Source organism: Pollicipes pollicipes, unplaced genomic scaffold (genome assembly GCF_011947565.3).
Source record: "Pollicipes pollicipes isolate AB1234 unplaced genomic scaffold, Ppol_2.1 Scaffold_3087;HRSCAF=3621_pilon_pilon_pilon, whole genome shotgun sequence".
Lineage (NCBI taxonomy): Eukaryota > Metazoa > Arthropoda > Thecostraca > Pollicipedomorpha > Pollicipedidae > Pollicipes > Pollicipes pollicipes.
The window spans coordinates 36,405,338-36,548,409 of NW_023596225.1; the positions used below are offsets into that span (position 1 = coordinate 36,405,338).

At 54.2% G+C, this 143,072-nt stretch overlaps 3 protein-coding genes and 1 pseudogene across 4 annotated transcripts; 3 read left to right on the forward strand and 1 right to left on the reverse strand.

Moving 5' to 3' along the window:
* Window positions 1-7,699: 7,699 nt before the first annotated feature.
* Window positions 7,700-27,289, forward strand: LOC119090081 (zinc finger protein 423 homolog; annotated as a pseudogene).
* On the forward strand, window positions 27,116-69,968 carry LOC119090706 (polypeptide N-acetylgalactosaminyltransferase 1). 2 transcript variants are annotated; one of them, XM_037213557.1, is made up of 12 exons: window positions 27,116-28,043; window positions 32,223-32,367; window positions 36,200-36,366; window positions 46,606-46,789; window positions 53,262-53,379; window positions 55,500-55,591; window positions 62,476-62,593; window positions 63,283-63,468; window positions 63,882-64,016; window positions 64,678-64,788; window positions 66,032-66,163; window positions 67,503-69,968. In XM_037213557.1, exons 1-12 carry the CDS (start codon window positions 27,626-27,628, stop codon window positions 67,761-67,763), a joined length of 2,067 nt encoding a protein of 688 aa, XP_037069452.1. In that variant the 5' UTR covers window positions 27,116-27,625; the 3' UTR covers window positions 67,764-69,968. The 2 variants fall into 2 exon arrangements, with proteins under 2 accessions (XP_037069452.1, XP_037069451.1); XM_037213556.1 differs by lacking the exon at window positions 64,678-64,788 and adding an exon at window positions 65,106-65,219.
* A 330-nt stretch (window positions 69,969-70,298) lies between these two features.
* On the reverse strand, window positions 70,299-85,759 carry MEP-1 (zinc finger protein MEP-1). Its single transcript, XM_037212876.1, has 9 exons — window positions 85,646-85,759; window positions 84,702-84,799; window positions 73,842-75,758; window positions 73,326-73,435; window positions 73,023-73,166; window positions 72,147-72,368; window positions 71,465-71,692; window positions 70,527-71,201; window positions 70,299-70,394 (listed from the first exon to the last, which is right to left on the reverse strand). The coding sequence occupies exons 2-9, from the start codon at window positions 84,748-84,750 to the stop codon at window positions 70,299-70,301; spliced, it is 3,441 nt and encodes a 1,146-aa protein (XP_037068771.1). The 5' UTR covers window positions 84,751-84,799; window positions 85,646-85,759.
* Window positions 85,760-96,579: 10,820 nt separating this feature from the next.
* LOC119090083 (uncharacterized) lies at window positions 96,580-103,212 on the forward strand. The gene is made up of 9 exons (XM_037212877.1): window positions 96,580-96,657; window positions 97,361-97,509; window positions 98,734-99,050; window positions 99,468-99,605; window positions 100,298-100,443; window positions 100,818-100,893; window positions 101,317-101,456; window positions 101,745-101,866; window positions 102,936-103,212. The coding sequence occupies exons 1-9, from the start codon at window positions 96,580-96,582 to the stop codon at window positions 103,210-103,212; spliced, it is 1,443 nt and encodes a 480-aa protein (XP_037068772.1).
* The last annotated feature ends 39,860 nt before the right edge of the window (window positions 103,213-143,072 follow it).

Sequence of the window (143,072 nt, forward strand, 5' to 3'; positions counted from 1 at the left end):
TATCCCATGTCCTCTCACTTCGTATCTCCTAATTTTCTCTCCCTCCATTCAGCGGCATTCTTGCGACGTCCCATTTGCACTGGCAGGCTACATGCACCAGTTATGAGAAGTGCCCTCCAGTTAAGTGAGTGCCGAGTATATATATATATATATATATATATATATATATATATATATATATATGTATGTATGTATGTATGTATGTATGTACCGTATAGGCGTCCCTCTGTGGTAGTCTCGGTGGATGAACACCCAGGTGCATGAAGCTTTGCCCCCACCATATCCATCCTCTTTCTGTCTGTGTTTCTATTTGCTATCACATTTCGTTGATGTCTTGTTCTTTCGTCGTTCACATGTCATCAATATTGATTACGCTCGTTTCATCCCATTTCTTTCACCCAGTTATCACTTGTCAAGCATTTCACCCACTTCCTGCCTCCCTTCCCCTGCATGGCTATCAACCGGCCTGCTTACCGCCAGCTGTTCTTTCCTTTCTCACAACAGATTGCGCGCGCACAACGCAGTACGCAATACGGCTGCACGCAAACATTCGACGCCGCCACCCGCCGTATCCACCTGTCGCGGACCCGCCATCGGGCCCTAGCTGACCCAGCCGGCCCCGCCCTGGCTCGTCTCACCGCGGGCGCCGGAAACACAACGCACGTCCGGCCTTTTTCATTCGGCACGAGCTTCGTGAAAAGCGGCGAGCGCCCGGCGGTCGGTCACGGAAGTAGGCTGTCACGGCTGACGGCGCCGGGACACGGCGTCCCCGGGCCGGGGGGGTGGCCGTCACGGCGCGCGCGCTAACGACACGACACCCGCCAAGTCTACGTACTCGGCCGCCACTTTCGGACATTCACACCGGCCGGCGGTGCACGAGCTGACCCGGCCTACCTGGCGACGAGGGAGGGAAAGGAAGGAACAGGGGAGAGGAGAGAGGAGAGGTGAGGAGAGAGAACGAGGGGGGGGTGTGAGGAAGAGGGAGAGGGTGAGGTCAGGAGAGGGTGTGGGAGGGAGGGTGGATGAGTGAGTGACGAGCTGAGGAGTGACGTGACGTGAGTGCTGTGACGTGGGTGAGTGAGTGAGTGAGTGAGCTGGTGAGCGAGTGACTGAGTGAATGAGAGGAGAAAAAAGAAGAAGCTATGGAGATAGAGGAACCAGTGGGAAGAGATACAGAGATATAAATGCAATGGTAAGATAAAACAGAATTGTGGGTGAGGGAGAAAAGGCGGTTACCTTTGAGGAATTCGTGATTCGTGTTTCTCCGCGCATGCGGTTATTTTGCGAATCTTCGTGCGCGCCTTTATTTCACTTTCCTGCTTTATTTCTTTTATATTTTGTTCACAAGCACCGTAACTAATGAACCCAGATATGAATCTAATGAGGCCAACGCGAGCTGTCAGGTTACTGATGTGGCATTGTTTGGTTTACACCATGTGTTTGATGCAGTTAATTATCATTAAAACCCTCGTAACGAAGCTAAAAGCATCCTTTGGTTGCAAATATGCATTTTCTACATCTTTCTCAGTCGAATAAATAATAGCCTGCTAAGTAAAGTGCCCTCGCCAAAACATAATTTACTGTAATACGCATGACGTGACCAAAAGCCTGGAAGTAGAGAGCGCTGTGTAAAATGCTTTCGTTCCGTAAACATCTATCCGACTCCACTGAATGCCGGCGTTTATAATGGGAGTTTCACCCGAGTAGAACCACCGGAAGCGGGGCAGATGGGATGGTAAATGTCTCAATGGCTTTATGACGGCGGGAAAGACTCCCGTATTTTCGATAGGTGCCTCTGATGCCGACGCTGGGAGGCCACGTCGCCTCAAAGCGGCCACAGTACGCTGCGGCCACACGGTAGCGGCGCCATGGCGGGAAAAAGTTGGCTCTTGTGGCACTAGCGTGGTTGTTTCTTTCCCGGATCATGCAGGCGTAGACGGCCCTCTTTATATCGGTGGATGCCTTTCTTTTGATGTTAAAAGCGCATCTCGGAGAGGGAATTATGTTACTTCGGTGTCTTTCGCGTGATGGTGAGCCTCGTCGAGTTAAGAGGACGTTTTTGTGGTTATTTTAGGAGAAAATGCATGATACGAATATGAAAAAGACGTGACTGCGATAGCCGAACAACATTCCCCTAATGTTAATGTTTTGATGTCATGTTTTTTTATCTGGGAAAGTAGACTACAATCTAAGTCTTAGAAGAGGAAACCATGTCACTCTTCCCCGTTTTACCCCATCTCGATATATCGCAGTGACACAGAGATTGACGCATCGGCTAGCTCATCTTTCCGGTTCTGTGGGCAGCTCGTATCATCACGTTTACATTCATTTATACCTCCTCCCCCCCCCCCCCCCCCTCAGTAGAGATATCCACAGAGGGAGGCCCCCACTAGCGTAATTCCATTAAAACCTCATCGGCAGAGGCTGGAGGCTCCACCCCCTTCACATCACCAGCGCAGCCCGTCCAAATCAAGGCCCATAAATTAACCTGACCCAATCCGATCCGGGACATTTAACCCTACCGGACGGTCATCGGGGAGCATTCCTCGTCTCTGATCCTGACCGCCGTCCAGATGGCTCGTTAGCGGCTTCCGTCTCCACTGGGCGTCTCCCCCGCACCGTCCCCCTTGCCATAGCCCTCTGACCTTTGGGGCACTGTTCCCGAACGTCAGCTGACCGTCTGCCATCACCCCTCTCCCTTTCTTCGTCGGTCTTCCCCCTACTTAACCGTGGCACGCAGTTCCAAACATTCAGCTAACACGCCCACTTCCCCTGTGTAATCGCCCACGTCCCATCTCAGTGGTCACAGAGAGACGTGGTTTTCGAACTTCCGACCCGCCGCCCCTACTGGCCGGCTCACCCCTGACCGCCCCCCCCCCCCCCCCTGGGCGTCCCCCTCTCACGGCGTCGCACCCGAGGCCCGTGACCCGTGGCGGCGGTTCCGGCCGTCGGCTGACCGGGCCAGCCGCGCTCCATTGGCTGTCCGGTCAGCCGGCCGGTCACGCCGCCGGGATCAAAGGCGCCGGCCCGGCCATTGTCGGTGTGGCGGCCGGCGACGACGGCCCGGCACGGCGCCGGCTAATTGGCGGCCATCTTGGGGCGAACGGGGCGGGCGCGGATCAGCCACCCGCACGGCCGGGCCGGCCGCCCCACTGTCCCTGAGGGTCGCGGGGTAGCAGGGGACATGCACCGGCCAGTCACCCGCCGCCGGACCTCCCGCCCGCTGTCTCTGAGGGTGGCAGGGTGGCAGGGGACATGCGTCAACCAGCCACCCGCCACCGGGCCGGCCGCCCCGCTGTCCCTGAGGGTCGCGGGGTGGCAGGGGACACGCGCCGGCCAGCTGACACCACACCGGATCTAGAGACGCCAGTGGGAGGTGGACGCTCGGATGACAGGCGCCGGAGGTGTGCCCCATGCTCTCCTACACCTCGGAGCGCTGGCTGGCAGTGCGGCCAGAGTGGAAGCGACAGCTCATCTGAGTGCAGCAACTAAGCGAGGCGTCAGTGAGTGATCGGCGCTAAGATAAATCTACTGCTGGTGTTTTAAACTTCCCAGTGGTGGTCTCGGTTGAAGATACGGCCGACTGGCGGTCGGTGCACGTGTACCGGCCTCCGCCGGTCGCCCGAGACTCGGGCTCTCGGTTCCGGCCAGCCCGCTCCGCACCGACGCGGGGAGACTGCGGCACCGAACAGGGTCATAACACCGCCGCTCTGGAGAGGCGTCAAACCCAACTAATGTGTATGCATGGTGCACCACAATACTTTTGTGCCGGTGCGCGCGTACAGAGCCACAGAGCAGGGGTGTAACAGCGTCACGGAATTAAGAGGGTTTTCTTTAAGCTTATTCTTTCCATGCATCACGGTTGGATTGACATTTAACTTTCCCAGCGAGTGGCTATGATGCCCTCTCTGTGCAGCTATGCCGCGGAGTTCTTGGCCGTGCTTTTATTTTTGAACTAAGAATACGAAGTAAAGAAAAGATTTGCACGAAATATGAGGACGGCAGGAACACAGAACGCTGGTGGGTCCGCCATAGGCTCGTATTTTAGGGTTACCCACCGCTCACCAGTTACTCCGCTGGTCGCAACAACCATTTGGCTTTGACATCACGCTATGTTTGCCTACAAATAAAGCGGCATGAATCATTTGGTAGGGTGGCGTTCGGTTAGAATATACGATGAGCAAATATTTTTGCGCGTGGAATGGGTCTGCGGGCCAGGCACACCACGCAAAACGTGGCACAGCTGCGAATGGAAATATCCCCCTCCTCGTCGGGAAGATTTGACGCCTTGCGTAGGAATCCTTTGGTAACTAGAGTTGGTCAGTATCATCTGCCACTCGCTGTAGGGGACTCACGCGCTGACTGCCGCACGGCAGTAATGGGATTTGAGGGGACTTCAGGCAAGGGCATGCGGTATGGCGTGCAATATGTGTCACTGACAAGCGTATCCTCCATATACAACAACTCTTCTCGGCAAGGACGGCGACCTGGCTAGGACGACCTCATTTTCCGCGGGTGCACAAAAGTATGCTGCACAAATTATTTGCCATCGCTAATTCTAACGAGTCCTGGCGATCGCATTCGGTTGCTTCCAATTGTGGCCGGGATGGTTGAGTTTGAATGGTCATCACCAATGACCTTTTTTGCCGTCCTATTAATGGGCAGACTTCCCGTAAATATGACAGAAAAATCCACAAGAGTTACTTTACAGCGTACCTGCCAAAGTTGCATTTGATGATATCTTGTTTCAGCCTATAATTGACTTAACTGCTTTCATAACCCATAATTGTCGTACACTTTATACCTATATATATATAGCAGCCTGGCACAAGGTAGTCATAGAAATGAGAATGTTGTGCGACCTTTCAAATATGCACCAGTATCACAACTTTTCCCTTTAGTTCTGCCACTTTTGCTCGAGACGAGCAAAAGTGACAGAACTAACGGGAATAGTTGTGATGCTGGTTCATATTTGAATAGCCGCGAAATCCACGATATTTACTCTATCGAGTAAGTGCCAAAGCTGCATTTGATAATTTCTTGTTCCAGCCTATAACTGGCCCGATGTTTCCACAGTCCATATATTTAACCGCGGTGTGCGTTGGCAGGTGAAACAACTTTATGCTCTAACACTATTGCCCAAGTTCTTGCTCTCGTAAAACCGCATCTTGTCGTGGGCACAGATAGTATTGAATCCATTCCTGTCGAAATCGTCATGTGAACTGATTAAATTTTATTTAATTGAACGGGCTTCTATGCAAGCGAATGTTTGTACCATTGTGGGGGAAATTTTTCATCCGCCAGAATTCAGAAGAAATTTTATCCAGCTGTCGCATTTGTTATCTATTTATTGGTGTTGCTGTCGCCAACCATGAGGACCATTCTCAAATTACCGGACATTGGACAGTGGCTAGCAGTCGCAAACACCACATCACCAAACACTACGTCTGCTTTGAGTGGCAGGGGCCCGAGACGAGACGTCAGCAGACCGTGGAAATATCGAGGTGCCTGCATCAGCCGCGATCATGGACCACATTTCCGTAAGATGGTATCAGGCCTTGGCGACCTCGCAAAATATTTAGATGACTTGAGCATGTCAAGGCGACAGTACCGCTTTGTGCTGTGTTTGTATAATGTTCGTCTGCCCATTGGAATTGTACATATACCCATGTTTTAGGGACTTTTCGACAAAACTATAAGTGAAGGAATAGGCTGCAAGAAGGCGTCACCAAAAATGACAGCAGCAGGGGCAAGAAGAAACTGAATGCCATAAATCATTCAAATAACCCTGATAATAGGCTCTCACAAGTATTTTTGCTTTGTTCTCACGTAATACAGTCTAGATGTTGCAGTAAAGTGTATCACTTGCGCGCTCGGCTTCCTTTTAACAAACAGAAACGTCACATTGGTGTAATAGTCTGATTGAGTTTGGTCAAAAGTCATCCAACAGTCTTATACAACAGTGGAAAGTTATTTTGGACCAAACATATCAAACTTTTTTTAGCTACCTGGAGATACATTAAATGATGTAGGAAAATGCGTTTTGTGTTGCACTCTTTACGTCTGCGTGACAAATACCCTTCTGCTGGTAAGCAGCCGAAATACGGAAACGGTAGTCAGGTTATTACAGGTTGAAACGAGACACTATCCAATGCAGATTTGCCAGTTAATCGATACAGGTAAATACTGTGATTTTTCATGTCATAATGTCAAAATATTGTACCTTGGTCAATTACTGCTGCACCCAGCTGATGCACTCGGCTACGTCTCAAGCAAAAGTGACGCAAGTAACGGAAAAGGTTATGATACTGGTACATACATGAAAAGCCGCACAACGGTCTTAAAAAACGCATATCCCTCTCTCTCTTTCTCTCTCTCTTCTCTCTCTCTCTATCTCTCTTCTCTCTCTATCTCTTCTCTCTCTCTCTCTTATCTCTCTCTCTCTCTCTATCTCTCTCTCTTTCTCTCTCTCGTCTCTCTCTCTCTCTCTCTTCTCTATCTCTATCCTTCTCTTCTTCTCTCTCTCTCTCTCTCTCTCTCTCTCTCTCTCTCTCTCTCTCTTCTCTCTCTCTCTCTCTCTCTCTCGCCGCTCAAATCTGACATGCTGTCCCCGGAGTCACAGAGACCGGGATTATATTCTGCGATTTTTATGCAAAAAAAAAAAATGTTTGCACGCGTCAGGAATTGCCAGAAGATTACTGCAGTGCCGAACATTTGGCTTCTGGGTTCCTTGACTGTCTCCACCGTAAGTCTCTTTTCTCCGATCAGTGGCGTCACCGCCGGCGGATGGAGACACTGCTCAGGCAGCTCCCTCGCCGCTCGCGATCATTATTCATGTCTCCAGGGATCAGACTGGATGGCCCGCACCAGATCACCGAGACAGTTTTGCCCGCGATCTGCTCCTAATCTGTCATGTGCGGCGCCGGCGCGTCTCCGGCCGGTCATTGGTCGCCCGGGGAGTGTGTGAAGCCCGCCAGCGGTGCCCGGCCGGCCGTTAGGTGCCCCGGCCGGGCAGGCCCCGCCCCGGCTGGCGGAGGGCGGGCCCGCTGGGTGACGGACCCAGGCCCCGCGGGCCCGCGCAGTCGCGGCACTCGCGCCGCGCACGCTGGTGTCCGCTGTCCGCTGTCCACCGGGGTTCCGCGCAGGTGTCTGGCACCTAGCCGATCGAGTGCACGCATCCCGCGCCGGTTCAGCAGGTGCTACTAGCAGTCACCGAAACCGTCGCGGTGCCGCAGTCAGCAGGGGGCGCTGGGGAGCTCAGAGAGGGTGAGACACGCTCTGAACAGACCAACTAAAACGTTGGGGAAATATTGCTCTTGCGCACTTGCCTGAGGCTACCCTCGGGTCGAAGCGCACAACAAGACAAGCCGGGAGGTCAAGAGCTCAACGAAACGAGACGCAGACGAAGTTACAAGATCAACGGAGCCGACGCGAGCGCGGTCGGAACCGACCGCAGCTCTACCGACGCCGACGGCGGCGCTGCCCACCGCGGAGACGACGGGAGCCCACCCGGAGCCGGCAGGGGCATTGTCGGAGCCGACAGGAGCCCAGTCGGAGCAGACAGGGTTCCGGTCGGAGCGCAGGGCGACGCGGTGGAGCCGCGGGCGCCCACTGGCGCGGGCCGGGCGTCGGGCCGGCGGCCCGCCTGGCGGACCGCGCGTCGACGCCCTGGTGGGAGCTGTACGGCCGCTGGTCCAGCATGGTGCACCAGCAGGGCCGCGGCACCAAACTCGCCTCCGTCATACGCAAGATCCAGGCCTCACTGCGCACGGCACAGCAAGTACGCTCGTGCCCTGCCCGCCCATTGTAGACCGCTACCCCACACGGCGCTTAGGGTGTGGTGTGTACCCATGCGTTCGGCTCTGGTATTCGGTATCTTGCAAATTATGTTGCACTGGATTGCCAAACCAGCACTCATGGACGGCTTATATTAGTAGCATAAAGCCTCCTTCATACACTGTTTCGATAAAGGCCAATGTTATGCCTGATGATCGGTCAGCGCGCTCGTGCTTCGGCGCCGGTCTCCTCGCGCGCGCCTCGCCGCTCTGGCCGGCTCGTGACGTGTTTTTGTTGCGGGAATGCAGCGTGGGAGATGCGTGCCAGGCCTGGGACGTGGGACGACCACGGAGGGGTGCGTTTAATGCGGCGTCTACCATTGATTGCCGGATGACATCTAAGTGAGGGATAGTAGTGAAGTCCAGTCCTCTCCAGTGAAGGGACGGGATCCCAAACCCAGCACAAGGCCTGATGTACATGATTTCGCTGATCAAAAGGGCGTAGGCACGAATCTGAAGCCTGCATGCTTTGTGCGCCAGTTCTCGGAAAACCACCTATCTTTACTAGGTCTGGAAGTGCATAGCAAGAAAACAGCAAAACAACGTAAAATCGCCCAAATCTCAAATTAAATGTCAAACCAAACCAATTATATGCCAGCATGGGGGTGTCATACCTGTTGGTGCTGAAGTGTTCCCAGGGTGGGTGGAATGGCACGCCCTCCCTACCCTTCCTTGCTGAATGTGAGACGGTCTGGCATCGCGCAAAACAACCAACACCAACGCCTGAATAGCGCTCTATCCCACATTAGTCACCACAGAAAACCTGAATAAAACATCAGAGGACGCCAGGAAAGACAACAAGTGGTGTGGATTATAGTAATTGATCCTTTTAGGGTGGTCCACAAGGGTTCCTGTCCGGCTCCCTTGAAGTCGGACGCCCTGCTTGCGACAATAAGTCGTGAGCCGTTCTGTCCACAGGATGAAACGCCATGGTCTTAAGGACTGTCATCCGAAGCTCATACGTTTCACTGCTACGTTTTTTCAATTCTGACTTATTGCCATGATTACGGTAATAGTATGAAATCTGCTTCCACTCTGCATGTTTTCTCAGAAATGTGACGAAAGAAACATGTCATTGGCTTATATATATATATATATATATGTGTGTGGGTGGTGTGTGTGTGTGTGTGGTGTGTGTGGGTGTGTGTGTGTGTGTTGGTGTGTGTGTGTGTTGTGTGTGTGTGTGTGTGTATGTGTGTGTATGTGTGTACATAATTTCCCATCTTACGTCTTTTTTGCTTGCCTCTTGCAGGTCTCTTTCTTATATCTTACCTTCCTATAATGTGTAGATAGCTGAGAAATCCAAGTGTTCACCAATAACACTTCTCAACTGTTTGCCCACTTGGTTATAGGTGCAGTTTTACCAGGAGCTGATACTGTATGCCTGAATGTACTTCTATTGGCGTGCCATTTTCAGTTGCATGGTCAAAGGATACCGCTATCAGATTCTGTTAGACCATGTGATGCCACAAGCAAACATGGATACTGTACCAATCGGAGCGAGCGTTATATCAGAGGACCAGTTATATCAGAGCGTGCATTATATCAGAGCGCACGTTATATCAGAGCACGCGTTTTATCGGAGCGTGTGTTTTATCAGATAATTCAGATATCAGAGCACGCGCTACATCGGAGCGCACGCTATATTCGAGCGCGTGTTATATCAGAGCACCCGTTATATCATGGCGCCCGTTATGTCAGAGCACGCGTTATACCGTAGCCCCCGTTATACCAGAGCGCCCGTTACATTAGAACACCCGTTATATCAGAGCTCACGTTACATCAGAGTCCCATCATATCAGAGCACTGGGCGCCACCCTGAGAACGTATTGCTATAATGCCTCGGAGCCGGCACTGATATGAAGCAGTGAACCTTCGACAGTTTAACATAACACGCATACGACCACGCGTCAACCAATGACGGGAACCGGTGCGTGGTGCGGATGTGCAAGGTGCAGTATGACGCATTTTGAGACAGGTACTACTTGCAGAAAGAAGTTATTTGACTTTTGGCAACGGAGTGCATGTCATGACGCTCATTTAGCTCTGCAATTTGCTGAGGCAACCGTGTATATGTGTTTAATAGGCGCCCGGATGATCGGTTGAATACCAAATACCAAATACAAATAAAAATACAAACATAAATACAAACACCAAATTTATTGGGTGCGTTAGTCTGCATGTGAACTCACTTGCATCAAACTTTGCGGTTCCTAGATCTTAAACTTTGGGTAAAATAAGGTGAATCAAGTTCAAACTCAATATTAGTGTCCAAGGTGCCCAAGACCTTTTCATGCAACCGCCTTGAACCTGGATACCTGTCCTAAGCAAAAGTTCACTGGTGTTCATTCAAGTTCAGCGACCTCTCTTTCCTTTAAGGGTACGGGTGATCAAGATCCTACGAGATTTTTATTTTTGCATTTAAATGGGAGTTATGGATTACGCTAGGCGGTATGTTTCTAAAAACAGAATGTTTACCAAGGGAATTTTATTTCAGTGGCATTCTCTGACCCCGAGAAAGTCCATGAAAAATGCCTGCTGCGGCCCCTATTGTTACCAAATTCGAAATGAGCACCAGTGTTACCTCAATCATTAAGCTTTCAAGTAAAAATCCAGGCTGTTTTTATTTCAGTCTGGCCCTCATATCTGACTTCAGGTCAATTAAATTTGTTATAGTCCTAAATTTAATGGTTTTTCGTTTAAATTATTCATCTCACACATGTTGAGCTCTTCCACCATTTCACCAAATCATTCTTCAATCGCTACCAATACGTACTTAACGACATTTGTGTTTAATGAGTCAAACTTTCTAAAAAAAAAAGATAAAGCTTGGCGCTGAAATGTTAATCCGTTTCCAGCCTTTTTTAAGAGTTCTCTGATAGCGACGGAGACGTTGGATGATCACTGATAAGAAATTCGCACTTTGCGGGCCCGTGACCAGGGCCATGCAACAGAATACAGCTTCCATAGTGTTGAAACATATGTGCACCTTTAAAGCACATCGACCAGAAAGCACCGGCTTGTTTAATCGAATATTTATGTTCCTGGGTGACTTTAACGCACCGCTAAGCACGGATAAAATATTTCCGGTCCAGCAATCACACGGTGATTTTAAATCAGAAAAGTTAAAAATTTCGCAGTGTGAGGGTGATCCCAGCTCAGATGCACGAGAGGGCTGCGCCGCGCGTCCTAAGCGGGCCAGCCAGCTGAGTGCTGTTCCCGTTCCAGCCGACCTCTCGACCGACACCCAGTCGACCAGCAGCGAGGTGTCCTTGACCTCGGGGTCACCGGGATCGTCTGCCGAGCTCGACTCGCTCGTCACGATCGGCACGACCGAGGCGACACCGTACAAGTGCTGCTTCTGCGAGCAGGCCTACCCGCGCCAGACGCTCATGAAGCTGCATGAACAGGTACGCGGGGATGCGACACGCTCAGGACGGAGCGAAGGGAGCGCACTGGGCGATGTGCGCAGCCTGACCCTGACCCTGAGGGTGAGCTTACCTACATGCGGTCCTGCTCCAGCTGAATAGGCACCGCTGTCCTGCATAGCACGAATACACATCACCCTCGTATGCCAGGGGCAGAATAGCTTGCTGACGTCCCCAGGGTCCTGTGACTCGTGTGAATGACCTGGGGTCAGCCTTACAGTGCGGTGTTGCACGGGACCGTTCGCGAGGAAAAACTCAGTGAGATTCATCGCCCTCATTTACGTTGTCTTTGGAACCACCTTTCTTTGTTTCAGGGTCTTCCGTGATATTGCTAAACGAACCAAAACTTGCGGTTTTTCGCAAGCCGATCTAAAAGACAGCAAGTGGTCATGGAAATGATAAACATCGGTGTTGTCACGGGAGAAACACCTGCGCGGGTTTCCCGAGAATGCAAATGCGTTGCGACCGGTTCAATGTCAGTGATGTGACAGCGCCACCCGGCTCCGATTCTTTGCACACCCCAATGGGAGGCGGCGGGACAGCTGGATAACAAGGGGAAACTGCAAAAACGGGTGACTGGGACTGAGAGACTGCAGAGACAAATGCTGAAAGTCCAGGAAATACCTCTTGATCATAAACTCACGGACGTAATAGCTCACCCCGGTGCAAGGTTTCAGGTGACATGGACACTTGGTTCCAGGACCCTGTGGGACATTTCCCCTTTCTCCTTTCTGTAACCAGAACACTGCAGCTTCTTGCCTCTTTTTGCGTTCTCGAGATGCGTGTTCATGGCTATTGCGCAGCATTTTCGTGATCGTTTCAGAAATTAGGTAAATATGAAAGCAATGACCGTGCGGATAGATGTTGACTCATATGAATGTCTTGCGTACTGGCAAACCATTACTTAGTTGACTTCAGCTAGGCCTAGCCAATTCTGGTTGTGTACAGTATTATATCACATTTTGTTCCATCCAAAAATGGAAATGCTTTAAAATCAGTTCGTTTGTTTTTTTTTGTAGAAGAGTGTGGGAAGTACCGACAGCTGGAGTTTGACGCCTGTTCCTATATATGGTTGTGTTGGTTGTGGTTGGTTGTGGTTATATACATATATATATATATATATATATATATATATATGGCTGCGTTGTGACACGCCTATATGGGCGTGTCACAACGTACTTGACATTAGGGCCTGGCGATGAGACGGAATTTAATATTTAACAGTCATGGCATCTATACACACACGACAATGCAATTTCTATCTATTACACATTCCTAGGGTTGGTGTAAAATTTTATAGTACCATTTGCCAGTTATTTGTCAAGGCTAAGAAACCGATTTAAGACATTGAAATGTGATTGCCTTGATAGACAAAACCCAAAAATTTCTATAGCACCACTGTCATATCTATTGTGTTGTTGCTAGTCTCCTACCCTGCAGCTCCAGGCTACCGAGCTGTCTTCTAGCTCATCTCATGAGCATTGTTTATAATTTTACATCGTATTTTATTTAGAGGGGAAAGAGAGTGTTTCCATATTTATATGGAGTTTGAACTGAAATAGCCATCTGGAAACCTTTCGGTTGCTGTTTACAATCCTGGCCTCTTAAGAGTTAAGCTTCTCAATTTTTTCTGAGCCACATGCCCGCGAAAATGGGGCAAGTTTTAACGGGGAGAGTATTTCAAAGCGCCACCTCAGCATTCCTGACGTCATAATAATGTTTATTCAAATACTGCCATTTCATTAGCCATGCGGCAACCAAGCCCAAGACAAACAAAATTATCGATGCACTCGCATCTGGCGTTCGTCGAGCGCGATTTCCATACATAATGATAGCCAGTTTACTATCAATCAATGTTGTGCAAGGTACGATGACGTAATTAAGCCATGACACATTGAGGAGCATGTTTATTAACAGAGAATTGTGCTGTCTAGAGCAGTCTTTGCCACCTAAAAAGCATGCCAATAATTGCAAGGGGGCTTGCCCATATCACATACGACGCGTGCTTCAATACCTTTAAATTTGAAACATTCCATTTAATTCACCTTCACAAAAAGCCAAGGACTCGAGTAAATGATTGCAAAAGGGCATTAACCAATAGTGGCAGGAAATATCACAATAGGGTCCAAAGCAGGATAAATCGTTTGCCTTCCTTCTGGCCCCTATTTTGACATGAGACTTTGTCTTTCTTCTTTTTCATAATAATGACATTTGATTTGTAAAAACTGGTGCCGGCGAAAGGCAGTCTTTAGAGTACGCGTTGTATCCATTCATGGCATATCATGTGCGGTGGTATGCTTGCTAGTTGTCTTCAAACTTGCCGCTGTTTCGTGTCCCACTTTCCCTTCCCTCCATGGAGAGCAGCATCATGTCGCACGTGCATATAACTCATCGCAGGGTTCTAAAGCAGAGATTCTGGTCACACGGTCATTTTGGCTGTGTCTGTCTCCATAGTTTATCTGGTTAGAGCGCCTGCCTTTAGCTCCAAACGGCCAATGACAGCGGCCCGCGTTAAGGTCAGGTGACGCCAGACAGCATGGCGGACCATGCCGGCTAATGCGGCGCGTTAGACTTTCACCGCAGACTTCTACCACTGCTCCGGAATTTCACGAAAGATTGGTGAGGTCAGAAGCTCATGTAATAAGTATAGATGAGCGTGGGCACCGATCCCGAAAGTCTGTTCAGTCACAAATTTGGGACTATTTATCCAGTAAAATAGTCGAAATAAGCAGAAGATGCAGTGGTATCTGGTACTTTTGCAGATCTTCATTAGCTTCCCATTGTCTAAATCCATAGGGTATTGCAAGTGTCGCAGCCGCTGCTTCCCTTTGAATTTTAATTACCTTCTTGATAAAACATTTGGCGTTGTCCAGACTGATTTCAAAATACCATGGCCGCATATTATTATTAAAGGAAGCACAAGGTTTAATGACCCTTGACTTTTTAACAATCAGCATTGTTAAAAAGTGCTTTAAGTTTATTTTAATGTCCAATCATGAGGCCAGCATTATCAAGATACCAATATCACTTGAATTTCATCAGAGCGTTTAAACACAAAATCCCCTTGACAGTACATGTATGCTGCAATTGTTATGAATGATTGCTCGAATAACAAAGCTTCCAACAAAGTTCACAGACGATGAAGAAGACGGAAATCAATGTTGTGTATAAAGGCAGGCTAAAAAGTTCCCGGTATCAAGGCGATCACGACTAAGGATAAGGCTGAGTGAGGATGTGGACCACCTTTTAATTTGTTGAGTCAGGTCAACTTCTGGGCTTCCTCATAAAGCGCGAAAGACCCGATGCTTACCACTACGGCAATATGACCTACACCTACTTGCGGATAAGGGGAGGCTAAAGTAACGGATAAAAAGGCTTTTCATTGAATACTAGATTACATTCCACGCGTGCTTCAGGACTCAGCACAAAACTGTAGCACACTTCGCAACTTTTTAGGATCGAAAAGTGTTGGCGAAAATAACCTAGTCCACACTACCCCGCGTTCGGGTACGCATGCGTTCGATTAGTTTTTTTTTTACATGGGGGTGTTGTCAATAGCTGACTTACAATACAGATGAAGACGCTATCTTTTTTTAGTCTTTTTGTATTGTTGAATCCGCTTTGTTCGTGGATTCTCGCACTATTTCAGGCGGTCAATGAACTGCCGGTATGGCAGGTGTGCTTATTTAATATGCAAGGGTATTAACAATGAACAGTCTTGTCAGGTTGTAAATTCTGGACGCGTATCCGATGAGATCGGATATGGGTTGTGTCCGCTCTTGGATGTATGCAGAAAACCACAGTATCTTTAAAAAACGCAGTCAAAACCACACCAAACCCACAGTAAAGGGTGTTACACTTTTTACTGTGGTTCTCGATACACTTTTTGCCTACTGCACTTTGCCCCAGCTTTTGTTTCATATTTTACTCGTTTCCAGTATTGTGTGTTCCGTGTCTCTCATCCTGAAAAACATCATTTTTTCGAAAGAGGCAAGTGGCTGGAAGTATCCCTGTGTTTATGTACTCACATACTCGTGTTAGCTTGGTTTGCTTCCAGCGGACCAAGCCACACAAGCGTACACATGGCGACACATAACGGCCGTCGGTGCTGGTCACATTGGAACACGGCGCCGGCGCCCGCAGTCGGTGCTGGTCACATTGGAACACGGCGCCGGCGCCCGCAGTCGGTGCTGGTCACATTGGAACACCGCGCCGGCGCCCACAGTCGCGTGACCCCTGTGACCGCGTGCGAGGTCATGTCCAGCTGAGCAAGCACACAGGGGCATCGCACTGAGGCACCGCCACAGGGCTTCATGAGAAATGAGCTGAGGCTCCGTCAGAACTTAGTTACAATCGTACCGAACACACATGAACGATATTGGTGTGTCCTATGGCATCGACAGATGTCCAGTGCGGGCGAAACAGTGGCAGAAGAAATTCTCGAAAACTATCTCAGTCTCGTCGACGAAGGCGATCTTTGCCACTGCTAAAGACGATAGGACTATCGACGAATTTATGTGAAAAATGAAGTCGCGGTCATTGCATCAATGAGAAGCGACGTACGATAATGTCCTAAACGCTGCACACAAAATATCCCCAACGGAAAGAGGCTGCCAACGCCTGTCAACCACCCGCTGGTAGGACCCCACCCATGTGACGTCCAAGTCAATCTTAGAGCCAGCGAAAACCGATCATATATGGCTTTAAACCGTCACCTAGATGTCATGGTACCGCAAAACCATGGCAGACGATATCACCTGCGGCCCATATCAACGCGTTTGCCAGCCAACCAGGAAAGGAGCAAAGGTGGGATGAATACGAATCGATGAGTGACCAGATGCTAAGAGTTTCCCGGTGTTGGGTCATGCCCAGAAAGTATTCATCTAAGTCAAACACGTTTGATTGCGACACGAGGGCTGGCACGGTAGTTGCTGCGCCAGGGCCCCAAGTCTCTTGATGCCCCTGCCCGGGCGCCCGCCAGAGGGACTAATCCACGGCCCACTCGTCCGCCGTCAGTACGCGAATCGGACTATCTGCGCAGGCATCAGCCGGTTCGGGTGTTTTGTCGGTGGATCCTGGGCGCCCGAACAGTCAACCCATTGCGTGCTGGAAGCAGCTCTAGCTGCCGACAGCCCAGACGTGCTTTGTGTAATACCCGCCCAGTCCTCATATCTATGATTACCAGCCGGCTAGCTGGTGCTGCCACGAGCGAAGCAGGAGCATTTCCCTCAACCTTTTCAGGCTGCAGGGGCGTGAGGAGATGGGGAGGCCCCTTCTTTTTTATAGCTTGGAATCAAGCCTTTCAATTCTTGGAAAATATGCATCATTGACCGATTGGAAATGCACTGGACTCTGGCTCTGAGTCAGAGTCGACTTTGGGAATCAACTTAGCATACTTGAATCCGGGCATGTGTGTCAATATGTTGTTCATATGCAAGGCAATGAAACAGTGATTTCGGCTTAGGTTGCAACAAATACATATTATATTAATATGCTTGTCCATGTTCCGTGGCTGTTCTCAAACTGGAACACACTCAACTCCTACCAGCCAGTGGTCGCCCTGAAGCATTAAGCTTTGTCAACAACAGAAAAGAACAAAATGAGGCAGTTTTTAAATAACTCTTTTTAAACATCTGCCCAACATTTCGTAAACGTTTTACCCATACATGTGCCCGTTAATTACCCATAAACTTCCACAAAACCGGTAGGCAACCCAACCGGTTAACCATTCCATTCGGGTGGCCAATGGTTTTACCGAACCCACGAAGTCCTTTAGAGGCAATGGCACGAACAACTTGGCGACTGCATCTGGGTAATTCCTGGGCACCTGTAACGTTCATATCACTATGTCGCCCCCACTCATCGCATACATACAGGGGTCTCGGCCTAGGGGCTGGCCCGATGGCGTTGACGTAATCTACCCCCAAAACCTAATTTCCTTGCGGATTTCGATTATATTCATTTGCGTCACCAATGCTAAGGAAATGAAATTTAAGAATTTATGGGAACCTCTTCCTATTTTAAGGCGATGTGAAGCTGCCTTTTTGTTGAAAAAAGCTAAGAATGGGATGCAATTTAGAGAAAACAGACATTTTACTAACTCGAACATTTGGGATCCACGAGAATAGGTGTCGGCGATCGCTCACGGAATGGCTTGGCTTGGCTTGGCGTGACATGTACGGACGAGTGTCTACGGAAAATTGTCCAGTGCATTGTCATGATGTACCTATTTATAAAAGTATGAGAGCTGCATACTGCAGCCAATTGTCCTGTATCTCAATCCAGCCGTCAGCATTGTTGTGTTTGCACCTGGGACAGGGAGGAAAAGTCAGGCTGTACAGTACACCCAATTTGGACATTTGTGTGTCCTTAGGGGTACAAATTATCATCCCTGACGCCTGCTGGAAGCGCGAAATCTTCAACACCCATCAATACCAATGGTTAAATGTATTTGAACGTTTCCTTCTCCTCCAATACTTTTATGATTTGCCCTTATCATTTAGTTATGGCCGGTTTATTGACAGCTACCTTACCTTATTTGTAACAAGAAGTTGATGTACGTTGCTTCGTCTATTTTTAGGCAGTGGACACGGTTCAGACATGTGTCTTAGGCCAGTAATTTCACACGTGCGAAAGCTTCCCCGTTCTCTGCGCAGGAACAACATTTTTTGCAGCACGCATTATGCATGCTGACGTGCTGATGAGTTCGTGCTTCAGTGTCCGTTTAGGGCTCTTAGGTGCTCTGTTTAGAGCCCGTCAGCAAAATGCGTTACGCACGGAGAGGGGGGGGGGGGGGGGTTACTGGACATAATCAAAGTTTGACAAGGGGTACGGAAGGGCTGAACAGTATAGCGCCACGCTCAGGTTGTAGTTGTAGAGCACGCTGAAATATGTTGACTAACGTAACAACTGTAGTCAACACACCTGGAGTTGACCCTGTCACTAGTTCCCGTCAGAGTAGATTTGATAGTCCGAGTCAGGCAAGTCAGCCGCGAAGCTGGCTCAAACTTGCACGCCAGCTGGAGTCATGGCCTGAGTCAACTGCGTGTACTGTGAGTCAGAGCAGAATGGAATCTGCTCAACCGGAGTCGGAAATAAATATGGATAAGAGGCGTTGTATAATACACCCATTCACTTCTCATAGCACATCATAAGATTCATGTGTCTTTGCCACCAAATTGTCAGTCGTCTAGGCCGTGTTTCATCCGGTGTGCCTCCTTACGGAACGCGACTGTGTTTATCTGTTTGTGTGCGTCTAGGGCCGGACTAGTCAAGGCCTGCACCGATGTGCCCCCCCACCCACACGTGCTGCACGGCCCCGACCCTGGCCGGCCACTGTGAGGTGCAGCCGGCGCGTTACCGGCTCTGCGGTCCGCGGCCGGCCCGTCCGGGGAACCGCGGTAATTCCCACCTGGTGCCGACAGTCGCTGGCTGTCGGGCCCTTCCGGCGCCGAGTCCCTGTCATGGCTGGCACTTGCCTGCCGCCGACTCCAGTCAAAAGTCAAATCATTTTCGGCCTTCCCCCGCCACGTCGTGCCAGTCTAGTTTCGTACCGTGTCGTGTCACGTCGTGTCGTGTCGTGTCATTCCGTTCCGTCCCGGCCCGCCCCCCCCCCCCCCCCCGTCCCGTCGCCGGGCGGGCGGCATCCGGGCCGCCGTCTCGGGACTGGCGATTGTCCGTCACCGGCTCATTGTGACGGCGTGCCCGGCCGAGACGGCACCCTGAAGTCGGCTGCGCGCGTGCCTGGCGTGCCCGCTTTAATGACGTCTTTCTTTCCGTGATCGATTTCTTGTGTCGCCTTATTAGCGTATCTCCCATGCCAGCGGGCTTTGTGCAAGGCCCATGGTCGGATTCCCGCTTGGCGGGGGCGGCCCGGTGTATTTCGTCGCCAGACCCGACGAGGCGACGAATTCCTCGGTAGCCATACGGCCCTCTGTGTGAGTGGCAGCGTTAGGACGGAGTGACGTAAGACGTCAGAGGGAATTAGGCTGACAACCTGCCCGACCGGTCTGACAGCTAGACGCACCAGCCGGCTAGTAGACGGCTAGTATAGACTGTGACATTGCGGATTGGTCGGCGCGGATGCTGCCAGACGATATTAACGTGGGCCAACACGTTATGGCGCTTAGCTGACGGGCCGTGCTGTGGCAGACTATACAGACATCGTACAGCAGTGACCGGTCATCAGCAGACAGTACATCGCAGACACCGGCCAGCCACCAGCACAGTCCCGCCCGCCCAGCAGGGGAGCACACCCCCCGAAGCCGATCCGAACCCGGCCGCCCCCCCCCCCCCCCCGCCGCTGAGAGGCACATGATCATCCACCCTCCGGCTGGGACCCGGGGCGTCGCCATGCCCTGTGTCGGGCTTCGTGGCCTCGGTCCGTCACGCGACGCCTGACCGATGGCAGGCGCACCTCCGGCCGGGTGGCGCCGGCAGGCCGACTCATAACAGGCGGCGCATCTGGTCCGTCGGTGGACCGATAAATCGATGCACCCTGGCGCCCGTTCTTCAGTTTGAGAAACACGGCCGCATGGCCATCGCGCCGAGGATCACCCGACCATACTGCGGAAACGTTCGAGCAGAATGCGTCGGTCAAGTGGTGGCCGAAAGCGCCGCTGTGTTTTGCTCGGTGGCGAAGTACCGCAACGGAACAGCTTCCCCCCATCTCTTGGACCGCGCAGAGAGGCTTTTTGAATTCAGATACCACCGGTCAAAACCCAAAAGCAGGAACACGTGGCGCCTGAGCGAACGGGGCAAACTATTCCGCTCAGCTGGCTTGCCGATGGCCAGAGGCTGGCAGGGCGGCGAGCATCTGAGCACCGATCAGTGTGTGACCCGCCCCTGACCGTTCCAGACGCACACAGATCAGCTGCCGTTCGAGTGCGAGTACTGCAGCCACCGTTTCAAGCACAAGCGCAGCAAGGGACCGCCACGTCAAGCTGCACCACCGGCGAGAAGAATTCAAGTGCAAGTACTGTCCGTTCCGCGTACTGCCGCAGGTAAGGACAGAGCTGCCCTGGACCGTGCCGCAACAGGCAAGGTGGGCAGCCTGAGGGCAGGGTTTGCTTGTGCGGTACACAGCCATGGATGAGACCGGCGTTGTTGCGGGGTGACGGTGCTCCCGCGGTACGCTGTTGTGGGTGAGGTCAGGGCGCCTGCATCCTCCTTGGTGGAGCTGCCTTCAACTCACACTTCCGCGGGGAGAACGGAAAGACTCCCGGCCCGTCACATGCACGGTTGAGTTTCGGTTAGTGTTCTCCGGAGACTAACACAGTGAGCAACTTGTTGAGCCTTTCATTCCCATTTACTGCGTCCAATCAAGTAAGTCACATGCGAGACGGCGAAACGTTACAGGATTGTTGGACACACTCATGTGGTGTGTTCGGTTTGTTGGACAAAAAAGAAAATTCAGTAAGGGATCAGTAAAATGCGTGGAGTTTCCTTCTAAAGCAATGCCCTTAAAATATCATGTTCATAGCCCTAAGCCGTGGCCACTTGATGCTTCATCGCGTGTATCGCGACAAGGCAATACTAATAACCGGGGACAATAACCGAGCCCAAGACACTTTATCACTATGATCAAAGTATGACCATTTTACAAGCGTGACCTCTGTTCATTTTTCGTTCAGTTAGTGCGTTTTACATGCTTGTGAGTGTGTGACTACGTCACATAGCGGCTTGTGGGATATGCCAGTATTACTTAACCGGTGTACCGGTTGGCTGGCTCACCGCGGTATCTCTTCAGAGTTCAGAAAGCTGTCCAGCGCTTTGATCGACTGGTTGGCACAACAGAACACGTCAACTGTCCAGCAGCGCTCTCCCCGAGTCAGCGGGCCCTTCGCCAGCCTAATCTCGCCGCCCTCCCCGTCCGCAGTGACCACCTCAAGATCCACATGCGCACGCACGACAGCCAGAAGCCGTACCAGTGCTCGGTGTGCAACCGCGGCTACCGGACCGCGGCGGCGCTCACCTCGCACCTGCAGAAGCATAAAGATCGGGAGGCGGCCGCCGCCGATCGCGAGCCGCAGCCGTACCGCTGTCTCAAGTGTGCTGCCACCTATCCGACGGGGGACGCACTGCAGGTGAGCGGCGCCACGGACAGTCTCCCTTCCCGACTGAGTTTGGCCGCGCTACAGTACGGTTACGGCGATGGATTGCTTGGTATTGTATTATTTGTTTACTTGAATGAGCTGTCTGTTGCGAACAACATTGATGTGTGAAATCGGATCGCAGCATCGCCTAACGCCGACCCACGTAATGTAAGGAACCTCCGAGACAGCTACACATCGGCACACAAATAGCTCCGCATAGCAGCAACTGTTCATTGTCATATTGGGTAGTTTTGCGTCCTTGTTTTGGCCATGTGAAGTACCAGTCCAGCAGAAATGGACATCAAAATTTCAGGCGTGGTTAGACTTTGTCTATGGCTACCATGATGCTCTGCCAGAACATGCATTATGCAGTGACGCCGCAAGTTAATGACGATGACATCGTGCTCGTGATCCCATCTGCCGACTGCACGCCGTGCATGTCCCATCCCTGCCAAAATCCGGCGCCTGACCGCGGCTGCATCACCGCCAGGAGCACGTGCGCGCTGTGCACAGCGCCACGCCGCGCACCGCCAAGCCGGGCCCTGCGAGCAGTCCGGCGGCGGAGGCGGCGCCGTTCGCCGCTCCGACGCCGGCGCCGGCGCCACACCCGCCGGCACCCGGCTGGGACCAGTGGTCGTGCCCCTACTGCGACCGGCCCAGCCGCTTCAGTAACGTCGAGGCGCTCTCCTATCACATCCAGACCCTGCACAGTGAGTGGTGGCGCGAGCGGCACACTGCTCTCGGCCCGCGTGGTGATCAAAGTCATGTGGAGCTGTTCTGCTGGTGTCGGGCAAAATGATACTGAAAGGCATCCGCTGGTCTCTAATTATTCACCCTTCTCTTCAGCTGAAATACCAAACGCCCATTCGAACGACAGATAGCAGCGACTGCACCCCACCAAAACCTAACCGAGCGATAAAGTTGTGGGATTAACTGTGTCTAACAATTACTTGAGTCTAACAAGTGGTCATGACCAAGTTCCAAATGCGGTGCGGGATATATTTGTTGTTCTATAAGTCTGCTCCAACACTTCCGACGCCACGGCGCCCTGCACAGCCCATTCGTCCTTATCAATTGATCTGCTGGAGACACGACTCGCCCGCTCTGCCAGCACACTGTAACAGTGCCCCTGCCCCGCAGTGCCGCTGATGATGGGCGTGGAAGGTCCGCTGCTGGGGTACGGCCTGCCGATGGTGCCGCTGAAAGCGCCACTGTCGCCGATCCACCTGGTCTCGCCGGGCGGCGCCGAGCCGGCCGCCAAGCCGCTCACTTGCATGCTGTGCGCCACGCCCGTGTCGGACGCCGCCGCGCTCAGCAGACATCAAGGGAGACGAGGCGGCGGGCGGGGGCGGAGGTGAGGCGCCAAGCGGGGCGAAGGCGGACGACAGACGACCGAATGAGAGGGCGCCGCCAAGCGCGCGGGCGCGAAGCAACGGCGAGGTGGCGGGGCGGCGGCGGCGGCCGGCGGCGCCGACTCGCCGCTGCTCTGCAGCCTCTGCGGCCAGCCGTTCGCCGAGTTCGAGCCGTACAGGCTGCACTTCCAGACGGCGCACCTGGACGGCGCGGCGCCGCCGGCGCTCGCCTGCGACCAGTGGCCAGCAGTTCGCCGCCGCCGAGCCGCTGGAGACGCACCTGGCCGCGCACCTGCGCGTCACGGCCGTGCGCTACGCCTGCCAGCGCTGCCAGCGCTCCTACCGGACGGCCGACGAGCTGCAGAAGCACCTGACGGACCGGCACGCGCAGACGCTTTACAAGTGCACCATCTGCCACAGCACGTTCGACACGCGCGTCGACGTGCAGGTGCACTTCGCCGTCAGCCACAGCGACGAGGTGCGCGTACACTCGTGCTCGGCATGCGGCGACGAGTTCGGCGACGAGCCGGCGTTCCTGCGCCACCTGCGCGGCACGCACATGAGCGCGGCCAAGTCGTACCCGTGCCTGCTCTGCGGCCAGCACTTCGAGCAGCTGAGCGCCTACAAGCAGCACGTGCAGTCCCACCAGCGCACGTTTCAGTGCAAGATCTGCGGCGAGGCGTTCTACGTTGAGTTCCAGCTGGACCGGCACGTGCAGGCGGTGCACGCGCACGAGCTGAAGCTCAACGGCGAGGCGCGGCCGCCTCCAAGAAGCGCGCCGCGGGGCAGAGGCGAGCAGCTGACGGCCGCCGAGCCGACAATGAAGTTCCCCAGCCTGGTGGCAGACCAGCATCGACGTGGAGCTGAACCCGGCATACCCGCCGGCGCGACACAAATGCAACATCTGCGACGACGTGCTGCCGTCGGCGCGCACGCTCGCCGAGCACAAGCTGATCCACTGCAAGGTAGTGTACAGCGACACGTGCGCCGTGTGCAAGGGCACCGTGCGCTCAGCGACCGGCTACCAGCCGCAATGAAGCAGCACAGCGCGCCCCAATTCACCGTGTCGTGCGTCATCTGCCAGCAGACGCTGGTGTCGGACGCCGAGGTGGCCATCCACGCCCGAGTTCACCTGCGCCGCTCGGCCGCCACGCCGCCGGCCGCTGACGCCGGTCGCTGCGCGCGCTGCTCCATCAAGTTCGAGTCGGCCGCCGACGAGGAGGCGCACGCGTGCAGCGGGTGCGTGCCGCCGCGCCGCGAGCTTTACCAGTGCCTGATGTGCCAGCAGACGTACTCAGACCGCGACCAGATCCGTGAGCATATAGCCACGCACCTGCTAGAGAACGCCAGCCACGCGTGCAACCTGTGCCAGCTGAGTTTTGACACGCCTCTCAAGCTGCAGATCCACCTGATTGAGCACAACTTTGAGGGCTGCGGCAGTTACAGCTGCTACATCTGCAGCGCGGTGTTCACCGCCGCCGGCGGTCTGCAGAAGCACATGGTGGAGCACGGTATCGAGGTCAAGCCGTTCGACTGCGAGCACTGCCACCAGCGCTTTTTCTTCCGCACAGAGCTTGACAACCACGGATTTCTGCACCGACTGGAGGGCTCCGTGCGGCGCGTGTCCGCGCCGTCGCCGCCGGCCGGGCGCGCCACGACGCAGCCAGGCGACGCGGCAGTGGCGCCACCCAGCGGCAGTGATGCACCGCCTTCTAGTGACGGTGACGGCGCGTCGCCCACCCGCGCGAATAAGAGCGAGGACGGGCCGCCCTCACACCCTCCGGCGGCGGAGGCGGCGGAGACGGCAGCGGCGGCCGACGAAAGCTCTGTCGCACCCTCACGGCCTGACAGGAGCCACACCGAGGCGGCGGCAGGCGGTGGCAGCGGCCGCTGCGGCGCCGGGGACCCGGCGGCCGTCCGGCCGCCCGTCGTCACCGTTCACACGGTGTAGCCAGCCGCAGCGCGTCCAGGGCTCTCGGTGCAGCCAGCAGAAACGTGTCCAGGGCTCTTTGCTAGCCCAGAATATGAACTCCGTCGGGATGGGCTGTTGCCTGCCGTGCAATGCAGTTCGTTTTGTCGTTAGTTTTATATTTATTGACCGCAGCTGGGCTGTTGGAATTGCTATATCACTTGTTGTCCACTTTAAATGTACTATGTGCATTTGCCTTCTCTAGGTTGGCTTGCACTGAATCTTGTATCATTTGCTATCAAGAAGAAACATGTTATGTGTGAATCTGGTGCTGGGAGCACAGGTCAAGGCAGTTGTACAAATGCATGTTTAAGTTCTGTAGGCACTTGTTGGTCAGGCTGCTTTCTGTACAAATTTGTAATAAAGGCACTAAACATTATCAATCTGTTACCAGCCATGCACTGGACCATTGGTGTGGAGATAAACATTCAAATGATTGAATTCCTGGGGTCCACCCATCAATCATGTTTCACATAAAGGAGTTTTTATAGAACATAACAAAAGCATGTGGGAGGGGTGAGGGAAATTTTGGACAATGAACATATTGCCCAGATATGGTTGCAATTTATGCTTAAATCCATAAAATCTAAATATCAAGACCAGATCCAGCCAACTTTCTATTATGACAAGCAATGTGTCCATAGCTGTTTTTTTCTTACTCTTTTTTATTTCTAGTTAAATTATGTCTGAATCAACATCACCTTTTCCAGAATGTATCTTTGACATAGCATAACCAGGGAGGTTTGCCCCGCAAGACAAATGGATGACCAGGGAAGGGGAATGTCCAAAATGTTTGACAAAATTTATGTACTGCTCTCTGCAGATCATAACTCTTCTGCGCCAAAGGAAGGTGCAGTGTAGGTGTACTTTCCTACCTAACGTTAGAAAAAATCACTGTACACCATTCGTCGTGTTTAAGGTGAAACATATCATAAATAATCTCAAAACAGGTAGAAGGATCCTCCTACCCTCAAATTTTAGTACCTACGATAGCGAGCTCCCAAGCGCCACATGCATCGCATCGCCTCGACTCCCCAGCGCCGTTTCTGCATTGTCATTGCGTAATTACAATATTTCTGCTTATCAAGAACCATAAAAAATGTGTGGGACCAGGGCAACAATAATTATGCAATGAAAATCTTTTCTTATCATGTTTAGGTATGTTTATGAAACACAGGATAAAATAGCCCAGAACATAGCCTAAACTAGCCTAGCCCAACCTAACCCAACCCAACCCAACCCAACCCAACCCAACCTCCCTGCAGATCAAATTTCATGGATTCTTGTTACCTTGGCCGTGTACATTTTTATGGTTCTTGATGCTGCTTGATGCACAGTAATGTTGTGACCGCATGCAGTAATGGTGCCGGTGTCGCGGCTGCTGTGTTTGCGGCAGTCGAACGTTCGGTATCGTAATTGGTTAAGTTCCAAGGTAAGAGTACAGGTGACCTGTTTTACAATTATGATACATTCTGCCTTAAAAATGATGACTGATGTGCAATGCTCTTTTGTAACATGAGGTAGGAAAGTACACGCTGACCGAAGGTGCAAGTGTAAGTGAGGTGGGGTGCCACCCACAAAAGATTTTGACAGCTTAACTAATGGTACTGCATAAAAGAAACAAAAGAAATGTAGGCAAAGGAAAAAGAAAATGCAAACAAGTAACAAAGATCAGAACACAAGCAAGCAAGAATGCACACAGTTCTGGAAGCCCTCTAGTTTCCAGGCTGTACACCCACAAAGTTTGTCTTTTTTTGGAGACTCTCAAGGTCACCCTGGTATCCATGACATGGTGACATCATTCAAATAAAATTTTAGATTAGCATAACCATCGCTAAAAACTTCGCTCCACGAACAAAATTGGCACAGCGACGAAACACAAGTACCAGCCTGCCAGACTGATATGGGGTAACACAGCATCCTGATTGTTAGTTAAGTGTACAAGATTGACAACATCTACGTTTCCCAAGCCTCATCTACCTAACGCTGAACGGGTAGGCGCTCGGCGCGCAATAGCGCAGGCAAAGACGACCCGTGCCGGAAGTTGTTTAGACCCCAAACTCGCCCATCACTAATTCCCATTCTTCATAGTAGTTCACAAAAGGAAGGGCAGAAGCAAGGGGTAGAAGCTAGCACCTGTAGACTTGGAATGCGCAGACACGACAATTATGGTGAATGTTGCTTTCCGTTTTGTGTGTGACGTCAGCATATGACGCAACGAGATATATACTCCGTAGAAGTATTCGCATTTATTAATCAATGAATAGTATATCACTAAGTATTATAATTTTATATGAAATCAGAAGCAATCACAATTTATTATGGCACTTTCGTTCTATGACACCACCTAGAAGGATCCGAAACGTAGACTTTTGTATCAGCTGTTCGTGGCCTTGATTCACATGCAACGCCAGGGAGCTCCATTCGGACGCGAGACGGCCGCGGGGGAAGGCGGGTGGTGGAGATCGTGTCGCGGTGTGGCGTGGCGTGCAAGGATTGCATTGGTGAATGGTGTGATTTTCAATCAGCTCTCCCCAAGAGCTGTTCGTGAATTAGCGGAGGATCGTTGCTTTGGGTATTTTCCTCTCGTCTTCAGCAACAGCCAAGATGAGCAACCAGTGAAATATCTCATTCTTGGGGCAACTTGGACTGGATGAGCTGGCAACATCAATGACCGCTGATGTGCAACTGAACTTGTAGCTAGAAGAACTTCAATCACATCTGAGGCGTTCTGTCCGTGAAACAGGCTAGCCTGTTGGACTTGCCATCTCATTTGTCACTTTTCCAATTGGTGTAAAATTGTATTGATGGATTGGTGGTGTGTGTGACTGAGGGAAATTATTATTTAGCTTTCTCAGTCAAGAAAATTTAAGTTTTCAAGTGCAATATTCTCTTATTGAAGATACTTTGGTGGTATTAAGATCTTAGTGCTTGTAATAATACCAAAATGTATAGCTTTTTTACTTCAAGAAGAAAGCGCACTATGTTCTATAAAGCATTCGGTGTTGTAATAGTGGTGTCATGCATTGTACTGTGGAAACGGAAAGGCTTTCTAAGAAGCAGTGGTGATAAAAGCATGGCATTGGAAGGTGGCATCTCAGTGGAAGAGTGGGATGGAAAAGCAGATGCTAGACAAAGTCAAAACAACAGAATGGAGAGGTCAGGAGACTCCCAGCAACAACTAAATGAGCTAGGTGGTCAAAATGAAGCTCTCCCTATCAAAAGTGTTTCAGACTTTGATGTTTTGGGTGGAGTGAAGCTGGATGATCTTGATGACAAGAGGAATGCATTTGGAATGTCCCATCAAAAAGGACTTGAGCAGTATGACAGTGACATTGAAATGGATCTCAAGAAGATAGTGCCAGGTGAGCTGCTTATGTTTCTTTTCATATATAAGTGTATTATGAACTGTAATGCTGTAGAGTACCATGACATATAGTTTTACAAGATCGGGCAGCTCAGTATATTGTGCGATCTTCATGCGGTCAAACCTGTCATTTGTTAGAGGGCTGCTGCAACTTTGTTTTCTGACCCATACAGGCTTGTATGTGTTATATATGCATTTGCAATCAGGCTTCCATTCATGATATTTGATCAGTTAAACATGTGCCTGGGTGGCCAGATGAATACCCTGCACCCAGGTGAGGGGTCAATTTGACCCCATCCTGAGATCTCAGAAACTAAGAGAGCTAGAGAAACCAAATTCATAGGGTGTGCTGGCCAGCACATGAACTCATTTATATCAAAATTGAGTGCTTTTAGATCATGACCTTCAGGTCAAACAAGATTCAACAAGGTCAAAATTCTAGGTTGATGTCCAGATCAGAACCCAGATACCTGCTCTGAGCAAAAGGCCACTGATGCCTGTTTATGATCAGTGACCTTGTTTGACATTTTGAAGGTCATGGTGACCAAAATAATATGAGTACTTTGGGTTTTACATTTGATTAAGTATTAAAGATTATGCTAGGCAGTATGTCCCTGAAAACAAAATGTTGACCTGGGTCATTTTAGGTCATTGACTGGCTGGGTGGACTGGTCATATTCTGATCTTTTAGAAGTAGGTGGAATATGTATGATGAGGTCTCTGTTAATAATAAATTTGAAGTGAGTGCCAGAAACCACCTCATACAGGGAGCTCTCAAGTAAAAAACAAGTTGGACTGTTGAACCCTAAGTTGAACCTTAAGTTGGAAGTTGGACCCTAAGTGAATTGGAATTGGTTGCCCATACTTGGAATTTTCATACTCCCAGAACAAGCATGCCATGGTCTTGAACAGCAGTGGCAGCGTGTAAGCAGCGATGTTTGGCGAACGACGTCCTCACAACCGCCAACGTGTGGTTGACCTTCCTTCGAAAAGCCTCCGCTGTCCGCGCAGGCTTTTGTCTGCACGCGGAACGTAGCCTGTGATCTGTACGAAGATTCCGAGGTGCGTCTCAGTGTGTTTGACCGCGATTGTTACGTCGTGTTCACGGAATAGGTCAGTCTCGGGTTGCAATTGCCGATATGCATCACTTTGCAATATGTTGTGTTGGAGAGGAGCAGCCACTCCTCGGACCAACTGACCAGGGCGTTGACCCATCGTCACTGCCAGTCACAGTCCACCCAGCCTGAGCAGGGCGACCCGTGGTTCCATCCTGAGTAACTGGGATGGCAGTGGTACTACCCGTCCTGTCAGGGCTTCCAGTACCCCTAGGATCCTGAGCGCGTTGGCTGGTATTACCTTCATAGGCAGCACCTAATACAGGAGTGGGGGAGGGAGGAGGGGGCGGACCACTTGGGGGGTTTTGGGGCGTGGCGCGGGCGGATCAGCCCGGGTAATGCCATCTGTTCCGTCTGTCCCTAAGACGAGGTTCGTGTGTTGATCATCAAAGTGTTGCAGAATGGTGCGATACCCGGCTACAGGTGACATGAACGTCACCTGCGCTGGTGGCACTCGTGCGTCACCAGCTGCCACGGAGAGGAGGAGGAGACATACCTTCCAGTTTTCCCCAAATGGTCCGTGCCCCCTTCAACGTGCCTGTCGAATTCACGGATTTTTCATCATTTTCCATTTATAATGCCACTTTCTGTTCAGGCTAACCCCAATTTGAACCGCACTCGCCGGTTGTTTCCAGTTTGACCGCTCCATTTGAGGTTTGACCCCCCCCCCCCCCTTCCTCCCCATCATCTCTGGAACGTGGTTCACCCACGACAGGTGATGTCAGCTGAACGGAATACGTTGTCCGCGGAGGCATACAGGTGACGTCACTCCACACAAACACGTCAGAAACAATCCAATCGGTCAAACTGGCAGGTGAACATAACCAGGTAGTGAGAAACCATCCATGAATGCAAAAGACCGTGCTTCAGATTGTTCAAGCACACTAGCATACTGACGAACAGCGGTATCTTCAGTTCGCTGTACCCACAGAGCCTTCAAAATTTGTAGAACACTTCAAAACAGCATTTTGAATTTAACGTTTTGAATTTCAAGGGCCATTACTCGGTCAATGTTTGAGATATTGACGTTGCACGCACGCACGGAGATGTTTGGCAGCGTTCGCTACTCATTACTCGAGCCTGGAGGTGAAGTCTAGTTAACGCCTGACCTGTGGCCACCCCGGAAGGTCGCTTTGAAGGTCATCTGTAGAAATGGTGCATGAAAACGTACAAAATACCACATGCTGATATCACCATCCATTTTTTTTTTAATCTAGCAAAAACTGGCTAGGGGGGCCGTGAACTGTTAGCTTCTAGCGAATGGCCGATTAGTCGCCTAGGGGCAGATTTTCGTCAATCCATGTTCTGAGACTGTGCGGAGCCACCTGGCGCCGAGCTGTGTTGGCGGCGTATTGGTGGTCGCCCACTCTCATCCTTCTGGTAGGCTGGTCGGCACGCACCCTTCCTCGACCCCGTATGGTAGTAGAGGTCCGGCCGGCGACGCTGGTGGGCTGGGCGCCGGTCCCAGTACAGCTCCGCCGCCACCGGGGAACGCACCGGTAATGTGGAGCGTCAACCGCTCGCCTGCGTCGCGATTCCGGGACCGAGGCCAGACAGCACCGAAACCCTACAATCGCGTTCTACAACAACCGTGATCGCGATCACGGTTCTAGATGTCGCGCTCGCGGTTTCGAAACACATGGGAAAGTATCAGCGGCTGAGGTGGGTGCTAATATGTTGGCAGCTTTTCTGAAAATGTCTCGGAGCGGTATTTCCCCAGACAGAAGGGTTTCGCTGTCGTCCAACATTCCGTTTGACCATTTGAGATAAGCGGCGGGCGGGGGACTGGTCAGGCGTGTTTGCAGCGCGGCAGCGGGGCCGGCGCGGTGCGGATGGTGCCACGGCCCGGGGGATGGCGTCTGTCCCGTCCGCTGACGTCACGGGCCGGCCGACGGACGAGCGGGTGATGACTATCGCCAACGTCCGCATATCCGCTGAGACCGCAGCGGACGGTGAGAGAGACGATGGCGGAGGGGGGGGGGGGGGGGGGGGGGGGGGATTAACAGAGAGCCGCTGCGCGCGTGCGCCGGGTCGCACGCCTGCCCTTGACGTGGCGCACGTTAAGAGGATGAGCGAGCTTGGTATGGGGCCGCCACGCTGCCGCTGCCGCTGCCGGGGAAAGTGAGAGCTCACAGGACGGAGCCGCAGGAGGTGCCCCGGCCAAGCGGCGGCGATTCCGGGACGGCTGTCTGCTGCTGATGGTCGCTTAGCAACATACCGTGAACGCTCCCCGGGGCCTCTCCCACAATTTGTCAGACGGAGTGCGATGAAGGGCATTACGCATCTGACGGAGCCATCGGTTCGCCCACCTCTGGGAACCAGTCGTTTTGCTAAACGGCTGTGTAACAGAGGCGCATGGTCTCGGACAGTCGTGGTGGCATCGGTAATGCCTAGACGTACAGCCGTAGCGGTAAACGAGGTATTTAACAGACTGGCTATCGGCGGCAAGTCCGCTCGCGAGTACTTTGGGTAACCTACTTCACACACACACGTGCACGCACGCACGCACGCACGCACGCACGCACGCACGCACGCACGCACGCACGCATATATATATATATATATATATATATATATATATATATATATATATATATATATATATATATATATATATATATATATATATATATAATATCCGTACAGTGGTGAGTGACTGCCTCCAGGCATTACGCAGAAAGAAAAGTCGTTGCGTTTAGTAGTCACAGCTACGACAGTTACTGCACGCTACATCTTTTTTCTGCCAAGATTCCAACTTGCATTGTTTCCCACCGCCCCTCCCCACCTCATAAAGAGTCGTCCTCCGGGCCCCGCCGAGAGACGTCCGCAACTGGGTAGTGGTACCCGCGCTGCTGTTGGCGCCAAACACCTAGGGCGCCCTGCGCCTCGCAGTCGCTCTGAGTCGGTAAAATTTTGACGGAATGCGTCCTAGTTGGGCCGGAAATTGCTCGTACTTTTATATATATATATATATATATATATATATATATATATATATATATATATGTGCGTATATATAATGGAGGACAATTAGGCAATGACCGTGTGTTTCTGTTGACCAGGTCTTGGTGCGGATGGTGAACCAGCCCACTTGTCTGGAGCAGAGGAGGCTCACGCCGAGGAACTGATGAAAAAAGAGGCCTTCAACATCGTTCTTAGTGACAAGATTTCGCCCAACCGCTCCGTGCCAGATGCCAGAAGCAAACTGTGAGTGCTGGCCTGTTTGCTATCAGGCGGAGGGAGGCGCGGGCATAATCTGCGCTGGTTTTGTTGGAGGCTGATGCTCAATGTGTCCAGTTTTGGACTGCTGGTACAGTGCTGAACGTGTGGCAGATACCACGTAAGGAAGGGAGCGTCGCTTTGATGTGGATCGATCCTCCGCGCTCTGACATGTGCTTTGGATGCGGGATCGGCACAGACATACAAATATCTTTTCCTGTGGCGCAGCGCTGCGGCGGTGTCGCTCAGTTCGCGGCTTAATCGGCGCAAATGGCGCCCTGGTAGCCAACTGGGTCCACACTTTGCTGCTATGATGACCCTGTGTTCTTATTGTGAGACTTTTAGGCTCTAGGTTACATATTGGTGCCTCAGATCCGTTTTCAATATTTTAGAAACCCTGTAAAAAGGACTGGGACCTTCGACCTTATGAGTTCGCTGCCAATTCAGTGTGTGGGAGGGGGAGCAGAAACATAGCCCAAAAGCTCCCTCCCCATCCCTTCCTTGCCTACGTCACTGCAGTGGTAACCCTTCGCTAGGCATTACGCACAAAGAAAAACCCCCGCAGTTGGCAGCCATAGCTACGGCAGTCACGCCGCGCTACAGCCTTTGTCTACGGAGATTCCCCCCCCCCCCCCCCTCCCCATAAAAGCCGTCCTCAGAGCCCCGCCCTGAGTCCCGCCGAGGTAACGTTCGCAGCTGGGCGGTATTGTCCGCGCAGATGTCCTCGCCCAACACCTGAGAACCCCCTTGCGCCTCACAGGCGTTCTGAGTCGGTGAAATTTCAACGAAATGCGTCACAAGTTACCGACCGGGAATCGCTCGGGGACATGCTGCAGTTAACCCAAGCGGGCTGCAATGGCGTGCACGAGTTAATGTTGCGTCTTGTTGTTCGTGGGTGTCAGACTCCATAAGGAGTGGTTTGCTTGATATGCCAATCTGCAAACATTGGCTGTCAACGGCCCGACAATCAACGGAGCCCACATCCTGGCGGAAGTCGGCTGCACCTCATTTTGTGCGGCAAGGAACCGATGTCCTACATGCATTCCTTATAAAAAGCTTGTGAGGCATATATACCCTCATCACGCGCCCGGTTGGCCGGTGGAATACGCTTAGTTCGGGCGGGGGGGCTCAAGTTGACTTCGAAACCTAAAAAAAAGCCAGGAGAGCTAGAGACAACAAATGAAAAGGATACCTTGAGCTGTATGTTGCATGTGGCGTGCTGTATGCGTATGTATGTGAGCTAATGGAGCCGTACATTTGTCTTAATTTGAGGTTCCAAGGTCATATAAGTTCAAACTCCAGATTGCTGTCCAAAGTGCCCCCAGACCTTCTCATGTAACTGCGGTGAACCTAGCTGCCTGTTCTAAGCATAAGGTCACTGGTTCAAACGTAGGTCAAATAACTTGTGTCACCTTAAGAAGGTCATACTGACCAAACCTGTCTTGATTTTTGCTTTTTAATGAGCGTCAGTGATTGCGTTTGGTGCATGTTCCCAAAATCGAAATTGACCGGGGTCATTTTTGTTCAGTGACCAATCCTCATCTTGAAGAAGTCAATGAAAGATGTATGATGCGGCCTCTATTATTATTAATGAATTCGAAATGAGCACTGGAAATTACTCCATGTAGAGGGCTGTCGAGCAAAAAGCATGTTGGATTTGACCTTGGTCTGACTTTCGTGCATCACCCCGGGTCAATGAAATTGGTTAATTCAATTGCTGTGTTTCGTAAGAAACTAACTCAGAGTTGCATGGCTTCAACTATGACTCCGTTGTTGCATCAGATTGAACGATATCCTGGAAATTTTGCTCGCTGAATCCATAACCTGACTGATCTGCCTTGCGTCAGTGACCTGACAAGGTACATGCAAATTTTGACATCAAACGATCCGCTATTGCATTTTCTACAGCTTGGCAAAATCTGGCATGGCTACGTCGCGCCGTTCGGAAATTGTTCCGGAAAAAACACCGTGGGTCAAATGGGCTCCCACCCGAGCGCCTGTTAAGGGATTGCGGTAGCCAAAAACGGTTGCTGATTTTATTGTTCCCAAAGCTGGCGGTAAATTAGGACCCCTGAAAGCAGTTCCCGAACCAATTGGGAACAGGTGAAACATTGCCAATTTTGCGTTTTGTCGTCGAACGCTGCTGCTGCGTATTCGTCTCCCTCTGAGTCCAGTTCAGACCGAAATGTGCAGAAATATTGCAGCGTAGAGAGAACACCCGCGACAACAGATGGGTCATGGTAGTCAGGTCTCTGTTTGCTGCATATTTCTGTTGAAATGCTTGTGGTTCTCAAAAAGCCTTGTTTTTTATTGTTCTTGGAGCGAGTAGCTGATTTTTATTTCAATCAACAGTTTTCAGTGTAAACATCTCAAACATGACCACTTCCGTGCTTTGTCCTGGACCGTGGCTCCTACTAGATATGCCGAATGTGATGCTGCTCTTATGGAAATATAGCTCCGAAACGGACTAGAAAACGTGCATAAATCGTGAGGCTATACTTAAATTTCTACGCATTTGGATATAACGTTTGCTGTTTTGTATCAGGCCCAGCCTTTTGAAGTGATCTCATTCTCGCCGGGTAGGATTAGCTAAAGCATATTTGTAGCATGGTCTCCTTTGCATTTCCTGTCGGCTCGAACCCACCTTTGAAAATAATTCGGGAAGCTCACATTCAGGCTAAAAGGACGTGGTTGTACCAGGAGGGAGGCCGTCATGTGGAACGTATTAAAAGATGCGATTTACTGGTGGCCACAATCGATTCCCCAGTCACTTTGTTTTCTTAGAGTGCCTCATACAATATGCTAATCACCAGGAAATCGCCCCGCCTATTAACGAACAATGCCAAGCGATTTCATAACCACGCCTACTCCTGCCCCTCACTGGGGTGAGTGTGGTCTGTTTTCCTTTCAGTAACTGTCATCCACCTGCTTGCGTGTTCCAATCGCGCGTGTTGGAAACGTTCGCGAAACGCTGCGTGGTCGTCTATTACAATGTCGCCGGAGCCGTCTTTACCCGTCTGGCCGTACCTGCACGAACCCGCGCAGCCGTCAGTCTGCTCTCGGGTTTCACGATCTCCCCCCCCCCCCCCCGTCCCTCTCTCCATCGTTCACCCAGGCCTCGAGGCGCACCCCGGACGACACTGCGGCCGGCATTGCGCAGACCGCGCGCCGTCGGGCGGTGTGGTCGTCAGCGCTGTGTGGCGGGCGAGACTGACGGTGACACGTGGGGGCCCAACGTCGCAGGTGGCCTGGGTCGGTGGTGGAGGGGGTGGTGTATCGCAGGCGGGCGAACGACTCAGGGCTGGAACGGCCGGGATTGAGGATGGGGCGCTCAGAGACACCGAAGCGGTGTCATCAGCTGCCATGCGAAACCAACCGTTGTTATTTGAGATAGCGAACGTGAGGCGTGACGGACACGTACACTGCGTTCTGCGTCACGTGACGTCACAGTTATCAGATTGCCAACATTTGCTGTCAATAATAAAGCGGCTTGATACTCCCAAGTACATTTTCGTGAACCTGGGAGCTGAAATTGGCATAGAAAGGAAAGCAACATCCCTCGTTTTCATTGACAACTGCTCCGTCTATCTTCGCTCAACCCCACGTACCGTCATACTTAGTGGCCCCATTGTGCCTCGTCTGGTCGGTGACGTTTGTCTCGTGACGCTCGAACAGCCCGCACCCGCGGCACGTTCTCGTTCCAAATGCGGTCATCCGACCGCGCAGGTGGGGGACGTTGCGATACTTCGCGTGGCACCTGACCAACATGATCGCACTCTCACCCGACCCCCAGTGACTCTCTCCCTCGCTCTCCCGGCAGGTGTCTAGGCCGACAGCACGACCACGACCTGCCCACAGCGAGCGTCATCATCATCTTCACCAACGAGGCGTTCTCTTCACTGGTGCGGACCATCCACAGCGTCATCAACCGCACTCCGGCGCGCCTGCTGAAGCAGATCATCCTGGTGGACGACTTCAGTGACAGAGGTTAGTCTATGTCCCATTCGGTTAGTTTGTCGGTTGGTAACTCAGGTAGCGAAGCCAGTCAGGGAGCAAACTGATCAGTTACTTAATACTGTACTACGTCAGATCCTGCTCGACCTGATCAGTTAGGTAGTCAGGCAATAAAACGCATTTTTCCGAAATTGTGCATGTCAGCTGCACCGCCGATCAGTCTATCGGGGAATGTCAGCCGGACCGCCGAGTAGTCTGTCGGGAGTGTCAGCCGGACCGCCGAGTAGTCTGTCGAGGGTGTCAGCCGGACCGCCGCTCAGTCCGTCGAGGGTGTCGACCAGACCGCCGATCAGTCCGTCGGGGGTGTCAGCCGGACCGCCGAGTAGTCTGTCGGGGTGTCAGCCGGACCTCCGCTCAGTCCGTCGAGGGTGTCGACCAGACCGCCGATCAGTCCGTCGGGGGCGTCAGCCGGACCGCCGAGCAGTCTGTGGGGGGGGGGGGGGGGGGTCAGCCGGACCGCCGGTCAGTCTATCGGGGTGTCAGCCGGACTGCCGATCAGTCTATCGGGGAATGTCAGCCAGACTGCCGATCAGTCGTCGGGGGATGTCAACCGGACCGTCGATCAGTCCGTCGGGGGATGTCAGCCGTACCGCCGATCAGCCTATCGGGGAATGTCAGCCAGACTGCCGATCAGTCCGTCGGGGGATGTCAGCCAGACCGCCGATCAGTCTATCGGGGAATGTCAGCCGGACCGCCGATCATTCCGTCGAGGATGTCAGCCGGACCGCCGATCAGTCCGTCGGGGGATGTCAGCCAGACTGCCGATCAGTCCGCCGGAGTGTATCCGTCCCGCGTTCCTCCGTGTGGCCGTCGGCGGCCCGCCGGCGCCGGCACGTGCAGCCTTTCCCGGCGCCCGATGTGGGCCGCGCCAGGTGCGGCCCGCGCGTCTCGTAATGGTGCCGGCCGGAGGAGGTCCGCTATTCGTCCGCGCGCTGCCGCCGCCGCCGCCGCCGCCGACGCGCGCGCGAGCCTCGGCGGCGCATCGGAGCGTGCCGCTGCCGCTCCCACCGCGCCTCTGGCAGCTGACGCCGGCGGCGGTGCGCCGACCTTCGCCACGCGACGCGGACGGCCGCCGGTGCCACCCCGCCGCCGGGCGGGCGGCGCGTGTTATCGGCCGATTAGGCGCGTCGGGAGCCGGTCCAGCCGTCGACCTTGCCGCTTCGGGGCGATCCTCCAGTGGTCAAACGGGACCCGGCCGACACGCACAGTGCGCTTGTGACAGGTGGCACAGGGAAATTGCGACCACAAGCGGCGCCCGCCCGGCAACGAAGCCGCGACGCTGCGGCGGGCGGCACGCGCGCGGGCGCCTTCTTCATGCGAGGCCGCAGGGACGCATTCTCCTTTTTTGTCCTTGGTGTTGCGATAATGTTTTTCGCCCTGTGGTTTTTCTCCCTGTTTATGGTTACGTTCGTTTGGGTCACACAGAAGCGTGAAGATCGAGTAAAGGCATCACATGGCGCAATTCGTGCGGCAGCGAGGTTGGTTGTGCTGCTGGCTTGAAGAGTTGCAAAATTTAGACCATTGCTATTTGTGTCGGACGGCGCATCAACTCAGATGGTCATGGTCCAGGTGGCGACTGGTTTTCCGCCGTTACGACGCCTCGCACGGCGGCGGGCCGACCGGGATGGAGTCGCCGGTTGACACAGATCGGTGCTCGCCACTAGACCAGTCCCGATCAGGGCCGGCGCCACCGGGGCCGACCGCTCGACACGGGCCCGCTCGCCAGGCAGCGCGCGGACGGGCGCGCGCCGCTCAGCAGTCTGCTGGGACCGACCGCTTGACACGGGCCCGCTCGCCGGGCAGCGCGCGGGCAGGCGCGCGCCGCCCAGCAGTCCGCTGGGGCCGGCCGCTTGACACGGGCTCGCTCGCCGGGCAGCGCGCGGACGGGCGCGCGCCGCACAGCAGTCCGCCGGGGCCGACCGCTTGACACGGGCCCGCTCGCCGGGCAGCGCGCGGACGGGCGCGCGCCGCTCAGCAGTCTGCTGGGACCGACCGCTTGACACGGGCCCGCTCGCCGGGCAGCGCGCGGACGGGCGCGCGCCGCACAGCAGTCCGCCGGGGCCGACCGCTTGACACGGGCCCGCTCGCCGGGCAGCGCGTGGACGGGCGCGCGCCGCACAGCGGTCCGCCGGGGCCGACCGCTTGACACGGGCCCGCTCGCTGGGCAGCGCGCGGACGGGGCGCGCGCCGCACAGCGGTCCGCCGGGACCAACCGCTTGACACGGGCCCGCTCGCTGGGCAGCGCGCGGACGGGCGCGCGCCGCCGAGCAGTCCGCCGGGGCCGACCGCTTGACACGGGCCCGCTCGCTGGGCAGCGCGCGGACGGGCCCGCGTCGCGCAACGGTCCGCCGGCGGAGACTGGAGCTCGCAGGCAGACGCGCTGCCGGCAGGTTCCGGTAATCGAGGCGAACTTCTGTCGCCTGGGGCGTGAGCGATCCGTCACTGGGGTGTTCGGTTGGAAGCTCGGTAGATTTTCAAGTGTAGTTTCTGGTTTAGTTTCCGGCTTGTTTTCTCTAGTCTCTTGTGATCGAACACTGGATCGGTTTTCGCCGCCAGACTTTCTGCCGATAGGACGTCTGTTGAAGGGAATATCTTAATCGAAAACAGTGAGGCAAGCATCATATATGATAAAACAAACTCATTTATAACTGTGAGTATACTTTCGAGTGGAAAGAGGCTACTCTTGACAGCACAATTCTCTGTTTTGTAAATATGCTGCTCAATGCGTCATAGTTTGATTACGTCGTCGTACCTTGCACAACATTGGTTGGAAGATAATGGACGGCTGTTAGATCTGGAAATCGTGCCCACGAACGCCACGTATGTATGAACGCCTTAACAAATATGTTGTCTGCCTTTCTTGGCGCATGGATCATGGAATGATGGGATTTTAATGACGTTATTTTAGCGTCATGAATGCCAAGGTGACTGAAATACTTTCCCCGTTATACCCTCCCCATTTTTTGCGGGCGTGTAGTTCAGAAACTAGAGGCTGTCAGAAAGGTCAGGATTGTGAACAGCACCGAAAGGTCTATGAGGTGCCTGTTCAGTCCGGAACCACATATGCTCGTGGAACACTTTCTTTAAATATCTCGTTTACCGCTATATCATGACTGTGCATCTTAGCATTACAGATGCCACCACGACTGTCCGAGACCGCACACCTCTGTTTCACAGCCGTTTAGCATAACGACTGGTTCCCAGAGGTGGGCGAACCGATGGCTCCGTCAGATGCGTAATGCCCCTCATCCCGCTCCGTCTGACAAATTGTGGGATAGGCCCGGGGGGGCGCTCACGGCATATTGCTAAGCGGCCATCAGCAGCAGGCAGCCGTCCCGGAATCGCCGCCGCTTGGTCGGGGCGCCTGCTGCGGCTCCGTCCTGTGATTTCTCACTTTCCCCGGCACCGGCAGCGGCAGCGTGGTGGCCCCATACCGGGCTTGCTCATCCTCTTACCGTGCGACACGTCAAGGGCAGGCGCTGCGGCGTGCGCGCGCAGCGGCTCTCCGGTAATCCCCGCTCCCCCGCCCCCTCCTCCGCCATCGCGTCTCCCACCGTCCGCAGCGGCTCTCTGTTAATCCCCCCCCCCCTCCGCCATCGCCCCTCTCACCGTCCGCTGCGGTCTCAGCGGACGTGCGGACGTTGGCGACTGCCATCACCGGCTCGTCCGTCGGCCGGCCCGTGACGTCACCGGCTGGTCCGTCGACCGGCCCGTGACGTCAGCGGACGAGACAGATGCCATCCCCGGGCCGTGGCGCCATCTGCCGGGCCGTGGCACCATCCGCACCGCGCCCGCCCCTCTGTCGCGTCCCAAATGCACCTGACCGGTCCCCCGCCCGCCGATTATCTCAAATGGTCAAACGAAATGTTGGACGGCAGCGAAACCGTTCTGTCTGGGGAAATACTGCACCGAGACATTTTCAGAAAAGCTGCCAACACATTAGCACCCACCTCAGCCGCTGATACTTTCCCACGTGTTTCGAAACCGCGAGCGCGACATCTAGAACCGTGATCGCGATCACGGTTGTTGTAGAACGCGATCGTAGGGGTTCGGTGCCGTCTGGCCTCGGTCCCGGAATCGCGACGGAGGCGAGCGATTGACGCTCCACATAACCGGTGCGTTCCCCGGTGGGCGGCGGAACGATACAGGGACCGGCGTCCACCCACCAGCGTCGCCGGCCGAACCTCTACTGCCATACGGGGTCGAGGAAGGGTGCGTGCCGGCCAGCCCGCCAGAAGCATGAGGGTGGGCGACCACCAATACGCCGCCAACACAGCTCGGCGCCAGGCGGCTCCGCACAGTCTCAGAACATGGATTGACGAAAATCTGCCCCCAGGCGACCAATCGGCCATTCACTAGACGCCCCCTCCATTCACTAGACGCCCCCTCCATTCACTAGACGCCCCCAGAGTTCACGGCTCCCTGGCAAGTTTTTGCTAGATTTTAAAAAAAAAACGGGCAGTGATATCGGCTTGTGGTATTCTGTACGTTTTCATACATCATTTTTACATATGACCTTCAAGGCGACCTTCCGGGGTGGCCACAGGTCAAGTGTTAACTAGACTTCACCCCCAGGCTCGAGTAATGAGCAGTGAATGCTGCCAAACATCTTCGAAACTTGGCACATTTTGCGTGAAACCATGACGTATACGTGTATGTACATATATATATATATATATATATATATATATATATATATATGTATATATATATATATATATGTTACATTTGCGTATATATACACATAAATATATACTTGTATATACCTATATATGTGATATGCTCCTGCTCCAAGCGTGCGCTCAAAGTCAATATCTCAAACGCTAACCGAGTTATGGCTCTTGAAATTCAAAACGTTTAATTAAAAATGTTTTTTTGGAATGTTCACGAATTTTGAAGGCTCTGAGGGTGCAGCGAGCTGAGAGTTTTCCACTGTTCGTTAGTATGCCAGTGTACTGGAGCAGTTTGAAGCATGATCGGTTGCATTCAGTGGTGGTTTCTCACTGTCTGGTTATGTTCACCCGCCAGTTTGATCGATTGGATTGTTTCTGACATGTTTGTGTGGAGTGGCGTCACCTGCATGTCTCCGCGGACAACGTATTCCGTTCAGCTGACATCACCTGTAGTGGGTGAACCACGTTCCAGAGATGCTAGGGGTGGGGGAAACCTAAAATGAAGCGGTCAAACTGGAAGGAACCTCCGGCTGGGGCCAAATTTTTTGGGTAGGCTTATCTGAAAGTGGCATTACAGGTGGAAAACATGAAAAATATGTGGATTCAGTAGGCAAATTGAAGAGACCATAAGACCATTTGTGGAGAATGGGAGGGTGCGTCCTCCCTCTCCCGTGGAAGCTGGGACACGTGAGTGTCGCCTGCTTAGGTGATGCTCATGTCACCTGTAGCTGGGTTTCGCACCATTCAGTGGTATTTTGATGACAAACGCACGAACCTCGTTTTAGCCGTTAAGACAACTTATGAAGATCCCATGCCATTTCCTTTGAACACATGTGCTTTGTGTCCTCGGTTATCTGCACCCTTCTCGGCAGCACCTGGATTGCCACGGACTTCAAGCGATACCGTAATACCGGTGTCGATAAAAGTTAGGTCACGGGCATTGCAGTGTTCGGAGCATTACCCAGCCGGCTGGAGGGCAGGTCGGGCTGTTGTCATGGTCTCTTATTGAGAGCTCTTAGTAACCGAACTGCGCTGTGCATGCGATTACACAACGCCGAATTGGCTCGACATGGGTGTGATAGAGTGTGAGGCCAAAACTCTTACGTTTTCTTACGTGTTTCTCTGGAATATGCCGCTGTTAGCGTAGTTTTCTTACGTGATTCTCTGGAATATGTCGCTGTCAATGTTAAGTGCCGTAAATATTGATGCATGTCATACATTTGATGAGGAGGGACACGTGCGCTCTAGGGCTACTACATGCGCAAGCCCTTACTTTCTTCCCAGAGTTGCGGTTGCAGCGCTTTCCCAGGCTGAATACGAAACTACATCCCTGAGTTAAGGAGTGTTTGCGCCACATGGAAAGGCTGGCATTTCGCCTGAGGGCGAACACAATACGCTGTCTTAGGAGACCAACGGCGGTTTGGGAGCTAAAGGTCAAATGGTGCCCTGATTTTTCGTAACTGAACGGATTTCGTTTCGGTTTATAGGAGTGTTCCAGAACAAAGTCTCTTGTAAAAAAATACTCTTTTTTATTTGAAGTTTAGACATCCTGCAACACTGAACATTTGGGTGGGGGGGCATGGCCCGGTTGCCCCTTTTCCCCCCTCTGGATTTACCCTTGATTTCGTCGCGTGGAACTTGCGCCGGTTGCGAAACACCACGGGAGGCACGAGGATCTTTATCTAGACTTAAACGACCGGGACTCCAGCAGTAGCTATATCTATTTTTAGAGACATTTCTGTCCACAAATATCCCTAGAATGCTGGCCGTTTTCGTCGCCGTCATGAATTCAAGATCCGGTTTGACGGTCTGAGATGCGACTTTTATCGCCGCCGCCGGGCCGCCCCTCCCCCGCTTTCTCCCCTCCTCTTTCCCCTCCCCCTCTCGTGCGGGGAGCGGGTCCTGTCGGCGCGGCACGCCGCCGGGCCGCCGGGCCGCCGAGCTCCTCCCACGGGAGCGGCGGCGGTAATTGCCCTCTGTGCCAGTCGCGCACCGGGGCGCCGACGGTGCTCGCGTCAGTATCGGGGCCGGTTTGCGCACGCGACCCGTTAGGGGACAGCCGTCGGCCGCTTGGGAGCGGCTCAGGCGCCGCTCGGCGCCGAGCTGTCCTGGAGCTGCAGTGCCGGATGCTGGAAACTGGTTACTGACCTTGGTGGGCTGCTTGACGGATACCCTGTGTCATGCTCAGTACATCGTCGGGAATGGGTTAGGACAGGCTGTTTTTCTTGGTGGTGTAGGCTACATTTAGTGTCGCGCGAATATTGAGATATCGTCTCTGTTTGTGTGAGAGCTAAACGCATTTGCCGCTTCCCGTGTGTTGCGGCCGCACGGCCTTCGTTTTAGCGTTCAGCGACGCAATCGTTCGAACTAGGAAACATTGATTGATCTAGAGCATGAAAAAGCTGCTCGAATCGCTGAATTATTCAACTTCACATGGAATTGCATGCTCTTGGCATGACGGTCCCGTTGTTTAATCATTGCTTGGTCGCGACTGGGTAACATGTATTGACTATATTTTGATTGCTTATTTTGTTTTGGGCGAAGTTGTGAACAACTGGATGGTTGATGACGTGCGAACGTGGTCGCGTCGTTGTCATGTTCTTTTATTGCATTGATACAACTATTGTAATTCTTCCGAATCAAACAATAAGCCCCTCGCTGGAATGATTCGTGAATACGATCAACCAAGGCCATTTGACTGAGCGGGTGAAATTGCAGCACGCGGGTTTAGAACTTCCAATCAACCATTTCGTTTTTGGCTGCTCGGCGAACCGGTGGATGGGGATCCTTCAGCAATGTTAACCAGAACGCGGGGAAAACAGCAGGATATTTTTGACACGGTGTCCCCGAGCTTAGTGTGCACAACGCGTAACAGACGCTGATACGGGCGGTGAGACGCCCCCGGCAGGGCATCGGGACCATCTGTTGCCCAACAGCTGCCGCTGCAGCACGCGGAAGGCGGCTTGGTGGAGGCAGATGCGCTGACACGTGTGCTGACGTGCCTCACGATGAAGGGGCTGATCTCTGTCTCGTGTCGCATGGCCCAGGCCACCCCGGTCTGGTATATTGGGGCCTCGTGTCCGTCGATCAGCGTATTGCTGTGAGCGTGACAGCTTGAATCGCACGCCACACAGCACCGGCTCAGCCCTGCCTCCGGCTGTCGCTCTCCCGAGCCCGCCCCGCCCGCCCCGCCGCCTCGCTCGCCGGTCGCCGCGCCGCCGGGCCAGACGTCTCGCCCGGAGTCACCGGCGGCGGCGGCGGCCGGTGCGTCCGATGTGGGCCACGCCGCCGGCGGCCCGGAACGCTGGGCGCCGCCGCTGCCGGGCGAGCGCCGCCCGCTTGTCTGTCCGCTCTCCCCGAGCCGCCGCGCGCCGGGAGCAGGCTGGACGGCGCGGCCCTGGGAGGGTGGTGATGTGCGGTAGAGGTCCGGTTTGGGTGTGAAGTCACGCGCGGCGGCGGTGGTCTGATGACTGGCTGTGTCCGAGGTCGGCTTGCGGGGAGATCGGCACTCAATCATCATGGTGAAAACATAGCTTTCCGATGTCTGCGCTAACCTCCGTCAATCCCATAGATCAAATACGACAACAGCTCGACCTTGCATGCTGACAGCATTGCTTTCTTTGCTTTTTCTCTTATCAGCTCCATTCGCCGATGGATTACAGCTGAAGAAATACCGCTCTGATGGTATGCCTGACGCGGTTTTAAGCCTGCGGTATGTACCGCCGGCGGCCTCCGGGGCCGTCGGCGGGGTGCGGTCGGCGGGCCGCCGCTCGCGCTGGTCGGCGAGTGCCAATTCGCCGCTCTCACGTCCGGCTCCGGCTCCGGCCCCGGCCCCTGCTCGGCCGGGCGGCGGGGTGTTCGGCGGGCGCCCGGATGCGCAGAGCGGCCACGGGTGGTCCGCGTCACTCACGCCCTGAGGTGCTGCGGACGCAGCAACGCACCTCTGGACGAAGCACTCGGAAGTTTCCCTTTCGCCCTGGCAGATATGTTGAGAGCGTGAAAATATCCGAAAAATGCATTCCCTTCGCCTCTGTTCGACATATGGCACACCACGAGTTGTCAAAAAAGTCTGGCATTTCGCACTGGTCAGTAGACGCCCGCCTCTGCGTATCGGGCGGGCTAAACTTCGCAGACAGGCATGCACGGCACTGGAAAAGTCTCGTGTGCCTGGTCCGAAGACCGGTTTGTGGTCTGTGAGGTCGGACCAGACCGGACCGGACTGGATTCCCGGCAGAGCAGTCCTCTTCCGCGGCAGGAGGTGGCTCGGGCGCCGCCCTGTCGGCCCGCTCCGCCGCTGGCCCGCATCTCCTCTGGGTGGGCGCGGAACATACCTGCCCTTGAATGCAGACAGTCTGATCTGGGCTGACGGCACGGCAAGGCTGTTGATCCTCCACTGTGATGGACTACAGTGAAGCATCAAGCAGAGTTTTTTTTCTTGTGGGAATGCGTGAGCCGTGTAGAAGACTGGAGTGGATGCATTATGATGCATCCGTCTGTGGGGATTTGTTATGTCATCGCTCGACATGCCCATTTTGCCCTCGCACAGTTATGACCACCCAAAGAATGGTCTCAACCTCGTTTACCGCTATCGCCGCTAAGCTGTGAGAGAGCTGCTGGAATGGCCGGGTTTGCTGCTGCCACCACTGCCGTGGCTCTGACCGGCTGCTCTCCGGCTGCCAGGCTCTCCACGATGATACGAGTCGGTACGTGACTGGACCGTGGTCCTGCTCGGGTACGGCGTCTAGGACTGGGGACCGTCCGCCGCTCCAGAATGTGTCGCTTCTGCCTCTAGTGCCCGAGGCCCGGCTCCATTCAGCTCTTTGTGGTGGTTGCGCCAAGCACCTCGTGTCTGCATCTTCCGCATTCTTAGATCGCCGAGTGTCTGCGTTTTCTTTGGATCTTCCGTCTTGAGGATCCGCTCAGTGCCGCTCATCCGGCTGGGTGTATGTGGTCTTATCTCGCTCGCCGTCGCAGCCACTCGTCCCGTACTATGCTGGCTCTCGAGCGCGGCGAACGCTGCCTCGTCCCGGACGGGAGCTGTTTTCGGAGCAATAGAGCAGTATGAGGTAAAGAGCTATGGCAAGCGTGGCGCGCGCACGCTTCTGACAGTGTGTGGGGAAGATGGCTGTACCAATGCCGCGGTATTCTGGACACGCTTCCGCAGATGCAGGCCATTGGAGGGCGAGCTTGCGGTGCCCCCCCCCCCCCCCCATGGGATGGTGATCGGCTGCGATTCACGAGGTGTGACGCTGGTTAGTGCTGCACGGCGAATCCTGACATTCGCCGGATACATCTCTATCGACACTTTGGCTCCTAATGAATAAATCTGTGATGCGGTGTGTGTTGCTGCGCTTCTTAAGATAACCCCTCCCCTCCCCGCCATCGTGTTCTAGTTCCGGCAAATGCTCCAATATCCGCCACCACTCTCACCCGGTCTCCTCCACCGTCTCACATTGCGCCTCCCCGTCCTGGCTGACACATCTTGCGCCGTAGCCGCCTGCGGCGCCGTCGTCCTGAACGCTCGCCGGCTCCTTTCCAGTGGAGCTAGGCGGCAAGCTGGAGCGCTACATCGAGCGGTTCTTCAACGCGGGCCGCCAGCTGGTGCAGCTGATCCGGCTGAGCGCGCGATCCGGTCTGATCCGGGCCCGGCTGGCCGGCGCACGCGCCGCTACCGGCGACGTGCTCGTCTTCCTCGACTCCCACTGCGAGTGCGGCATCCAGTGGTGAGTGGCCCTGGCGGGCGCGGCGGCCAGTGGCGGGTGAGCGTTGTGAATGCGGGGTCCATTGCTGAGAGGACGCTGCGAGCGTGGCGTCCAGTGGTGAGGGGGCGTGGTGAATGTGGCGTCCATGTGGGGAGTGGATGATGCGAATGCGGCGTTTATTGGCAAGTTTCGTGACAGGTATTGCGTCCTGTAGTGCGCTGTTACTGAGAAAGTGGTGTCCAGCGGTGTGCTGTCACTGGGGAAGTGGTGTCCAGTGGTGAGCTGTCACTGGTGCAAAGGTGTCTAGTGGTGTGCTGTCACTGGGGAAGTTGTGTCCGGTGGTGTGCTGTCACTGGGGGAGTGGTGTCCAGTGGTGTGCTGTCACTGGGGGAGTGGTGTCCAGTGGTGTGCTGTCACTGGGGGAGTGGTGTCCATTGGTGTGCTGTCATTGGGGAGTGGTGTCCATTGGTGTGCTGTCACTGGGGAGTGGTGTCTATTGGTGTGATGTCACTGAGTGAGTGATGTCCGGTGGTGTGCTGTCACTGGGGAGTGGTGCCCATTGGTGTGATGTCACTAGAGGAGTGGTGCCCGGTGGCAAGCTGTCACTAGGGCAGCGATGTCCGGCGGGGAGTTGCATGTGTTGAGACGTGGGGTGTAATCCAGTATTGAGTTGTGAGTGGGCGTAATAGGGACTGGCGTCGCTTCGGGTGCGGTGTCCTGTCGGAGTATCGTCACTGTCGCTGTGACATACGGTACTGAGCACCGTTCCTGTAAGGGCGACGCACTGCCGAGAGTGACGTCCAGGTGTTTATGAACCAGATGTGACGTGAGAGCCGCGCTGGCAGTGAACACGGTTGTTTATTATCTTTGTATGTGACAGTGAAGACCACTCTCCTTGAATTGTGTTACACATGTGGCATACACTGTCGTGCACCTGCACGTGCTTGGATTATCACTGTCACAACGGCTCAAACGGTTTCCCGCCATGAGGCTCAATATCTGATGCATGCCAGACGTATTTGACGATCCCCGATGCTAGTTAGGAGTCCGTGACACTGCTGAGTCAAAAGGCGTTCAGTATTCTGTGATTGCAGCCCTGGGGACTGCGTGCTGGTACCACCACAGTTTGAGAACACCGATAAACGAGCGCGGTGTACTTTGCCTCCTGTTAGCCGCATCATCTGCCGCTGGCATTTAATGATGTCATGGCGTCTGCCCCCGCTACGCCTCGGGACTGGTGACCCTCCGAGGTGTGCAGGCGTCATTCGGGCCCGTGTCGGCGGCGCGGGACGGTAGCTCCACCCACCCACCGCCGCCTCAGGGCCTGGTGGCCCTCCGAGGTGTACAGGCGTCATTCGGGCCCGTGTCGGCGGCGCGGGACGGTAGCCCCGCCCACCCACCGCCGCCTCGGGACCTGGTGACTCTCCGAGGTGTGCAGGCGTCATTCGGGCCCGTGTCGGCGGTGTGGGACGGTAGCTCCACCCACCCACCGCCGCCTCGGGACTGGTGACCCTCCGAGGTGTGCAGGCGTTATTCGGGCCCGCGTCGGCGGTGCGGGACGGTAGCCCCGCCCACTCACCGCCGCCTCAGGGCCTGGTGGCCCTCCGAGGTGTGCGGGCGTCATTCGGGCCCGTGTCGGCGGCGCGGGACGGTAGCTCCACCCACCCACCGCCGCCTCGGGACCTGGTGACTCTCCGAGGTGTGCAGGCGTCATTCGGGCCCGTGTCGGCGGTGCGGGACGGTAGCCCCACCCACCCACCGCCGCCTCGGGGCCTGGCGACCCTCCGACGTGTACAGGCGTAATTCGGGCCCGTGTCGGCGGTGCGGGACGGTAGCCCCAACCACCCACCGCCGCCTCGGGACCTGGCGACCCTCCGACGTGTACAGGCGTAATTCGGGCCCGTGTCGGCGGTGCGGGACGGTAGCCCCAACCACCCACCGCCGCCTCGGGGCCTGGCGACCCTCCGACGTGTACAGGCGTAATTCGGGCCCGTGTCGGCGGTGCGGGACGGTAGCTCCACCCACCCACCGCCGCCTCGGGGCCTGGCGACCCTCCGACGTGTACAGGCGTAATTCGGGCCCGTGTCGGCGGTGCGGGACGGTAGCCCCAACCACCCACCGCCGCCTCGGGGCCTGACGACCCTCCGACGTGTACAGGCGTAATTCGGGCCCGTGTCGGCGGTGCGGGACGGTAGCCCCAACCACCCACCGCCGCCTCGGGGCCTGACGACCCTCCGACGTGTACAGGCGTAATTCGGGCCCGTGTCGGCGGTGCGGGACGGTAGCCCCACCCACCCACCGCCGCCTCGGGGTCCCGACCGACACAGTCACGCTGATCGACCCTCAGCAGGCGTCGCTGTTGTATATGCGCCTGTTATGCACCGCTGCCGACCCAATGATAAATTTTCATTGTGCTTTGAGTCAGGGTACAGTAGTGGTAGTACATGGGTGCGTGGCGCAGTACAAAATGTGTATTGTGGTGACATTGTTCATGTGTACGCTATAAAGTTGCGCTTGACCTGGCACGTTGAAATTTATGTAATAAGTTAAATCTACGTATTTCATGCCATGCACACCTTTTTCTTCTAAATTGCCTCTATGATATGTCCAGCAATGGCTACCGATCAGCATGTACACAAAAAGACACCCGTTTTGGTGCATATTCACAGATGTTTTGACCCGACTGAAAATAGTTTGGTGCGATCGGCCATATGAAAGGTGATGATGGAAAATTATGAAGCACGTTATGCTAAACATCTGTCGCATATTTTCATTCTGGCTGGGAAGTCCGTCGTTTCGCACCAGATGTGATGGCGTCCATGCAGAGTGACTGCGTCACGCTGTCTGCGGCGGCGCCGCGCCGGCCGGCCCGCCCCGTCCGCTGTGGGCCGGGGCGGGGCACCACCGGACTGTGTCGTGTCCGGCCGGAGATGACGCGCGCGCGGGGCGGGCCGGTTCGGCCGGCCCGCCCCCACCGCGGCCCGCAGTCGGTCACGGTCAGCTGGCGACGGTCTCGGTCGTCAGCCAGGCCGGCGTCTGGCCGCTGGTATGTGAGGCCGTCCGCTGACGCCAGCTGACAGCCGACGTCACCGGACGGCCTCACATACCAGCCGCCAGCTCACGGCTGGTACGTGAGGCCGTCCGCTTACGTCGACCGTGAGCTGGCGGCTGGTACGTGAGGCTGTCCGCTTACGTCAGCTGTCAGCTGGCGGCCGGTATGTGAGGCCGTCCGCTGATGTCGGCCGTCAGCTGGCGGCTGGTACGTGAGGCTGTCCGCTGACGTCGGCCGTCAGCTGGCGGTTTGTAGGTGAGGCTGTCTGCTGACGTCAGCCGTCAGCTGGCGGCTGGTACGTGAGGCTGTCCGCTTACGTCGGCCGTGAGCTGGCGCCTGGTAAGTGAGGCTGTCCGCTGACGTCAGCCGTCAGCTGATGTCCCGTGCGGTGACCGTTGAGGTCCTGGCGACGCCGGTGTCTTCAATGGACGCTGGTCAGCAGACGCTGCCTATCAGGCGATGTCTATTGCCAGATGCCTGTGGCATATATTGTGTCTGTGGTCGTTTTTACGGCCATCGCCCGGCATGGGTACCCGGCTTGAGCGGGCTACCCGGCTGGTATTGGGCGTTGTGCGACGCCGTCAGTTGGTTCGTTCATCTGCCATGCTGAGGCGGGCTGCGGTTGGCCGCCCTCCCCCACCCCATATCAGGTACGGCCCGAGACCGGGGCCCAGCCGGGGTGGGAGCGCGCCGGCGGGAGAGAGAGAGAGAGAGAGAGAGAGAGAGAGAGAGAGAGAGAGAGAGAGAGAGAGAGAGAGAGAGAGAGAGAGAGAGAGAGAGAGCGAGAGCGAGAGCGAGAGCGAGAGCGAGAGCGAGAGCGAGAGCGAGAGCGAGAGCGAGAGCGAGAGCGAGAGCGAGAGCGAGAGCGAGAGCGAGAGCGAGAGCGAGAGCGAGAGCGAGAGCGAGAGCGAGAGGGAGAGCGAGCGAGAGCGAGAGAGCGAGAGCGAGAGAGCGAGAGCGGGAGCGAGAGAGCGAGAGCGAGAGCGGGAGAGCGAGAGCGAGAGAGCGAGAGAGCGAGAGGGAGAGAGCGAGAGAGCGAGAGGGAGAGCCAGAGAGGGAGAGCGAGAGCGAGAGCGAGAGCGAGAGCGAGAGCGAGCGAGAGCGAGAGCGAGAGCGAGAGCGAGAGCGAGAGCGGAGCGAGAGCGAGAGGCGAGAGCGAGAGCGAGAGGCGAGAGCGAGAGCGAGGAGCGAGAGCGAGAGCGAGAGCGAGAGCGAGAGCGAGAGCGAGAGCGAGAGCGAGAGCGGAGACGAGAGCGAGAGCGAGAGCGAGAGCGAGAGCGAGAGCGAGAGCGAGAGCGAGAGCGAGAGCGAGAGCGAGAGCGAGAGCGAGAGCGAGAGCGAGAGCGAGAGAGAGAGAGAGAGAGAGAGAGAGAGAGAGAGAGAGAGAGAGAGAGAGAGAGGAGAGAGAGAGAGAGAGAGAGGAGAGAGAGAGAGAGAGAGAGAGAGAGAGATTAGAGAGAGAGAGAGAGAGAGAGAGAGAGATAGAGAGAGAGAGTAGAGAGAGAGAGAGAGAGAGAGAGAGAGAGAGAGAGAGAGAGAGAGAAGAGAGAGAGAGAGAGAGAGAGAGAGAGAGAGAGAGAGAGAGAGAGAGAGAGAGAGAGAGAGCGAGAGCGAGAGAGACCGCGGCGGCCTCGCTTCGGCCGACCGCAGCCTTCACAGGGCCTCTGCCGACTGAGTCGGATCGCCACAGCCTGGGCTGGGATGGCGGGTGCACTTGCGGCGTGGCCCCGCGGCGCCGGCGAGCCCAGCTAGCAGTGCGGAGTTCCGGGGCGCTGACTGGGGCCGTCAGCTGATAGGGCAGCCGGGCGTACACCTTGGACACTGCTGGACTGGCCAGAGCCCACGCTACCGCCCTGAGTGCGGGTGAGCGATGGCACGTGACCGTGTAGCGCGTACTCGACGGCGTATCACACGGCACCCGGCGTGTGGCGGCGTCGCTCCCGACAGGCACCGTTGGCCGCCGCCGGCACGACCGCCGGCCGCCGGCCGTCGGTCAATACGGCCGGAAGGATTTGTGGCGGGCCGGTCGGCATTGACGAAGCGCGTCATTTATCATCAGGCAGGAGGGCCGCCCGGTTACCCGGCAGTCAAACTGGCCGCCGCGGCACGCGCGCTGTTCGCCAGCGTAATGTTCGCAGGGCCCATCAAGGCTCGCTGCCTGGGACGGATTCGGCATTAGGTCATATTAAAACATACTGGGTCAGGTTGCCATGCCACGCTCGTGCATGCCCAAACTTTTGGTCTGTGGCAGGTGCTGGGTGGTGGATTATGATTATTCTAGCAATTGTTTTTGTAACTATGTAAATGCCTGGTGATGGTGCGCCAACACCCCCCCCCCCCCTCCACACACACACACCTTTATTAAAAACACGCCCAGTGCGTCATCGTTTTAATAACGCTCTGGCTGGGCCTGGCACTTTCGACATTGTGTGCCGTTTTTACAGTGAACAAGTTTTGGGGTCATTGCGTGGCGTCAATCCAAACTCCATGGGTATATCAGCAGGTGATTAAGCTGCTGGAGGCTTAGGTGCAAGAAGGTCCACGGACATGCGAAGGTCTGCATATGTCAACCAATATTTTTGCTGTTTTCATGCTGGGAAACGCAATCGTTCCATTTCATGGACCGAGTTATGGTCTTTGAGTTTTCAGCTACCAAATGTATGTGGCGCGGCTGCCACCTCCCACGCATGGCGCGAGACAAAAAAGAGCGCTTGACCAACGGCAGCCGGGGAGGCGATCGTCAAGACAGCGATTCCCACATGAATCCTCCTCGCCGCATTATCAGTGGCCGTTACAGGCGATTCGCTGTTTGGTTCGTTCCCGGCTGCTGGCTCATCTCCCCGGCTCGTGCGACTGTCCGCCTCCTCCTCCTCGGAGCCGTGCTTCTTTGCGCCCACGCCGCAAGGCTCTGGTGGCCGCCGTCCTGTTCCTCGTCCCCCTGTGACAGACGTGTGACGACTGCTGTCAATCCGTGATGACTCTGTTCTTGTATCTCTGCCAGCGTAGCAACCCGTCTCCAATGCCTCGTCGCCCTGTGACCAGTTCAGGACCGTTATGTGACTGTCCCTGTGGCCGTCCTGTAGCCGTTCTGCCAGTGTGACGGCTCGTAGCAGTGTTACGCCGCGTGGTGATCGGTTTGTGGCGTGCGCGTGACCGTCCAGTGGCCTATACCTACGCCGGTGTGACGATAAAACGATCACCGTTACCTGCGTCGCGCCGCCCTGTGACGGGAACACGTCCTGCTTGTAACGTCCATGCTTGTGACCGGGGTATGCCCTTCTTGTGACCGGAGCGTGCCCCGCTTGTGACCGGAGCGCGCCCCGCTTGTGACCGGAGCACTCCCCGCTTGTGACCGGAGCGCGCCCCGCTTGTGGCCGGGGCGCGCCCCTTTTGTGACGGGCCTGAGGCCGCCCTGTGACCACGGCGTCGCCGCGTCGCCAGGATGGAGCCGCTGCTGCAGCGCATCAAGGAGGACCACACCGCCGTCCTCACGCCCATCATCGACGTCATCGACGACAAGACGCTGCAGTACTACAACTCGAACGGCGAGTTCTTCCAGGTACGGTCCGCCCGGTCGCCGGCCTGGAGCAGTGGCGGCGCCGACGCTGGTCGTCTGGGCTCTAAGCCACTGGAAGGCTTTGATAAAACGACAGGTGGCGATTAACGAAGTGACGCGGATAAGAACCGAAAAATTTGATGAAGTGGCTGCATTGGTCGAGTGGGGTTACGGACGATTTTTGTCCCCTGTTTTGTTCGTCCTGACACAAGTTTTTTGGGCTGGGGATCGGACGTGCTCCACCATGACGTGAGCCTTGTTATCTGACATCCGTGAAAGCCTAATCTTTTGCTCCGCCTGCGTTCAAACAGAGATTAGGTGCCGGATAGCCATGCTTCATAGACCCACGAGGCAACTGGCCACGTTCATACGAGAGGAGATTGGGCGTCGGACAGCCGTGCTTCACAGACCCACGAGGCAACTGGCCACGCTCATACGAGAGGAGATTGGGCGTCGGACAGCCGTGCTTCACAGACCCACGAGGCAACTGGCCACGCTCATACGAGAGGAGATTGGGCGTCGGACAGCCGTGCTTCACAGACCCACGAGGCAACTGGCCACGTTCATACGAGAGGAGATTGGGCGTCGGACAGCCGTGCTTCACAGACCCACGAGGCAACTGGCCGCGCTCATACGAGAGGAGATTGGGCGTCAGACAGTCATGCTTCATAGACCCATGAGGCAACGGGCCACGCTCATACGAGAGGAGATTGGGCGTCGGACAGCGGTGCTTCACAGACCCACGAGGCAACTGGCCATGCTCATACAAGAGGAAATTGGGCGTCGGACAGCCGTGCTTCATAGACCCACGAGGCAACTGGCCACGCTCATACGAGAGGAGATTGGGCGTCGGATAGCCGTGCTTCGTGGACCCACGAGGCAACTGGCCACGCTCATACGAGAGGAGATTGGGCGTCGGACAGCCATGCTTCGTGGACCCACGAGGCAACTGACCACGCTTATACGAGAGGAAATGGGGCGTCGGACAGCCGTGCTTCATAGACTCACGAGGCAACTGGCCACGCTCTACGAGAGGAGATTGGGCGTCGGATAGCCGTGCTTCATAAACCCAGGAGGCAACTGCACCCGTTCTCAGAACGCCTATCAGCACGCAGCGAGCTGATCCATGACACTCGGCAGTTTGCCGCCGAAACAGTCCGACCTATCGGACTCTATCGGACTATCTATGCATTACGGCCGTCGCCGCGTGCCGTTCGGCCATGCGCTCGACGCGGTAATTGATCCCGCATCGAGCGCTGCCTCTGCGCGCGGGCACCGCTGGACCAGGGCGCTCGAGCTACGACAGCCGCCGACAGGGCGGCGATTTCAGCTACATCGTGCGACCGATTGGCTCACGGGAAACTCCTCGGGCAAACTCGGACCCGCTCGGACCCACGCGCTCCCCGTCGGTGTGCGATTGTGTGGTCGCAAGCGGCGTAGCAGTGTGGTCATAGTATTGCTACTTTTGCGGACTGTTCCATTCGGAAGTCGCTCGCTGACTGCCGGCCCACTCACGTCTCAGTCGTGGGAGACGGGTGCAGATCGTCCTTGTGTGGTCGGTACACTTGCTTGCCGCGTATTGACGGGTCCGGCTGCCAGCCTTGGCGACAGATTTACTCTGTACATCTGTGCTGACCACCGTCGTGCAAAAAGCTGTACTGACCACCGTTGTGCAAAAAGCTGTACTGACCGCCGTTGTGCAACGCTGTTAGCTCGTAAGTTTATCTGCGTTTGCGGCGAAAACACATCACCTCGTCTGTTTGTCGCGCCGTGTCGGGGCAATTTGCGTGTTTTGCCCGCCGCTGGCCGCTCCTTGGTACCGTTGCTGATCGATACAGCGTATTGGCCTCGCCGAATTACTTTGGCCGTGACTGGTACACCGATCCGCGCGTCGCCCTGCCTTGATCGCCGCGGTTGGATCGGCAGAATGCGTGTGTCCACCGCCCCGCTCGCTCTGTGCGTGAGGACCGTTTCAGCGGCACGTGTGCTGTCTTGCTCTGACGGCCAGGCACAGACCAGCAGCCGGGCCTGAGCACTGGCCCGTCCGCTGCGGCCGGTGCGGGCTGGCACGGTGGCGTGCGCGGCGCGCCCTCCGCTGACCAGTGTGTGCGCCCGTGCCGCAGGTGGGCGGCTTCACGTGGAGCGGCCACTTCACATGGATCGACGTGCCCGAATGGGAGCAGCAGCGGCGCGGCACCGCCGCCGACCCCACCAGGTCAGCGGCCCCAGGCCGGGACCTCGGCGCTGACCTCGCCACGCTGTGGCTGACGAGACGCGCGGGGAGCCCGCACGCTGTTAAAGCGCGCCACGTTGTCGTCGTCGTTGTTGATACGATGCATTCGGCTGCTGGGGCTATATGGCGTCGACGGTCTTTCAGCCTGGCAGGAGGGGTGGGCATCGCGTCGACGCCAAACAGGGGGGGGGGGGGGGTCTGTAGAAGACTGTCTTACGTCAGATTTCTACTACAGTAATGGTTCAAGTGATCCATAAATAGGGCGTGCTGTTGAAGATAAATTGCGCGGTAAATTACACGACCTATGCTCACGTTACGCGGTTGAAAACCACTCTGCGTTGCGACGTGGCCCACCGTGGGTTTGGTAGGCCCTGCTGTCGGGCTTTCGTCGATGTTCGTCTCATCTTAATTCTGAGACGCTGAGACAGAAGGCTGAAAGGTTCCCGATGTGGCAAAAGGGACTTCAGTACTTGTTCATTCTATTAAGATACCGTGAGCTCTTTCCTCCACGGACGCAGACAGCCGGAAGCTTTGCTAACGTATTTAGGGAAGTGCATCTCAGGGGGATAGAACTTAGAGATTGCCGTGTCCCGCCGTCTTCCTAGGTCACGACAGGTCCGGATCCTGGTACCCCGCCGCCAGACTATCGCCTCGGGCGTGCTGGCGCCGTCGGTGTCGGCTGATGGATCCCCGGCCGGCGCTGGGTCGACGGTGGCTCGTCTGTCGGCTGATGGAGCCACACTGGGTCGGCGGTAGCTCGCGGTACTCGGCCTTCAGTGGCGTTCTATCCGCAGATTCACACATCCGTCTGTCGGTGCGCAGTCTGGCGTTCGCATCGTAAACGCAACGTGTTGTGCAATGGGTTCTGCCGTCCATTCTCAGAAACACGCAGCTAACATTTTTTCTCGAAATGGAGCTATTGGTATCAGCATTGGTATCATATCATCTGTCTCGACGAGCCGCGCATTTTGGCCCAGTAAAAAGTGTACGGTAGTGATTTTAAAAATAATTATAGGGGACATCAGGTTGGTAGATACGCGTATAGGTTGTGCCTGTGACGTTTTTCAAAGACAGAAACGAGTTACTGACTCGTATCTGTGTAACAAGAGCCTCAATTGTTCCCAGGCGCTCCGTTTTCAGGGCCAAAAACGCGTGTCAGTTTACATACGCAGCCTTGTCACCTACGATCAGCGTCATCACCGTCCAAAGCGCGTAGCTGTGTAGTTACGCGTTTTTGTCATTGCGAACCGTTGTAAATTGAGCAGTTACGCTTTTTGTCATTAATGTTTGTTCCTTGAAGTTGTTTCCAAATCTATGCAAATACGCACATCTTCACAGCGGAGGTGCTGCGGTCGTACACGTGCGTTGCAGTCTTCCATACAATTGGGGGGGGGGGAGAGTAGAGCAGTTTCGGTGTGTTTATACCGGGCTTCTTAACCATGGATTTTTACCACCAGAACCTACCGTCATTCTGCCATGCACAACGGGCATGCCTGACACCATGTCTGACGCTCTCCAGCCAGCAGGTCCTTAACTTTTGCAGAAACATTCGCCGGCCTGAGTTGATAATGAATGAGACACGACATCCTTGCCTGGTTGCTTGGTGTTGTCCAATCACCCATTCGATGCTTAGTAGCTGCGTGTAGAAGACGTGTTTCTGCGCAGATGCTCGTTTTTACCGACGTACGAGACGTTCCTGAGCCCCTTACTACAGCAAAACACGTATGTTATCAGATACGCGTTTTCACCAAGTTACGCCTTTTTGCCTTTGACCACTGCTAGGTTTGACTTTGACCACTGTTAGGTTTTAATACCGTCCTCCCCTGTTAAAAAACATGTCAGCAGCTAAGACTGTTGTTATCTCCATTCCTTTTTTAAAAAATTATTTGCTAGGTAGGGAATTGTTATGTCTTCTGATCGGTGTACACTTTCTACTTATTGCTTCTTATGCATGACTATGACACCAAAATAACACAAGAAACGCTCTCCTGAGCAATTATGGAATTGTTGGTTAGGCGTTTTTGACTTTTGATGGCAGAGTTGTCAACGCTTGGTTTCCTGAGCTGGGAACGCTCAGTAATTTTTGTCCATTGAACGGAAAAAAGATTCACCGGCACCAGATTAGTAGGTAGTGTGTCCAGGCACCCCAACACAGGTATCTAATTTCGGTTTCGAGTTGTAAATTGCATTATCTGTGTAGTGAAGATGTCATGTTGTATGTAATGAGGATATGTATGCATAATGGAAATGACAGCTTGATATGGTCCATGTGCACCTAGCGGGTAACCGCAGTAGCAGTGTTCTGAAGTCAAAAGCACAGTTCGTCGCTATTTGTCAACCGGTCACACCTGTGCAGCGAGCTACGACTAGACGACTAACGTCTGCTTCAGATCCCGCCCTGCCCCACCCTGCCCCACCCTGCCCTGCCCCGTCCCGCCCCGCCCTGTCCTGTCCCGGCCCGCTGTGGTCTGGCCGCTCCCGGCAGGCCGGGAGCGCTGTGCAGCCGACACACCGCCCGCCCGGGGGGGGGGGGGGAGGGGAAGGGACATTAGTAGGCTGTCTGCTGCATTAGCACCTGTCGGCCAGGGACCTCGGCGCTGTCCGGGGGCGGGGAGTTCACCTGATTGCCGCAGCAGGTGGCTAATGTTGCCGCGCTAGTGGGAGAGCTGCACGCGTTGGTGACGGTTATTGGGAGCGGACGTGCTTCAGAAGAGCTTACCACGCCGACAGATGGGGACGCGTTTGTTCCTGGAGTGTTTGCGTGACTATGCGCCGATGTCAAGGTTCGCGATTATTTGGGATGATTAACTTTAGGTCTTTGTTAACGTAAGGGAAAAATTGTGTAAAGCCAGCGGAATATTGTGCTGTTAAACTCGGGATCGAGCGCGGGATGTGGGAAGGAATGTGACCGAGCACTGTTGAGCTGGTCGTGGACTGGGATAGAGACTGCCAAAGGGAAACCAGTGTAAATATGGGAAGTCAGGCAGACGTAGAGTAGGGCGCGGGGTCAGTGATGGCGTATGTGCAGCTTCGCAAAAGCACAACACTCGACAGAATGGAATACTGCGAGCATATGGCGGCCCCTGTTTTCGCCTGCCATCTGCCTCATTCGTCCCGGTCTCCCGGCCGTGCGTATATGCCGTTTAGCGGGTGCCCCACTTCGTTCTGGATCCTCCAGGCCCGGACATCGCAGTGTTGACTGCTCAGCGCTCCCGTGGATCCCGTTGCAACCAGCGCCAGACGGGAGCAATCTCGACCCCGATTGATTCCCCGTCACTTGTTCGTCCTCGCCGCTTCTGGGAACGCCGGCGCTGAGCCCAGCCCTGCCGTTAACGAGGTCGCGCTGCGCGAGCGGCCGCCTCGTACGCGGTCGCCCGGCGTCCGCAGACTGATGGTTATCGCCCCGGCGCCGGCCGCGGCCCGCTGACTGTGCCGGATCGTGCACGTGCGATGCCCTCGATGTGGGAACGCCTGCCGGCGTCGGGGTTGGCCCGCCCTGCCCGCCGGTCAGACGCCCCAATGAAAGTGGTCCGACCACTTTCGAATTGCAGGTGCCGGGCGAAGACGGGTCGTGCCGTCGAGACGTGCTGTTTCATCTGGCTGAGTGGTGAGGCGATGTGGGGGCTCGCGCCGACCTCCGGGATCTCTCTTCCCTGATTACGTAATGCAGGGTGGCTGCCGGTGCGTCGGTCGAGACGCGGCACTGATGCTCGTCAAAAAAGAGCCGAGTTATTCGCCGTGAAATTAATGGAACGAAACAAAGTAAAGACGGGCTGTTAGTACAGCATGTGGAAACCTTCACTGAGTCAGGCATTGTCTTGCTGGGATCGTTTCTAGCTTCTCGCCTTTCGTTGTATGTGGGCGCCTGCCGCATGGGCCGTTTGGAGGAATGCTGCCATGACGCAGCGTTGAGACGAGCCGGGCTGACGCTACTGATCCCACGGACTGGTGTGTATGGCACCGTCCACAACGCCGCGACGCAATTTGTCTCGCCGAGTCGGGATGCCCAGCGCGGCGACGGACCGTTCTCCCGTTACCTCTGACATGTCGGCAGCAAATGGACTGCGTGGTGTTCAGAGCGTTCAGCTCCACACTAGCTGATGGGAGTCTGACTCGCGCGAGTGAGCCGGAGCGTTAGCGCTGCCAACGCCAATGACGGGGTGGACGGGTCTGAACCTGAACGCCGTCACGGCGTGGCGCGCGCGCTGCGCCGTAATGGAAGGTTAGCGTCACCCCCAGCACCGTCGCGACCGCGTCTGCGGCGTTGCCGTCCGCTTTGGCGCGCTACCGAAGCATTCTCCGATGTGTGAAAACGGGCGCGCAGCGCTCTTTGGTAGCCGTCGTGTTAAGCCCGGCAAAACCTGTGGTGTGTGTGTGTGTGTTTGGAGGGGGCGGTCTGGGATCCCGTTACGACCGTCAGCGTCGTTCGGCGGCCGTTCCCGGGTGTAGCATTTGGCCGCGGGAGTCCGGCCCGTCAGGTCGATGCCGTGACATGCCCCCTGGGGGAGGGGGCGGGGCAAGTCGAGTCGGTTACGGCCGGCCAACACGCGAGCGGCTGACCGCGTCCGGTGGCGGCCGCGGCAGGACGGGATGCCCAACAACACGCAAACACCGACGCGACTCCGCCCGCCAGCTCTGGGCCCGTCGGTCGCCCCCCCCCCCCCCCCCCCCCGGGTAGCGGTGTCAGGCGAGGTGCATAACAGCGCCGAAGCACGGAAACCGCTCGTGCCGGTGGGCGCGCGGCCGCTGCCGTCACGGGCGCCGCCCGACCTCACGGGCGGCCGGCCCGACCGCGCTGGGGACGGGGAAGCCGCGCCTGGGATCGGCCGGCTCGGGAAGAAGGCGCAGCTCTTCAATCATGCCACGCCTCTCCCCTCCCCCCCCCCCCCCCTCCTCCCCCGTCCCGTCCCGCACTGGTGCGACGATCGGGGAAAGCGCGGGCGCGAAACCGGTGTGAGGCGTTTTCCCAGGCTCCGGCGACCTCGATATTGTATTCAGTGTTAGGCGGGTGGTCCTGTGACGTGGCGCGGAGTTTCGCCCGCGCCGGCTGTGCGGGCTGAGCGGCCCCGCGTGATGGATGCGAGTAGAGGCATCACGTGCCCCTGTCCTGAGATCGAACCTAGGGCTCTCACATCGCGCGGCCTCGTCCCTCCTGCTGCTGCGTGCAGACCGGTGACGTGTCGCGATGCGTTTGGAGCCGGCCTGCTCACCATAGCGATGCGTTTAGAGCCGGCTTGCTCGCCACAGCGATGCGTTTGGACACAGCCTGCTCACCATAGCGACGCGTTTAGAGCTGGCTTGCTCGCCACAGCGATGCGTTTGGAGCCAGCCTGCTCACTATAGCGATGCGTTTGGAGCCGGCCTGCTCACCGTAGCGATGCGTTTAGAGCCGACCTGCTCACCATAGCGATGCGTTTAGAGCCGGCCCGCTCACCATAGCGATGCGTTTGGAGCCAGCCTGCTCACCATAGCGATGCGTTTGGAGCCGGCCCGCTCACCATAGCGATGCATTTGGAGCCGGCCTGCTCACCATAGCGATGCGTTTGGAGCCGACCTGCTCGCCACGGCGATGCGTTTAGAACCGGCCTGCTCACCTCAGCGATGCATTTAGAGCCGGCAATGAACCATAGCGATGCATTTAGGTTGGGCCGTTATGACGAGGGCACGAGGCTGTGTCGTCCAGCGGCGCCCTCACCGCCATGCTCACAGTCACGCGCGTCCCGCCGCCCGCCCCCGCTCTCACCGCCGCAGCGCTCCGTTCTGCGAAGCGCCGCCTGAAACAATGTCATGTGACAACGGGCGCGGCTGACCGATTTGACGGCGCTTAGTTTCGCCATGACTCCCTGCTGTTCCGGCGTGGTCGCCTACAAAGGCGTCACAATGCAGGATGATTCGTTTGTTCCGCCCAGTTCGTGCACCGCCCGTCACTTCATCTAGTGCTAAAATGGAATGCGCATTCAAAGTGGATATCCTCGTTTAAAAAGGACGTGACGATCGTGCGCATTGTGCTGTGGTGCTGGCCTTAGTGCTGGCCTTGCCAACATGAAGTGGTGTTGCCACTGTTCGTTTGGACAGAATGGCCGCGAGGACTGTGAATTTGGGAGAATACGTGTTCCTGTCTGCAAGTCAGAGCACCATGTGTGCTGTGACAAAATACCTGTTCGTTAGGAACACGCTGGGTGTATCACGGTCCATTTGCTTATGTTGTCTATATTGCTTATATTGTTTGCTTCTTTCCGTTTCTCAAAGCCTGTGTGTGCACTGAGTCAGGATTGTCTCCCGCCGAACGGAAACATTTTCGGAAGCCTCCATTCAGCGTGTGTGTGCTTCGTTCTGGGGCGTGGCGGACTGCGCAAGGAATTAGCTCTGGGGATTGGTTTTTTGCTGAACCTGGAATTCGCCGTTCGTAATCTGATTACCACGATTACCGTGCCAAATAAGAAGGAGTCCTGTGGATGCTTTTTGGAAAAATCCAATCTCTGAGTGGGATATTGAGATTCTCCTGCTCTTGTTTTAAGCGAGTTTAGTCTGTTATCGTGGCCGACTATTGTGCTTTGATCAAAAATTGACAAGAAAACGCAGAGGCGCACAGCATTTATATGTGTTTACGCTCGGCCTGTCTTATTGTCAGTGTTTTCATGCTCAGCTCTATGTATCTTCGTTGGGGGCATTTCTCCCGTTGCTGAGAAACGCTACCTAGTAGTCTTCAACAATCTGTCACTGTCCATTCGCTACTGCTTCTTGCTGCTAGTGTGCTTGCAGGCTTCACCCACTTAGCATTGTTCGTTGACCACGTCATCAGATCAGCGAGCACGATCCACGTCGGCCTGTTTTTCCGCTAACCTTCGCCCGCTGACTGTCTGCAGGTCACCAACAATGGCCGGCGGTCTGTTCGCTATCGACCGCCAGTACTTCTGGGAGTCGGGCAGCTACGACGAAGGCATGGACGTCTGGGGAGGCGAGAACCTCGAGATGTCCTTCCGGGTGAGACCGCCGATGGCGTTCTGCCTTCTGAACCCTCTGGATGGGCTTTCGTAACGAACGAAGTCTGCTGCTTTGGACATGCAGGAATACGTAGCTGGGATGCACTTGTGCTTTCCGGAGCTTGCGTTTTCTTTTAGCGAGATTGCGCGTGAGAAAGCTTGAAAGGAACATATTAGCATCAGCAATAGTTGAGTTGCTGTGCCCAACAGTTCAGCTGCTGCACATTCTTTTGTGACCTCCCTTCTACCTCACTGTTAACACGAACGCAATCTCCAGCATCTTGTGCTACGATGACACTTGCCGTCGGCGGCAGCAGGCCACATATCGCGCCGGACCTACTGCCGTTGGCAAGGGTGCCAGACTCATGCCGCTGCAGATCAGAGCTCAGACGTGCGTGTTGCCTGCTGGAGCTTAGAGCTCAGGCATACGCGCTGTGAGCTAAAACTCGAGAAACACGCGTGGTGCTAACTATAGCTCACAGCTCGGACTTTCGGGCTGTTAGCTGTAGCTCAGTGTCCAGATGTGCATGCTGTGAGCCGTAGCTCAGAGACCAGATGGGCGAGCCGTGAGCTGTGGCTCAGAGTCCAGCTGTGCATATTGTGAGCCGTAGCTCAGAGTCCAGATGTGCATGCTGTGAGCTGTGGCTTGGAGCTCAGACGTGCGCGCGTGCGTGCCGTGGCCGTCGCCAGATCTGGATGTGCGGCGGGAAGATCGAGACGATCCCATGCTCGCGGGTCGGCCACATCTTCCGCGACTTCCACCCGTACAGCTTCCCGGGCAACAAGGACACGCACGGCATCAACACGGCCCGGCTGGCCGAGGTCTGGATGGACGACTACAAGCGACTGTTCTACCTGAACCGGCCCGACCTCCAGGTCAGCGGCCGGCCGCCGGGCCCGCTCGTCGCCGGCTGATGCCGGCCGATGCTCGTGGTCATGGCTTGACTGGACCGACTCGAACACCGGGACTGAGAGAGATCTCTGAGGACTTAGTTCGAGGATTTAGTCAGAGAGCATATGAGTTGTTAACCGGTCTGACATGCAGGCCCGTTGACATGAGCATCTGCGCTGAACCGCTCTCAAGTCCAGTGCCCGCATACGCGTGGTGTCGCGTCTGAACCTCAACGCGAACATGCAAATGGATGGGCTTGTGGTCTGAACCGGGGCGGCTGCTGGGCTCCGAACCCGAGTCAGTCTCGTCAGCGTGACCGCGTCCTGCTCGTGCGCGAGTCGGAGTCACTGACGTCGCCTTGAGTGGGAGTCGCTGACGTCGCCTGTCCGCCCCGCAGGAGACAGAGATCGGCTCCGTGTCCGAGCGGCGCCAGTTTCGGCAGCGCATGCAGTGCCACACGTTCAAGTGGTACCTGGAGAACGTGCTACCGCAGAAGTTCATCCCTGACGAGAACGTGCAGGCTTACGGTCGCGTGAGTTACGCACTGAGGAGCGTTGTAGTTACACAGGGTGAAGTGTGCGCTGTGGGTCTGATTTTTTTTCATTGATGTTTTCGGGCGCGTCGACTGCGATGGTCATTTTGCGCCCAACTGTGGGTTTGATGTGGTTACGGTTTCGAAAAGTTGAAAGATTCAGGGAAGAATGCGGAATGCGTGTATCGATGAATTACCTCAGAGCCGGCTGGGTATCTACTGATTGAACTTAGTGGCGTCTCCCAGTTTGTATACCGAGCATTGCGTGCGTGTACCCGTGGCTGTGACCGAGACAACTCCCAGACTGACTTCTGCCGTGTGTTTGACCAGCCTCGGGACCGACGCCACCCCGCCGTGCTGCCTTGTTTCCACTCGTCGTTTCGATCGTTTGTTTCGCAATGTGCCATGCACATTTTGTCGTTGCTGATCACAAACAACTCGCGTTACATCCGGACCTCTTGACCAGTGCTAGAAGCCATACTGTGAACACCGTCCAGCTGATGTGTCGTCCCTCGTATCACGTGCTCAGTCCTCAGGCATATTAGTCCCTGATGTGGGCCTTAAGCCGTGACCATTTCTGCGTCTGTGGTGTGGAGGACCGGCTGGCCGGGCGACGGGAACGCGTGCTCACCCGGGCCCCGCCGGCGGCGCCTGCGGCCAGGTGACGTCAGCAGTGGCCCCGGTCTGTCTCGACAACCTGGACCGTGAGAATGACATCGCCGAGTACTACCTCGGCCTGTACGACTGTGTCAACGCCCCCTGGCGCAACGAGGTACCGCCGGCACGGCCTGCCGCCACCCGCCACACGCGCTGAGCACGCGCTGCCGCTGCGGGCGCCGCCCGGTCCGGACGCACCGACCCCCGCCCCGCCCCTCCCCGGCCACGCTCTCCTCGCACGCTGCCTGACGAGGCCGACTCCGGCCGACGGGACCTGGACGGAATGCGGACTGGACTGGCGACCTCTGGCGACACTCGGTGACCCCGGCGACCCCTGGTGACACTCGGTGACCCTGGCGACCCCTGGTGACACTCGGTGACCCTGGTGACCCCCGGTGACGCGTCTCTCTGTCTGTCCTGGGCTCGGAACAGGTGCGGAGTAACAGGACGTCCCCTCACCTCTGCCTGGACATGCTGCAGCGGAATGAGGACTCGGCCTACAACCTGGGCGTCTACGTCTGCCACAACTATGTGGCCGCGTCACAGGTGGCTTTGCTCTGCCCCCTCCCAAACGCTCGCTCTCACCGGGCTTATGGCGTGCTCCAACACGGCGGACGGCTGACTAGTTCGATCTGGCGACGCTAGATGTCAGGTCTCAGCCGGGTCCAGCGATCAGCCTGACCAGCGGGATTTTAGCGCTGATAGCTCAGGCTTGAACCATGCGCCACCAGCCGCTTGTCATGTTTGCCATGCTTTCAACAATGGGACCAGTATCAGGTGCACGCAGTCGACCGGCGTCGCGTGCAGCTCACTTTGTCATGCTTCTAAACTCGGTGATGCCCGTGCTGTTAACGTTGGTCAAGGCGCGCATTCCGTGACTTGCATGCCATGCATTTGAAGCGCTGCAGCCGCAAAAGGTGCTCCCGGCAGTTCTTATCCGTTTTTGGGTTACTTTAGTTGAAAGCGAAACGTATTTATGTTTGATCGGCGTTTAAGTACCAAATGTTGGGTCGGACGTCATGGCAGTAATGTCGATTTCCGTAGAAGGTGCGTTATTTTTCGGCTCATTGCATGTGTTCATTCAAAAATTCAGTGTTTTGTCTAAGTTAGATATCGCCTCGTAATCCAGTGCTGCTCCGTAGACCTCGAAGTCATACTCCCAGCTATCTATGTTGAAACAGCCGAATCCCGCCACCTAGCACCGTTCGTTTCCCGCGCCAGCAGCCCCCGCTTGCATCTCATCACCTGTCGTCACCCTGCCTGGACGTCGCCCCTCCTGTCAAATGTCTACCCCGCTCCGATACACGCCATCGCTGTACCCCGCCGGCGGCGCCTGACCGCTGTCGGCGCCTGCGCAGATGTTCTCTCTGAGCGCGCTGGGCCAGCTGCGCCGGGAGGAGGTGTGCGCCAGCGTACAGCGGCGCACGCAGCGCGTCGTCATGTCGCGCTGCAGCCAGCGCGGCCGCGACCAGATCTGGACCCTGGACTCGGTGAGGACGGGCCGCCGGCGCCGGCCGCGTGGCGCGCCGCCCGCGCTGTATGCCGCTGTCCGTGATGGGCCGACGGTGCGCACTGGGGCTGCGGACCGGGCCCGGGATGTCCGGCCGGTGGGCCGCGGAGGGCGGGCCCTTCACGCGCCGTGCGTCCGCCGCTGTGTCGTACCTGGACAGCGGCGGTGGCAGCACGGCGCCGTGTCGGGGATTGCTGCGACCCTATCAGAAAAGGCTCAGACCGCCCGTCAGACGCGTGGTCGTGTGTGCAGCACGCGCCGTTTTGAGCCAGTCCAACCCCCAGCGAGCGTGAAGTGACCGCGAGACGTTTGCGGCGTTAAGCACACAGGTAGATCCCGTCTGGCAGCGGAGGCGTGCCTTGTACCAGCAGCAGCGTCGAGCTGAGCTCCACGGGACTTCAGTCCGCACTGTTGCAGGCCACTTCGAATCCATGGCTCACGTGGCAATGAGCGTGCTGGTGACCGGTGTCGGCCGGGGCGCCACTGGTCACGGAGCCGCCCGACCCAAGCCCGGCCCGTTACTGGGTCACTGGTCTTTAACGTGCACTGGCGATGTTACTGCCGTGTTACGGACGTAACCTAACCATTAGTTATCACCTCAGCGGGATTGGGTTGACCAGAAAAGCCTCCGCCTTCGTGGTTACCGGAATGAGCGGGGATGGGGTGAAGGCTTAAAAGCGGCGTTCCAACCGCACCAGAGGCGTACAAACTAGCAGACGGAAATCTTGTGAAGCTTGCGGTGGGATTCCGGCCTACTGCGTCGCAACTTCAGGGCACGAATGTCGTATCGAAATACTGACGCGTGATAGAGGTGCCTGATTTTCACAGTTGGCGTGCTGGAGTCAGAGCTTTGAAAAAACATTGCAGCGCAGAGAGCCAGCACGGCCGGCAAAAATGACCGTGATATGCGGCTATCAATCATGGTGAAATGCAACGTTCTACGGTCGTGACCAAAAATAAGCGCTCGATTAATCCAATGCGTGTCGTGCTCTGGACGCCTGTCGGGTGTGTTTTGTTTCCTGCGAGTGTCAAGCTGGCTCCTGAAGCGATGATGTTGTGGACGCTTTGTAGCGCCGGCCTTGGTCGCTCGGGAGGCGCTACCAGCACCGCCTGAGTTTACACATCTGACCGTCGCGCTCTGGTTCGCAGACTACCTCTGTAGATCGGGGCGAGCATATTGTGCATCTGTGTACTGTTCCCACACGCTGTGCTCCGGTCGTGACATCCCTTTCATTGGGGCCGCCTTCGCATTCGAATACAGGCCTGTTCTGTGCGCCGCCCGTCAGCGCCCCTCGGTCTGACCGGGCGTTCGCTTTCAGCGGGCTACCTGGTGCACCAGAGGACCGGGCTGTGCCTGGACCGGACTGGGCTGGCCTCGGGCGACGACGTGTTGGCGACGCCCTGCTCCGGCGAGGTGGGGCAGCTCTGGTACTTCGACACCCGAGGCACGGCGCCTTCCTCGTGATCCCAGCCGGCCGCGCCCCGCGCCCACCGCGGCCTCCGGTGGTCTCTGCCGGGCGCTGCTGGCTGCCGCTGCCGCTGGTGGTTCCCGGCGGCCGCTGCTGGTTCCTGCCGGCTGATGGTTCCCGCCGGCCGCTGTTGGTTACCTGCCGGCCGCTGCTGGTTTCTGCCGGCCTCTGGTGGTTCCTGCCGGCCGCTGCTGGTTCCCGCCGGCCGCTGGTGGTCTTTGCCGACCGCTGGTGGTTCCCGCCGGCCGCTGGTGGTTCCCGCCGGCCGCTGGTGATCCCTGACGGCCCCCGCACCGCTACGGTGCGGCCAGCAGTCAACAGAGACACGCTGGTGGTTACCTGCCGGCCGCTGGTGCTTCCTGCCGGCCTCGCACCGCTACGGTGCGGCCAGCAGTCAACAGAGACACACTGGCGGTGTACGCGCCTAAGCTGTGCGCGGCGCGGCGTTCGGCGGCGGAGCAGCTGTGACGTGACCGCAGCGGATGGCCCGCTGATTGGTGGCGTGCCTCCGAGACGCCACGGTGATTGGTGGGTGGGTGGGGTGGGACCGGTGCGCTCCATGAGCGAGAATGCCGACGCCGGGTTTTCTGCAGCACGCAACGGGTGGCCGACCGACGAGACCGTGCGGGGGCCTGGAGACGTGTAACGCTGACCCCGGGAAGAGGTGCTCTGTCGCCGCGTCGCGGGGTTGGTGGTCCAGCGAGCGGCCTGTCAGGTAGACGTGGTGGTGCGGGCGCGCGCAGTTTCGGTGGCAGCTGGAGCTGGTTTTCGCGCATCCGCTGTCGTGATCCGCCCGGCAACTGTGTGAGTTAGGTCTGCTCTCGTGCTGTAATGGCGCGTTTGGTTCACTTGACGGCGCGCAGTCAGCTTGGCCACCTTTAATACTGACGCGGGACTTGCCACGCCAAGTGCCGGTGAGATTTCAACTTTCGAAGGATCGCCAACCTAATTTGGGTGCCTGATGTTTGTTAACGCAAGCGGCGGCCCCAGCAGAATGCCTGCTTGTGATCGGTCGCGTGCGGTGCCCGCCAGCGGGCTGCTCTTGACCGCCATGGGTCTGGCGACGGGTAGACAGCAAGTCGGTGGTTACGGTCGCAGCGATCGCAGCCGGGCTGTGCCGACCTGAGGCGGCGCTGCTGCAGCTGAGCGTGGGCTCTGCCGACCTTAGGCGGCGTCGCTGTAGCTGAGGGTGGGCTCTGCCGACCTTAGGCGGCGCTGCTGCAGCTGAGGGTGGGCTCTGCCGACCTTAGGCGGCGTTGCTGCAGCTGAGGGTGGGCTCTGCCGACCTTAGGCGGCGTCGCTGCAGCTGAGGGTGGGCTCTGCCGACCTTAGGCGGCGTTGCTGCAGCTGAGGGTGGGCTCTGCCGACCTTAGGCGGCGTCGCTGCAGCTGAGGGTGGGCTCTGCCGACCTTAGGCGGCGCTGCTGCAGCTGAGGGTGGGCTCTGCCGACCTTAGGCGGCGTTGCTGCAGCTGAGGGTGGGCTCTGCCGACCTTAGGCGGCGTCGCTGCAGCTGAGGGTGGGCTCTGCCGACCTTAGGCGGCGTTGCTGCAGCTGAGGGCGGGCTCTGCCGACCTGAGGCGGCGCTGCTGCAGCTGAGGGCGGGCTCTGCCGACTTTAGGCGCCGCTGCTGCAGCCTGTCGTCAGTGCCGAGCCTGTCATGAGAGCGTGCGTCATGCGTGCGACCCAGGTTTGATGTCGAGCAGATCAGTAGACCAAATTGTGTATGCTGTGGGGGGTAGAGAAATGGACTGGCTCACGCCTACTGACTGTCGACATTGTAGCCCACTGGATTACAGACCAGTCACACAAACTATGCTAACTTATGGCTTTCGCGGTCGTGCTTATTTGTTATGCATGCTTATTACAGGAGTCACGTGGATACCAACTCAACGTGTGGTGTTATTTATTTTTCTAGCGCAAAGCTCGTCACAGCTGTGGTTGGCCTCGGGGTCAGATTCGTTGTTGAGGGCGTGGGTGGCACCGTGGTGGCGCGCGCGGCGGCTCGGGCGGGGCTTGTGTCGCATGACCGCCCGGGTGGCCGCGGGGCTCAAACATGCAGTGATATTGTCGGCGAGCCGGCGCCGGGCCAACCCGCTCCCAGCGCCCGCACTGACGGGGGAAACGCATATCATGTGAACCGTCCACGGGCGCGTGCCGCCGCACCGCTGGGACCGACGGAGCGGGCTGGTGACCCGGCCGCGGCCGACGGCCGGCACGTGCTGTCGGCGCATGCTGTCTTCGCGACGCGGCGCCGGCACCGCCTGCCGGCCGGCTACCGTATTTTTATATGAAGAATACAAGTTTATAGGAGAATACCGTGTGTATTTATGATAATTTTACAGCGCGGCCATGTGGCCGAAGCCATTTGAGTACAGCGAACAGAGAAAGACGATTTGACGGTCAGGGGACGCGACACGCGGCGAGTGACCCCGGCCGTGGCTATGTACAATTCAGCAGTGCTGCAATGCGATAGACACCAACCTAACTGAGGAATGCTACAGTCAGCGTCGGCCACCGCCGCCTCTGCAGAGGTCGGCAGACACGACACAAAGTACACAAAACGAGCAACGCCGTTAGCCGGCACACCTATACCGCCATCTCGCCGAGCCCTGCACGGAACACGCGCGTCCTATGCGCCGGTCCGCTCACTCGGCGCCCGAGCCTGCCTCCTCGCCTTCGGCCAGGTCGACCGTGGTGTCGGCCGGCGCCTGCTCACTGTCGCTCAGCTCGACCAGACTGGGCTGGCGGCGGCGCTCGCCGGCCTCGCGCGCGGCGCGCCGCCGCTCGCGCACCGAGCGCGGCGCCAGCCGGGCGCGCCGCCGCCGCCGCGCCGACAGCGGGCCGACGAAGGCGCGCGGCCGCGGCACAGTCACCGTCCGCCGCGGCCGCGACGCTCCGCCGATTGGCGTGATGGTGATCTCGCGGTTGAGCTTGCTCAGCGCCGAGCCGCCGGAGCCAGCGCCGGCCGGCGCGCTGGCCTCCTCGCCGTCCTCGGGGTCGCTCACCTCCACCTCCACCTCGCCGCGCGCAGCGGCCGCCGCGTGCTCGCGCAGCTGGCGGCGCACGTCCTCCGTGACGAACTCGGCACAGTCCGGGTCGGCCAGCAGCGGTGTGAACTCCACCTCGGGTCGCCCCAGGTGGTCGCGACGGTAGTGCTCGAGCAGCGCGGCTGGCAGTGCCCGGTGCTCGCACAACTCACACTCGCGCTCGACGGCGGGCGCCGGCGCCGCGCGCCGTCGCTTCTGCGGCGTCGAGGCGGCCTGCGGCGGTCCGGCCGGCGCGCCGCCGGGGTGCGGGATGATGGTGATCTCGTCGTTGATCTTGATCGGCTGGCCGGAGGCGGCGGCGGCCGCGGCCGCCTTCTTCCGGTCGGACGACTCCATGATTTTCTTGGCGACGACCGAGTGCGACGAGTACACGTGGTTCTCGAACTGCTTGTACATGCTGAAGGTGGCCGTGCAGACGGTGCACTTGTAGGAGAGGTGGGCCGGCTTCAGCGTCACATGGTGGTCCTTGGACACGTGATGTAACAGCTTCCACTGGTAGACCTGCGGCCGAAACAGTCCACGTCATTATGCCGGACGACCACGCGTAAGTGGCAAACGGCTCACAATACATTCGGACATACTTTCGGCCATGCCATGACTCATAACCACCAGCTCGTATTAACACAACTATCACTTCACGAACAGGTCCTACGTCCCGACCACTGACTACCGGTGTTATGGGCTCGCGGTTACAAACCCCCAAGCAATTAAGCTGCCACTGTGCAGCGCCGCCTAAGTCCTGGCCTAGTGTGGCGTGGTCTGACCTTGCCGCAGATTGGACAGCGGCCGCTGTCGTGGCCCTTGTTGGCCGCCTCCTGCATGCTGCTCGTCACGAGGCCGTGCGAGCCGAGCAGGTGGCGCTCCAGGCCCTGGTCCGTGAAGAAGCGCAGCTGACACTTCTGACAGTTGAGCGGCGGCCGGTTATAGATCATCTTTGGATGGATCTTGACCTTATGGATCCACTGCATGTGGTTGCGGAGCTGCTCCAGGTCCTGCAACCACGCCGAGTCGCGTCAGGAAGTCCGTGCCAGGTCAGATCAAGTTGGATGCGGCCATTTCAGCTCTGGCTGGTCAGTCAGTGCTTCGATGATGAGCGAATGCAGAAGTCAGCAAAGCCAACTGCGGCGGATGCAGCTCAAGCAGGGAATGCAGAAGTCGAGAGATGCGCTGTTACGGTCATACTGACAATGCAATGAACATTACAAACATGGTCGTAATTAAGCTTGAAGAAATCTCTCGACTGCAAAATATTACCCTACCACATGCTAATGGGTACAAGTCACGCTAAACATGCATTCATCGAGCAACGCACTTTTGAGCCGACCCAATCCTGCCAAGACTATGACCGCACGTCACCGGCGTCCGGCAGCCACCCCCTCCCCTCCCCGCTCCCCGCTGCCACTGCCGCACGCAGTCCGACCGGCCGGGCCGCACCGCGCCACGCACCTTGATGTACCCGTCGCAGATCTCGCAGATGACGAAGGCGCCCTTGCTGAGGGCGGCGGCGTCAGGCCGGCCGCCGACGGTGCCCTTGGTAATGGAGAGCTGGGAGCCGGCGGCGGCCGAGCGCAGTATGGAGGGCACGCTGGGCGGCAGGCTGGGCCGCGGCACCGGCGTGATGCTGATGCTCGGCGTGGACGACAGCTTCAGCGCGGCGGCCGCCACCGTCTGACGGGCCGTGGCCGAGCGGCCGTCAGCAACAGCAGCGGGAGCGACACATGATGTGCTGACACACACACGGACGCCGAGAGAGGAGCGTGGACAGACGGACGAACAGGCGCTGGCTAGTTGGCTACAAAGAGGCACGCGAGTCACAGGGACGTCCACAACAGCCCTACCACCCGGTAACACAGCTGTTACAGAGGTCCGCCGTAACATGGCAGGCACACCCAGAGGTACGCCCATATACAGTCAGCTGCTGGCCAAACATGGGGTCAGGGCGCGGTCCGACTCGCGCAGTCCGACCCACACTCACACTCATACATTGTCACGCCACGCACACGAGCTGAGGTGGGGTGACGAACAAGGGCCGCCGCGCACAGACCCGTACAGACCGTACGGGTCAGAACGGTCTGTGCGTGACCATTGCCTCGCACATCCTGTGACCGCGATGTACGAGACAACGCTCCGCCACGCGGGAGACAACCGGATCCGGGGACGACCGCCAGAAGACGGGTCCACACGACTCGCAGACTGGGGCGTGCGCGGCCGGTACCTCGGCGCCCTTCCCATGACCGGACGCGACCAGCGCAGCGCCGGGGTCACACACCGACGACGGAGCAGGCGCTCGGCCACGCTCGCGGAAGCGGGCGCGGGACGCACCTTGGCGCTGGAGGTGGCCTGTATGCTGAGCCCAGGCGGGCCGGACGGCGCCGATGAGGGGACGATGTGCACGCCAGAGCCGCTGCCGCCGCCGGCGGCGCGAGCTGCCGCCGGGTTCACCAGCACCAGCTGATTGTTGACCAGCTGGAACGGCCGACAAACGGGTCACAGGCCGCCCCACCGCCAGGGGGAAGCACACCGCACTGGGTCGGGCCCCAGCTTCCCGCCGCAGAGCAGAACTGCGTTCCGAGTCGCTCAGCCCGGACCAGACGACACCGCGCACTTTACGACTGAGACTGGTACCTGGTAGATCTGGTTGCCGATCTGGTAGTGTGGCGGCATGATCATCTGCGGGCCGGTCGGAGACCGGATCATCTGGGGCGTCATGCCAGCGGACGCGGCAATGAACGCGGCTGGAACGCGGCACAAACTAGGTCAGAGAAAGGTGAGGGGGAGGGGGGTGGTAGATGGCAGTCAGAGGCGCTGAAGTCGACGGTCACAAGGGCACAAGGCAGAGCCTACAGTACCCGTCCGTGCGGGGAGACATGCGTAAGCAACAAAGACGCCTCAAGGTGAGAACGTTCACATTTCCGGTTTCTCCATTTTGCTACACGCCGACACACATAATCCCCCATTTATCACCAGCACCAGCAAAATCCGAAAGCGGAGCTTTACATGGCCGAATAGAAGATACAAGCCGTGCCGTAAACGAGGCCCACGCCCAGCTGGGTCAGCCAGCTACGGTACCCACTTCGGTACCAGCGCTCGCTCCCCACCACCGCCGCTCCGTCCCATCCCCTCTCGCTTCCAGTCACTCACCCTGGCGGTTGAATTGGGCGCGCGGCGGCACACTAGTCGGCACCGTCTCCTTGTAGGAGCCGATGGGGCGGCCGCGACTGCGCGCGTTGGCCGCCGCCGCCGCCGCCGCCAGCGCCTGCGGCAGGGCCTTGGCGCCGGGCCCGCCGCCGCGCACCGGCTCGAACTGCTTGCCGAGCACGTTGGGCCGGCCGCGGTGGATCTTGGGCACCTTGGCCGGCGGCACCCAGTCGTCCAGCCCCTGGTTCTTGTCGATGCGAAACTTCTTCTGGCAGGAGTTGAGGTGGCGGGTCATGCGGGCTTTACCCGAGTCCTCGTACGGGCAGAGTGGACACTGGAAAGAGGCAGGCGCGCGCTCCAGTCTGCCCTGCACGCTGTGCTCGACCGCCATGTGCGAGAGCACCACCTGCGGCGAGCGAGTCTCAAAGTCGCAGAAGTTGCACTGGTAGATGCTGCCAACCATGTGCGGCATCTCCAGATGCCGCTCCATCACTAGCACAGACTCAGTCTCGAACGCGCAATAGCGGCACTGGGTCAGCTTCAGCCGGAACGGCGCGTTTTTGCGCCGCGAAGCCGCCAAGTTGGCCGTCAGCGACTTAATAGCGAAGCGGGTGGCCTCGCTGCCGCCGCCCTTCTCGTGCGCCGCCTTGCGCTTCTGCTGCTTCAGCAGGTCCTCCTTAATAAACTCCTCGACGATGCCGCGGCCCTGGTCGAGCAGCAGCTGGCCGACGGGACCCTGGTAATAGTAGGCCCACTTGCCCAGATGGCTGAAGTCCTCCTCGCGCTTGGCGGCAGCCTCCTTGTCCGGCTGGTTCTCCTTGTTCGAGTCCACCTCCTTCTCCAGCTTGGCCTCGCCCGGCTCCTTGCGGTCCGCCTCGTTGCTCGCCTCGTCCACCTCGCCGCCCGCCTCGCCGTTCACCTTGGCCGCCTTCGAGACGCGCGCCATGAACTGCTTGACCGTCTCCTCGGGCGGGCTCTCCATCACGTACGGCACGATAAAGCTAGGCGCCTCCAGCACAAACTCGGCGTCGTCGTGCGAGCGGCGGTAGTAGTCCTGCAGCTGCTGCAGCTGCTCGCCGGTCATGCCGGCCGTGTTAATGCCGTACTGCGCCAGCGCCGACATCACTGACGGGTTGATGAGCACCGGCTGTCCGTGCGACGGCTGCGGCGGCGGCGGCGCGCGTGTCAGCGGCGGTGGCCGGCTGACGGCTCCGCTCGCCGCGCGGCCAGCCATCAGCGCCTCCGTGTCGATGATCACCAGGCGCGAGTTGTCGCGCGCCCCGTCGCGCGCGGCGCCGGCGGGGGCGGCGGCCGGCGCGGCCGGCGCGTCGCCCGCCAGCGGGTCCGGCGGCTCGATCTCCTCGATGTCCGAGTCGCTGGAGAGCGCCGCCGCCTCGTCCGCCTCCATCGGCTCCTCGGTCGGCTTGGCGCCGCTCGACGCGTCGTTGCCGGCGTCGTTCGACGAGCCCTTGGTGTCGTCGTCCGTGGCGCGGTCGGGCTCCGCTTCCGCGTCGTCTTTCGAGTTCTTGTCGCCCTTGACGCGCTCGGCGTCCTCATCGGCGGCGTCGACGGCGTCCTTCGAGTCGTTTGACGCCTTCGAGCCGCTGGACTCTTTGGATTCGTCACCACTGCCACGCTCGCCGTCCACCACGTCGCCGTCGTCGCGCGCCGCCTGCCTGTTGCCGTCCTCCGCGCCGGATGCGGCGTCCTCCTCCTCGTCCCCGTCCTCCTCGTCTTCCTCCGCCAGCTCGCCGTTCTCCTCCGTCTCCATCGGCTCGCCGGCCGCGCCTTTGGACGGAGTCTCCCCGGACGAGTCGGCGAACGGATCCTCGTCCTCTTCATCCTCAGCCTCCTCGTCCTCTTCGGCGTCGCCGACGTCCTCCTCGGCGTCCATCGCTTCCTCGCCGCCTTTGGAGTGTTCTGCAGGAGATGCGACACGTGGTTAACCGCCAGTTCATGCGGATGCATTTAGGCTGACTCACGCTAACTCAAATGACAAACTGTCCAGAAACCCAATTACAGTGCCGACGTCACTGCCTGGACTGCAGCCGCCAGGGGCGGCGGTACATTCACAGCCGGGTCCACTCGCTGTAACGACCCACCAATTGTGTGTCTCATCGTCACATTGCCATTTACCCACGCCGAGTGAGTGGATGGGTGACCACCAGGGGACATTTCTGGGACCATCGAGAAACATCAGATAGGATCGCCGTGAGATTAACAGAGCTTACAGCACCAGCACTGTACATCTTTTGGAACAAAAATTAGGTCACAGGTCATGCCTAGTCAACGAACTATGACGTAATCAGTGGAGATTCTCGAGTCAAGTTTTTTCTTCAGGAAGTGTGTATGGCATCCGGCTCCTATTAATTAGTGACACTGAATGCCAACATTAGACATGGGGTATATCTGAATAATGAATAAACTTGGCATGATCAAACAAGACCACCCATCTGCGATGACCGTGCTTGACCAATCCCACGATTTTGTGCATAGCTCCATTCAAAACTGTCCTACGCTCCGTGTACGTGATGCGCTACCTCTGGTTTCTATCGATTGTAGCTGACTTGCCTAAAACGTCCCTGGTTAATATAGGAATCCAACCCAAAATAACTGCATTCCTTTTATCACCAGCCTACTTGCCTTTACTTTTTTTGTTCTGCACCTTGATATCGATCAGGAACCACGTGGTGAGTGTAACACCCGTGCTCTTCCCTGGGGCGCCATGAAAAATAGCCCCTTCCACCCCAGCTAAGATGTTGGTTTTGTGTTGCTGTATGGCTGGAAGTACACGTAATGTCTCCATCTCAAAGCGTTAAAACACCTGTTCAAACACTGGACACAATGGCGACAGCCAAAGTCCGTGGGCGTCAGTTTCACACGCTGACACACGCATTGGTGTTGTGTTATCAGCTGGCGCCGATCCGTTTCGCTTCTGTGCGCTTCAATTTGCAAACGCCTTAATTTGCCATGGGCCATCGGCAAAAATGGTTGCACGCGAATTCGAAGGGTCCGATACGTTGGCAGGGACCCCATAGCTGTTATTTTTGCCGCCCAAAGGGAAAAAAACATTCAATCGCACCAGAGCACACTCTTTTGCCTTTTGACGGAAATTTGCCCAGTGATGTCTAAATCGCAGGAAAAAATTAAACCGCAACTCTCGTAGTACATCGCTAATCTATATATGGCCTCGGCATTTTACATTGCATCATCAGGTGATACCAGCCTCAGCCGTCAGGTCGATGAAATTCAAAGGAATGCTATGCTTGGCATGACTGCTCAGGAAACCGTGTTACTGTAAAACGAGCGGCAGACCCGAAACGATGCCAATGCACATATTGATAGACACCAAACCTTCCTAATGGACAAATCTACATACGCCTTCCCGTCTCCCCCAGACACAAATATCGGGCAGTGAGTAATGCCAGGGCAAACACCCCACCACCGTACATGGAGCAGATGTCTCCCCTTTGGGGAACGATGCGCCACCCTCACGCGGTGGAATCTGACATTCCCGAGCGGGGCTCCGTTTCTGGCCCCGATTGGGCTACTTCCACGTGGCGTTCGAGGGGCGGGGACACAGCGGTGAGAAAGCGCCTGGTGGAAGCCCTGCTCATCAACAGAGGGCTCTAGCGTTCGCTGGGACGACACCGAGCGGCACGTAGCCGACGTGTAGTGGGATCCGTACGACACGAGCGTGCCCACTGACCCAATACGCTCATTTACACACATCAGTGTTTGTGTACGTGTGCGCTTTATCGAACATGTTTTTGTCTGGCGGAGAAGAAATTGTGGTCAATATATGTAAATGCGTGTGCAAATATAATTATAATAAATTTGAACAAAAACCGAGACGGAGGGACGTTGACTGCCAAATCTGCGTCACCGGTGTCCTTCGGCCAGACCAGCGCGTGCCGTGGGACAAAGCAAGTCTGAAAGAGCGGCGGTAAGCGGGGCGGTTCAGCAGAGGGCTCAGCTGGGGACCCCAACATGTGCGTGCACCGCCCACGACGGTGTACGAGTGCCTGTGGTGTTCCCTGTCAGGGCGGAAGGTGGTCGGTTCAGGAGGACCCTACGAAAGACACTTGCTCTGTCGCTGTTGAACGACCCACGGTGGCCGGGGGGGGGGGGGGGGGACGTGTGCTTACCAGCCTTGTGCGCGTCATGCTGTAATGCTAGTACGTCGCTGCATCACAAAACATGGCGTGGGCTTTCAAAAAAATCGATAGCGTTGCAGATGTGTGGCGCTTGAACCGCACGAAACGCTACAACGCTCCTTTGATTTCGACGTGAACCGGTTGCCCATACAGATATGAGCCCAGCAACATCTGCCGACAAATAAGGCATGCAACTGGGAACTGCCTGAAAGCTCACGAACGCCTATATCACGTTTACCTGCCGCACAAAACACTCGTTGGCCAAGCACTCGTTATTAATAATCTAGCGCGCCGCACAGACAGCTGATCATTCATCGGCATAAACCCGATGCCAATGTAACGAATGTCGCCGAACAAGGCATGGACTGCGTGGCCAGATTAATGATGGAAAATTTGCAGTTCTCTACCCATAACATAATTACCTTGGGACTATATAGCTTGCACAAAATGACCAGCTTTACGGGGCACCCGAAATTTATGTGCGGTCGGTGCCGTCTATCATTTCCCCTACCCCGAGCGCTGAGTGAGTGAGACTGCACCGCGCTCGGCCCCGGAGCATTCCGCCGTGTCAGGCGATCACATGACCCCAGCGGCCGACATGACTTCGGTCGGTAGCGGGCGGGAGAGGTCATTCCTTTCGAAAAAGCCAACGTGTCAAGTCCGCATATCGCCACATGTGAAAAAGCGCAAGCCATCGATCCGCTACCGCGCGATTGGGATGGTCAAGGGCGGTATGACCCAGGTTCAGGTCACCAGGGACTTGGGCGTCAACGCAGCGATGATTACGCGCTGGCTGGCCCACGACCGTTCAGGAGAGACGCTCGAAAACTGTACAGGTCGTGAGCAGAAGTCGGCCTCGAGCCGAGTAGCAAAGATCGTTATTGCAGAGTCGGCCTTCAAAAGGCGCGACTCGACGAGAATCCTGGCGAAAAAAAAGATGGCGGACAAGCACCCAGCTTCCAAGTCGGCCGTCCGCCGGCATCTGAATACCAGCTTGCAGCTGAAGCGCTCAAGCGCTGGTTGCGACCAGGGCCTACCGTGAACCAGAGGCGCAGGCGGCTGGAATTCACCACCGCCCGCAAGAACTGATCCGTTCAGGACTTGAAACGCGTCCTGTTCAGTGACGAGTCGCCCTCCGAGCTCTTCCAAGCCCCTGACCGCCAGAACGACCGGTTCTGGGCCAACAGCTCGGAGGTGCCCACCGCCGAGAGAGTGAAGTGGCTGCCTGGTATTTTTGTCTGGGGCATGATGAGCTACAGAGGCCTCTCTGAGCTGCATCATGTCCCGCGCGGGCAGACCGTCACCGCCGACTACTACGTTAGAGAAGTGCTGGAGAAGACTGCACCCTCGGCGATGCAGCGGAGGAAGGATTCTAGAAGGAGAATGGCCCGGCAACCAAGGCCAAACTCCTGCCAGACATGTCGAGGGCAATTTTCCAGCAGGACGGTGCTCCAGTTCATCACGCCAGAAAGATCCAGGACTGGTGCCGCGCCAACTTCCCGGGCTTCTGGGAGAAGGGTTCATGACCAGGTAACAGCCCCAACATGTCGCCGATCGAGAACCTCTAAGCGATCGTCAAGGAGCTCAGCAAGATGTCGCCGGCCACTTCAGAGAAGATATTGTTCCAAAACGTGCAAGCGGCGTAGAGGAGGGTCAGGGCAAGACTCTTGACAGCCTGATGCGCGGCGTGCCGGAGCTCATGCGGCAGTGTGAACGGCTGCGTGGGATTGCACTGGCAAAACCCTGAACCTATCTCACTTACTTTCTTTGTTAGTGACGACGATACAACCGCGCACCAATTTTGGGACACCCTGTACTCAGTAGACCCGAAACACATGTCTCGTGCAAACAGAAGATATGTCACCGACGTTTTACGACAGGCGGGCGTAGACTGTAAACGTATGTGGCAAGGTGCAAACATTTGTTTGGTTGATAAACCACACAGCGTGCAGCCACCACAAAAATAATCATCCTTTCAACCCCCATCACCACCCAAAACCAAAATGTTATCGCGCCATCGGCGAGACTAAAATGTAAAAAACAGAAAGAACGGTGAATGGTAAAAAAAACACCGTGGCTGGTAATCTGCCGTAACCATAAATAAGGACACCGCTGGCCCCGGGGCAAGCACGACATCGAAAGCTTGCTGTCGAGCCAGTTACCTTGGCAACATACCCGCCACCAACAGTCAGCTGAACAATCCTCTACGTCACCCGGGGTGACGTCACTCTTACCCACCGCCGGCGATAGACGGCGCTAGCGTAGCAATTCACGAGTGTGCTCGGCACATCGATACTCGTTATACGGGCACGACGCGCGGGAACGGACCGCGGCGGCGCTGCCGCCGCCGCCACCGTCCCCCCCCCCCCCCCCCCCCCAGCAAACAAAGAGCCGGCTCCCAATACGTCATAAATTGGCACAGTGCCCGGATGGGGGAGATGGGGGTGCCGTGCATATGCCGACATCTTTGCTTGTTTCTGATACCCCGTCAGTGCACCATCGAATGCGGCTGAGGAAACCTGTCGGACATCGCCATTGCGGACCGATGGTCCACAGCATTTCAGAGCGGCCGTGGCCGTCACACCAAACCGTCGCTATCAATGAAATAAAAGCATTTATCGGACCAACCGCCTATCGGAAGGCGCCTCGATACCCCGTCGCCAAACAGTCACATAAGCGACCTCGTTAGGCTTATTTCCTCATTCAGGGAAATATGAGCGCACATCATAAACTACTCATCAGCTTTCTGGTCACAAAAACACATCGAACACTGCTCCCGAAAGTTATAACCACAACACACCCAGTGACGAAGCGACACCGCCGTAAGCCATGAACATGGTAGATTCCCACACCAGTTGTCGCAGAGAAGAGAGCACGCTGTCCAGTCTCGACAGGCTGTATATGCAGGCCGACAAAGGTCATCCCGGCAATCTTTGAGCCTCGATGAATACGAAAAATAACGAATGCATGCTTAAAGCAACACAAATTGTGAACACCGACGAAACAGTGCACTCTGCCTCAGACCGTCTTACACACCAAGAGCAGCGTTCAGAGCCGGAACGCGCTGTCTCGACATGAACGCCTCATCTTGCCAATGTGACCCCAATCGCCCTAGGGGTCAGGATGGAGCCGGGTCAACCCCTGACCATAGCCGGCAGCTCCCAGCGCCGGCGGATCGCCACATTCGGCGATGGGTCCGAATCCTCCGGGGGAGCAAGCGTCGCCCGGGACATCCCGACGCCGCGCTGGCATGCCGCCATCGAAACCGGCCCGTGCGCACGCACGCGGCATCCCTGCGCTTGAGTCCGCACAAACGGAATATATTCCCACCCGGACCCACAATACCTGAGGCTGATTCAGACTCATTCCCAGCAGCGCACCATAGCTTTGGGTCGACGCCTGATTCCGACTCGGGGATTAATGGCTTGATTATGAAATCGGTTCTGGTGGAGTCGCTGACTATGCAAACGTCTGTGTGATGGACCCGAGATCTGCATGTGAGCTTCATACAGACTACCTAGGACACTTATATTAACAGCAGAACGGCGAGAACGGCGGCAAGCAGTTTTGGTTGCACGGGACGGGGACGGGGTTAGCCATGGTTACACACCAAAGCGCTTCTCATTTCTCGCATTACCTTCCACACTCGTGCGTGCAGCGCAGATCTAAGTGCAGTTTATTGCTCCGTCTATCCTCTGAATGTGTTTTTTGGTTTATCTTGTTTTGTGCTTTATCCTCTCAAATGCATTTTTGGTTACCAGTGCGAATAAGCACGATTTTGTATACCGGTGGTATGATGTATCGCTGCTCATGTACGACGTATGTGCTGTATGTGCGCTGCTCATGTACCACGTAAATATTTGTTTGTAGTTCGGCGAACAGTCCGCTCCGATACCAGACAAGGAGGAAGATAGTATTTAAACAATTTCGAAATTCTGGCAGGCGCGCCATATCATCACCTCAGTGTTAGTAATAGACCTACGGTGAGTCAGGTCCCGGAGTCACAATTGGAAAATCGAGTTGCAATAACAGAAAGGCTTGATCCATGGTTTGGTTATATCAGAGGCCATAGTCCAGGTCAAGGCTCGCAGGTCCTGCCGTGTTATACGCACCATTCCAAAACTAATCGATGCTCACCTCTCCTTCAAGTGCCCACAAGCCTCCCTTACCACCTTCAAGGGGAAGTTCATTTGATTTTCCCTGTCTGTGATGCTTCTAAAACTGCCGTTTGTCCTGCGAGCCTTCAAACGGCCTTGACCAGTAACCTACTTGGCACGAAAAGATACGTTTCAGACGTTACAAACGAGGCAGTAGTCGCATGAGGGGAAAATACCAAGTTCTTGCAGGCACCGGGATTGGGAAGGCGCGCTTACATTCGCACTTGTCTGGAATAGCATTTATATAAGAATACAATAGCCTTTTGAAAAGAAACAATTCAGCAAACCCCTTGATTCATGTCGGAGGCAAAATGCGCAAAATTTATTCAAAATTCGAGCTACCCATGACTCGGTTGACGTGGCTCCGAATCCGAATTACAATATTCGGAAGATCTGACTCCATCCTGACTCAATGAAAATGTTGATGATGTCGGAGTCCATTCTTATTCCACCCGACGCCCGTTCCCTACTTTGGGTGAGCACATCGCCTATCTACGACATCACACGGCCAAAGGCCATTCTCCACCAGGCCGAGAGGCGAAATAAGTGCATTTGTTTATAAGCAAATCGTCGCTGTTGACATAGCAACGCCTAGCAACGGTCGATGCGCTTTTGACGGTCCTGAATGTCCGCCGAATAGGTGGGTCTCGATCTCATGTGGGTAGTGTGATCGACAACTGATTTTAAGTCGCCGCAAAAGTTGTCAGCAACTGTTCACTCGAATAAAATTTAAGTGCACCATTCCTACACGGTAGTCTCCGCGGAGTTCACTCGACTGATAATGCCTGTGCCCAACCCGGCGAGGTGGAGACAACAGATGTCACGAGCCATCCGCTTCATCGCCCTCGCAGACCAAACCAGACCCGACCTGGCCGGAAGGCTTCGGCCCGCGTCAGACCAGTCTCGTCCGCTTGCGGCGCACGCGGCGCATGCTGTCCGCATGGGGTCCCTCATATGTCTACCCGACCTGTTCCTGGCGGACTGTGTGTGACCTTCCCGCGCCCAGTCAAGTAAACCGCTTACATCGTCCCCAGTCAGGTGCATACATCAGCGGCTGCAGGGGCATGCAAGGCCACCTTACCCATGTCTTGTCTAAATGATTTTGGGCATGCATAATAACCATGAGCTTGAGCATATATGGGCTGCACTTTGGGCAACTGGGAGGACCTAGCCCAGTCCATTAAATGTCATGCCAAACAGTTTCCTGCTCCATACCAGCACAGCACTCTCATGCCTCACAAACAATAGGTGCACTTGTGAGATGGTGGGCCCACAACCCCCCCCCCCCCCCTACAACTCAACAAGCAGTTCTCATCAGCTTGCCATCCTGTGTTGCACATAACAGCTGATGCTAAAATAGACTTTCTCAGAGAACATAGCAGAGATTTGAGGGATTGATCCAACACAATCATAAACATTAACTATCTGCTTCACCAATAAAGATGTGACCTTTGGGCTGCTGCTAGTGGGTGGGATGAGCTGCAACCCATCCCTGAACAGTTGGCTATTGGAGACATTGATTTCAAAAAATTCCAGGCATTGCAAATTTTGGCCAAGTCCCTAACAACTGATGCAAAACTTTTTAAGCCCTGGTGCTACCAGTAGGCTAATGTATGTATACTGGTCTACAGTCAGCCACACTTAGCTACTGGCACTAGTACCTTCAATTCACTCACAAACATAAAATTTCATGGTATGGTGACTCATGAACTGGAACCAAGCCTTGGCTTATGCTGGTACAGTTACCAGTTTTCACTGCCTTTTTGCAGGCAACAACACTGCATGACACTGGCAAAGTCCTGGTATTGCCAACCCATGCACCCTCTGGTGCTGTGAGTACTGTAGCATGAACAGTGTCCCCAGCCAATGAAAACCAGATATAAAAAGCTGATCTGAATATCAGAGACTGACCAATTACTCTTTCTACTGAGATCATCATACAGCACTTGCCAAAACAAAGCCATGCAACCTGCAATCAGATTTGCAGATGGGGATGACAAGGTGGCTGAATGACAACACTCCCCAAGAAAATATTGAGAAAATAGGTATGTCAAACCACTGGAAAGAAGCAATACATTATAGCACTTTTGTACTTCAGATGAATGGGCCCCAGCCAAGGCATCAACCCCCTGCCACTCCCTCCCCTTCAGGAAGCAGCAAATATGTTTGGTCTGTACAAAAACTAGGTTTCTATGAGCATGGGATAGTTAAGTCAAAGTCAATTCCACCAGCTCACCAGCTCTATCATGTCATCTCAGCAACACCTCCCTAGCTTACTTTGCAGAACTTGGTTTAAATTCATATATCACTTGGCATGTGGAAATCATTGGGTATATGCTGAAATATTCCTCCTGAATCAAACTGATGCCCATGCACCTGACACATGCTCTTAAAAGGCAGGTAGAAGCATCAACATTTACAGCAGATAACACCATGTGTGTGATATTAAGGGCACAACAGGCATAATTCACATCAGATCAATAACTTCTAAGTATATGGGTGCATCTATAGCACAGGACTTGAGAACTGAGATGCTGTCTTTGACTCACCTTTTAATAAATGTGCATCACCATTCACTTCAGCCTCGGAATCCCCCATCGCTTCTATGATCTAGCTTGGATGATATCGGCAGTTGCAATAGGTCTACCTGAGGAGGAGAAACAGTTTGTTCTATGCCATAGCACTTCTACCCTCACCTAAAAAGTATAACTAATTGAGCCACAACATAGCAAACCACTAGCAGCACAAAAATTGCCTACTGTTCTAAAATGCACATAATACAGCTTCATGATAAGGTCAACAGGGCATGGGCCACATGACTTCACCAAACCCTACTGGCTCTGATAACTATGTGAATAAATAAGTACTAACAGTTGCTATATCAAGGTGCACATAAGAAGTACCTTAAAACATGTGGTCTTATGCATCACACAGAAACTTTTAAATCTGCCAAATATAGTGGATAATTTCAGCTGAATTTATATCAATGTCAGGATCATGAGATCCTCAAGATGTTATCCCTAAATTCTAAGCTAAGCCTAGATAATATCCACCAGCTGAACAACCCATAATAGCAGGTGCACATATGTATTGTCCAAATAACTGAATATCTCAAACCAATGCAGCCCAAAATGGACAAAGCCCTAAGCCAGTTGAGCATGTGTACATGCTGGTTGGATGCTTATGGGATTGGGGAGTGCCTGTGGATAACATCAGCTACTTGGTTCAAAATGTTAGGTTAATAGGCTGCACACCTGCATACTCTGGTATTATTATCATGCATGACCGCTATCCACATCTAACATATTAGCATTTTTCCCCCGGCACCGACGGGGAAACCAACCAGACCATTACATGAATGCGCCAAGAACGTCGCTGCGCCACGCCGCTAACAGGTATGTGCCCAACGTAGAAGTATGCATGATTCCCATTGCCTACCCCGGAAAAGCGTACATAACCCCATAGTTATGCTCGCAAACATCCCTCGGCCTACCCGAAATATCCTGGGATACTTGCTCGCCGTACGCCTCCCTACACGCAACCCGGGTGTGCGCCCTTGCAGAGTGGCGGAGAGAGCGGACACAATTCCGATTCGTACAGAATATGGCGCCTTTGAAAAATATGTGACGTCACATAATTTCCGTTTTGACCAATCCTGCCTTTGCTCTAGGTCACGTGATATCACGTGACAGGCTCTTCGCTGTACCGCGCTGCCTCCCCGCTGACGTCATCGGACGGCGGGCTCTTCACTTGTCCCGTGCAGCCTCCCCGTGCAGAGCGTTAAGTTGACCTAGGAGGGATCCGAATGTGTCGGGACCGATCCCGGGACATTTCCGCCCTCATCTGAATGTCCCGGCTCAATCAACCCCGACACGATGTCCGAGACCCCAACTGGACCCACCTCACGCACGTGCTCGGCGCGAGACGTGTGTTTCACTTAACATGTCCTATTAACGAATAACATTTCACCAAAATTTACCCGCTGGAACCGCCCCTTCTAGTTCCTTACGGCGCCAGGCAATCGGTCCACTGAAGCAAAACACAAATTGGAATGCTCGGATGCGGGCGGGTCCATCACGGTGACCGTGTTGCACCGTTTAAATTTGCCGGGTGCAACGCCGTCTCGTTAATCGCGTGGTCGTAGGTACAAATATGAATGCGTGTGTTAGGGCGCGCTCGGCACCCGGCGATGTAGAATTGGGATATGGGCTAACGTGACAAACAGAAAAGCCAAGAACTCCAATCCGAAATCGATCCCCCAGTTCTGCAGGCACCGTGGCCGTGACTTAAGCGCGTCGGCCAGAATGTGATGTCAAATGATTTAGCTTTGAGCACGTCCCGATTTCGCGTGGAGACCGTAGTCTGGAGCCTGGTGCAACATCAAGTCAGCGTTGCACACAAGACTTGCCTTGTAAGGCAGCAGCTTGTTTGCTCTTCAGACAGGATTCATTTAAAGCCTCCAGTTGAAGCCGTTTAAATGCCCCGACGCCCTCCCGCAATCGGCTCGGGCATGTTGTCGGTTCCAGCGAATGGCGTGGGGTAGGCCCTCATGGCAGCGGCCCTGAATCACGTGTCAGAAACACTGGGGTGTAGTCTTCTATTTAGTTGTGTGTGTGGTGGGGGGGGAGGGGGGTATTCAACCACCTCCAAACTGGGTTCCAGCCGCTGAACTTTGGGGAGAAAGTGGGTCAAACCCGGAGAGAAACCCGTTTGTTGGATACAGGTAGTGGGATAGGTTGATTCAGTTTTCACTACTACCCCCTCCCCCCTCTCTCAACTCACTTTGCAAAAGTACGCCGCTGGTTGGAAATGAACCCTCTCGCTGGTACAACTGCGAATTACCAGCACAGCTACATTGGCTGCTGGGAATCCACTGCACGTCTCGACTCGACTGGCCGTCCCGACGTCCGCAATATTGTAACAGATGCTGCAAACGCGGTCAATGCATGCAGATTCTGAGATTTGCTTTCGATACCTTGTGCAGTGTGATGTATCATTCTATCAGGTGTGTCATAAGCGCAAAACCACAAGATACCTCAAATAAATTCATTCGGCCCTGATTACGGCTTAAGATGTCTCAGCTAACCGCATTTTTGCTGTAATGCTGCTTAACGGCTATAGTTACAGCCTGTCAGATAAGAAACGCTCACACCGAAAAAAACAGCCGGCCCACCTGTTCTAAGTCGCGCGCTTGCCACGCGGATCGCCAGCATGGATGCTCGGTCCGATGGCGCGCAAAGTCCTGCGAATCCATAAGGCAGGCGATGGACAGGGAGTCCTCACTCCTGTCCGCTGTGACTTGCCACGACCATAACCGTAGATTGTGCCCGAGGCGAGCTAGCACGTCACGCCATCCTCAAAACCGGCTGGAAACCGGTTTGTCTGGCGGGCAGTGCTCGCCCGCCGGGCCGCCGTTCCCCCGCGGAACACACTCGTCTCGCCGGCGGTGCCGTCGTGCTCCAGCGGGCCGCCGCCGCGCCGTCCGCCCCGCGCTGGTCGAGCCGACGGCCCGTACGGCGGCGGCCGTAACGGGCCGTCGGCCAGCCCGGCCAGCCCGCCGACCGTGGCACCAGTTTTGAACGGGCCGCCGCCGCTGACGGCAGGCACTCGCGCTGGGTGGGGCCAGAAGCCCGGCCCGACCGGGCTGACCACGGGAGCCGTGCACTGCTTTGCGACGGCCAACGCTATGGATAGGTGCGGTACTCCCCAGCGCTGATAGAGCTGTGAATGGCCGCCGTTTTGCGGTCGGAGACATGCGAAGACGAGTGGTTTCTCAACAAGGTCCAATTTCATAACGGTGAACTGCTACAGCTTGTCAATGAGCATCGTATGAATGAACATTAATTGCATAGGTTCGTAGTCTCTTTCCATTCATCCATAACCTGAGCACCACTATACAATTTTTTAGGAACGAAGCTGTTATTCTTTTCTTTGGCTTGTATATGTACCGCACGGAGTGAAAATGGCATAGAGTATATCCTTGCCTTATAACATTAACTTTCACAGAAGGCCTCGGCATGGATACGATAGAATGAGCTGCGACCTGGACCATGTTGTATAAATATGTTGATATTTTATCGGTGGCTGAAGTCCAACCATGCGGAAAACCAAGGCAGCCGTGCCAGTCATCAGCAATATTAGGGTCCACGATGAAACAGCAATGTAACCATATGTCACGTATCACGGGCCCGAAAGTATGTCGTTCAGTTTCGTCCCTTTGATGGTATATGTGTTCCGTTAAACCGTAAAACTGTCCTCATGTATTCAAGAATGATTGATCTCCAGACTTCACAGACAAAAAATGTCAGGTGTGTCGTGAACGCACAAAACGACTGATGCAGACTGGTATGGATCCCCAGGTGAGGGAAAGACTGCAGCCTGTACAGACCACTGTCTTTTGGAGAGGCCACGTTGCATAAGCCAATCCCTACGAACTGACATCAAAGCATCTTAACTATCCGATATGTAATCCTATAATGCATATAATTTGGCACCATCTTTAAGTAAATTTGCCTCCAATTGCATGCGTCGAAACGCATGCAATTGCTCGTGACTGAGATGGCCTGCGGTCGGGGGCAGCGGGACGCCAAAGGTCACGTGACGTCAGGAGGCAGGACTGATCGTACCGGGTATTGTCGCATCCGCCGCATGTTGCTGCGGTTGGCCCGGAATTCCACTGTCTGGTGATGGGATAAGGATCCAGCAGCAAGCACAACTCGGCGTGGATCCCAGAAATCCATATAACGAAAGATTCGGAGTGCATCTAAAAACGTGTACTACACCGTGCAGCAAGTCTACCACACACTACACCGTGTCCATTGTTATTGATCCTCCTGTATGTTTCATCTTGGATCCAGACATTTACGTCGGTGAAAGGAAACTTTGGAAAATCTTTGAAGCAGTTTGGGATCCAAGCAGGTCAAAACTTAAATGCCAATTTTCTAGAATTAGCACCTACGCTTAGCAATGCATGTTGTATAGGGCTTAGCCTCACCATCTGGCAGTGAAATCCCCGGTCAACGGCAGAACCTCGCGTCTTCGTCGCGAGGTGCCCCAGTGTAGCACGGCACCTTACCTTACCTGACCGTACCTTACCTTACTCTACCTTAGCACGGCCGCTACCAGCAGCCGCAGGACATTGCAGTCACGGACAACGAACCCACCCCATCACGGCTAGGTAAATCGGAAGGCAAGCTCCCGAACAAACTGAGCTGTCGAGACGGACGAAAGTGCAGTCCGAGTGAACAGGGGTGTAGTTTCCTATCCAGTCGGGGGAGCTCCAGAGCTCCCCCGACTTGAGCTACAGCCACCCAATTCCGAGAAAGAAGTGAGCCGAATCCGGGAGAAACCGTTTGTTGGCGTATTTTGGGGCGGGTTGCAATTTTTTCACCGCTTAGCCACGTCTCCTCCCACAATTAATTTTGCGAAACTACGATCCTTATTATAAGCATTGTGTTCATGATAGTGATAGAAGGATCCATGATCATAGATATAAAATAGATGTCATTATGATAAGCCAAATCGCTTTTCGTGAGGTCAAGGAAGGCCATTTACTCATCAGAAGCTTTCTCCTATACTTGTATATCCTAAATGTATTTTGGAAATATGCGTATCCAAAATGCATAACATTATGTTGAATCTGCTTGAGACCAGACAGAATCTACACTATTTGAGACAGCTTTTAGAAATCTAACCAATCCCATATGTAAGCATTTAGCACTGAACGCATTGCCAGAATAAATTCATATGTTATAACCTTTCATGCTCCGATATCTAGGCTAAGTAAGTAGTGAAGACACCAAGGATGGAACCTTGTATTTGATGTCTGGGACGTCACGACATTAGCGTCCGGGGCTTCTTCATCAAACTACATGAGGGCAGGCAGTAACGCACGGTCACTGCGCGCTGACTGCACGCAGCATTTGCCATCTTGTCTAGGCCTCTGATGTAGCGACGGCTTTCTATCCGTGAGAAGCCTGTGAAGTTTTGGAGATCTTGCGTATACATAAAGGTGTTTTCTGGAGTGTTCAACTTGACCTTCAACACACAGGCTAGAACATTCTAATGCGTATGTTCCGTGACACATTGCCATTTGACTACCTTCATCACATGCATATCAGCATTTTCAGCATTAGTGTTTTGATGGTACTATTTTCCACTTGCCATGACAAATTTGGACATCTAATACTGCTCCTGTCCATTCTTCTGTTATTAGCTCGCCATCTCAGTGTGACAACGTTCATCCTACCTACATACCTTGTAACTATAAACATTTAGATATAACAAGCAGATCTCGCTTGCTTCCCGGTGCGAGAAAGTGGCGTCGTTGGCGCCTGTAGCGCCTCTGTCAGCGGCGTAAAATTAACTCACAAGTATGTAATGTAATGCACAGCTGAGTTGCCATGTCCGAGCTGATTGGCACTCATAAGTCAACTCTGTGCAGTGTAACTCCGATTCACTCCGCGGAACGCTGGGTGAATATGACTTTATCCATGCGTGAATTGGCTGTCCCCCTGCGATCGGGGATGCATCATTCATCGTGGCACTCAGTTTGCGATACGTTTACGACGGTTTGGTCCTCGTACGCCTTGTTTCTCCAACATACACGAAGCGTCTGCTCGTTACCTGCCAGGTGACGCACCCTTCCTGCGGGGCCTGTAACCGGCGGCCGCTCCGTATCCCGGTGATCTTTGTCGTTGATCACAACAAAAGATGACACGTCGTGCTTGCGAAATTCGCCATCATCCATCGCAACGAAAGATTGGCACGTCGTATGTACGAATTTCGCCATCATTAACCACCAATCGACCACAGAAACAAGTAAGAGGTTACACTTCGTGGATCCTGTCAGTCCATTGAGGCGGAGGAATAGGGCCTCCTCTTAACATCTTAACTGGGGGCTCAGCATCTCCTGTGAAGTCTCCGGCCCACAAGGCGCCGGTGACACCCTGAGGATATGGGTGACGCGAACCCCATAACCTCAGAGCGAGCCGAAATTGTCGAACGCATGCATACACGTTCTGGTGAATCAAATAAGGGCATACCATCTCACACAGAATGCGCAACGTCTCTGGCGCAATGATTAAAATGTCATAGAAAGAGTAAACCAGACTCACTACGTATGAATCGTCCCAACAGGAAGAGCTACCCACAATCTCAATTCCACTGTAATGCTTTCAGCGAAATAAAGAATCTGGTGCGCTATTTTGGCTTTTGCCTTGAATGCCTTTTGCCTTTTTTAAATGTATTTTCTGGAAATGCTCGTTTCAATGGATGCGCATTGCGAACGTCCTATACTTCCGAGGTACACTGTCCCTAATTGCTGCGCCTCTGAATAAAAAGCGCCCCTCTCCTGATTCAGTTCGAACGTGTGGAAGCGTTCGACCCTCATTCAAGATTGCAAAGTGGAAAAACAGAGCAGATATTTATGAAGATGCGTGCTCGTAAGTCTTAGAAACAAAACTCCTATGCCCGGCATTGCAGTCTCTAAGGGCAATTCGACGTTCGCCTTTGGATAACACCAGGCGAAGCGAGCGGACGAAAGCAATGACGCATCTGAAAGAAGTGTCTCCGAACGCTTTAGAGCACCATCTAGTACGTTCCAGGCGCAGCCCGGGCGAATAATTCACCCGTATGATAGGTCAACAATCGGAACGAATCATGATTAGGGCTAAACCTATATTGTTCATGTTGCTGCGACCATTAAGCCCTTGAGAGCCCAAACTCATGCTTTTACATCCGAAATATACGACTCAGTCTAATCTTTGAACGATATTGATTGATTTTGAAAGACTTTTGAAGTAGTTTTCACAACGGTGGTTCTCGCCCGCTCTCTGTGACTGATGTCTGGTGATATCCGCTGCGGATAACGCCGCTCGCTCTGGTGAAAACTGCAACCACGGCACATTGATGCTCCTAAGACTGCGAGCGCTCAGGCTCGAATTATTTTGTTTAGTTTGTTTCATTAGTCGATTATGCAGACGAATCGTCCTTGGCAAACACAGAGTGACCTTTTTTCTTTCTTTTTTACCTCGTTTCGATCCACTCTATCAAACAGTTATGAGAGGGTTCCCTTTTTCCGAGCAATGGGAAACTTTTTATTGGTTTTGCTCGATGATGTATTGCCGCTGTTGTCTCAACGATATACGTTCTGGTGTTCTGGCATTTGGAGCGATGTATCGATATTTTATGGACTTGTTCTCCAAAAATATGGTTTTCAGATCGATATGCTAGAAACATAACATTTCCGAAATGAGAGGTTACAGCTATCTACCATGAAAAAATCGAGATGTAGATATCGCTTTTTTGTTCGGCATCGCCTTGTGTAATGCGCAGAGCGAGATTCCGCTTCAGTTTTCAACTTGTCTTCAACATGGTCAAAATCCTTGAACCTTGTGATACCGCCACGTGGTTGATGTAAGCTGTCCATCAAGTTACAGTGATTTTGTTCCACCTACCTCTTGACTCAGACGTTTTCCACTTTGGAGCGGTGCCGTGGACTGGGCGGTGAGGTACTGTGGTGGCGAATCCGTCGCGTGTGGTGGTCATGAAGCCTGCACCACGGGGGTGTAGTTTCACATAACAGGCCTAGGGCACTGAGGGGAGATGTCTAACTTGCCCTTATATTAATAAAAACAGGCTTTTCCTTGGATTTGACCAATTTTCCTCTCTAAGTGAGTGAATGGAGTCTCCCCCAGCTGAGTCCGAAACTACACTCCCGCTCCAATCCTTTTCCTCGCTCTCTCTGGACGGAGGATATTATCGTCGGGCATCATAATCATTTTGTTGGGCCTCAGTGGCCGAAACCACGCTTCGGTAATAGCCCTAGGATCGATGTTATGTAGCTTTAAACGTCACTGGATGTATAAGGCTCTGGAAATGAAGAGTGCGAGTTGAACTGCGCGACTATTAAGTGCTGCCTCGGAAACCCACGGTAGGTAGCCTCAAAGTGGGCGTCAAGCTGCAACGCAGTATTTGCGACGAGCATGTTCGAAACGCTTAGCGTGCGTTCGAAATGCCTGGTATTGTTTTGCTGATCATTGTCAAACGGTTAGCGCAATCGGCTTAGTCGCGTGATGTCGATTCTCAGTCCTTCGCACCGTTTCATTGAACATCCACGCCGAATTGGAGTTCGGCACATTTTAAGGGTTCTTTCAAACAAAGTGACCAGTAGATTCGCCACCTTCTTGGTTGGTAGCATTCTACCAATATGTTTTGATCCCCCGAAGACGAGGCGTGACAGAATTCCGCAGCAAGCGCGGCTCATTGCAGTCTACAGAAGTCACAATATCTCTGAATAACTCCAAAACATTCTGGCAATGGTGCAAAATAAGAGCAGATTAAAAAGGATATGTCAGTTGTGCACTTAAAGCATGCAGGATACACGACGAAAACACCAGAATTGTCCAGAAATCATAGCATGAAGGCGGAGCTCTAGAAGTTTAACGAGTTCCGTCAGCTGCCCTAAGATAAACATCGCATTGCAGCTTGCTCTTTCTTTGCTCCTTTTACCTGTGACACAATTATTAGAAAACTTTAAAATGTACATGATTTGGAGCTCTCTTACCTTCCCATTTGCCACCTACCTCGGAAAATCCAGAGCCTTATCCCATTGCACATATCTGTTATCTATCTATCTATCTTTATATATATATATATATATATATATATATATATTTATATATGTATGTATATATATATATATATATATATATATATATATATATATAACAAATTGGCGTGCATATATATATATATATATATATATATATATAATTGCTAGATCTCATTGTTGTACTTAGGCTCCAGAAGGTTAGGGGCAAACACACCGTTAGGGGTCCAAATTTAACTGGGGGGGGGCAGCGGTGCACAAAAAACATGCATATCGACTCCTGTGGGCCAACCCTTAATCCTGGAGGCAGCCTTGTTGAGAGGGGTATCTTTATCCTGTCAAATCATGATAGTGGTTCTTGATCATTTTCAAGCCAAGCCTTCCGTAAGCACATCAAGCCGTGCCCGCTCCCACTCTCTAAATGTGCCTGAAAATATATGGACTTAGTGCAATAATCTTCACATGGGAATCGATCTTCATTTGATGCATCTGGCGCACCGTCAAAGTTTCTCTCAAGATTGAAGGATGAAAACAATCCCCAAATTTGGTAGCTTTTTGGAGATATGCTATCACTCAATTGCTTCAAATAAGACGCAAAAGAGGCAGATAATAACGTGTTTTCGGCGAGATCAGCTTTGAGGAAATCAAGGGCGAGATCAGTCCGAGGCAATTGACGGTTCATTGACGGATAAATACGTGGGTTCGTGTTTTACGTATCCGGAAAATTGAAAGTTTCTTGCCTGCGTTGCCTGTTATGTAAGGATTAATAAGGTAGCTACCTGGGCCACCTACAGGTAGGTTGAGCACGTTGCTGCAGTTTGGGTGGAATTAAAAACATATTGGGTGTGTATCATAATTTGGTCGCTAGGCCCCATCTTTGAAAAGCAATCCACATCGTGGGTAAGTTTTATTGATGTGCTAAGTTTTGTACATGGTTGTGCTGGGCTCTGTTCATGGCACATGCTGATTTTGGCAATTTCTCCTTCCACTAATCTTCCATTGTATGTTTTCATGAGCTGCACATTTCACAGTTAACATGTTTTTCCGTAAAGTAGTGTTCGTTTAAATATGAATGCAGTTGCCATGTATTTTTTATAATTCTGCGTTGAAAGCAGAAGGGCAATATGCTCTTGTACAGAATGTGCCAGGATGCTGTGTGTTCCTGCTGATTTGCTTGTTTGGTGCATCATGTGGCATAAATGTAAATTTTGGGGGCTGAAACATAATGTATGTGTTACATTGATGTACTGATGACCACATGGTGAGGCAGGCAAAGGCAGCCATTTCCTTACTTGGACTGCAGATCAGGTTTGCATGGACAAACAGGAATATGTCATGGGACACCCCATTGTGTTATGCTTGTGGACAGCTTGGCTGTCTGGCTAGCTGCAAGATGTGTGTCACCTGCAATTCTGGGTTGAATAACCTCCATGCAACAGAAGTGACATGAATCATTAAACTTATAATATGCTTACAAGGATACATTGGCAAGACTGAGTGCACCTTACATTTTCAATGATCATTTACAAAATACTAAAAGAAAATCCTGGTAAGTATGCTTTATGAGAGTGAAGCAACTAATCACACATGCCTAGCTAGCAAGTCATTTACACATACACCTGTTTGGCAGATGTGAGGACAGAGCTGATGGAAAAGTCAAAATTATTCATGCTCTTTAGACATCAAACCAAGACCAGCACTATAATTAACTGCTGGTCTACTCTCTGTGGTATGCCTATGTAAAAGTAAAAACCTGCTCAAGAATTTACAAACCACCAGAACTAAACCACCAGACATTTGTGCTGGCGGTGGCCCACCAGAGACTGCATACTGTTTCCTTTCCTCTCCCCTTTACCTCCCCCCTCTTCTCTCCCACATCTCATGGTGATAAAAGCTGAAAATTTGTGCTCCTCTTGTGGTTTTTGCACATCACTCAACCAGCCAAATGTAAAATGAAAACATGAGCCATTTCCAAAGGGCTTTGGCCATCATCGTAGCCATATCAAGGCCATACTCTGTATGAGGTAACATTTTATCTCACAGATAGCAGTTTACGGGATCACAATGCACAGCACATAGCAACAATTTTCCAAAAATTTTCAGACCAAGCGATTCGCCCAAAAACTTTCAGTGGGTGTGGACAGCAGATGGGCTACTGGGTGGCGTTGTCGGGCCGGGTGTCCGCCGCCGGCCCAAGACGGCTATAGGTGTAATCTGGAGTGGCCGCGGGCGCCTGGCCCGTGTCGGCTTACGGATCGGGCGAGTGGGCGGTGTGTCGTGGGTTCCCTGGCGGCGATGACCATATCTTGTTATTGTTAGGAGAGGCGCTCAGATGTAAGCATTCCACTTATGCGCCAATCCGCTCATCATATTATGTACTGCTTGATGTCCGTAATCGAAAATAAACATCAAATCACATAAAAAATCAGCGCGGCAGTCTGTGGAATTCGCGATGTTAGTCCTTTGCTCATTGTCTTCATCATACTTGAGCAGTGCATGTGAGCAAGCCTAGTAGTATGTTCTAAAAGCATTCCAGTCACTTTTGTGCATGGATACACCTGGTTATTCCTTTGCACAACACATGAGTCACATTGAAGACCCGTCGCATATGCTCGCATCTGTTGTCTCGTTTCAAAAATGCCACCACACTTTTGTATTACTCTGCTGCAATGCATTATGGATGCAATACCCATATGATGTTTGAGTTTGGAGACCTGACTTGGTGCATTTATTGTTATTTGTTGCTTTTACCCAGGAGAATGGGAAAAGCTCGAGCCAGGCGGGGACGAGCGCCTCGGCCGGATCCCACGGGCAGGATGGACAGCGACAATGACATGGACAATCTGGGAGCTGGAGATGCCAAGGCTGACACCATCTCCAATATTGTAGAACAGGTGCTTGTTGATTTAGATCTTTACTTTCAGATGGGTAAATGACCATGCAGTTCCAGGGTGCCCAAGGATCAGCCAGTTTGAATACCGATGCTGGTGGCAGGTGTTCTGCTTTGTACACAGGATGCTAATGTGCAAGCACTGAGTGACATTGTCTTCTATCAGTTACTTGGAGTAAGGGGCATTTCAGGCTGAGGCTACTATGTTGAGAGCAACAGTTGTTGATTGCATTTTTGGCAATGAGGTGGTAATTATGAACATTATATATATATATATATATATATATATATATATATATATATATAAGCTTACAGGAAGCATTTGAACTGTAACAGCTAGAATTACATCAATGTGATCAATGCAGGATTATATTTAATTTAGCTCCCTAAATTGTGATGGACTGCCACATACACACTAATCATCACTTTCGTTTTGGTACATGATATTACGGGACGGACTGCTGCCGCCCACGCCCTGCCTTGCTGACCTGCCAGGTCCGTGCCATCTGACCCTGCCGCGCCCCTGCTGTCCGACCCCGGCGCGCCCCTGCCGTCTGATCCCGCCTTCTGACCCCGGCGCGCCCCTGCCGTCGGACCACGGCGCGCCCCTGCCGTCTGGCCGTGCTGCGCCCCCCGTCCTGACCCCGGCGCGCCCCTGCCGTCCTGACCCCGCCCTCTGACCCCGGCGCGCCGTCCGCTGCCGGCAGCTGAAGTCGGCCTGCACCGAGGAGCGGCTGAGCGGGTGTCTCACGTTCTCCCAGCTGGTGTCGCGCGAGCTGACGCTGGACGTGCTGCGCGCCCACCGGCTGGTGCGCCTGGTCGGTCCACTGCTGGTGGACCCGAACCAGGATGTGCGGCAGGCGGCCGCCGGGGCTCTCAGGTCAGGGGTCACCGGGTCACCAGCGCCCACCGCAGATGTCTCCTTCCGGTGGTGATTGTGGGCGAAGATCGGGGTGGTCCGTGCTCGATGTTGGGGATGTTTTAGGGCTCGGGTGACGAGTCCTTGAATGGGCTGTTGTTAAACCAGTTCATCCGAAAATCTGAGCATGATTGTGACGCTGATTGGCGCAGCACTGGCGTCAGGCTAGGAGTGTGTCGATTGGTGTAGACATTTACTGTACAGCTCTTCCCCGGCCAGATCCGGGCAGTGGTCTGCTCTCAGCCACTCGATGAGAGCTCGGAGCCGGCGACGGCTGCATCGACTCTGAAATGCTCTTACAGAAATCTCAGTCTATCTGGAGGCAAAGAAGGATGTGACCTGATGCTAGAACAGGACGCCCTCACATCGCTTATGACCGCCTTTAGCAAGGTAATCAGACCGCAGGCAACCATTCGCACCGGCATTAACTATGATGTTTGATATCTTGAAAATTGAATCATGCAAGACTGAGCAGATTCGTTTTAGATGTGTCTCCAGCTTGTGAAGTAAAGTAAGAGCTCATTCCCAAGTCACTGGGTCTTCTGTACTGAAGCCTCACCTAGCATATTTACGGCCGGGTATGGTTGGAGGAGTATCGCGCATGGTACTGACAGATTGCCTCTAGGTAATGATCTTTTCCATCCCTGCATTTACAGTACAATGAAGGCTGGAAACCGCAACGCAAAATCGAAAAGGGACAGGTGCTTCTAGATACCGAATCCGATGTATTCGTGCAAATAACTCATCTCTTATGGAACTTATGGCAAGTCCACGTCCGCATGACGTATTGTGTGATAACTCTCGTCTTGTAAATTTTGGCTTTGGATTGCAAATATATTGGCAATGCTGATCTATAGTGGGCAGGACAGTGCACAGTTGTATTTGTCACGGAGTGAGATCGCGTCTCTCAGTGTCCTGTCCACGGCAGAGGTGTTTGAACATTATCATTACCGCCTGATGCGCGCGAGTCACCGTGAGGTTACGAGCGCTGTGGTGACTGGCGCCTCGCCTGTCTGATCCTGTCGACGGCCCCCTCTTGCCCTGCATGTTAACTGCTGGGAGTTTGTCATCGTGCTTCTCTGGCGCCGTTGCTAGCGAGCCTGCGCCACATGCTGGTGCTGTTCTGATCATGTGTCTGACCGATGGATCCTACCGTTCCAGTGAAGCCAGCGACAGGGCGGTGTCGGCGGCGAACAAGAGTGACGTGTGTCGCACGCTGCTGCGGTGTCTGGACCTGGCCGTGTACCCCTCCGAGGTGGTGGTGGCTGTGGGTGAGTACTTGATCCTGCCGCGGTGTCTGGACCTAGCCATGTACCTTTCCGAGATGGTGGTGGCTGTGGGTGAGTACTTGATCCTGTTGCGGTGTCTGGATCTGGCCGTGTACCCCTCCGAGAGGGTGGTGGCTGTGGGTGAGTACCGTACCCTGCTGCGGTGTCTGGACCGGGCCGTGTACCACTTCGAGGTGGTGGTGGCTGTGGGTGAATGTTATACCCTTTGGTGGTGTCTGGACCTGGCTCCGTACCCTCCGAGGCGGTGGTGGTGGCCGTGAGTGAATGCTGCACCTTCTTGTATAGCTTGGCAGACATGGCTTGCACCTGGTTGTGTTCTAAAAGTGGCTCATCACGTCTGAATGAACTGAATGGTTCGCTGCCAGTGGGTGGGTCAGCTGTGGTGTACAAACCTTTACGGTCGTATGCGAATGTGGAGCCTTCTGCGGCCTTCCATCTGCTTGCCAGTACACGAATGGCCAAGTTTGCTCACGGCGGTTTTTTTTTTACTCGGTCCTTCTCACACAGTCATTGTCAGTCTGTTAAACCACCATAGCTGCCAAGCGTCGTGACTTGTATGTCGGCTCGCACTACTTGCTGACCTGACCTGCCCCTCGGCCCGTGCAGGAGAGTGTCTGTACGCGCTCTCGGAGGACAACGAGTCAGTAGCGGTGCTGGTGCGCGAGCAGGCGCCGCTAGTGCGCGCGCTGCTGACCGCCGACGGCGACTCGGGTGACCGCGCCCTGCTGAGGGTGCTCGCCCTGGGTGAGTTGGTGGCCCGGGAGGGGGGTAGTCCAGAGACGACCGTGCCCTGCTGAGGGTGCTCGCCCTGGGTGAGTCGGTGACACGGTGACCCGGGATCGGAGCAGCCCAGGGACGACCGCGCGCTGCTGAGAGTGCTCGCCCTGGGTGAGTCGGTGACACGGTGACCCGGGATCGGAGCAGCCCAGGGACGACCGCGCGCTGCTAAGGGTGCTCGTCCTGGGTGAGTCGGTGACCCGGGATAGGGGCAGTCCAGGGACGGCCGCGCCCTGCTGAGGGTGCTCGCTTTGGGTGAGGCGGTGGCACGGCATCAGGGCAGCCCGGGGCTGACCGCTAACATTGGCAGCGTTGGCGGACTGCAGTGCTTAACGGGATCAAGTGCTTGACACATTTTGTTATTGAACTGTGTTGATTACGAACTGTTGAACTGTTTTGAAGCAGCAACGTTTTTATCGGTTTTGGGATATAGGCGACGATGTTCGTGATTGGACATTTGTGAGCATCACAGTCAGGTGCGTAAGATGCTTAATTTTGTCGGCGACTTTTCAGTTTACTGATACACTTACTAGTTACAATTAGTCTGTATTACCTGCCATTTGTTAACCGCATAGTCAGTGTGAATTTTTACGTAACAGAGATTGTACATGTTCACTTGTGACGAGCCAACAGCCACCAGCGTCTCCTACCCTCGCCAGGTATTCTGATCAACGTGAGCAGCGATGGTAATGACCTGAGACCGGGTCAGGCCATGACCCTGATCACCCGCACTCTGACCTACGACGCCCGTAACCTGGCCTGCAAGGTCTCGTCCAATGCAGAAGCCGAGGACTACGAGCTGCAGGTGGGCTGCTATGCGCTTCAGTGAGGCTTCGCTGCTTGTCGTCTCTGGCTGCGGCAGTGCCGTTCGTGTCATGAAACGGTTTGCTGTTAACCCCAACACGTTCAATTCGGCGTCATTTGTCTTATTATGGTTAACGCAATACCATTGGCCTTGTTGTGGCTCTGCCAAGATTATATGTCCGCTTAAGTTACCCTCTCATCATCTGTCTTACCAAGCGCGGCAAGCGCACGACATCAGTACAGGTGAGACCAGATCGCTGACGGGGGGTGCAGTCCATTGCAAACAGCCTCAGCCAGCTGACCAGCCTCGAACATCGAGCTGACCGGCGACGGCTCGAGCTCCGTGACATGACCTGTGCGGGGTCTGTGTTGCAGCTGGCCGACCTGTCGCTGCTGCTGAACGCCCAGCGCGTGGCCTTGGAGATCCTCACTGACCTCAGCAGCGGGGACGGTACGGGACGTGCTCGTGCTAACGGCGGCTAGCGTGCTGTCGGCGGGCGGCAGTTGGTAGGAGTCGTTACACTATCCCCGACACCCACAAATGGCTGTGTACTCTGGTCCCAGCATATCACACCGGCCCAGCCGGCTCGGCCAGTCAAGCTCGTGCGTGGACTTCGGGCAACGACCGGAAGGCTACGCACTTCGCTGCCGTGTGCGCCTGCGGCCACTGCATGGACCGCGCTGTGCTGTTTCACACCCGACCATTGCCATGGACGGCGCTGTGCTGTTTCACACCCGACCATTGCCATGGACGGCGCTGTGCTGTTTCACACCCGACCATTGTCATGTACCGCGCCGTGCTGTGGTTCACACCCGGCCATTGCATGGATCGCGCTGTGCTGTGTTTCACACCCGACTGGTGACCGCACGACAGATGCCTCTGATGGCTGGGCGGACCAGGACTCGCTGGAGCACGAGGACGAGCTCGATGACGAGGACCAAGAGGACGCCGCCGAGATGATGGAGGAGGACGGCTGGAGGGACGACGGCGCGGCCTCCGCCCTACCGAACGAGGTCAGAGCCGTCACGCGGGTCCCGCAGTGGTCAGACGTCTGTTGGCTTCTGCCCAAACCGAGGGGCAACGCTCCACTGCCGAATCCATGGAGTTGCTCAGCCTCATGAGCAGGCTGGGGCCTATCGCATTGCAGCGAGCTGACAAACCTGAAGGCGGTTTTAGCTTCGCAGCAGCGCGCGCGCGAGTTTGTACACTTGTGCTGCGAGTCGGCCCAGCCCGGCCGGGCCCGGGTACCTCGGACGTCGGCGGCCACCCTCTGCCTTGCTGACATTCGCTTCCGCCCTCAGCTGCACGAGGCGATCATGGGCGGGGGTCTGCTGCGGACTCTGCTCGCTAAGGCGGACTGTCCGCCGGCCAACGTGGCAGACATCCTGACGCAGACACCGGCTGGCAGCCAGGTCTGCAAAAGGTCGGTAGGTCCCGGAACGGGACCGAAATCCTGCCCCTTTAGGGGTCGCCGATCGCCGCTGGGGTCCAGACGTGCCAGCAGTGCGGTGTTGGACACGGGTGCGGATTCCTACAATTGACAGCTGTGGTAATTGGTCAGCATTTTACTGGTGTGTTTACACGGAGCGTGGCTGGTGCGTAGCTTTCCGTCGTCGAATCGCATCTCAAAGCAGTCGCATCAGAAAGATTGGCGACATCGTGCGTACATATCGTGTTATCGCTGATGGCGCGTTGCTTTGGTGATAAGCTGTTATCGTTTCACGAAAAGTAGTGACTGTAAGGTTCGGACACATTGGTAGCTGAAAAGTTTGCGCCAAAGATTGTTAATTCACACCCAATGTAAATGATTGTTATGTTCGAATTGCAAACTTTCCAATTTTCCGTTGCAGCCGCAGAGAGCAAAACGTTTGAAAGTTCCAAAGTCTCGCGAATCGCACAAATTAAGGCACATTTCTCGCCTTAGACATAACCTCTCTATAACATACTTCTTCTCTCTGATTTTTGGGTGGTGGTGACCCGCCACCATGTTCTGTTCATCGCAGACCCCCGTCCATTGCGTGCAGCAATTACAGACGGCATTGCTTCAATATTCGGACACTTGGAGGGCAGGGACGCCGATAGTTTTCATGCCACCGCATCCCCGGCCAGGGGCTCACTGTCTGTTGCTCCTCCCGTCGTGCGAGATCGGCCAGTCAGCATCGAACCGGGCGGCGGTCGACCCAGCATCTAGGCGCCTCGGGCTCGGTAAATCCGCCAATAAAGTTGTATGCCAGGGCTTGGGGTCAGCGAGCAGCGCATGAATAGACAACGAGTTATGCATGCAAGGGGACGCCGGAGAGCCAGAATTCTAGTGGCATGAGTTCAAATTCACCTGCAGTGCACACCACGCTGGATGAATTTTGGAATACTGACAGACGGCGACGCGTCACTGCTCCGCGTGGCCCATCTTCGCACCTGGCGGCCCCCCACGCTCGCGGGGTCGCTTCGTCCGCGCCCCAGCCGCGCTGACACCGCCGTCACGTTCGCTGCAGGTTCCGCACCCTGCGCTGCGGCGTGTTCCTGTGCCTCAGCAACCTAGTGACGGCGCTGTCGCTGCCGGAGCTGGGCGGCGACGCTGAACTGGTGGGCCTTTGGAGACGCATGGCACAGCTGGTGTTCGGCGACGAGGCCGGTGAGGAGCGGCGACTGGCGGCCGACGCCGTCTCTTGTAGAATGCCGCTGGTGTACTTCATGTGGTGTGGGTCACACGGGCAGAACACTGCGCATGCGCACATATTCCTCGCGAACGAGAACTGCCGGCTACAGTGAAGGCAACGAACTGAGTGACGCGTTTGTTGTTTGCGTGTTTTTTCGCGACGAGGTTTGTGTGGTCCGCCAATTGAAGCAATTGTGAGTCCGTTTGCGTTCTTTGTCACGTTTTTAGTACCATCCCGTCATCCGCCGTCAGTCGCGGACGCCGAGCTGCTGGAGTCGGCCGGCGCCGCGATGCGCGCCGCTCTGCAGAAGCTGCTGGAGGCCGGCCGGCCGGGCCCGGCCGACCTGACGCCGGCCGACCTGCAGCGCATGACCTCGCGCGCCGCCGCCTGCGCCGACGCCGCGGCTCGCGCCGGCCTGGTGCGCGGCGTGGCGCTGCTCGGTTGCCTGCGCGTCAAGGGACGCGACCTGCTGGGTGCCGCCGACGCCGAGCTGGTCCAGGTGCGATCCGGTGCCGGAGAGGGTGCACCGGAGCAGGCACGGGCATGCGCCGTGGCCTGGAACGGTCTGTGTGGAGTTGCCATAGTGATGGTGTGAAGGCACCTAACCGATGCCACGAGACTGGTTGGGCGGTGGTTTGATGCGACAGTTAAGGTTTGCTCCGGCGTCGGTGAATGAATTCTCTAATACTAGCAGTATTCAATAAGAGAGCACAAATAGACTGGGACGGCCCCTGTTGAAGTACATTCTCTGACATTGTCTGCCCCGCAGGCGGTCGGCCAGTTCCTGGTGGAGCTGGCGGCCGCTGATCCTGAGCTGCTGGTCGTGGCCGAGGCCCTGGACGCCCTGATGGACCTCTACGGAGAGGACTGCACGGACCTGGCGGCGTCCGAGATCCAGCTGGTAGCCAGGCTGCGCGCCCTGCAGCCCGGCCTGAAGGCCAAGGTAAGCCGTGTCCCTGCACAGCTGCAGATCGAGGTCGGCCCTCGCAAGCTGCTCCAGTTACACAGCACTGTGAGACCATGCGGTTTTTGCGGTATTTTGTGGGTGAATGTGGGAGAAAGGGGGTTCGTGTTGCGTTGTATGGAGCTCATTGTTTTTTTTTTTTTTTTTTGGGGGGGGGGGGGGTGCGGGTGGGGGTCGTATTAGTCACGGGCCGTAATTGGGCCGAACTTTTGATGTGGTGGTGATATTACTTCTTGCTTTGGGTGTGCGACGTTTTTGCAGTTGTGCATGTACCGAAGTGTACAAAAAGCCACATTAACGTGATTGAGATGCTACCTGTTGACCCTCTGGTGTGTATGTTCAGATTTACAAGATAGTCGTGATTTGGCGCCCACAGATATCTCTGCAGCGTCGCCATTTTGCCCGGCACTATCCCCTGGTGGCGACAGTGCGAACTAACCTGCCTCGCTTCATCAAGTACAAGGCAGCGCGAACGGCGGTAGTGACTAATGGTAATGGCGTCCATTGAGCGGTTCGGGACTAGCTTCCGCTGCGGACATAACGGAAGCGTCACGACGGCTTCTCGTCCGCCCACCGCGCTGTAGTATATTAAAGGGCGGCGTATTTGCTTCCGTGGTGCTTGCCGCGCCGGTGGTGCGGACTGTCGTGCCTTATCTGCAGCTGCGCGGACGTTTTGAGGTGGAGCCTCCGCATCCCGCCCTTTTTGACGTGTGTAGACGTAAGGATTACGGTGCGTTGGACGAACGCATGGCCGGGGACGTGGGTGTATTGCGCGATGCAGAGCTGGTGCAGTAATTCGTCGATATGTGCGATGTACTCGCTTTATAGCTGGTATCATGCCGCTGACCCTCAATATATTTGGTGCTCTATGGCTGTGTTTGTTGCCTGGGGGAGGAGGATGTAATCAAATGGGGCAGTGGTTTGAGTCAAGTGTATTGTAGCCTGAGCCCTCAAGTAAAGATTAAGGACATTGTTTCCAGTTGCACGTTCGATAAGACCACCAGAAAATTGAACCTCTAAACAGCCAGTTTCTTTACCGGTCAGCGTTGGCTGCGCGTTGCAGGCGAACAACAGGTGTTGCAGCAATACAACACCGTCTCGCGCAGATATTGTGGAGTTCCGGACGCATGCCGACAGAGCTTCCTTTCGTTCCCTTTATTGGGAGACTGGCCCGTATTAGCGCTCCGTGCACACACGTCACGCATCTGGGAGGCGGTGTGGCGTACAGGGAATAGCCTGCTCCGTCCGCTGGGTGTCATCAGATACACTGATCGAAAGAACACTGTATTCATTCATAATTATCGTGCGTATAGCGAGACAAGGCGGGGTGCTATTCTACGTCAGTTTTGCCGCAACAAAATATCATGTGTGGCGTCGTCCTAATCCATTGTGACCGCTGCAGTGTTTTTCATGGAATGGTACCGCAGAACAGCAGAACTAGCCGCTCTTAGGCTCCAAGCCAATTTGTGTTCTCACACCTTGCCTTAATATTCGCGTTTCTTATATGAACACGCTTAATGGAACGCACCTGCCAAAACCATCAGTTGCAATTAACAATCATTACATAACGTTAGACAATGTCATAATTATCCGTAAAGTTTATTGAGGCCTGGAAGTATGCTTTCATTAGTGCCCGTTTTGTTATACCAAGGTCAATGTGCATTTAATCAGCTTCTTGCGCGTTTGCTCAATTGTTGAAATTAAATCATTCGTTGTTTTCGGTAGGTCATAAATCAGTTCGGCCATGTGCATTTACATGAGTTTCAGCTATCTAACCTTTCAATGAAATTCTTTCCCCTTTCAAAGCAATATAGGACAGTTGGATGGGAAACATTCGAATATGGCGAAATACGACCCATGCTTTACGAGACAAAATCCAAGATGTACCATCAGTTAACATATTATGCATCCGAATATCAGGTCAAATTACAAAACACATTGAAACACACGTACATCCTCTTTCAACCATTTTGATGCCATGGAAAGTTCGAAGCATCGAATCATCATGCTGTTATTGGGCGACTGAACAAGTTTAAAGTTACGCTTGATCTAAGCGGTTTGTTTAAATGTCATTCTTCCCCCAATCGGGAGGGATTCGGGAACTTGTAAACGGCGTTTGTTTGGACATGACTTTAGAATCTGCGTGTTTCCAATTAGGTCAGAGCGTACGAGATTTTTTATTGCGAGTTTTGCGCGTACGCTGGTCTGGCGCTGCCTTCTGCAGATGCATTGTCATGCGCCGTGACAGAGATGTGTCATGCGCCGTGATAGAGATGTGATAGTCATTTCAATATAGATCGAGTTGCGGAGCCGGCAGTCCCCATGAGAGCGCTTAAATTCGTACACTTTATTGGTGCGTTTTAGTTGGTTATGGTCTCCGGTCACGTTGTTTTTCTTTACAAGGGTGCTAACTGCCCTGCTCTTATAACAGGTGGCAAGTCGTCCTCCAGTGCGTTCGTCAGCTGGTGTGATATTTGACCTCACGGTGTTCTGCAAAGCTCTTTCGTCCATCTGATATGACGTGGACATCTGATTTCAAAAGTTGATGGACCAGTTTCTTGTCGAGTGGTTTCAGGTTTTGCCGACTCAGGGTGGACCCCATTTCTTTGTCAACTGCGCTGTTGCAGTAGCCGTTATTACTGAACAATTGCTTGCACCTTCTAAGACCGTTGTACGTGCTGGATCAGCTAGAGCAGTATTTTAGAGCGCGTCATACGAACTGATGACGGCCGTGCGGTACTGACCTGGGTGTCGACAACCGTTTAAAATTTCTTGAAATCGATGTGAATGCGAGCAACGAATCTTTTGTGACGAAAGTGCACCGTAAACCCACCGACGCTGACCGGCGATGAACGCGGCTAGCAAAAGTCCAGAGCGCTACCGCGCGGCCGATATCCGTTCGTTTTTATCACGCGCTCTAAAATCTTGCTCTAGGTGGTTCAGCACGTACAACGAACTTGAAAGGTGTAAGCAATTATCCTCTAATAGCGGCTATTCCAACAGCGCAGTCGACCGAAAAATTAAAAAGAAAAGAAAGAAAATCCAACTTGAATCGACAAGACCTGAAACCACTCGACAAGAAACCGGCGCATTAACTTTGTTATCGAAATCAAATGTCCCTGTCATGCAAGATAGACGAGAGAGCTTTGCAAAGCATCGGCAGGTCAAACATCACACCGACTGAACAACACCCTGAAGCACGCTTTACCACCTATTACAAGACATATTACGAGACAAGACTATTGCCACCTATTACAAGAGCGGGACAGCTAGCAGCCTCGTAATGAAAAACAACGTGACCGGAGACCATAGCCAATTAAAGTGCACCAATAAAGTGTATGAATTCAAGTGCTTTCACGGGGACTGCCGGCTCCGCAACTAGACCTATATTGAAATGACCAGCGCATCTATATCACGGTGCACGCCAATGCATCTGCAGGAGGCAGTGCCAGACCAGCAAACGCCTTAAACCCACAATAAAAATCCTATGCTCTGACCTAATTGAAAACGCATGGATTCCGAAGTCATGTCCTAACAAACGCCGTTTACCTATTCCCGAAGCCATCCTCATCAGAGGAAAAAAATGCTTGATTTAAACAAGCCGCTCAGTTCAAACATCACTTTGGACCTGTTCAGTCACCAAATAACAGCATGGTGATTCGGTGCTTTGACTTTGCCATGTTGTCAAAATGGCTGGAAAAGTGATGCACGTGGGTTTGAACGTGTGCTGTGCTTTGACCTGATATTTGGATGCATAATATGTTACCTGATGGTACACCTTTGGTTGCCCGTACAGCATGCGTCTTATTTTGCCATATTCGAATGTTTCCCGTCCAACTGTCTTACATTGCGTTGAGAATGGGGAACGAATGTCCTTGAAACGTTAGCTACCTGAAACTGATATAAATGAACACAGGCGAAGTGATTTATGACTTACGAAAAACAAGAAATGATTTAATTCGAACAATTGAACAAACACGCAAGAAACTGATTGAAATTACATTTTCCCTTGGACATGACATGACTTGCATTAAGGTATATCTATATGCCAATGACAATAATGTGGAGGAGACAAGTTAATTATTCGCAGTAGCCTTGTACAGCTTATTGCAGTGTCTTGCAGGGAAAGCTTACGATGATCTTTGCGATATTTTGAGTGCGGTGACAGACATACGTGAGTGTCCTGAGCTCGATCCCCTGAACGAAGTTTTAAAATGCCTCCTTCGGTGTCCCATCACAACCATGCGGGATGGCGCAGTGTTAAATTCTGCGCCAGTTACTGGTTTGCATGCGCTGATGCTATTAACACGATGGCCCTTCGCGACTTGCACCAGTGGAATGCAATAGATACTATTGATAGATGATCTGCCCAACGCAATCCGACAACCTGTAAGACGATGCAAGCGAATAATTCACTCCAGTTAGCTAGTCACTGCTCATCAAGACTGCTGACATTCCCTTCGCGCCGCCTGCACATCTACCTGCGCCGTGATCACCGCCTGCACATCCACCTGCGGTGTGGTCGCCGCCTGCACGTCCGCCTAAGCCGTGATCGCCGCCTGCACGTCCCCCTACGCCGTGATCGCCGCCTGCACGTCCCGCTCCGCTGTGATCGCCGCCTGCATAACCATCTGCGGTGTTGTCGCCGCCTGCACGTCCCCCTCCGCCGTGATCGCCGCCTGCACGTCCCCCTCCGCTGCGATCGCCGCCTGCACGTCCCCCTCCGCCGTGATCGCCGCCTGCACGTCCCCCTCCGCTGTGATCGCCGCCTGCACGTCCCCCTCCGCCGTGGTCGCCGCCTGCACGTCCCCCTCCGCTGTGATCGCCGCCTGCACGTCCCCCTCCGCCGTGATCGCCGCCTGCACGTCCCCCTCCGCTGTGATCGCCGCCTGCACGACCCCCTCCGCTGTGATCGCCGCCTTCCTCGGCGCCGCGTCTGCGCACTGCCGCGTCCCCGCCGGAGCAGACCCAGCCGGTGCCGCGTCCTCCAGCGGAGCCACGCGGCAAGGCAGACAGTTGCGCAGCATCAGGGCACCGAGGCAGGGCCACAACAGCATACCCTGGCCGATAGTCTGGGCGAGCACGGCCAGTGTGGCCACGTCGCCGTCCGGCTCGGGCAGCGAGCCCTTCAGCACCACCAGCGCGATGCTGCCGTTCTGCATCGCCGTCTCCAGGCTGATGGCCGCCACCTGGCGGAAGCGACGGACATGAGTTCATCAGCTCTCTGAACCTCGAAGAAAAACGAGAAAACAGGTGCGGTGTACACAATGAATATGGTCACCGAAGCGCCGCGTCTTGAATTATCTCAGAAACGCTGCGTGTTTAATATCCAGACAGCAATGCGCATAATTCCTGAATTCAGCATGCCAGCAGATCATTATCTAGCCATGTGATGTTTGTGCAACCATTCACGATGCCTGCAAATTTAAATATGATGCCCGTGGGCTAACCTTGCATGTCTTCTTATCATGCTGTCTAAGACCAGCGTCACATCTATTTCACTGGCACGAAATGTCACCACATCTCCCCACTTACGCTCCGCAGCGGGCAAGCTGGTGCGGAGCTTCTTATCATACTAAGACCAGCGTCACATTTAATTCACTGGCACGAAGCGTCACACCATCTGCCCACTTACACTCTGCAGCGGGCGAGCCGGTGCGGCCAAGCGACTGACCTGCGCCCTGGGCAGCCGAAAGACCAGGGCCAGCCCGGCCCCCAGGGAGAAGCCGAGTGCCAGCACGGCGAACCCCATCAGGAACTGCTCCAAGGTCAGCAGGGAGAACTGCTCCAGGTTCAGCCAGATACCCACCTGCCGGCGGGGGATGTGAGTCATGCCGGGACGCAGTCAGCTGCGCTTGGCTGCCCGTCATGATGTGTAAGGCCTGTGCGTATCCCGTGCGTTATGAGGCAGCTGTACGGTGAAGCCCGACTGCGACTGCTGGTGGGGACTTGTCATCGGATGACACCCCGGGCGTAGGCTCCGGCCCTCGGCTTTGAGAATAAAAAGTGTCAAGCATGGGCGTAAACCCGCTTTTGAGGATTTTTTTGGGTAGTTATAGCCATTATTTATGTTCAACACCCCAAAACTTAGTTCGTGAAACAGTAACAATGAATTACACCCTCGACAAATGTGTTTCAGAGGGTCCATTTCATCGCGCAGCGTGAACGGCCTCGCGACACCTCCACTGAGTAAATAGCTGAACATCCCGTTGGACTCATAAACAGGGTTGTTTAAACGCGGAGTGGTCCACATTTGCAACAGAAGCTTTAAACTGAAAGTACCATCTTAAACACCAATCAGTGCAGCTCACAGCTCTGTCTTTCTAAAGGCCTAAGATCCTTTGGTTTTCGAGTCACGCACTCACGAAGATGTGCGTAATTTTCGTGCAGATCATTTCAAGGTTACCCGGGCATACGTGACAATATGATTAGATTTGCCATCAAATAGCTTAAGAGCAGCGCTAGGACCGAGAGCGTCAGTGCAAATAAATATCATAAGCCCACGGATAAATGTGCGGGAGCATCACGAAAAAGGGCTAAAACAGAGAGCGCATGAAGACGTTTGACTCAGCGAGCGCTTCCAGCCCGTGTTGCCATCTGTCGGGATATTGAAGACCTTCAAGTTAATGATGTCATGCGAACCATCCATGATGTAGTCAAACAAAGACGCATTGAGGGACATATTCACCAAATAGAGGAGTTTTGTTGTCTAGAGCGGTGTTTCCATTTGAAAGTATATCAATAGTTATAAGTGAGCCTATTTCATCATATCTGACGCCTGCTTCAATATTTTGCACTGTGGAGCATTCCTTTTACACGAGCTGTCTGGTGTTATGCACCTTCCTCACTCACCAGGGACCTGGAAAAATCAGAGCCATGTGAGCTCCGCGGTAGAATATGCGCTCTGTTTGACGCCTGTGCTGCAAAATGCAAAATATTGTTCATATATATATATATATATATATATATATATATATATATATATATATATATTTGACACTGCAGTTAAGCACCTATTTTGCATCTCGGGAGTGGTGAATATATTGTCTAATGAAACGTGTGTCAGTGTCGTGCTATTAGACATCCGACAACAGACGATTCATCAGCCACCTCGGAGTGTCACGTACCGTTAGGAAGATGAAGAGCAGCGCGATAATCATGGGGCGGATGGTGCGGTCCGAGTACTTCTTCCAGTGCGGCTTCCAGCAGCGCAGCAGCATGCCGACCACCGACGGGGCGGTCAGCATCAGCAATGACGTCACGATGCTTTGGAAGGGGACCTGGATGACGTCACCGTCGGCAGAGAGTCGCCGGCCGAGGGTGAACATCCACAGCGGCATCATGGCTGTGACGGTGAAGACATCGCGTCAGGCTCGGCTCGGAAGGATTTCTTGCTCAGATGCTGTGTGCTTTTTGGTAACGTGTCGGACCACGGAAGATGTCTAGCGTTGCAGCGGGGTGTGCAATGCAACGCTAGACATCTTTTTTCAAGTTTTTAGCGCTGCAACGCTAGGCATCTCAACAATTTAAAGTTTTAGGAGCCTGAACTCCTTAAGCGGTTTCAGGACCGTTCTCTGTGTCCCCTTGGGCGCCATTTGCCTGCATTAGTGGTTTGTAAGGTTCTACAAAGTTCGTAATAATTTTGAATGTTAACTTTTTAAATTGTTATTTTACGAGATCATTCATGATGCTCATTTTTTGTCTTTGATGGCATTTTCATCTCTTCTTCTTTCGACATTCTATAACAGTAGAACCCTGTTCATTCAACTGGCCGGTTTTCATGGAAACTTTTTTCAGTGGCGTGTCTCACCCCGTGCTCGCTTCAGAACTGTATGCAGTGTTACATACATCAGTAGTCCAATTTTTGAGCCACTTATGGGCTAAATAAAACAAATCAATAGCTGAAATTACTTGGTCCAGTTAATTTGACATGGCTGCCACTGGGAACAGCACCACACCTCCGATTTAAACCAAACGGCGGAAACAAGTCGCAGCCACAGCGCTTGCGTCCCACACGTTTTTGTGTGCTATTTCGGTTCCAGTAAAGAAACAAGACGCTGAAGTTACCTGCTTTCACTGCCGGCATGCGTTACTCGCCTGTAAGAAGGGGCCGCACGTCTGAAACAGCGGTCCATGGCCGGGGTCCACTCACCGATGGCGGCCACAGTGGATACGAACGTCATGGTGACGCTGAGGTTGACATCGGCTCTGAGCAGCAGCGCCCACAGGTTGCTGTTGCCGCCGCCCGGACACGTGCCCAGCGTGAACAGGCCCAACTGGTACAGCGGCTGGTGTGCGAAGCCTAGGCGGGCCACTGCGTACGCGCTCTGCTCGAGAACAAGGAACATTGGTTGCTTGATCAACCCCGGATCGTGCAATGACGGCTCACAGCTCCCTGGCGGCTTTCTTATCGTTAAGGTAATCATTATAATCATTCATGATCAACAGGATTACAAGCTTGCTAGATCGTGTTTTGGATGGTAAGCTTGTTTCGTGGTGGTCATCGTTTGCGCGCAATTACTGGCTATGCTCATTATTTTCGTGCCACATAAGATGCCATGCACATTTTGGCCGTTCTGACGGGCTATTCCGACTCACTGCTTTTGAAAACAACTCCGTGACGACAAAAAAGTTGAGCGTGCACACCGATCTCTTACCAGCGGCATGACTAGGAACTGGGCCAGAAAGCCCACAACCGGACCGATCGGCCGCTTTACCACCTCCTTGATCAGCTGGAACTCCAGCTGCAGGCCCATGTTGAGGTTGCTGGTCAGGACCATAACCGTGACGATGGTGAAGAAGGCCACGTCCTTGGCGCCGGACTTGCGAACGAAGCTGACGTCGAACGTGGAGCTGTTAGCGAGCATCTCAAACCAGAGCGGGGCGCCGACCTTGCCCGAACCGCGCACAGTGTGTAGCGCAACGGTCACGTGATCGTGACCCAGATACCGGCCGGTGACCCGAACTGTCGTGTTGCAGCCCTCGGTCAGCTCGGCGCGGCTCAGCGTCCAGGCGGCCGGCTGCAGGCGGGTCCGCCACCACGTGGCCGGCGTCAGAGTCACGCGGACAGAGGCGCTGGGTGGCAGCGGCGCGGCGGAGGCGGGCTCGGCGCCATCCTCCCAGCGGACGGCGAACGTCACCTCCCTGGTGGCGTGGCTGGGCACCCGCTGCAGGCGCGACGGCGTCACCGCCAGCAGGATGGAGCAGAACACGCCGGGCAGCTGCAGCAACGCGGCGACGGCAGCCAAGTAGCGCATCGCACCACCGCCCCGATGACGTCACTGGTGCACGTCTGACGCCACTGGTACAGGTATGACGTCACTGGTACAGGCGTGTTGCCACTGGTGCTTGCGCAATGTACCCAGTCAGGTCTCCCGTTGCTGGTAAACGTATGACGTCACTGGTGTAACATTAATGAAAGCGATTGATGTGTGACGTCACTGATGCAGCTCTGACGTCGTTGGTATAGGTCTGGTTTTAGTAGTCCTGGTCTGACCTCATTGGCGTCGATAAAACGCTACGTTATAACGAATCACACCGTTTTACGGTGTCAGCAAGCAAATGCCTATTAGCGTGACGTTTTTTCTGCTTACGCTCTTGTCTCTGTACGACGGTTCGCTGTTGAAATAAAAAAAAAACCGAGCGCGGAGTACTAGATACGAAAGAAAATCATCCCCAAGGGTTTTTAATAGCATCAAACCACTTCTGCTCCCACCACTACCTGGAAAAGGAAGTCGTTATACGTTAGCCATACTCTGCGTTCAAGACATTACTCGCGTTCCTCGTTCCAGAGAGCGTTTCATATTCGAAGGCTCTCAGAAGAGGATAAAACGTGATTAAACAGCATACGGAAGGAATATATTTTGCCCAGTTATTTCGACCTGCCCATGAGGTCACATTCAATCTCTTGCTGACCGGCGGCGCCTGTCAATGATTCGCTTACAGTGATCAGTAAAAGTATGCGCTAGTCTGGGTCAGCAGGGGCGTACGCATCTAGTACTCCCCCCCCGCCCCCCTGTGATAACGTGCCTCTACCTTAACAAATTTATAATAAATGTGATATGTACGTAACAAAATGTTGACAGATAAAACTCCAGATAAATACGAAGAACAAGAGGATCGGTAATGTGTCATGCTATTTCATGTCACGCAAGAAATCGCGCACACCTGCGGAGGTCGGTGCTGGGCACTTCAGTGCTACCCAAAATCCCCTGCGCGCTGATCACAGGCCCCCTGAGACGATAAGGGCCTATACGTCGGTCAGACACCACTAATAACGCGCGGTCGGCTTCGTGATGCCATGGGCCCGTAGGACCATTTCTCAAGCGGGGAAAACGCAGCAGCCAGCGGTTTACGTTGGTCGGGGTCCCAGCGTCTGACAAGGCCTCACAGTGCCTAACAGAGAGCCCTGTGTTGGCAAGGGGCCCGAGTCAGCCAGAGGCAGTGCTCGAGGAGACCTAAAGAGTCTGGAGGGCCCATCGGTACCGATGACCAAGGGCTCGATTGGAGGGCTTAAGGGCTCGAAGGGCTGGTCGGGATTTACTCAGGGGCTCCAGCCTGCTTGGACGGGACCTCAAATGACTATCAGAGGGCCGTTTGAGCCGATTGGCGATCCCCTGAGTCGATATGGGCCTATATGTCGGCCAGGTACCACCAGTACCGCTCAGCCAGCTTCGTGTCGGTATGGGCTGGAGTGTCCACTACTCAGTTACAAAGCCGGGGCCAGCGATTTACACTGGTCGGGACTCCTGTATCTATCAGGGGCTCGCAGTGCCTAACAGAGGGTCCTATGTTCGCAAGCGGCCCCGAAACGACCAGGGGCAGTTTTCGATGAAGTCCGAAGAGAGGCCCGGGCGGCCCAGCGGAGCCGACAATCAAGGAGGCGGTTGGAGGGCATAAGGGCTCAAAGAACTGTCTGTAGGTCACATAAAGAATCGTGGCCCGTAGGGCCATGGCCTGAAATATCAGTCAGGGGTTCTCTTGCACCGTTTGCGGACCACCTGAGACAATGTGGGTGTCTCGGTCGGCCAGAAACCACGAACACCGAGCGGTTGGCTCCCTGTGTGTCTGAACCCCGGTGGCCCATTTCCCAACCAAGAGCCAGCCCGGGGACCACGACTTGCATTGGTCTGGATCCCTGAAACAATGCTTGGGGCCCCTGTGTCGGTCAGGGGCCTACAGTGCCTGGTAGGGGACCATGTGTCGGCTAGTAGCCCCAAGTCGGTCACGGGGTTTGTTTGAGGGATCCGAAGAAGAGGCAAAAAAGGCCCTTCAGGATCAAAAGATCACGGACTCGATTGGAAGCCTGGAGGGCCCGAAGGGCTTACTGTAGGTCACATTAAGGACCTCTGCCCATAGGGCCGTGATCTCGAATGTCAGTTGGAGCGTCTCTTGTACCAGCTAGGGATCCCTGAGACAGAGCGTTCCTTTATTTCGGCCAGAGATCACCAACGCCGGTCGGTCTGAAATCTTGGGACCCATCTCCCGAGCAGGGACAAGGCCGGGCCCGCAAGTTGCATTGGATTTACCATGCAACAGTGCGGGGCCCCTGCATCGGTCGACGGCTCAGTGCCTAACAGAGTGTTCTGTGTCAACAAAGGGCCTCGAGCGGTCAGAAGAACATTTGTTCACAGGGACGGCGACGGGACCCCAAATGACAGAGAGCCTCTTGCGTTGGTTGGAGCCCTCTGACAATGAAAGGAAGCTTTATAACTAATAACGGGTGTTCACGCTGAGACATTGGAAGAGCCCTGTGCCAGTCATGGCCCCCGGTACCGAACGGTGGGCCCTGCAACCCGATGCCAGTATGGGCCCGTTAGGCCGAACTGGAGCCTATGTGCCAATTATTGGACCACCTGCGGCGATCAGGGATGTTGTTGCGTCAATGAGGGTCCTGCGTCGATCCGGGGCCAACTGGATGGGTCGGAGACCTCCCACGTCAGGGCGGGAGCCAACATAATAAGATATATGCTTCTAAGGGCTTCTGGATCGGCCAGGGGATCCAGCCCCGCGCCGCAAGAATAGCAACCGGAAGACACCCCGCGATGGAACGGAATGACCCTTTATCCCCTAATCGGGAACAGGAAGGTGCCCCCTAGTGTCCTGCTCCAGAGGACCCTCCCTGCCAAGGAATGCGGGGTGTCATTAGTGTTGAAAATAGTTGATCAAATTGAGTTAAAAAAACGAACAAGACCAAGCTGAAATTGAAAATGGGAATGTTTGTCTCAGAACTTTGATGCTTTTGCAGAATCGACTAGTGAAACAATTGCATCAAAACGTTCGAGCCTGGGCGCCCGCAATCTCGGGAGCATGGGCAGCGATGGCCCAAATTACAGCTTTCGTAAAATGGAGCAGCGTTGGCCACTGCAAATAACACCAGGCAGCGGGCGCCGTGCGCGCGAGAACGGCCGTCTTAAAATAATGGTTCCGAATGTCTCAAAATCATTTCGTACCTTTCAAAGATGAGACTGGGCGCACCTTTTCTACAACTTTGGGGCTGTCCTCTGGGCGAATGAGCGGTTACAGCAACACGAATCATGGAAATTCTTTCTTTACCCTTTCAGTTCCACCACCAGATTCCAGTCAGCACCACTTCGCGATGCTGTAAACGCCAATCCTTTCTTAACATCAATTAAAAACCGAACCCGTGAAATGTACGGCTGAACCACCTTCTGAGTCTAGCGTTTTGATGTCAAAGGTACTCCTGTCTGACGCGTCATCACTCTTGTCCGCCCGCTGGCCACGGTTTAGTGTTAGCCACTGGGCCGACGCTGCGCGGCCTAAGAGAACTGCCGGGCCTGGTGTCGAAGTTTTATGACTAAAATTTCCGAGCGCGCATGCTCAAAACAATAATATGCATCACTGATCGATTTTGACTGAGCATTAAACATGTACAAACAAACATGGCTTGGCCAAGTTCGTGCAAATTGCTGGCCCATTTCGATCCGCATTCATTCGCCGGTTCCCCATTATCTCTGTAGAACCCAGATAAAAATTCTGACTAAGCTTCTGAGTTATGTCGGCTTGGAAACAGTTCACTGGACCATTTAAAATGGAGGGGGTGAGGACTGACCTCACGCAATCGCTTTACGTATGTTTTCTTCGGTTTATTGACAGTAAAATTCAGCCGGAATCCATTCCACGGTAGCTTGTACCTTTTATTGCAGTTATTGCGGGAAAAAATGGAAAAATATGAAAGAAAAGTATGCCTCCCTAAAAGTGGGAAAAATCTGGCGAACATTTTTAGAGGATGGTATTTTTACTATCAGGGCCCTTTAGCAACCATGTGCCCCCCCCCCTACCAAGGCTCTTGCTACGCGCCTGCTAACCTCCTTGCCTCTCTGCACGTTGTCTACAACGTCGAGCGTTTACTCACCATGTTTCCGCCGCAACAGATAGTCCACACACTCTTCCACACGAAATATGCACCGAGCCGATTGCCCCCGATCCGCTCTCCTCCGCTGAGCTTACGCCCTGCCGGCTGGCGGGGGGCACGGACTGTCTCTACGCCGGGCCGGCACCGCGCCTGATCGGCTCAACGAGCGGATGGACTCTGCTTGTGTCGTCGTCCTCTTTCTCCCGCTCCTGGTGGCGCACCAAGGTCGGAGCTATCTAGAGGCCGAATTGAGGCACAGTCGACCGTGGTGCATCGCTAATCCATCCGCAGGAAGTGAGCGCGCTGCGCGGACGGAGTTTGAACAATATGGTGGGGGGGGGGGAGGATCTGGTCGAGCTTGCTGTGGCAAACCAGAGGCTAAGCCCAGTCATAAAGATTCACGCTACGGGTGTATAGGTGCGTGCAAATTTTACGTTTCTTTAGCTGGAGGGATTCACGTGCGCACAAGAAACCTAACGCCGGCTGCTGGCTGCCTCGGCTACAGAAAAAAACGCGCCGAAAAAGTTCCAAAAATACCGAAATGCCCTCCATTTTCAGATTTCTTTGCACTTTTCAATGCGCTCTTCAGTGCGCTGTCTGTGCAGACGAATGGGTGGGCTGTCTGTTCAGACAGGGACATTTTGAGTAGGCACTTGACGCTGTAAGCTAAGATTCATGGTGAACAACAGGCCAAGATGAAATCAAGTAAAGCGTAGCAAGACGTTTTCGGTTTTTCGGTCCCCACCGGTCGTGCTATGCATTGACCATTATGATTCAACAGACTAGATATATCTGCTTCACTGGGGGCTTAAAACTATCAACGTTGTAAAAATAAAATGCGCACAGTAGATAATTACGGCTGTCGGGCCTTGCCATTGTACCCTGCGCTTGACTCTCATTGGCACCATTAAATTTCTGCCAGAGAGCTCCAGCGTCTGAACCACTTGTCGCCTTTCGCTGAACTTGCGTGTAAGTACCTCCAGTTACGTCCGAATGAACCAAAAAAACTAAGCAAACAAACAAACAAATGAACAAAAGAAAAAAACAAACAAAAACAGTGTGCGAGGCTCAGCTGTGTCGTTCGTCCATACCCACGCAACTTGTGCGGGCGTCTGACATTGTGCAGATGCACAGCCACAGATGCATCGCATCTGTGGCAATGCACGCATCACATGCGTGCAATGCCCTCTGAATCTGAGGTACCTGCACGACTCCCGCCAAAGCTCGCGCAAGGCACGACTTCTGCGGATTTGCATGCTGGCAGCCGGTGAGTGCCTATTCGGATATGATATTGCATAGGGACCAGTCCACACCAAATAGCGAAAAAGGAGGCAGTATTACTTCCGATTTTGGTCAGCTTGGTGGCCGGTCTGTATCCCCAGGTAGTCAGGTAACCACTAGGAGTCATTCAATAGTCGCTCTTTTTCAATGATCCACCGGTTTCGTATCTCTGCGAAGTTAGGTAATTAAGATAGCTAGCTTAGGCAACTAGTGTGAAAATGGTGCCACAGTTGTCAAATTTAGCATCGCTTTATATCTAATTTTTCAGCCTGGTGTCATTTATTTTACATGTGGCACATCATACACACATTTTACAAATGCAAATGCACATATGAAAACGCTACCAATGGGTGCACTAGTAACTGAGTTGATAAGGAATCAGCTGCAATTCAATAACCCGCTCGTTTTACATCGCTTTACAACCACCTTACAAGGAAGCCTGAACAGCCATCTCAGACATCACGGTGTCGTCTCAGGTTTGTCCATTTCCCCTCGTGATGTGTCAAAGTCCCATTAAATGTCGTGATTAACTTTTCCACTTGTCTGTCCTTTTCAAGCAAAAATACAGCACGATCGAAAAGCAACACGAACAAAAAATCACAAAAGATACGAGCCTCTGATTGTGCGTTTGATTATGAATGAGAGCTCTCTGATTGTGTATTTGGCACATACAACCACATGATTCGCCAACTGATCTTGAGCTGTTCCCAGCATCACTGTTGACACCTTGAATTCGGTTATGCCCCTGATGGTATTGTTTTCTAATAACCATGTTCCTATTCCTTGACAAAAACGTTGAACTGCTGGGCAGCCCCAAAATGCACGCTCAGTGGTCTACCTAACGCTAATGCAATGCACACAATCACCGCCTTCTGCGCCGTCCATGTGACACACAAAAAACTGTTTGAAACATGAATGCCTGTTATCTTATAATGTAGAGACCTGTCCGATGAACTGAATGTGGCTTCAAAGATATGCCGGCAAGCGTCATGCAAGCAAACATCTTCGCCATATGTTCCTCTGCATTTGAATTCCAATTTTGCTCATATCCCTGAACCCTGTCACTAACAAGCACAATGTATACATATTTTGCCCTTTTGGAGCGTAAAAAATGAACGAAATCTCTGGATGAATACTAGGCCTGGCAGCTTCTCCCTCCCAGAATGAAGACATGCACCCGGTAAGCTATTCTTAAGGTTCAAATGATCCAACAATATGCCGTTTTTGCCACATGCAGTTCTACCATACCATCTGGCTCAAGGCATAACGATCATCCCTTTCATAACTGACTTGTGTAGGACATAACTGCCCGGTGGGACGTTGGAGACGTCTTCACGCTTCTTTCCCGCCTCCAAGGGCAAGCGCACTCACAGGAAAATCCCTATCTTACTCATCTGTAGTAAACACCCAACCGTGTGACATCATCAGAATTCCTGCATTGCTAGCAACACTCGCGACTGCCAAGGCACGTCAAAAACTCATGCTTCCACCCAAACACCAATGCACTCCATTAACCACCAATGCGGCTACATGAATTGAACATAGTGAGCGACGTCAGGTAAGGTCAGATCGCCAGTTGGGGAGGCGGCTCCCGCTCCCCACGCGAGGCCACGCGCATTTGCCCGGGCTCCCTGCAGCACCCCCCGCAGATGGCGCAAGCAGCGCGAGGCGGCGCATCTGCGTGGACTCGAGCATTTTCTGCATTTTGTCCACGGCATCTCTGATAGTGGGCTGATGCAGCTCGCGACTGGCACAGTGGGCAACATCATTGTGGCTTGCCGAGCCGTCAGTCGCCATCGGTGCAGCGCTCTCAGTCCCATTCGCCTTGAGCACGAAACAAATTCACGCTGCATGTGACTAAGGTCACTGTGATTACTGCACGCTCTACCAACATAGTCCGGGTGGGGGGGGGGGGGGGGGGGTCAGGAGGGAGCCAGTGGAGTATTAAGCACGCATTTCCGTCACTACTTTTTGAACCACAGACACTCGCCGGTGGAGCGACCTCGAGCCCGTCCGACCCCGAACGGGACCTCTGGCGGACTTCATTTTACATGAGCGTGTTCTGTTTTAACTTATAGACGTTTTATTGGATGGGATTGTTCTGTCATTCGAATTGGCTAAGTGAAATGTAAAACGATTTAGTCAAAGTCATTTTGTGACTACGCTTTTACAAGACTACGCTTTTTCACATCTACTTAACTTTTCCGAATACATTTTGTGAGTGACTTGTGGAGACCCTGAACGGTAAAATTTCCTTCACTCGATCCATCGCTGCTAATGGGGACCAAAATCGAGGTACGGAAAGTCGGTACCATATGCAGCGGTGCAGTTTCGCAAATTAATTATATGGGGGGGAAGGGGGGTCTGAGCGGGGAAAATAGGTAGACCTACACTCAAAGTCGCAAAAAAACGAGTTTCTCCCCGAATTCTGCTCACTTTCTTTTCAAAGATGGGGTAGAGCGGGGCCCATCCAACTGAGTAAGAAACTACAGCCTTTGGATATCTAGTGTTTGGTTTGCTTTTATTTAGCTCTCGCTTTATGGGTGCTGCACGACCATTTGCCGTCGACGAGCCTAAAGCTGCAAATAATGCTTCAGTATGCTACAGCATTTTGTGGAGCCCACTAGTACCATGAGCAAAACGTTGGATGAGGCAGAAACAGCAACGCGGAAGAATACACCGGCATGAGGCTGCCCAAGGCAAGCCCAACTTGAGAACATGAAATGCAGGACTTAAATGCCGTCCTGCTTGTACCCGGTGCCCCCATTTTCAGAAAAGTTCACTCATCTGTCATAGTAGCTGATCCCTTGTAACGTTTCTTTCGAAAAACGTAACGCCCCATGTATTCAACGCGATGCATGCTAACTCATATCTAAACATCGTGCAGGATGCGCAAAATCACAAACATCCGCCGTCGCTCGTAAACCTACCGTTCCAACGAGCGGCGAACATCATCTTCCAAAAACCGCCGCTAGATGTCTCTGCGTGCCGCGCCGCGCCACCTGTGGACGCGACCGAAATAAAACAGTGCGGCTTCGGGGCTCGGCTCACCGCGGGCGTGGCCGTCGGATGGAGAGTGCGTGTCGCAGCCCACTGCCCGCGCGATGCGATGACGATGGAGTGGCCGGAGGCGGCAGCCGTCGGTGACGAGGGCCCTCAAGTGGTGACCGCCAGCGTGGAGCGCGCGCTTCTGCCCATCGTCCAGCAGGTGAGCGACGGTCGCCCGCCGCCACCGAGGTCGGCGCTGGCTGCGACACGAGCCGCCGTGTTTTGGCGCGCGCGGCTGGACCATTGTCACGGAGCTGTCGTGTTCCGACTTGGCGACGGCGCAGCTCATTCGCTGAGCCGCTGCGTCTGACGCTGTTCGTCGGCATAGCGCGGGCGTACGCGACGCTGTGTCCCCGCCGCGGGAGGCGCCCCTGTCTCTATTGTCGGCGCCCTGCGGTCCCTCGCTCGGCGTGTTCCGCACGACTTCAAGAGCTGGGGCGACACGGAATACTCCTGTGCCCACCGGCGGTCGATCTCTGAGACCCGCCGTCGCCGGGCGGGAAAAGGTCAAGGTCAGAGCATGTGCCGGTCCCTGAACAGTCGACCACGGCCGGTCTGGCATTGCGGGGTTGTTGTGTTGCCGTGAGGTTTACTTGGCGGCTATGGCACAGCTAGGTGCAGGCGATTCCAAAGCTGAAGTGGGAGAACTTTCCGGCGCTGGTGAATGGGTAGATTTTTCGAAGCCATGTGCCACCAACAGTAAACAAAACTTTGCTGATGGCACACATCCACACGAGGCCGTACTTGCAATATGTTGCAATACATCGCTCGTTTTCCAGTTCGATCTCAAATATTATAAATGCGTCCCCACAACTGATGGAGCGAACGCTTCCACAGCAAATGACGCACTGTCGCGTCCAGCCGCAGCCGTCCGCTGCCGCTGCCCCCCTGCTCAGCTGCTCACCTCGTGCGAGCGGAACTGACTGCCCCGAGCCAGGACACCGGCCAGCCGCGACCGAACGCCCCAGCCGGGAAACACGGGTGCTAAATCCGGAACAGCACGCTCGCTCGCACAGCGGGCGCCTGTTTGGGCGGACAGGGAGGGCCAAAGAGGCATGCGGCTGGCATGGCCGAGAGGTCCCGGCTTAAGGCGCGTGTGGATCGAGTCCTGCTGAGACGCAGGCTGGGTCTGTTGCTTTGAACTTCCCCAACGGGAGCGGCGTGTTTACGGTCGTTGCTAGGTTACGAGCGTGTTGTAGCGAGTAAATGGATGGATAGGACTAGGCTGTGGTTGATTTTGTATCACCATTAAAGGTAGCGTTTGGCGTTTGAAGATATCAAAGCGCCAGATATGATGACAAAAGTTTACTAATAACTATTGGTACGCTTTTTAAGCGGAGAAGATTGCTCTAGACAGCACGATTCTCTGTTTAGTAAATATGCTCCCCGATGCATCATGGTTTGTTTACGTCATCGTGCCTGGCACAACATTGATTGAGAGCCAGTTTGATTGACGGAATGACGGCAGATAAACTTGGAAATCGCGCTCACGAACGCCAGATATGAACTCCTCAACAATAATATTTTTCTTGGTTTTGATTGCCACTTGGTTAATGGAATGACAGAATTTGAATGACCTTATTATCATATCATGAATGCCAAGGCGACTTTGCAATGCTCTCCCCGATATGCCTTTAACCATTTTCGCAGGCGTATAGCCCAGAAAATAGAGGGGCTTCGGTCTCAAGAAAGGCGTGTTGTAAACAGCACCAAAAGGTCTTCAGGATGGCTATTTCATTTCAAAGCCCTATATCACTGTGAAACATTCCATTTAAATATGCTTTTCGGATGTCGGTATGGCTAACATGAGTCCATATGAGTCAGTCTTACTGTTATAATCATGCTCCGATCTTAAATGATATAGATATCATTGCCCCCGCTTTCAATTAGTCACTGAACGGAAACACCCCATCACAACTTTTCCCGTGTTGAGGGAAGAAGGAAACGATGTTTCACACAACGTTGACCAAAAAATACCTTAGCCGACACCATGACGGCAATATACAAGCTTCATTCGTTATCACCTGGTGTTTGGCCCCTTTGGTACTGAAAGGTTAGTGTGAATTGATGTAATAAGTGGGGCAACAAAAAAATGTAAACCATCAAAATTGTCACGACATGAATCGGGGAGTTTTTTTGTGGTTCCAATGTGGGCAGATGCGGTGTTACACCGTGACAATGCGGTATATGTGATGAATATATATATATATATATATATATATATATATATAAATATATGGTATATACACATATATGGTGTATGTGTGACTGCGCGCGTGCTCGTGTGCATGTGTGTGACGGAGCATATGAAATGCGTATCATACTCGAAGCAGCTTTAATTAAATGCAGCTTCCATAGTGCGTAGGTAACAAAGCCCATGTAAAAGGTGCCCTTATTCAGAAAACAAAAGAAGAGGACTAAGTGAATGTAGGTGTAGCATGTATATATATATATATATATATATATATATATATATATATATATATATATTTGCATTTTAGAGGAAGATGCGTTAAAAATGTGATATTACAAAAGCATGAATAAGACGCCAAATTAAACTCGGTTACATTTATTTGACCGGTAAATGGGATAAATGCCACCACGAACCTTTCAATGTTTTTGCCGCTGTGCCGTCAGCGCCAGCTCATGACGGTGGCACGCTGCATCGCCGCCCACCGACCCCCGCCGCCGCGCTGGTCTGCCGCTCCTCCGCATCAGCACGGAGGCGGGCGGCGCCGCCGCTAAAGCACGGCACATACCGTGCCACCATTTGTCTGTCGCCTGCCAAAGCGGGCGGAGCGGGGGCCGTGCCAGCGCGGCCGGCCGTGCCCCGGCGCTGGCTAACTTGACGAGAGCGGCCCGCCCGCCCCGGAGACACGCCTCATCACGCCCGGCCGACCACGTGCGCGGCGGAGCTGGGGCGGAGCGGATCCAGGACGAGAGCGTGCGGCGCACGGCGGCCGGCTGAAGGGCCGAACTGGTTTGGTTGTTCGTTATTTGGGTGAGAGCCCTTTCGGCGAGTCAGGAGCATTTCAGGACTTTGATGTGAGTGACAGTTGATGGCGGTGGGGCAGAACATCACGCAATTGGTAGCCCATCCGCAGAGACTTAGCCTGCACAGGGCCCCTTTGTGGGGGCTTGTGCTCGGGGCTCGGACAGAGGCCGCCATTAGGGGACGCTCGGGCCCACTCATGACTCATACGTGCAGCCTGCCCGGGATAAACGGCGCGTCGCGAGTCTGCAGGATAACGCAAGAATGAGGAAAAGAGGGCGGATATGCCAAGCTGTGTGACGCTTCGATGATGGTGGGTGCGGTATACTGCGGATGGTGCAGTATACTGCACCATCCGCAGGTTGTGTCAACGGGCCTGTATGCAAGCGATGTTTGTGGCGCGTCTTCTCACGTGAATTTGTTTTGGCGACTGACTGTAATGAGAATACGCATGCTGAGTTGACAGTGGGTCTGGCACCCTCAAATTTATGATTTGGAAGTCCAGAGCATGCATGTTTGCAAAATAGTTCGCTGAGTTGATATGCATGCTAAGCATGAAACCTATTAAACATGCAAGTCTCCAGTTAAGAATTCGAGCATGCATGTATTTAGTGTGACCTTGACATGAATATAGTTAAGAACCTTGCGAAAGCCACGTGCTTTTTTGTGAAGATCGTTGTCACTGCTATACATTTCTATCGTCCTTTTATCATTTAGTATCGGACCGATCAAAACAACGCGCACGTCTTCCTAGCTCCAATCCCAGTCATTTTTAGCCGCAAAATCAGCGCTGCTAACTGGGACTCGACACCACCGGTGAAGCGACCTCAAACATCATCGACTCATTATCGGGGATGTCGTGTCTCACATGACGTGACCTTCGACGTCAGGACGCGGCTCCTACCCCGGCGGGACTTGCTGACCGGCCGCCCGCCCCGCATTCGTCGGCCGTGTTTCTGATGCCTCCGGCGGTCTTACGCCGGTCATCAGGGGCATCGTCAGGCCGCTGTCTCGGGGTGCAGGACGTGGCAGGTGTAGGAAGTCGGCCGGGAGGTGTGGTGGTGACCGAGAGTGCGTAAGCGGTTAGTAAAGCGCTGTTGGTTTCCGCTCTGTGCGTCATGGTAAGTGCGAACAGGACAGAGTTACTCCTGACGTCTACTAGCGTTGCGCCTTCCCTGGATGATCTCACCCGGCTCCCGCCTCAATGCTGCGACATAAAAGCGAGCATTATCGACGTAAAACTGCTTGGTTTCAGCACATTGTGCCCGGGCCCGGGCCAGAACCGTCTGCTATGCCCCCTTCCCTGCCCCCTGACACCGCCACTGGCCCGGGCGTCGGCGTCGTCGGCGTCGGCGGCGGCGGCGGCGGGGGCGACTTGGCCGCCGGGGTCGCTTACTTGGCCGCCGGGGTCGCCTACTTGGCCGCCTGCGTGAAACCTCTGCTCGCAGGGGACTGAGCGTCTCTACGCCAGCTCGCTAGTCTCGCTCGCGGCTGATAAAATGTTGTAAGCTTTAAATCTATACAACACGACTTGAGTAGGCGTATTAGCGCTTGTTCATCATTCTGTAAGGTTCATTCCACACCGGTAATACACAATATCGTACCACATTTGCATCACTAATCGGTCCAGAACCACTGTTCGTCGCCTGCGCTCAGGCCACCCGGTGTCTGCTGACGCTGATCGGATGGACACTGGTCGTCCGCGCTCAGGCCGCCGGGTGTCTGCCGACGCTGATCGGATGGACACTGGTCGTCCGCGCTCAGGCCGCCGGGCGTCTGCTGACGCTGATCTGATGGACACTGGTCGTCCGCGCTCAGGCCGCCGGGTGTCTGCTCACGCTGATCGGATGGACACTGTAGTCGTCTGCGCTCCGGCCGCCGGGCGTCTGCTGACGCTGATCGGATGGACACTGGTCGTCCGCGCTCAGGCCGCCGGGTGTCTGCTCACGCTGATCGGATGGACACTGTAGTCGTCTGCGCTCCGGCCGCCGGGCGTCTGCTGACGCTGATCGGATGGACACTGGTCGTCCGCGCTCAGGCCGCCGGGCGTCTGCTGACGCTGATCGGATGAGCCGCCACGTCTGGCCGATTGGACGATGTCTCTCCGCCAGCCGCGGTGCGAAGCGCTGCGTGCTGCACCTGTCACCGGCTGCCAACGGCCGGCTTTTTGTGGCTCGGGTTCGAAGCTTTCTTGTGGTGCAGAGTCCCATTTAGGCTCTTTAGTGATGTGTGGAAAGGCGGCCATTAGGTAAATTGGAGGCTTGATGCCAGTGCCGACAGATGCTGTTATTTTAGGCACGAACTGCCTCGTGTTTTTAATTGGAGAATCCGAACCACGATCAACCGAAAAGTCACGGAACGCAGAAGCGCCGTGACCATGGTGGTGATGATAAGCGGCCATCCGAGTTTCTTGGCCAGCGAGCACATACAGAAAAAATATTCCCCCTGGAATACTTTAAGCGGGATACAGCGCTCCTGTCACCATCTTTGCATAAACTGAGCATGACTAAGCTCCTAGGTGAGATGGTTTAAGGTACTCTTAGAATAACTCTTCGGCGATGTCCACTCCTGCGTGACGAGGTTTCGTTACGTTTGCGCGTCATTTTGTGTCATTCGCACACTCTGCGGCATCGACTGAGAAGTCGCTCAACCTGTCAGAGCCCAAACAAAAGATCAGATTTTCTGGTGTTGCTCGAACTGGCCGTAAACTTTTAAACATCACGTTGATGTGTGTAGGTTACGATTGCCAAGGAGCAGCGTTCCTCCATTGCAACTAGTTTCCGCATTCGAAGGAGGGAGGGGTCGCCATGGGAGCTGCCTCCCATAGCGACCCCAGGTGGACTTTGTAGTCATCAAGCGGTCTGTGATGTCATCACCAAGACGATTTCAAACAGACGGTAGATGGTACCGTCAGCTGGTCCGTCAAAGCATCCATCGGACTGTTCCCAGCTGACGGCACGTGGAACCATCAACCGGACTATCCCCAACAGACAGTCCTTGAGCTCACCAGATAGTTTGTTAAACCATGTATCGAGCTCCCCCCCCCCCCCCAAAGCCGGTCTGCGGGCCCAAAGGGCGGTATGTGGGACAAACAACTGGCCTGTTGGATGAATAGTTGGTCTGCGGGACCGGTGCCGGTCTGTGGATTTACCAGATGGCCCAGACGGCCAAACGGTGAGACCATGATTCGGACTGTCCTTAGCCGACGGCTTGTTATCCCTCAGACTGTCCCCAGCAGACAGTCCGTGAGACCAGCAGAGAGTCTGTGAAAACATCAAACGGCACGTCCCCAGCAGACGGTCTGTTATCACCCAGACGGTCCCCAGCAGACGGTCTGTGGGACCATCAGGCGCTCTATAAGACCATCACTCTGACCCTCCCCAACCAACAGTGTATGTTGCCAACTGACGGTTTGTGAGGCCACCAATCAGACTGCCTCCCACAACCGATGTGTAGGGTCACCACTCGGACTGTCCCCAACAGCGGGTCTTAAGGCCGCCAATCGGACTGGCTCCCACAGGCGATGTGTAGGGTCACCACTCGGACTGTCCCCAACAGCCGATCTGTAGGACCACCACTCGGACTGTCCCCAACAGCCGTGCGGCGCCGGCCCGGTCGATCCTTGGGATCCGGCCAGGCTTGGAGCTGGTCGGCCGCCAGCGGCACCAAATGAAACACGAGCGAAGGGACACCGCCTCCAGAGAGCCGCAAGATTGGGGGACGCCGAGCAAGCCAGACAGGGACAAATGAGCTATGCGGGGGGGGGGGGGGGCTGACGGCGAGGCACGCGGCGGGCGGGAGCCCCGTTATCGCTTCGGCACGTGTAATTGATTGGTGGCGACGTGCACCCGATAAAACCGAATGTCCGGTTTATGACAGGAGGGTGAGCAGGACCCAAAGTGGATGTGGATGAGAATTCGGCGTCCCGCTCTTAAGGCGGAGTTGTCGCCTTGCTCTGCCGTCATAACATCCGAATTGTTGCGCGTTGACTCAGATCCAGCTGCGAAGCTCTCTCACCCTTACCAACTAATGAGTCGGAGTTGTTGTGTGATATGGTACCACACACCAGCATCCATGCGCAAGCCAGATATCCGTCCAGTCATAGCTCACAGGCATTGGGCAGGGAGGAAACCTGGAGTACATAGTAGTTGCATATTTCGAAACAATTTGTTTTGCAGGCTTGCTGCTACTCGTGCGGTTGATTCGTGGGCTCAATTGAGCTCACTTGGAGAAGTGACGACACGATAGCTGCGTGGCTGGTGGCTAGTTCCACGAGGGCAGCTAACGCATAGTCGTGGCATTAATCACCGACCGAGCGCTCCGACACTCCCTGGTCCAGCTTACCGCGGGGTCCTGTGTACTTAGATCCACCATCCACTGGCCGCTGGTGTTCTGGAGTTCCCAGTATTGCCATCATCAGCGTAGGCAGGGGGCACAGGGGGCACGTGCTCCTCTCAGCCCGCATTTTTTTACATTATTTCGCCCTGGATGACTCCGGGCAGAAGCAAAACTCGGCGTCATGCGTACCCACCAAGCTCAGCCCCCCCCCCCCCCCCCTGCGAAGGAAGTTCTGGGTGCACTCCTGGTCAGGGTCCTATGACAATGAAAGGAGACGTGCTAAATGGCCGTGAAATGGTCCACAATGAGACGGCGAAAGTCCTCGTATCAGTCAGGGGGACAGTAACGAACGGGGGCCATCCTCCCCGTTCCGACCAGTGACCAGACAAGTCGAACTGAGATCCTTGTGCCCGTTATTAGGCTCCCTGTACCGACAGCGGTCCTCTGTGTTAATGAGAGCCCCTGCGCCGATTCTGGATCAACTTCTCCAGACCGAGTGCCTCCTGCGTCACAGCGGGGACGAATGCATGACGTATCCCCACGGATCGACCCGGAGGTCCTGTCGTCATGTTTCCAGAATGGTGGCAGGTAGGTTTACTAGCACCTATATTTGTATTCGACTGCTCGACACATCCACAACACATCGTAGCTGTTCTTGTGCCGGTCGCTGAGTATGATCAATAAGGGTCAGCGTAGGATGACAACAAGGAAAAGGAGGCAATGCCGAGGCTTAGGAGGTAATGCCGTTAAGGTTGGGAAGGAACGGGGTGGATAATGGATGATGATGATGATGATGAATGGATATGGAGAGAGGATAAGGATGAACTTGGGTGCGCTCTGCCACTTAAGGTCTTTATCATCACTGGCCTTTAAGCACCACGCAAGTTCTGTAAAGATCAATTCGTGTTTCTTGCTTATTTTCGTCTGTCCTTATAATAACACATCCCATTGAACAGTGAAAATGTGCGATACTTACTCCTCAGTATCCAGACAGGGCATCGTGAACAGACCGAACAAGAATACCGGCCGCGAAACTGCAGAGCACTAACCATATACGAATCAGACCCAGAAGTTATGGTTTTTAGTATACCTGATAGATGTCGCTAGGCTCCCGCTGCTCGGCGCCGCGAATCACACCGCGGCTGGGCATTAACGACTTTTGGCGTCATTACTAAGCGCGAGAACAATGCACGCGAACAGCCGGGGACAAATAATCCGGCCTGCGAATGGGCGTGGGGCCTTTCTGGCCCACGTGAACGTCTCACACGGGGAGCGACGCTTCTGCCGGTCCTCCCCGCCGCCGACGCCCTCAGCCAACGCTTATGACGTGAGTTTCTCGGCCCTGCGCTTTGCATTGTCACACACGACTCGGTTGGTGGGTGCATAGGCAGAGGCCTTTGCAGCTCTGCAGTACAGCTAAACGTTGGCATGCGGCCATGGTTGCCGGCGTCCTTCCATGTACAACCCCAGCGCGTCGCGACGGTCACTGACGCACCCACCATTTTGCACCTCATGGTATTTTGCGTTACCTTGCCTTCCAGGCCAGCTGACGTTGAACCACCGACATTGGCAGAGCGATGGCGACGTGCCACGGCGGGCCAGCAGCCAACGAGCCACCAATCGACTAAAAAAAAACACTGCGGCAGGGGTGCAGTTTCATGTCCATTGGGGGGGGGGGGGGGGAGGGATGACTTCAACTTGGGATCCAGCCCATCAACTTTGGAAGAAAGCAGGCCATATCTGAGGAGAAACCTGTCTGTTAGCATTTTTGGGGTAGGTTGGATCATTTTTCAAAGTTCTGCCGCTAACTCATTTTGTGGAACTACGCCCCACAACCGCGGCAAATTCGGCCGTGATACGACGAAGGCGGGCGCGATGCGACAAGGTCGGGCGCGATGGGGTAGCAAAATACGTCGTCGCATTAGCTGCTTCGTCGCGTCCGAATATCAATTAGCCGGCATCTTCATTCAAATTGAATTTCCGCATCGATGCCGGCTCGCGGGTGTCGTCGAGCCACTTGGCTCGGCGCAGATGGGACCCTCGGCTGGGAGCAGGCGGGCTCGTGGCGACGGCGGCCGGTCGTCGTCGGAAAACCTATCTAGAGCGTCGCGCGGTGCCATTCAAAGCTGGGGAAGCCGCTATCAGCGTCCTTCTGGACGTCAGCCAGCTGGTGCGTTGCGAACCTGAACCGTTGCCATTGGCGGCTTTGCGAGGAATGAACCGTGAAGTTGGACGAAGGAAATCGAGGCAGGAAGACAGCGTGGAGATCAGAGTCGAATGCGTGGCTCGGGGCTTCACTCGTCCGTTCGGGCTGCTTTGGCATGGCGGCTACGCAACACTCGGTGGTCTTGTCCTGCATATATGTGCCGACGGTCCTTCTAGATTGGGTCCACATGGTATTTTCGCAGCTAAGACACGTTTGGCTCCACGTCATTCATTGACCAGGTATTTCACCTACTTTGATATTGTTTAATCCAATGCAAAAGTTTCGAAGATTAGCAACGGTTCCCAGTCCTCTGTTTCTCAGTTGCCCTGGGTCTCATGCTTCCCGCATGCCTCTGACCCTGACCTTGGCCACGGGTCGAAACCAGGAGAGACATTCATAGGTTGTCAGCAGGCTAATTTCACGCAGCGTCCGTGGGCTTTACGTTGGTTGTGAAAGGCAAAGTCGGAGAGAGCTTATGCCTTACTCCTCTGTGTGTGTGTGTGTGGGCGGGGGGTGGGGGAGGGAGCTCGGGCCGTGGCCACCTGTCCCACATCGCCCACGTCTGTAGAGAGCGCGGGCAAATCGCAGTCATTTGTCATGCCGCCATCTGTATGGATCCTCATTTGTATAATGCCGCTGGCAGGAGCGCTGTTAGGGGGCCTCACGAGACGGGGGGAGTCGACTCCCACGGCGGCACAGCCCCCTGCGCCAACCCCGGCTCCGGTCCTGCTACCCCTGCCCTGCTGCCGCTGCCCTACGCTGGTCCCTATGTACTGCGGGGCGAGGGGCGGAAAGCATAGCGTGCGATGCTGGCGAGCACGGCCCATTTTTTTTTCGCGGCCGTCCAGGAAATGCGTTCATTCATCGCGGCTGACAGGCGTGCGGGCGATGGGGCATCCTCAGAGGAACGCACGTCCGCTGCCTGGCGGCCCGGATGTCGCCAGACGGACGCCGCAGACGCGGCGCGTCGGATGTCGCCAGACCGACGCCGCAGACGCGGCGTGTCAGACGTCGGACGTCGGACGTTGCGAGCGTGCTGCTGTGGGCTGCAAGCGAAGATGGCTTACTTAAACGTTTGAGACTTGTACGATGTCGTTTGACACGAACTCGTGCTGGCGCACGACGGACATCAGACGCAGGACGCTGGACGCTGGACGCTGTGGATTGCGTGTCTGAATCTGCGTGAACGTGAATTTGAATGAACGTGTCCGCGGACGTGGACTTGAACTTCGTGTTCTGGACGCTGGACACCATCGTTGAATGACGGATTCGGGCTTGGAGTTGTGGAGGTGCTCGTTAAACGATTTTGGCTCACGGCTCACAACAAGTTGGCTATTTCTTGTCTAAGTTGTGTGTTAGATATTGGTGCTATTCATGCTTATCTATCGCACTGTTCATCATTTTCTCGCAAGTGCTGAGTGGCATCGCTTGGAGCCCTAATTTTGATAATCAACGTTGAGTAGAAACCCATGCACTTGGTTCTGCTTAATAGTCCGCTTACATCCTCAAATTTCCCGATTTGTTGTTGCACAAAATGTGTTTATTCACGATCTGGTGCCCACTGTGTTTCTGCCCACTCTTTTCACATATTCACCACATCTGGAGTGAAAAAGCTAGAACTATAGCCAAGTTGTGACAAACAGGGTCACAACAGATGACGCTTGTGCTTTACCCGGTGAAGCATTGCATTCTAATAAAGCGAACTGTAGAAAGATTTAAGAGTTTTAATTGATGGACCCTAAAACCTAAACAACATCTATGTATATGCATGCATATCCACATAAGACGAACAATATGATGGCCTTTTTGCACAAGGAAAGCTTAGCATTTGTAATGCTGGTTTCTTAATAGTCATTCTGCCGCGACGCCTCGTCAGCCTTCAATGGAGCGAGAGAAAGGCTGCGTGGGATAGAACGGCAGCCCCAGGCGTTCAGTACAGACAAGGTTGGGTGGTTCGTGGACTTTGATGTCGGAGGGTAATGAGTCCCTGGCCACTGCTTCCATCTCAGATGAGAGGTCCTGTGCTTGCAGCACTCAACGCAGCTCAATAAACGATCGTTTCCCATGGTCTCTAGCGCACCGAGATGTTTGACTGCATGACGCGGAGCGGTATTGTAGGATTTCTGGAGCCACAGGCCCGCACAGGATTGTGTACATTAAAGATAAGTCTGCACATGACGCCTCAATGCCTTGGATGTGTAAAGGGCTCAGTATCACATTCACCCTGGACTCTAGTTCTGACCTCAAAGCAGCAGCATTGGTACACAGTTGTTCAACGCCTCACTCCTTTAGTTTTTAACTAAAAAATTATGCAGTGATGATTTCGTGGTAGCTTCTGACTTTTGTTCCAGTTACAGAAAGTAAACATAACAATACGACAAAGAAAACCGTGCCCCTAATTGACAGGTGGGCCACATCCGGTTTTTAGAGGGCCCTTTCACCATCAGGAGGTACTTTCTCAATCTTGCGCTCGTTCCCTAGCCAGGGCTTTGGCTGCGCCTCTACTTGCATGTGGAGCCTTTCTAAAAAAAACGCTGTTATTTTCCACCAAACTTTGGAACTACCAAAACATCTCGACCAGCCTGAGACTCGATGTAAAGCTGGTTCGAAAACTTGTGATTCGATGAATTCGTAAGTGGCCTTCAAAAGGCGCCGACGTCTACAGGACGCAGTCAAACAGCGTCACGCATGCGTGGACGGACCATCTCGCTGGCATCCTCCGACAGCATCGAGCGGTATCGGCAACATACTTTGTTCCGTATTGCGGAGACGGCATTTCTGCGGCTCTTTTATTCATTGCCAATCGAGGGATGGTGATCACCTCGAAACGGACGTCTAGAACCTCGAAGCCAACGAAATGTTAATGATAGTGCAGTCGAATTTGACTTAGTTGACAACGTATTGATTGCACGTGTTTCGAAACAAGAAATAGACTCGGAGAATGTCATGTCACTGGGCCTTCAAGTTGTCTTGAAATACTTGTGAAGGAATTTGTCCCTATACAATGACGCTTTATCAACACATGTCGGTAGTTTCGCTTTCGTAGTAGTAAATCATGACAGCAGACACACCGCCTGTGAAGAACGACAGTCTCCCAGCAACGTGGTCACTTGGTTTGACTTGTATCGGTGTGGAAAAGGGACAGTGGGTAAGTCGTGGCCCTCCCGTTTATCATGGAGGTAAAGCGTTAACGCCATGGTGATGCTCAGCAAGCATCGACATCAAAAAGGGGCTTGGGCCATCCACCACTTGCGAAGCTCTTACGGGCGAAAGAACGTGACAAGAAGTGATATCATGCTGATATAGAAGCATGTCAGAACTGCTGTCGGCAAATATCACGTGAAGTGTAAAGCGACGCTCCTGCCATTTAGTGACGCGTGTTTCCAAGTGCCATTACTCAATCGAGAGTTGTAATCTCGCCCCAGAGTTGCGTTGGCCTGTTTCCGTAATCGTAGAGAACGATGACGGAAAACTCTTCTCGGTTCTCGGTGTTGCGCCTGCAGGGCCGTCATGGTAGAATGCGACACACCTTGCGGCGGTGCGGGCCACTGGGCTGGGGATCTCGGAGACACACCTTGCGGCGGTGCGGGCCACTGGACTGGGGATCTTGGAGACACACCTGGCGGCGGTGCGGGCCACTGGACCAGAGATCTCGAAGACCACGCTCAAATCCGATGCACAAAAAGGCTTCGCTGTCTCCAACAGAGCATGAACGGATGGTCGTAGTAGGCACACGTGCTGTTACTGGCCGAGCCTGCTGCTTATAACGCGCTTCATTGAGCAGCTATTTATGTTCCGCGCCGAGCATACCGAGCCCGCAGGCCTTTCAGTTATCTCCTCATGGAGATATTATCCGAGTCGCATCCCGCCATAGTCAAACTTTGTGCTACAGTTGGAAAGTGAGTCATTGCATTGCACTCTGTATGCTACCGTATTTACATTTCTGACTAAGTATTTACAATATTGACTTGGTACGGGACTGCTGTCGGCTGTGATTGCGAGGCGTTAAATACACAATTGGTGAAAATCTAGGCGCTGTTGCGAATTGATTTCTGACAATTCGCAGCCCACATTACGTGGCAGCTAGCTGGTAGACTGGACCACGATCAAGTGTAATTAAATAAAATACACTTATTTTACACCATGGCCATGCTCCGCCGGTACAATGAGCCCCATCGACGATTTCGTTCAAAAGCGAGAACACTTTTGAAAATATGGCCCTATATTTTTGACGGAGACAGCTCTGTCATGGAAACATTCATACATCAAAAAGTTTTCCAGTAGTTTCTCAGCCGTAATGGTCGTTGGCTAAAGTTCATGCGGTTTGGCCACATTCTACTGCGGCTTCTGTAAGGATTGGAAGCTAATTTATGTTCATAGCCTACCATACAGGACAGCTGAACCCACAGTTTCGATTTATCACTATGTAGTTTGCTTTATGATCAACACAGATTAAGCCGGCGGAAATGGATGGTGGTCACGGCAAAAGGAACGTAGCTGGCGTGATCTTCCACACATGGGAGCACCAGCAGGGCGGTTCAACACGCTCACGTCTCAGATTTCACTGAAACTGATACCAGGCTTCTTTTGATGCGTAGAACCCGCCTGACACAATATCAGTTCTCTCTGGTTTATGGATCATGAGATGTGCCCCCAAGGCGTGTTCATAATTGGAGCTGACATTGGCGTGTACTTAGCGCCGTAACGCCCATAACAATGCATGAGGTATCATCTGCTTAGGGGTTTTCGAATTGCAAAAATTCGTACAATGGAAGTAAAAAAGAAGAAATTTATCCGGGGAAATTTGGAAAACTTGATTTCGTGACCTTGCGATGCGCAATGCGATGTAGGCCAAAGGCCTATATCGCACTGCATTGCACATGGTGGCGTTTTTGAGTGCGTAACATTTCTTGGCTGTAGCGAGTGATGCTGCAAGTCTCTCGGCCATATCTGCCACATTTGATTCCTCAACGATAATGAGCCATTCACTGGTGGGCATTTATGTATGCAGAATTCGTACATATCCCTAGTTTGGAGAATGCCGCCCGTAACAATATGGTTCATGTTCTCGGGCTGCGAACCTATAGCAGGTAAAGGCCAGCCCATTGCTGTCATCGAATACAACTCCATGGGAATCGGCCCATGTAATACCACATCAGGGTGTTAGACGAAGTCATATAATTTGAGATAGGTTTTTAGACAATCAGACAGTTGTGATTACGATTACGATTGCGATTGATTTCATTGGCCTTGGATCCGGTATGGCGGCATGATCGAGGTCAAAACCAAACAGCTTTACTGCTGGCCGACTTGCTTTGTGTAGTTCTTGACACCGATTTGAAATCCTCAGCTCGCAGATCACACAATACCCAGATCCACATATGCGTCAAAAGATTCGTCATCTCAACTTTATGTAAACTAAGGGTGTCATGGACCCAAAATGACCTTTTGCTATAAAATGCGCCGCGTAGGGATGTGCTTGGCGCCGATTGCACATGCAAATATCAAACATAATTTTGATGGTTTTGGGTTATTTTTGTATTCATGATATCAAATAAGGTAACGGGCCTAATATCAACACCATTGACCTGCTCATGAGAGTATGTTAAAGATGATCTCGTGAGATGTTATGTTAAAAATTCCGTAAGGAAGTTAAATGGTACTTCGGGCACCTATCTGGAGTTGGCCATGAAGGTATCTGACATGAAGGTCACAATCTAGGGCATGCCATGTTTTCAGCCATAGGAAAGCCATTTGAACACTCGTACCCTAAGATATTACCTTTGTTTTTGAAAGACAGCATACAAAATACATTATCTGCGGAGTAAAAAAATAAGAACGGGCATTGTGCAAAGTTGAAACGTTTAAGTGTGACCTAGGTGACTAGGCCACTTTTCCAAGAGAGCTTAGGCGAATTTTCTTTTTTTGTTCTACCGTGCTTTAATTTGCGGTCTGGAGTAAGTTGATAAAACAATATGTCTTATTATTGGTATTACGGACTAAGAATACACCAATGGCAACTCCAGTTACGAAAACGCCTCGGGGGCATATCTCGTGACCCATAAGTCGGAGAGACCTGATATTGTGTCAGGCGACTTCTACTCACCAAACAATCCTTGATACTAAGTTTCAATGATATCTGAGACATGATCGGGTCAATTGTGCTGCGCTGGGTGCGAGACCACACTGTTTGCGAAACAGCAGCAATGTTCATGTATGTGAAAAATGTCGGAGAACTAGTATTCGGTTCCATCTCTTTCCTCTTCATCCTCTCTCTCTCTCTCCCTCTCTCTCCGTCTCTCTCTCTGTCTCTGTCTCTGTCTCTGCCTCTGCCTCTGTCTCTACCTCTACCTCTGCCTCTGTCTCTGTCTCTGCCTCTGCCTCTGCCTCTGCCTCTCTCTCTCTCTCTCTCTCTCTCTCTCTCTCTCTCTCTCCCCCCTCTCTCTCTGCCTTCATTTCTTTCATTGTCCCTGTTCTCTCCATTTCTCTCTCTCTCTCGCTCTCTATATACTCCATTTTTTAGCTCTTGCCCTCTGCTCCACTGTTCTCAGACAGCCATCTAACGTTGTGCGGAATGCTTTTCAGGCTTCTCTGGAACACGCGGAGTGGATTTTACATATACTCCCTTTTAACCGTGGACAGATGATGCAGAAATACCTATCTTTTTTCGCTCGTCTGGAAAGAGGCGGACGGTTTCTAGAATTAAATCCCAAGGAAGATAAAGCCACGTGTTTGGCTCCTTGTTTTCTTCGAACTTCAGCCAGTTCCAGCGTCCCTTCGACCGGCAGACTCTCTTCTGACGCACTGGCGACGTGGATCTGTGGCGAACATTCTCCTTCAGCCGTCTATGATGAGACATATCAGAATGTGCCAGACTCTGTATTGTTCAGCTACACTAGGACGGTTGATCAATCTGCACATAGAACTTATTGAGCCATCAAGGTTATCAGTACAACTGCAATATTGCAGAACACTTGCATCATTTATTTTTCTAACAAGCGGATGATCGAAACGCCCGATTTTAGGATTTTGTTGTTGCTTTCTTAAGCAGCATGTGAGCGCTTACAGACCAACGTGATAGACTTGGTAAATAATACGAATGATCGTAATAAATAAGGATAAGTAACAACATGTAGCATTTAAACTCCCATCTTTCGAATGTGGGACGTTGCACAAGCCACTAGTTGTGGTTTTATGCCAAAGACAGTTTCGTAAAACCCAAGTAGCCCTGGTATGAGTTGTTGCTATTGAGAAGAATATATGCGACAGCACGGCGATAACAAGGTTTTATGCCCTCAGGACGTTGTTTCAGGCCCTCCCGTTTGTCCTGCTGGTGATGTCGCCACCACACGCTGGCTTATAGATACATCCTCGACACATTTCCTCATCAGTATCCCTACACAGCTCAGGACACTCCAGGGAGTGTGACTGAAGTAGGAGGTTGGTTCGGCGCCGAGGGTCGTTGAATTAGACTAGGCATGCTGTCTGATACAGGGGGGTGTCGGCTGTGAGATGGGTGTGCTGCATCCCGGGAGCATTGAGGGTCCTTTCGAGACGCACAAACCTGGTCAGAAGAGTGTCTGAGTGTCAGGCGGCGATTCGACCATTGGGTGTCTTGAACTTCAGGGCAGAGCCTGCCGCCAGTTGGTCATGCTGAGCATTGAAACCCGTCCAGCCGTCCAGCTTTGCAGTCCCGTGAACTTCCGACAGTCATGCCGCGTTACGCTACTGACTGAACCTGACGGCAGTAGACTGAATCTGTGAATCTCCAGCGGACCGAGTCTTGAGAGCGGACAGGCGCTCAGATCGGAAGGTTCTTGCAGCGCTGCATCCGTGTAGCCTGGGAGGTGGGTCGCAAAGGGGACACCTCACTACCGCCGTCCTGCTGCAGAGGTTGTATACGAAAGGACCATCGTATACCAGAAGCTGAGGGACTACCTGACCGCCAAAGAGCGCCGGACCGGAAGCCTGTGAGTGAAACGCGTCTTCAAGCCCGCACTGCTGGTGCTCATGCTCCTGCGCGGATGGGGAAAATACAACTTCCCCTGCTAATAGCACTATCTCAAGGCAATGTTGCCTTATTCCTTCGTAGTAGGTCACCACAATTATGCTTGCAAATAAGCTGACATGTGAGACAGATGAAGCGCCTTCCCCAGCGTGCCATGGAGGAGCTACTCGGGGGCGTACACGCTTGGTGATACTCGGACGGCGGGACAGCAGTGCCAGCGAATCTGATGTTGGTTGGCCTCAGTCACCCTCTGTGCCACGTCGTCTGGCCAGTTTCTGGCACCGCAGAAGGCCTGACTGAAAGTTTGGAGGCTCGACCGGCCCAATACATTTTTAGCCCGCCGAAGAAGCTTCCGGTGGTCCCCCCCCCCCCCCCGAAGAAGAGAAGCCTGAGATATTGCTATCTTCGGTCGGAGCATCGAGGTCTCCACCACATACTGACGTCTCAACAGCAGCGGTTACTCCCGAGGGGTTCCTGGATGTGATGACCTGCAGTTGCATCACCGAAAGCAAGGCATGCAGCACTGCACGCCGCAGCTGCAGCCGTCACAGTGCAGGCCTTTGGTGTACAGACTTCTGTAACTGTTAGGGAGAAATCGTGTGCAATGGCCGGTGCACCCGCAAACAGATGGACGTCGCAGAAAACGAAGAGAAGCCAGGTGTAAATAGTGATGATGAATATGAAACGCATTACAAAAATGTGAGGGGTGCTAGCTGGTAGTGCTACGCTCAAAGTCGCTTTATATGTCGCTACACTGTATGTCAAAGGTCTTTTCTGAGTTTGATATTTGACCTGCAATTGCCGGCGAATTAAACCTCGTAGCCCAAAAAGAGTCCAGAACTGGGCTGCCGACCCATGATAACCTCTGTTTAGGGACATTGCATGACGATTTATGCCATGCAGGTCAAAATAAGAAAATTCGTAAGCATTCGGGATGGCAACGACCGCCATTTGAAATTCTGAGAAGTGCTCAGGGCTACACAGATAGCAACCAAGCTAGTTCGGGCTTCCATATTGTCTAGAACATGTTCCCGTGGAAAAGTTTGCGGTAGTCAGCATTGCAGGGACAATATTTTAGCAGCACGGTTTAACATAAAAAACATCAGAAATATATTTTTTCCGAGACAAGCCGTACTGTGTAGGGAAGAACAAATGAACCTAAGGGTCTGTCGTGCAGGCCCGGCACGCGCCGGACTATCAGCTTTATTCGTCTTTTACGAAGCGTTCGTTCGATGTTAATGTCAAGCTTCCGGGAGAAAAATGATGCACAGGTCGCGCATCCACCCATCACTACAAATGCAGTTTCAGCTAGCGAGCTGCATGCTTAGTTACTGTAACAAGCTCTTGTTGGTAACAAATAGAATATATTTCATCCAGGTGCATCCTTCCCGGTAGCAAAGGTGGCGAAAAATAGGACATGTGCAGGCTTGACAGAGAGGTCACACGGTCAGAACCAGACCCGTCACATGGGCTCAGAGGCAGGGGTAAAGTAGATGCGTGGCGGCGCTCCGGGGAGCATTGGATGTTATTGGATATTCGATTATTTTTCACATCCCATTAAAGTTTCTGAATGCTGTCATAAGTGCGCCGTTAACATAAATGTATTACTTTTTACACGACCGGTGGGTCGGAAGTTGACTTATACCCCACAGACCGAACAGTCCTCGTAGGAATTTCGCATTATTCGCATTCGCATATAATGCGAACGATATTGTATACAATAAGATCGAGGCTAAGTACTTCGTTACTTTACGATAATCCTCTGCAGAAAAGGGGCTAGTTGCTCGGGAACTACATAACATTTGGAGTATAAGAATTTCACGGCGATACTCAAAATATCGCCATGCCACACCCGGGGTGAGCTGTTCACTTCTGCAGAAGGCGTATCGCCTTGTTTCTTTCACAGTACAAGTTGCGCAGGTCGATTGCGCACCCATCTCCTCTTGAAGGGCGAACATCACTCCTCTGACTGCCTCGGAGCGACGAACCGAATCAAGGCGGCGCGAGCACCGTCTAATCATCTCCCAGTCGCGCCCGGTCCGCTTCCTCGACCGCTCATTACGCGCCGGGGCGTCTTTATTCGGCGGCGCTCGGGGCGTGCGCAAGACGCATAGGCTGCCGGCCGGTGGGGGAGGCCGTCTCGCCGGGCGGGTGGGACACCCCGGGCCTGGCACGACGGTCCGCCCGGGCGTCTGTCCGGACGAGATGCGTCCGCTGGTCCAGTTCGCTGAACAGCTGAAGGGCAGCGGCTATTTCTCGCCGATAATGGGCCGGAGCTTCCCAGGACGCCCATGGTGACAGCCGCCAGGGCGCGGGTCCGGTCTTTTGGCAGAGCTGCGGATCAGGGAATGGCGGCCAAAGTACTGGAACCTACCCTGGGCCACTTTCTGTGGTGGCGAATGGTCTGACATGTACTTTATGAGTTGCCTTATGCTGCCGACTTGGTAATACGCTTTATATCAGTGATGCAACACCGACGTGTGCCCCGCTCAGAAACTGGACTCGGCGCCTGTATCGAGTGGCACTTGTAGTGCATTGATATTGGTACGGGGTAGATGTCGTTCTCCCTGTGACAAGAATAGCAAACGCTTACATTCCTTTCACCTGGCGTTATTTAAGCCAGTGACATGTAGCCTCTTTTCATATGAATATGGGTAGAAAGCAACCAATAAAACATATCATACAGCCCCCCCCCCCCCGAAATACGTAGGCATACACTCTACGGCATACTTTTCCTACCAGCCCATAGAGGTCTGTGTTAGAGGCCCGCTTTTCACAGAGCTGTGGATCGAATCTTATCAGGCCAATTTCAATGAACTCGTCACCAAACGGAAGATTGCTGAATTATCTTGAGCCGATTAATTGAACACTTTTGTTTAGAGAAGCCAAACTTCCGCGGCGCACGGAGTCAAAGCTTTCGTGTGTGGTACGCCGTAAATTTTCCAACTTTTGCGTCATGTTCAGAGTTCTGACTAGCTCAGTCAGTAACGTGCTGAATCCCTGATGGAAAGGTTGTGTGTTCGAAGCTGGGGCGTTCTGAAGCCTTTCTACCAGCTTCCTGTGAAATAGGCCAAATTATTCACTATTAAAGTCTCCGCACAATACTCATTCAAATGTTAAATACTTTCAATATTGTAGCACCAGCGCCACGCTACCTGCAGTGACCTGCTGCCAAATGTTTCAGTAGAAACTAGAAATATTGGCTACGCTGCATATTTAGTGTATGTCTAGTTAAATACTGCAATTTTTTTTACTGAACTTCGTTCTACCGGGTGTCTTATTACTCTGATGTCATAGAACATTGTGCTTAACGTTGTCGGTCGTTGCAGACTCAGTAATGTAGAGTTTTCACGATGTGCACAGCACCTGGCAAGCTTTTTTACATGCGTTGTCGACGTTAGGAGAAACGCCAATACACGCGCTAACCAAAGAGAGACCTTTTTCGTCCTTTACACATTACATAACACTAGCCATCTAAGCCATATATATGTGATCTCCATTAAACGTGGTTGCTGGTGTGAACCTCTTCCTTTCATTTCTGAATCGCATCTCCTACAGTGCACAGCCAGGGCTCCTCAGATATTGGGACAGGGGGTTCCAGCGCTAAACGCGTCGCGTTAGGCTTTGACGTCGCGGAACCAATGACGTCACGTCATTACCTCATCGCCCGCAGCCGTGGCAAGCACTTGCGCTGTGTGAACGGAAAACGCTTTTATTTAGGTGGTTACTTTTGGCACTTGCTCTGAATAGGAATCTTGGA

Bases quoted from the DNA above. Each gene is read 5' to 3' on its own strand.
- LOC119090083 (XM_037212877.1), top strand. From the start codon at position 96,580: ATGGACAGCGACAATGACATGGACAATCTGGGAGCTGGAGATGCCAAG. The intron at 96,658-97,360 runs GTGCTTGTTGAT...CGCTGCCGGCAG, and splicing joins TCTCCAATATTGTAGAACAG to CTGAAGTCGGCCTGCACCGA. The intron at 99,606-100,297 runs GTGAGTTGGTGG...TACCCTCGCCAG, and splicing joins GCTGAGGGTGCTCGCCCTGG to GTATTCTGATCAACGTGAGC.
- LOC119090706 (XM_037213556.1), top strand. From the start codon at position 27,626: ATGTATAGCTTTTTTACTTCAAGAAGAAAGCGCACTATGTTCTATAAA. The intron at 36,367-46,605 runs GTTAGTCTATGT...GCTCCTTTCCAG, and splicing joins GGACGACTTCAGTGACAGAG to TGGAGCTAGGCGGCAAGCTG. The intron at 55,592-62,475 runs GTCAGCGGCCCC...GACTGTCTGCAG, and splicing joins ACCGCCGCCGACCCCACCAG to GTCACCAACAATGGCCGGCG.
- MEP-1 (XM_037212876.1), bottom strand. From the start codon at position 84,750: ATGGGGGATTCCGAGGCTGAAGTGAATGGTGATGCACATTTATTAAAA. The intron at 73,167-73,325 runs GTACCAGTCTCA...CGGCCGTTCCAG, and splicing joins TCGGCAACCAGATCTACCAG to CTGGTCAACAATCAGCTGGT. The intron at 71,202-71,464 runs GTCAGACCACGC...TTTCGGCCGCAG, and splicing joins GCTGTCCAATCTGCGGCAAG to GTCTACCAGTGGAAGCTGTT.